This window comes from Thalassophryne amazonica, chromosome 21 (assembly GCF_902500255.1).
Source record: "Thalassophryne amazonica chromosome 21, fThaAma1.1, whole genome shotgun sequence".
NCBI lineage: Eukaryota > Metazoa > Chordata > Actinopteri > Batrachoidiformes > Batrachoididae > Thalassophryne > Thalassophryne amazonica.
The window spans coordinates 28,935,383-29,072,234 of record NC_047123.1 but is presented as its reverse complement, the minus strand read 5'-3'; the positions used below and the strand labels follow the sequence as shown (position 1 = coordinate 29,072,234).

The 136,852-nt window shown below is 39.5% G+C and overlaps 1 protein-coding gene and 1 long non-coding RNA gene across 2 annotated transcripts; one reads left to right on the top strand and one right to left on the bottom strand.

Annotated features, from left to right (window-relative positions):
- Positions 1-64,771: 64,771 nt before the first annotated feature.
- syndig1l (synapse differentiation inducing 1-like) lies at positions 64,772-122,484 on the bottom strand. The gene is made up of 4 exons (XM_034162071.1): positions 122,087-122,484; positions 99,705-100,362; positions 78,355-78,492; positions 64,772-65,705 (listed from the first exon to the last, which is right to left on the bottom strand). Exons 2-4 carry the CDS (start codon positions 100,200-100,202, stop codon positions 65,547-65,549), a joined length of 795 nt encoding a protein of 264 aa, XP_034017962.1. The 5' UTR covers positions 100,203-100,362; positions 122,087-122,484; the 3' UTR covers positions 64,772-65,546.
- On the top strand, positions 71,886-91,610 carry LOC117502927. Its single transcript, XR_004558437.1, has 3 exons — positions 71,886-71,896; positions 73,103-73,107; positions 91,527-91,610. It is a non-coding gene; the product is annotated as an uncharacterized LOC117502927 (long non-coding RNA).
- Positions 122,485-136,852: the final 14,368 nt, after the last annotated feature.

The window sequence follows — 136,852 nt, the reverse complement described above, 5'->3', positions numbered from 1 at the left end:
TTGGGGGGGTAAAAGCTCTGAGTTAATCTTCTGATTGTCACAAATGTTTAGTAGTCACCAGAAAAGTAGAATTTCAGAAGGAAGTGTGCAAAATTAGATTAGTTCAGGATTGCCCAACTCATAGACACCTTCCGTTTGGAAATCTCCTACATCTTGGGGTTGGTAAGGTTAGACCTTACTTGTGTGAAGCGCCATGAGGCAACTTTGTTGTGATTTGGCGCTATATAAATGAAAAGAAATTGAAATTAATTGAAAATCTGCATTGAGCGGTAGGGATTATATGGGGTTGGTCCAGTTTTCTCCCCAAAGGAAGAGTGATAGGGTGTGCTTGGGGAGGGTCATCCAGGCTACCAGGTTTGATCCACATACAATTCCCCAACATCTTAACAAACCAAGGTTTATGGAAACCTTTGGTCCTCTAGAATACGTACTGGAACTGTAAGAGTGAAAAAACTGCGACGCAAGAGGAGTTCTAGGCATATCGACAGAATCCATGCGACAATACCTTTTAACCAATAAATTTAAGATATATGACTAATATGGACACCATAAGAAAGCTGATATAAAGAGGTATACAAGGTGCAACATCACTATACAATCTGTTAGAATCCCATTTTATGTTAGTGTGAAACCCATCTTAAACTGTGGCGGTGTTACTTTTTCCCACCAGGTGGCAGTAAATGACTTTAAAAAATCCACATTCAGTGATTTGGGTTGTTTTTTTATGAAAAAGACTTCAGGGTCACAGCCAAATTGGACACAAAACCAGTGGGTTACTGCAAGGTACAGGGTGTTCAAGGAAAATATACACGACTACTTATTAATATACATAATCCGACACTGCAGCCATTCTTCAAAAACCAGATCATGTTTAATGGTGGATTAAAGATTAAATTACAAAAAATGGTGATGTCATGGCAACAAAATTCAAGACTTTACTTATTACAAGCTGATTTCCAGCCCTTTAAATAAACATAATGACACTAAGACAATACCTAATCATCAAAGGAGTTTGCATTTATTTGCAAAAAGCTTAATACATATTTCTGGGGTATTAAAAAAAGACATTAAAAAAACAACACTGGTAACAGAAAATAGATGAGAGCACTCAATGTAATTGTGCCACATCTCACCAGGACATTCTGTGCCACTGTCGTGTTCGCTTAAGGTCAGCCAATGGAAATCTCAAAATTAAAATAATGAGCTGCTTTGGCTCACAATGCAGAATTCAACATAAAAGTACAGGAAGTAAAGTCTAAAGTGTCAAATCAGACATCTTTTCTGCTGGCTAATATAGGTCACCAGATGTCTTAAAACACAATTGTTGAATATTGTAGATGAAATTCCACTCAGGCGTCTACAGGATATTAAAACACTGTTTTTGCACCTGTTGCTTTAAAGCTACAGTGTGTTAGATTTAGTGCCATCCAGTGGTGAGGTTGCAGATTGTGTTATTCTGTTGCCGGACGTGATTTTGTTTCCCTTCACATTTTTAGTGTAAGTGGTAAAAATGTAAACAGTTAAAAGCAAAGGTCTGTCTACTTTTATTTGATGTTGTGGCGACTGCGCATGTTAAACGCGGCCTAAAATTGGAGGCGCACTCATCCTCGCTTGTAACTATCAGAACCCAAAATTTCAGAAAGGTTTTTATGGTGTTGCTTACATTGTTGCAACTTATACTTTCATATTTATTGTTGGCTGCATAATCAATGGTTCATTGTGCAAAATCATGTCACAATTTTCATAAAAACTCTTGATTTATTGGTTTCAAATTGGTGAAAGACCTATTTTTTTTAAATAAAATTCTGCATTCATGACTCATTACACCTGTTTTAAAGAAAATAAATGAAGAATATTATGAAATGACTTTTTTGTGTGTGTTTGTGTGTCCCTCACTGTTTAGAACACAAATGAGTCCCTCACAATATGGCTACCAATGCGGCATCCATTAGCCAGTGCAGTGAAAGCAGTGTTATTAGTCTGATTGATTTGCTGTGTTTGTCACTTATAGACTTTACGAACATGTCCCAAAGGGAACAGACTGAATAAATGGGTGTGTTCCCAAGATATGGACTTGTGTGACATATGTCACAGAAAATAAAACGGGCCATTTCAAGCCTAAGTTTTGCTTACAGCACTATAGTTTCATCATGTGCAATCATAGAACTGTGGGACTTTGGGAATGCTAGCCAGCAATACATAACTGTAAGAAGATCCCGACACAGATTGTTTCTCGGTTTGCAGTTTTTATTTGTTTTTTTGTTTTGTTTTTTTCTGTTGAATGGCATTTAAAATCAAATCAAATCAATTTTATTTATATAGCGCCAAATCACAACAAACAGTTGCCCCAAGGTGCTTTATATTGTAAGGCAAGGCCATACAATAATTACGGAAAAACCCCAACGGTCAAAACGACCCCCTGTGAGCAAGCACTTGGCAACAGTGGGAAGGAAAAACTCCCTTTTAACAGGAAGAAACCTCCAGCAGAACCAGGCTCAGGGAGGGGCAGTCTTCTACTGGGACTGGTTGGGGCTGAGGGAGAGAACCAGGAAAAAGACATGCTGTGGAGGGGAGCAGAGATAGATCACTAATGATTAAATGCAGAGTGGTGCATACAGAGCAAAAAGAGAAAGAAACACTCAGTGCATCATGGGAACCCCCCAGCAGTCTAAGTCTATAGCAGCATAACTAAGGGATGGTTCAGGGTCACCTGATCCAGCCCTAACTATAAGCTTTAGCAAAAAGGAAAGTTTTAAGCCTAATCTTAAAAGTAGAGACGGTGTCTGTCTCCCTGATTTGAATTGGGAGCTGGTTCCACAGGAGAGGAGCCTGAAAGCTGAAGGCTCTGCCTCCCATTCTACTCTTACAAACCCTAGGAACTACAAGTAAGCCTGCAGTCTGAGAGCGAAGCGCTCTGTTGGGGTGATATGGTACTATGAGGTCCCTAAGATAAGATGGGACCTGATTATTCAAAACCTTATAAGTAAGAAGAAGAATTTTAAATTCTATTCTAGAATTAACAGGAAGCCAATGAAGAGAGACCAATATGGGTGAGATATGCTCTCTCCTTCTAGTCCCCGTCAGCACTCTAGCTGCAGCATTTTGAATTAACTGAAGGCTTTTCAGGGAACTTTTAGGACAATCTGATAATAATGAATTACAATAGTCCAGCCTAGAGGAAATAAATGCATGAATTAGTTTTTCAGCATCACTCTGAGACAAGACCTTTCTGATTTTAGAGATATTGCGCAAATGCAAAAAAGCAGTCTTACATATTTGTTTAAAATCATGCGAGTCTCTTCCCATCTCCTGCAGGACTGCCTGTTTCAATTTGAAAATGCTTGTGGTGTGAGGAGGGGCCAGGCGTATGTGGGAGGAATAAGATGATTGAACAACCGCACCACCTGGGGATCTTCACCCCATGAAATATGGAACACCAGTGAAGCAATACCAATAACCTGAAGTTCACACTGATGGGGGGAAAAAAGTACACAGAAGAGCAGAGTTGTGATTCCAAACAACACAGCTTTATTAGTGCTGCTGAAAGTCACAGAGAAAAGGAAAGTAGTAGGATGGAAAGGGAACTGGAAATATAAAAAATACTAAAATATACCATAAGTGACAAGCAGCTCATTGGAACTCTACATTAAGAGCTGAGAGGGGTTCGAGCAACCCATAATTTATTCTTACGTTCACCCATAAATACAAAAACCGTGCACAGTCTTTTTATGCATACTTGCACTTTTGCATAGAATATCTCATGCAAGTGGTACAATATATGTATGTGTCAGATTTGGGAGCATGTGCTGATGCCTTGCGTTTCCACACTGCTGCATCCACTGCACTACGGAACCACTTTGGGTCCTGAATGGGAACCATCCAGGCAGACAGCCACTCCATCCCCAACTTCCAAAAGTAGCCCTTTAACTGTTGTTGCTAGGGGGTACATGAGCATCCCCTTGGCCTTTCCCCAGTTTCTGTGGTCCTCAACACTGAGAACATCCTGAGAAAATGCACCACATGGCCAAAATACAGCTGGCATTTCTTCACCAAGTGCGCGTTCAGTTGCCTTAAAGTCATTCCATACTCCAAGAATATGAGTTCAAAAATGGTAAAATAATGGGAAATTTTCCAGAATGGGCTGGCATTTTCAGGATTGGCCTGGAAAAATGTGTATAATCACATATTAAAAGTTACAGAAAATCCCCCTAGTGTTTTTTTTTTTCAAAATTCAAGATGGCGTCCAAAATGGCTGCCATTTCGGTTAAAAACATAAAACCTCTCTTTGATTCTGAAAAGGTCAGGAATCTGATTTACATATATGTTTTAGGATACAGGAAGCTCTTCACCATCATTATCTTAAGTTTTTTACATGTGAACTTGTGGGATAATATTCAGATTTTAAGTTTTTAGCATATGTTGCCTTATGCTATCACTGTTATAGGCCAAAGCATTTGCTTAAGGACAGAATAAAGAAAGTCCCAAAAGACCTTTTATAAAACTTCTCAGATAAACACTGGTAGCAGGTTTTTTTGTCTCAAAAATGTGAAATCTGACTGAGATAAGAAATAATTTTAATGAGAAATTATATGCAAGTGAAGATTCAATTAAAAAAAAATATAAAGCCAATGGCAGCCACTTTGGATTCCAATATTTTGCTGCCGAAAATGCCCATTTTGCCATGGGCGTGAATTGAGCAGGTAACCCACAGGGCCCTTGGTACTCTGCTTTTTTTTTAATGCTAAAACTTGGTCTGTGAAGAGACCAAAGGCATCCAGTCATTTGCAAATACTTTGTGAAAATCAACATAGTTTTGCAAAAACCTTGCCCATATTTGTGCTTGCATTCAGTGAGTCCTTGCAGACCTCGGAAGCAGCTGATGGTTGACTTAATGGGTGAAAAGCCACACTGCAAAAACTGTCCCTCTAAAAGTAAGACAAATAATCTGAAATCTAGCCAAACTGTCTTGTATTAAGCAAAAGAATCTGCCAATGGGGTAATTTAAAATTCTCAAAACTAGCAAACTGTCTAGGCACTGAATAATCAAAATGTGCCTTAAAACAAAACAGAATTCTTATTTTAAGATTAGCTTCTGTCTTAAAATAAGGAAAACAGTATTGATCCTTTGCTTGGATGATTTAAAATCCATTGCTTTCCTTGTTATTGGTTAAATATAGCTTGATATTAACTGGAAAAACCTATTAAGAAAAAGTGAGATACAGTTTCCCAAAATAAGACATTGTTTCTTATGCAAAAAATACTTGAGAAGATTATTTTTCAATTTAAACAAAAATTAAGTCAAATTTTCTTTAAACAAGTCTTTTTTTTCTTAACTTTCTTAGATAGCAGTTTTTGCAGTGCAGACTGTTCTGGTTGCTAAGCGGTAAATAACTTTAGTGGGGAAGAAAAATCTTGGTGACCACCTTTCCCGGCACAGAGAACAGTGTAATACCCCGTAGTTCTTTCAATCCAGGTGATCGTCTTTTCCAGAGTACAAGAAAACAGATTCAAGTCTCCCATGTGCTTTCTCACCTGAAGGTAGCTCCGCCCCTGAATAAGCCTCACATTTAATGTGTCCAATTACTTATGGCCTCTGAAAATGGAGAGACTGTGGATGTAAATGGGTGTAATTCCTAAATAGTTTATGCAACACTTGTGTTAAGCAGTTTGAATGAAAGCTAAAAGCCTTGATTTGTTTCTTTTCAATGCCATCGCAGTGCAACACAGGAACAGCTGCGGTCCAAATACTTATGGACCTGGCTGTGTGAATGAGAGCGTATGCTTGTCCATGTCAAAGAATGACTTATGGCTTCATAACTCACAGAGCTCATGCATCTGCAGGCGTAATAATGGCCAACTGCTATTACACCCACCAACTTGGACTGAGTTTGACTTTTCTCCTCGTCAGTTCTTCACGAGGCCAGAATGTAACAGAATGAAATGAAAGGAAAAAATTTCCAGTCAACCTTTCCTTTATCTGCTTAACCTTTATCTGCCAGACGTAAAGTACCACATTCAGCAGTCGGAAGTAAACGACTGTAATGCTAAACTAATAGGAGCAGCAGGTGGAGGAGGGACTTTGAGGAAGCGGAGAGATTCAGACCTAATGTTTGAGTAAACAGGGATTTTTATGTGGCGACAGATTTACATGAGGGATGTGACTCTGCTGCTTCTACTGCTTCTGTTTCCACTGATGAGTTTCCTTCTGTGTCTGTCTGTTGGATGGTTTGCCAGATGGATTTTCAGCAGTGTTGCACATAAATAATCAGGGCCCTATCTTAAAAATCTATGGTGTATAGTGCACGCACTGTGGACCTGCTAATGTAACATGTATCTGAAAATTGCACCACAAATACCATGATTCCGCTCCCAACTTTTGGTTGGTGCAATTGCTTTCTGTTGTATGATCTTTCCAGACCACACCTACTTTTTAGACTAACACACCCATGGGTGCACAAATTAGCCTAATGCTACTCACTCTTTACATGTTGTGGGTGCTGGTCTTGCACTTGCTTCAGCCCCAGTGGAAGATGTGACCCTCAAAACTGAAAATGTCTTGCAATTTTGTGGTGGATTTGTACAAAGGAAATGAGAAAGCTAAATTGATTTTTCTGCCTCATATTCAGTCAGGGAATAAGCAATACAAATGTTGCGTATATAGTATTCAATTTCTGGTATGACATTATAATTATTGCATTTCTTGATGTGTTTGAGAGAAGGCATTGCAATTTTCCACATTTTGATTTCAAGAAAATGGGGGGGAAAATAGTTGGGGAAGCGCACACACGAGTGGGGGGAGGGGTGTGCGTGCAAGCCACAACCAGAATAGTCTCAACATAAAAATAAATAGAAATAAATAAATATAATAATAGTAAATAAAACACCATTGGAAAAATAGGTACCATGTTAAGGCCATATTCCTCAAACAGTGTCACCCTCTGGTGGCTTGGAGGTCCATGAAAACTATCCAGCCTAATCCAAGTTCATGATGGCATCACGAAAAGTGATTTAATCAATTACGTTTGTAATACAGTCATGAAATGGAGTAGATTCTTGTGATGTCATCACGAAATGTTTTCGTGATGACATCACATGGTTAGGGTTATGGTTAAAATTGGCGATCGAAGGGTGACCACATCATGAAAATGTAATTAATTTAGCGACTGTATAAAACAAACAAAAAATAAAAGACACTGGGCTGCAGATATCATAACCACAATGCCATTTGTTTGAATTCTGACTATTTTGGTGACTCCATATTACTTCTTGCCCCACTCTAGATTTTTTTTCAATCCCATCCTCTCTGTCCCAAAATGTCTAGACTAGAGCGGAATGCACCAGAGTCCAACTCTTTGACCACTGAAATGTAAACCACCTATTTTTTTTTTTTAATCTGTCACTGGATTCTAATCTGGAGCAAAATTTTTGGGTTCTTTTTTTGGTCAATGCCCTGCCCCCTTGAGCCACCGGTTTTTGGACCAACCAACCAATCAAAAGACGTAAGTGAAAACATAATGGTGGCTGTGAAAGTAGATAATCTGGCTTGTTGGAAGCTGTCTGATGGTACTACTCCCCCCCCCCCCGAGGGGAGGAAAAGGGCAAATATCCCGAACTCTGCTCTGCAAGACTTACTTTTACTTCAGCGTCATGTTGCAGAAAATGTCAGTTTGAAGCTGTTTTCATGTCTTTTTTCCCCTCACCATCCTCTCTTTGGGAGTCATTCACAGAGGAGCAGTGTGACTTTACGTCTGACTCAGCAGTGAGGCTGAAGTTGTGCCACGCTCAGCGTCTGCATGCGAATATCAAAGAAGAGAATTTTCAATGAACAACATGTGATTTTTCTTTTTCTTTTTTTTTTGCGCTGAATTATGCAGAATGTTGTGCCTGCGAGCTCATGCCGAGGCAGGTTTTGCTTAATTCCAACCTGAGGAGGAGCACATTAGTTAATTCAACAGACATATTTACTCACTGCATCCTCGTGATACTTGGATCAGTTTTGCATTTGTTCTGGAGGGATTAACTGCAAACTCGCTGTTGATGACGAATAAAATTGAGTAACAAGTTTGTTTTTCCTGCTTCAGGTTGTGTTGAAACAATAATTCAGTGATATTTTCTGTTGATAAGTGGAGGGAGAATTGTCAGAATATTAGCACCTTTCCTTTATCTGCTTAACCTCTGCCAGACGTAACAGTACCACATTCAGCAGTCGGAAGTAAACGATTGTAATGCTAAACAAATAGGAGGAGCAGGTGGAGGAGGGACTTTGAGGAAGCGGAGAGCTTTCCGGCGCAGCATCAGACCCTGGCTGATGCTTAGGTTACAAATATTCAGAGCCCTTTGGCCCATTTCTGCCAAACCTATGTGGATGACGTTCAAGCCCAGAATCTCCCTTAAAGATATTGTTGTGACAAAGGTCAAGGTTACTGGGGTCAAAGAGGAAAATTTTAATTTTCTCTCTGACATCCACCAAACTTGGCACACATATGTAGATGAGTTCTAGAATTGCCAGGTGAGATAAAATTCACCAAAGGTGAATCATTGGGGTCAAGATCAATGGGGTCCAAGGTCAAAATTGAAGAAAAAACAAAACAAAACCTCAAACTGAAAACAAAAACTCAGATTTGCACCAAACATGGAAAACATGGACACTAGTTCCAGAATTGCTCAGGTCAGATCAAATTGACCAAAGGTTAAACATTGGGGACATGGTCATTAGGGTTCAAAGGTCAAAGTTGAGTTTTTGGTTTTTTTTTTTTACTCAAATTGATGGGTTCTTGAATTACCAGGGTAAGGTCAAATTTGCCAAAGGTCACTTGTTGGGGTCAAGATCATTTAAGTAAAAAAAAAATAAAAAAAAATTACACTTTAATACGAAACACCAAAAGAAATGCAACCAGCTGGTGTTTTAAAAATAATATCCCAGTTCATATTAATCCTCTGTCTGTTTTTAGAAGACAGTTTGAGGTCAGTTTGATTAGCATGGGTACAGTTTTACGAAAATAGCCACAGTAGAAGGTTGGAGTTGTGATCTGCAGTGAAGTGAGTCGGCTGTGAGATAAGTAATCGGCGGTTGCTCCCCTATACGCTGACGACTGCATGCTTATGCGGGCTAACCCTCATTTTTTTGTGAAATGGAGGATCATACATAAAGACATGATGCCAAAGAAGCAAAAACGTGAAGTGGAAACAAAATCGCAAACAGGCCTGCAGAGATCAAAGGCCACACAGCGCTCCTTGTCGAAATGTCGGGATAACCATCCTCCGCTCCTGGGTTAATGCCGTCTTCGGATCCCCGTGTTAATAAGCGAGCCTTATTAGTAACCTCATCCTCAGCACATCAGCTTCTCCTAATGACAGCGTGAGCTGGTGGCTGCAGCTATTTTTTTCCTCTAATGGCTGACGTCCGTGGTTGTGATTAAAAGCACGGCAGCCGTGAACCACGAGCTCCTTTTACACTGAACTATTGTCTGCAGAATGAGAAGATAAGAGCTAATTGCTAGATTGTGCTCCAGCACAAGAAAAGAGGGATGTAGAGGAGAGTAAGTGCAGTGTGAAGTGGGGACAGGAAATTAGAGTTTGGCTAATAACTGGCTGTCTGCTGGATTTGTAAGTCCCAGCAATCGGCAGCTTTTGCATCCGCGACAGTTTTCAACTTCATATTATTTCCCTCTGAGCCTTTTAACGGAAAGTTTCCCCCATTAGGGCACCGTGAAGCCCGTGATGCAACGTTCGGACAGCAGCAGTTCATGTGACCCAGATAAGCGCTTATATGTAGGGGCGGCTTTGTGTTTTTTTGGGCTCTACTCAAAAAGCCCCCCTTTGTATATTTTAAAGCCAATGAATTAATAAAAATGGGAAAAATCCCAAAGCAAAGGTTAAAGAGTTCTGTTACATTCAAGACTACTGATCATTACTAGAAATGATTTGTACAACTGAAAGGTTAGGAAATATTAATTTGCAAGAAAATACAATGGTTTGATTTGAGGTTAATCATCCGGGTGAAAGTCTAGGTCACTGGGGTCAAATGCCAGATTCCCCGGAGCCCTTACTGTCATCATGCCCACATATTATCAAGTTATTTTTAATTTGAGCCCTTTTTTTGGTCCTTCCAGGTGGTTTCACGATTTTCATTTAGTGTCATATAGAGCCAGCTGCTGTAGCGGTAATTTAGGCAAAAATCAAGGTTATTGGGGGGGGGGTCAAACAAATTTTTCTATTCATTATTTTTAATATTGCATTATTATTTTATTTATTGAGCACTTCTCAGAATGCTCAAAGATGCTTTCACAAATTACAAAATAAGCATAAAAGCAGTGCAATAATCTGAACTCAAATTTAAATGTCATTAATTTTTTTTGAGAGCTGAATTACCAAAAAAACAAACAAAAAAAAACAAAACAACAACATAAAGCACTTATTGAACAACTTTTACAGAAAACCAACAACACAGGCTTCAAAGAAAAATGCTTAATAATAATTATTTTAATTAAAAAAACAAAACAAAACTGCTGCTTGTGCTACTTCAATGCCGCCAGGTTTACTTCCTGTCTTGTAGCACCGCAAGCTAGGTAACTCCGTACGCTTGAGATTTGCCTCATTTGTGCAAAAAAGTTGTTTTTTAAGGATGTAAGTTGATATAATTTCATGTTCAAAAAACAATAGATGCATATTTAGGACCATATCAGCCTGGGGGGGATGTTTAACAGTAAAAAGGCTCAGTTATGGTTTAAAAAAGGGCAGTTTAGTCCATCAAGGCAGCGGTTTATATGAAGCAAAACACTGCAAAGCAGACGTGAGTTCGGTGAATCAAATCGTCCTTTGTGTTGATTTAAGCCCTTTGGTGTGTGCGTTAAGTTGAATTATAGCCGCAGCTTTTGTAATAAAACATCTGACACTACAATTGGAATGTTTGGGGGTTGAAATAATTTAAGAAATATAACAAAAGACAAAGATCCTACATGTTTCACCTACAAGTAAAGCGTTCTGTGGAAGTGCCCTCGCGAGAGCTTTAGTCCTGTAATTATGGGAAGCTGTGAGAGTGCGCGTGAGTGTGCGTGTGCGTAAGTTTAATGAGGACGATTGTGGATTCTGTACACAAGGTCATGGTTTATTTATATTCTTACAAACAACAAAGTGTTTTACAGAGAAAGCTTCTGCATCACCTGCAGAAGATTCGGTAACCAAGCAAAAACGATTCCATTTTCCTCGATTTCAATTTTCGAAATATTTGAAAGACATGATTTTAGTGCTTTTCCATGCTGCTATTAATGACGGTAAATTGACTTCGCTCTCCTTGGAGGAAGAAGAAGAAGAAGAAGAAGAAAAAAAAGGGCAGCCCATCTGTCGCCCTGCTATTGCTCTTTTTAATTAGAGGATTCTTATTTATTCTTCATTAATTTTATGAGAAATAATATATCATCAAAAAGTCACCTTTGCACTTGGGAGTAGACAACATTAAAGAGGTATGGAGTATTAATTGTGGAGGATCAGGCTTTTTTCCAGCAATCCGAACAAAAACGTTATAGTGAAGTTGGAGGCAAGAGGAGAAAATGTAGATGACCTCTTTTATTCTCACGTTCACACATTCATATATTCTCACTCAGACATATATTTCTGTGTATGCACACGTGCATGTCTGTATGCAAGAGGAAGAACAAATGTATGTGTGAGAATATATACATGTTGGATGAGAGTGAGAAAATATGTATGTGAGAATGTATCTGTGTGTGAGTGAATTTAGGTATGGACCTAAAAGCACATGAATGCAATAATGCAAAACAAAAATCTATACATGAGAGTCAGAAAATATGGATGTGAGGAAAGTTATCTATGTGTGAACAAGATCATATAAATGTGTAGACAAGAATGTATGCATGTCTGACTGAGAATATGTATGTGAGAACATTATCTGTGTGTGAGTTTATTTATTTATGTAAATGTGTCAGAGCAAATGCATCTGTGAATGACAACATACTGTATGTATGTGAGTCAGAAAGTATGAATGTGACAGAAGATATGTACGTATGTGTGAACATATGTGGATGTATGTATGTAAGAATGTTTGCATGTCTGAGTGACAAACTATGTATGTGAGAACATATGTTTGAATGAGTGAGAATGTATGTGCCAGGAAGAATAAATGTATGGGTGAGAATGTACACCTGGAGGATGAGAGTGAGAACATTGTATGTGTGTATGTGAAGAGGAATGTATACATGTGTGAGTGAATATATGTATGCAAGTCTGAAAATATGGAAACAAGAAGATGTATGTATGTGTGGATGAGAATATGTATCTGAATGAGAACCTTTGTATGTGAGAGCATATGTATGTGTGCAGGAGAATGTATTCATGCATGCAAGTGACAATATACTGTATATATGTGTGACTGAGAACATATATTTGTGAAGACATTTCTGTGTTAGTAAGAACATTTGTATGTGAGAGAATAAGCGTCATTGAGGGAGAATGTATGAATGTGAGAATGCTTGTATTTGAGAACCATTGTATGTGAGAACATATGTCAATGATAGTTTGAACATTTGTATATGAGAATGAGAGCCAGTGAGTGAGAACATATGAATGCAAGAATGCATGTATGTGAGAACGTATATGTGTGCATGTGTGAGAATGTATTTGAAACTAAGCACATATGTATGAGAGACCATATGTCTGTGTGAGTAAGAATTTTTGTTTGTGAGAGAATGAGAGTCAGTGAGGGGGAACATATGTATGCAAGAATGCATGTACGTGAGATCATATATATGTATTAATGAGAATACAAGACTAAGACCTTACGTATGCAAGATATGTCTGTGTGAGTGAGAACATTTATATGTGAGAGAATGAAAGTCAGCGAGGGAGAACATATGCGCATGTCATTGTGTATGTATGTGTGAGTATATATGAACATGTGAGGAAGAACATGTGTATTTGCAAGTAATAATACAAGCATTTGTGAAAGAGAATGTCTGTGAGATCTACAAGGTATGTGTGTGGAAGAACACATTCTGTATGTGTGAGTGGGAATATATGTTTGTGTGCAGCCTAAGACACAACTCCTCAAACCTTCTCATCACACGTGAGTGATTTTAATCCAACCTGATCCCGACATATTTTAAGACATCATCTTATGCTTTTTTTTCTGCAGTGACGTTGCCAGATACATGAACTGAGGGAAACGTTAGATGAGAATTTAGTTGTGTTTGACAAATCCTCCAATGTGCTGTGCGTGTTTGCACGTGTGCAGCAAAGGAAAGGCGTGTCCCTCTCAGCCTTCTGGAAAGACTCTGATGTTTCTGATGCATTAACCATGTTCTTTGGGTTGGAGAAGCAGCTCAGAGCAGGTGTAGGTAGAATGCCTTGGTGCCAGTAGGGTGTGGGCTGACGGCTCCAAATATTAAAAGATAAAAGTCAATACTCCTGTTGGGCAGAGTGTCGTTCATACAGACATTAAAGATGTTTCCCTTTAATGTAATACTGCTCCACTGGCTTACAGTTGGGGGAAAAGGGTGGGAGGTACGGAATAGTACAAGCATCATACATGTACCCTGCACCGGCAGATCTTTGGAACCAATCTCATTCCATTTCCACTGCCATAGCACTAAATTAAAGCATAGATCATTAAAGCTACAGCGTGTGAGATTTTGTGGCATCTAGTGGTGAGGTTGCAAATTGCATTATGCTGTTGCCATTCATGATTTTCTTTCCCTTCATGTTTTCACTTCTTTAGTATTGAGGATTTGTGCTCCTGTGCCTCCCCTTTTGAAAAATAATACGTATGAGCCTCCGTTTACCAAAAATTTAGATTTTCAAACTCATTAGCCTGCATTAGCAACCGGTAGACACTGCATAGGGGAGCAACCATTGGTTCCTCTTCTTGTTTTGTCCGCTTTCAAAGATGGCATAGTTTCTCTTTTGGGCTACGCATCAACATGGCCCCGTTTGATGGTGGCTTCCATGAAGGGTCCCACCTCCAAGTAGAAATGAAGGACTCATGTTAAGCTTATAAAAATACATCAATTACTGGTTACAGCTTATATTTTACACAAATAAACAAACAAACAGGTATTGCATTATTATTATTATTATTATTATTACAAGCTAACATTAGCCTGTTAGCATTGCTAAGAGAAAATTAACAAAAGGTAGCCTGTCAGCATTGTGAGGCTAATGTTTCTTAATTTTATTCTTTTATGAGCATTTGGGAACTTGTTTCATGCCGTTCCTGATTTAATGTATTTTGTAAATAATACCTTTAATTTTATAATTCAGTTTATTTAGTTTTGTGAACATTTTATTATATTTTATTCTATGTACTCTCATACCCCGAGAGGAATTGCTGGAGTGAGAATAAAGAATAAAGAAAATGCTAAGGTGATTATAATACAATGCTAACATGCTGACATTAGCGTGAAAACTTGCCAACAGGCGATCGTTAGCATCGAAACTCGCTAACGCTCGCTAAGTGGCTACTGTTTGCATTAAAACAGGTTAGCATAACATGACATTAGCATGTGCTGCCTCCGTTGTGGACAATGGGATTTATTACATGCTTCTAAAACATGAAGTTATAATTTTGCTTAGAAAAACCTTACTGAACATCTTCAGGTAATTTTACACATTAATGGGAAAATTGGCTATCTAATGACTAAAATATGTTTTGTTTTTTTGTTGTTTTTTTTGCCAGAGAGACTAAATAACATAACAGACACAGATTAGAGAATTATAGTACAGATCTTTTTAAAAATTATTATTATAATTATTATTTGTTTTTTGTTTTGTTTTGTTTTTTTTGGGGGGGGGGGGGGGGGGGTCTGATATTAAATTGTCATGGAAAACAGTTATACTTTTGACCATGTTAGTGCCCAAATAACTTGAATTATGTAGGATGTCCATTTTTAAACTTCATATTCAGATCAAATGTAATTTTCACTGAAAACAAAAGCAAAAACAAACAAACAAACAAACACCTTGAGCAATAACTGATTTTTCTAAAACCATCATTGGTTAAAAGGTGCCACTGGTACAAATTCACTGGAAATTGTGCAACAATTTGTAACTAGCAACACAATAAGGATGTGGGGCAGTGCATAGATCAGGAGAGATGAAATGCTGCAGTTCGGAGGCTAACAATTGCTTTGCTGTATCAGTTTCCTTGGAAAAAGACAATAAGTTATGCTTCTTTTTTCCGCCGCGTTCGTTCGCGCTGCCATCAGCAGCTTCCTGTGATACTGAAGTGCCTTTTACTCTGAGTTTGGGCCTCCTGGTGAGAAACATGGCCTCATTATAGACTGTAAACTCACAAGCTGCAATTTGTCTTCAAAATGCTGACCTGCTTGTAGACGTCTGTAAAGCAGCGCAGCAGCAGACGAAATGGAGTAGACGCTCTGCAGCGCTGCTTTCGGGCTTACGCTACTTTATCTCATAAAGCTTTTCTGCTGTAACTACAATGTTTGGTAAAGTGATGAAAAATGCCTGAGAGCACATCTTCTCCTGCACCCTGGACCGCACACTGAGCCCCGCCCATCACCATTTGTCCTGTGCTGTGACTGGTCTGTTCACTTTGTGATGCAGAAAACTCTGCACATTCATTTTTTTGAAAGTACACAACATCAATATCTGTGCAAAAGTTGGTTCTTTTATAATAAACACACAGTCGTTTCACATGCTATACCCCACTAGACTGGTGTTATGGACTTGTGCTATGCATGATAGATCATGAAGATAGGGCCCTTTAACATAATGTTTTAGCCAGCTAGATGTCCCCAGTAATCACTATTTTAATCTGCTGTTCTGTCATGTTCACACATGGTAGAATCTGTTTCAGACATACAGTTTTTCTCAGTGAGATCCAAATGAAACATATAGTTTTAGGCAAACTTTAACATTATTATAGCATTGCTTGCACACAAACATTAAACACTCAAATAACTCCATGACCTTCACAGTAAAAGCTCTGCCCTGTGTAGCAACGATCACCCTTTTGGGTTAAAAACACTTTTATTGTGAAGCACAGGAGCATTTTACAGTAAAGGACATTACAATGACAAAATCTAGCTGATTTTCAGGGATGGATCCAGAAAGTTTTGGTGGTGGTGGTGGGGTGTCTGATGAGTTGATTCCGCTCATTCATGGAATATTGTCACTGACATTAAAAAACAAAACAAATATTTTTATACTAGTAGTAAGCAACACTTTCCACCATGAATACTAACATAAAAAAGTCAAAACATATCTTTCAGATTGGCCAGGAATCTCCAAAAATATTTTTAATCTATAATAGTATCATGCATATTGTTGAACCCAGTGAAATATGTTCAGCTTTTTGCGATGGAAGATAATGACAAAGAACCTGGCAAACATTAGTTTCATCAAATTTAAAAACATTCTCTTGTTTTACGTATTTTCTTATTTTTGTTTTCTTTTTTTTTGTAAAGGTTTTCACTTTTTTCTTTATATATATATATATATATATATATATATATATATATATATATATATATTTCCAAATCTTTTTTTAATGACTGGTGGAAGGTCCTGGACCCATTGCGGCATATTGTAGTTTACCTTTATGATTGTAATTCCATAACCGTGGAATTACCCCACAGGAAAGAAAATGTGTTACTAAGGAGGGCTTGGCACATTTTGCTTCCTCCAAATTTTTTATTTTATTTTTTATTTTTTTAATTTTTTTTAGTGATTTACTGTGCATCTCATTTTACAACTATACCCAAATCATTCTTGCTCTCTTTGGGTTGACGTCAGTTGCTTATTTTATTTTATAGCCAGTGTAACTCCAGGCAAAGAGCAGTCACTTTGTTTTCATTAAGTGTAAATTAAATGGTATTTCCCCTGTGGGACGGATCTTCAATACGTCTGGTTTATTAGGTTTAGAGACAAACTCTGGGAGCTATGCAACAAATGACCAACCAATCCCATGGGCCAAGTCCTTCAGTGGAGGGAAACATCTGCTGCCATGTTCCGCTGCAATGTGTCCAATTCCAACAGGTCATATCTGTCAGGAGAATATTAAAACAGCATTACTCATTATTGTCTCCGCCAGTATACGCACACTTGGTGAAGGCGGCGACCAAAAGCAATACCTGCGAGGAAGCCTGCCCAGACTGAAACGATCTCAGCACAATCAAGCATCTGTGCCGTTGTCTTAAATAATCTTCCGCAGGTTTATAACTTTTTAATCAGTTCTTTTCACCGCTGCTCACGTCTCTTCTGCAGGCAGGCAAGATGACTTTAGTCTTCACGGTTCATTGCTTCTAAATAAAAAGACAAATGATCAACACTTGAGATGGGAAATAAATTGATTGATTTTTTTTTTTTTTTTTTTGCTTGTGAAAAAGCATTTGTGTGTGTGTATTTGGTCAAGTTGGCGAAAACCTTACCATTGGGTAATTCTATGATAACAGAATTACAATGTGTCATATGATATTTGTACAGGAGTCTTAGCGGGTGGGCAGGCGGGGGGGGATGGGGGTCTAAATATCATAGCATGGGTCCAGATATCACTATGGTATTTTTACCCCTGACTCCAAATATCCTGGTATTTTTACCCCGGGTCCAAATATCATTATGGTATTTTTACCCCCTGGTCCAAATATCACTATGGTATTTTTACCCCCGGGTCCAGATATCATTATGTTATTTTTACCCCCTGGTCCAAATATCATTATGGTATTTTTACCCCCTGGTCCAAATATCACTATGGTATTTTTACCCCCGGGTCCAAAACTCATCTGACACTGTGCAGGGTCCTTGATTGTGGCCATCCAAGCAGACAAGTAGTCGACCCCCAACTCTTGAAAGTAGCCATCTACGAGGTCTGTGAGAAAAGTATCGGACCTTTTTATTTTTTTCTAAAACTATATGGATTTGAATCACATGTGATTACATCAGACATGCTTGAACCCTCATGGGCATGCGAGAGTTTTTTCACGTCTGTCGGTTACGTCATTCGCCTGTGGGCAGGCTTTGAGTGAGGAGTGGTCCAGCCCTCTCGCCGGAATTCCTTTGTCTAACAACTTGCTGAGAGACTGGCGCTTTGCTTTATCAAAAATTTTTCAGAACCTGTGAGGCAGATCGAAGTGGACACCATTCGAGAAATTCAGCTGGTTTTCAGTGAAAATTTTAATGGCTGATGAGAGATTATGGGGTGTTACTGTCGCTTTAAGGACTTCCCATGGAGCGGGACGTCGTGCAGCGCTCAGAGGCGCCGTCGTCCGCCTGTTTTGAGCTGAAAACCTCCAAATTTAAGCCTCTGTTGACCCAGGACGTCGTGAGAGAACAGAAAAGTTTCAGAAGAGCTAGGGATCAGCAGTTTATCCGGACATTCCACTGTTTAAAGGAGATTTTGTAATGAAAGACGTGCGGATGGATTGGCGCGTTGGCAGGCAGCCGGCGCGGCGCGGCGCCACAGGAAAAAGGTTTTCAGCTCGAAACAGGCTGACGACGGCACCTCAGAGCACTGCACGACGTCCCGCTCCGTGGGAAGTCCTTAAAGCGACAGTAACACCCCATAATCTCTCATCAGCCGTTAAAATTTTCACCGAAAACCAGCTGAATTTCTCGAATGATGTCCACTTCGATCTGCCTCACAGGTTCTGAAAAATTTTTGATAAAGCAAAGCGCCAGTCTCTCAGCAAGTTGTTAGACAAAGGAATTCCGACGAGAGGGCTGGACCACTCAAAGCCTGCCCACAGGCGAATGACGTAACCGACAGACGTGAAAAAACTCTCGCATGCCCACGAGGGTTCAAGCATGTCTGATGTAATCACATGTGATTCAAATCCATATAGTTTTTGAAAAAAATAAAAAGATACGTTATTTTTCTCGCAGACCTCGTATCTCCCACAGCCAGTGGAGACACCTCTGCTGGAATCTGTCTGAAATGTCACTGCTGATGATCCCCCAGAAAACAAATGATAACCCTCATCTAAGTCTCCCTAAGTAACTGTTAATTTGACAAACATCTTTCTAGAGGCAGCCAAGGATAATCTGACGGGGCCTAGCACCACAAACATCTACTCATCCTTGGTTAGCGTCCAAGTCTGACAACCATAGTGTAAGACAGGAAGCACCAGGACCCTAAAGACTTGGATCTTCATTCTCCTACAAAGGTATTGGCATCACCAGCGCTGAGGTCTTTCCAGGCATCTCATGAGCTCAATAACTTGTGAATTTAAGTTGTGTGTCGCTGTAAATAAGCAGTCAAATTGTAGGAAGCACAACACGAAGTGCTCTCTGGAGTTTCAGACATAAAAAAAAATCACAGTTTCTTTTCAAGCTGTTTGTTTTATATCTATCCACTGCCTTTGTTTACACTCTGAAAGAATTTATTTTTTTCCGGCGCAATGTCACCAAGGCATCACCAACTTCCAGAAGAGCAGAACAAAGGAACGGCTCGTGATACATAAACTAAAAAAGGAATTTAAAAAAAAAATGCAATTACTTCAGCTGTCAAATGCGCGGTCGCCAGGCGTTGAGCTTCAAAGCGCAATCGGATTCTAGGATCGGAACTGTGAGAATGAAATGACACAGAGGAGAGGTAGGACACAAACAAAAGCTGCACAGAGCATTAAAAGGGAAAAGAAGCACTTGATGATGTCTGTTGTTAGAATCTGAGCAACTGTCACAAACACTTCCCCAAGAGGCGATAAGAGAAAACATGAAGGTGTCCCCATCAGCCCTCCCACTACAACTCCAACAAGTCAATCCAGATTTGGTTCAGTGGAGGTTCCTTCAGATTTGGTGCAGATTACAAACTCTTAGCTCAAGAACTAAGTCTAAGCATCGAGCAGATTGGTCGTACTTGGTGAAGGTAGCCTCAGGTTGTTGGTGTTATCGATGTTTTCAAGGCTCAGTCAGTGGTTTGCATTGTTGCCAAGTAGGTAGAAGATTCCAAGTCTCATTAGAGTCCAGTTAGGATCGAAGAAAATATACCAAACTTCCACTTACCAGACAGTGGGGTAGTTTAGAAGTCTGAGATCCTTCTATGCCATCCTCGAGGGTCTATGCCATCAGGTGAGACTCCCAGAGCGGGTGGACCGCGATCAAGCTACACAGACCAACTAAGGTGTCCAAATAGTTGATAAATTGTGGCTCTGATAGTAACTGAAGCTGTGGTTTGACCTGTATGTTGTCGAATGCCTCGGAAACTAATTTTTCAGTCGTCTGTAGACAGCAGGTGTCTCCAGACGACTTTTATTACATAGAAAGAAAACTGTAAAGGTTCCACAAGAGGAAGCCACCTGGTTTTCAACACAAATTAAAATTCAAATTCTGGAATGAAAATTTTTATTTGCAGATAAATTTAGAACACAACCATCCTGGTTTGTGTACAGTACATCTGATCCCATCAGATCTCAGGAGTGAAGAAGAGTAGGTCCTGATTATTACTAAATGATTAAAATTGTAGAATATCAAAAGTGAAAGTAAAAAACAATTTACAAATATAAATATAAATACACAAATATAAATACCAGAAATACTGCTCGCTACTGGTTCATTAGCTACTACTGTTGCTCTCATTCCCGTCCCCTGTCTTCCTGTTACTCCTCCTCCCCCTGAGTGAGGAGTTTTACAGTCTGATGGCCTGATTAACAAAAGAGTTTTTCAGTCTGTTGGTCCTGTACTTGGGAAGGAGCAGAGATGGCTACCTTGAGGAGATCATGTTGGACCATTAGGTAGTGGAGGTAAATAACCTGATCTAAAATGACCCTAAGATCTCAGTGGTTGAAAAATAAGTAAAGAGCAGATGTTTTTATTTGTATTCTCTCACCAAGAGGAAATGTGAAACCGGTTGATGCACATATTAACAGGGGTGCACATAACTGGTACTCATGGTGCTCGTGTGTGCTAAACATCATTGATGCACTTTTCCTTCAATCTGTCATTGCTTTCCTCTTATGAAGCGCTTCCCTTGTGTTTTCTGCTACGTATCATTTATTTTTAGCGCGCACACGCACAATGAGTACCAGTTATGTGCACGCCTCGTATTAATATATTACAGAGTAGGCAGCCTATGAGGAGCAGGACAAAGATAAATGTGGACCCTAGAGACTGAAAGAAGAATCTGAGCAAAAAAATCATTTCCATTCCAGTTTCAGATAGTGGAAGCGCAAAAGTGAATTGATCCCAGATTTGATAGAAAAGTCCTGTGCTGCTCAAGGGGATCAATTCAGTGTCGCTTTTTGAAGCTATAGCAACACTGTTTAGCATTCAAAAAGCAACTCTCTTGGAGAGAACACAGGAGTGCAAATAAGAGAACAGTTCATTTCTATGCCCCCATGGTAACAGAAATAAAATCCCAGACAAAGGCACAGCTCGAGGGCCTGGGGCATCAATATCTGTCCCTAAACCTGAACCAAGAGTCTGCCTGTCTAATTGGAAATCAATCTACACACAGAAATGTCAGAAATTGAAGCAATTCCACCCCTAGATTCCTCTCTCCTGCTTGTGGCAATGGGAAAATAGGGGGTGTGCGTGCAGAAATGAGAGGCGTATTTGAAATGACTTGTGCAAGATTATTAATGCAACATAGTTTTGACATAAATCTATGAAGAATGTATCTCACACCCATAGCAGTAGACTTTAAATATTCATTTTACCATTCAGTTGACATGCGGAAAAGGCACATTTAGCTCAAATATCAGTCGGAAACTGTGTAAACCGTGACTGTCGATGAGCGCTTAGCAACAAGGACCTGTGTTAAAAGTGCAAATGAAATACCCGCTATCAACTTTGTGAAGCTTCTCCCACGTACAAAGTTCCAGTTGTGGCATTAAAAGTAAAATACCAACCCTCAATCACCTCTCCTCAAGCGTATGTAGGCGGACTTAGCAGAGCCACGCACTGGACCCCAGAAGCAAGGCTTAAGAGCAGGACGGTATTGATGCTAATAGAGCCGGGGCAGCCGCGCAGCCGCCACCTGTATAATCTCCTCTAATACTCTCACCACCCATGGCTGTTTACGTTCCATTTGCTTGAGTTATTCTTCCGCGCATTCATCACGGCCGTGAGATGATGCTCTCTGAAGCCACTTGTAGAGCAGGAAATACCTGTTAGCGTCGCTTTAGGAGCGGTTATTGTGTTTCGCGAGAGAAAATAAATGGAGATTCTTATGCATTTCAATGAGTTTGTGTCGGCACAATAAATCAAATGCAAGAATTCATATAACAACACCAAATCATGGGTTTTCTCCCTGTGGACAAATAAGAAACAGAACTTCCTTGATGTATAATTACATAGTGAACTGGTGTAAATGTTGACACCCATTTTTCATTTTGGTTGAGTTTAAGTGGTGGAGCGTACAGTTAGGGCTGCACTTTGCCACATCAACAGTGTCACTTCTTGCCAATGTGTCTGATGGACACCCACCCAGACTGACCTACAGTCTGCCCTTATCTCCCAAAAAAAACCCCACCTATCTGCTGCAGGTAGGTATAACGTGGGTGTTTCTGCTGGTCTGATCCAGTCAAAGTCACATCCCATTGTTGTCTTGGGTCACTGGCCTTAAAGTACCCAAATGAATTCTTTAAGGACAGGTGTTCAAGTCAACCTTTTGTGCAATGACATTACCTCTGACGTTTGGGGTTCCGCAGGGATCCGTTCTGGGCCCCTTGTATACAGCACCCCTTGGGAACATATTGTGGTGTTTTGGGGTTGCTTTTCATTGCTATACTGATAACACTGTGATACTGACAAAGTGAGGAACCTTGGGGTAATCTTTGATCCTATGTTGTCCTTTGACCTCCACATTAGGGACATTATGAGGACTGCTTTCTTCCATCTAAGAAATATAGCGAAGATTCATCCCATGTTATCTATGGCTGATTCTGAGACTCTGATTCATGCTTTTATTTTTTCCAAATTAGACTATTGTAATGCTCTGTTTTCTGGTTTACTGCAGTCCAGCATCAAGGGTCTTCAACTGGTTCAAAATGCTGCTGCCAGACTTTTGACACAAAGCAGAAGGTTTGACTGCATTACGCTGGTTCTGTCGTCCCTTCACTGGCTTCCGGTCTCTTTGAGATCGGATTTTAAAGTGTTATTATTGGCCTACAAAATTGTTCACGGATTGACACCACACTACCTGACTGGCCTGGTTGGGCCCTATTTACCGGCTCTGGCCCTGCGTTCATAGGGTGCAGGCCTACTGTGCGTCCCTAGGGTGAATAAAAAGTCAACAGGTTACAAAGCCTTTTCCCACCGTGCCACAGCTCTGCAATGATCTGCTTGCGCAGATCTGACAGTCAGACTCTATGGAAACTTTTAAGGCTAGATTGAAGACACACTTTTTCCCCCCTGTTTTATCATAGCATTTTATACGATTGTGTGTCTTCTTTTATTCCTTTCACTTATTTTATTCCATTTACTTATTTATGTTTTTAATTTTTAATTGTGTTTTTAATCTTTATTTCATTTTATTCTGCCTTTTAAATGATGTTTGTGAAGCACCTTGAGGCAACTTGTGATTTGGCGCTATATAAATTAATAAATTAGAAATTTTGAATTTGAACCTTCACCGACATACCCAGTGTTTCCAAATCCGGGTCCTCGGGAGCCAAAAGACCCCATGGTTGTTTGGATGACTTGGAGACCATCGGCTTAGGCGCCTCTTTCGGCAAGTAGAGGAAACTTGAACTCGATGTTGTAGAAGATGCTGTGATCTTTGTGGAATCAATAGATTTCATGAATGAGGACTCAAGAGAGTCTAGGGTTGCAATTGTCCTGGATGAAGACTGAGATCCAGAAGGGTATCTGTGTTGAACAGGTACCCACATTCTCAAAGCTCTGAGTCCTCAAGCTTTGCGAATGTGGGCACCTAGAAAGAGCTTATGGAGTTCTAAGGTTGCTAGATAGAGGTGTTTGGTGATGCCAGTACCTTTGCAGGAGAACCATGACCTAGGCTGGTTCTGTACTGTAGTGTATGTGGCAATGCATAACCCCAGTGCATGCTGCCAGACCTGCCATGACCTTACCCGGTGAATTGTAGCAGTGTTGTGGTGTGTTTTGTGTGTGAGAGAGAGAGAGATGGTGGGGAGGGCTGTGATGTCCACCTCAAAGGTCCACTGCATCACAAACTAAAAAATGTAGAACTTTGACCATACAAAAGCTCTGCCAAAACCAGTAAGACTGGAAGCACCAGCAGTCCGTAGAGTTTGACTTTTGTCCTCCTGCAAAGATATCAGCAGCACCAAACATCTCTGTATTGTGACTTCACAACCCCGTAAGCTCTTCCCCGATAATTTAATAGGCTCAGCTACAAGAGACTGAACGTCATTGGCGAGGTAAGCAAAACCAGTTTGACACTCTGCCCACATGCATTCTGACGGCTGACTCCAAGAAGTCACATGAAAAAAGTGCATTTGACGCATCTTTATTTGTTAACCCTGCTGTTAATTTGTGCTTCTGTTTGTGTTTCTCATGCTCTAAGATGTTGCCTTCTGCTGGTATCAGTCGCCAAGAGAACAATCCAAACAGCGTGAAATGAGCCAAACACCATTTATTATTGAATACGCTGACCCCGGAGCTGTTCCCAACCTAAAGGTCCGCTGTTATTGCGGTTTCTTTTAACAGCTAATGGAGCATGTAAGTGGTGACTTGATATTGTGGCACATACTGCAGCCCTCAGTTGAACTAAAAAAAGTAGTTTATTTGCTCAACACAGTTTGTGCTCTTATATGTGTTGCACGCTTAATAAAAATGTGCTTGTGGATTAATCTTAGTGTAACACAAAACTTTTATGGCGTCTATAAAAAGTGAGATTGAGCAAAAGAGATGGAATATCATGTCATTTTCCACAATGTATTTAGGTCATAGCCGTGGTGGCACCAAGGGAATAGTCTCGAAATCCTTAAGGTAGGAACATATTTCACCCAACAGCATGTTTGAATCATCAACAAGGGACCAAAGTCTCAATTTGAATGCTGAAAAGGAAGAAAATTACTGTCCCACTTCCAAAACCTGTAGTACCCTCATGTGTTGGCCTGTATTATCAATGGCGTCATTTTTGCTTGTATGGGCCAAATATGAGATATGCATTGTGAATACTAGATTATAATATCCAAGGGCATTACGATAATCAGGCTTACGGCAATCTGATGTTTGAGTCCAGTGAGATTGACCTTCACTCAAATTTAAGTGTATGCCACATATGGCCCAAAACTGGTTTGAAAATGAAATTCTATGACCTTGGCCAAAATTAATTCTTTAAGGACAGTTGTTCAAGTCAACCTTCATTAACATATCCAGTGTTTCCGAATCGTGGTCCTCAGGAGCCAAAGTACCCCATGGTTTGGCTGATACCCTAATACCCCTAATACGTAATATGTTCACTGAGAACAGGAAGAAATGGAACATGCATAGTACTTTGGGTCCCAAGGATCAGGACCAGGAAACACTGGACATACCAAGTTTGGTAGAAATTAGCAAAAGCACCTGGGTGGAGCAGGCTAATAAACAAGGTAGAAATAACCTTGGTGCCGGTGACTGATCTTTAGTCCAGCAGATAACTGAAACAATCCTTCAAATGGTGATGGAAGCACCAAATTCAGCACAAATACTCCTTAGGCATCATTCTATTGAAAAAACCGACTGGTCAATTGAATTTTCAGTAGGTAGCCAGGTAGGGGTCAATTGAAGAATTACACAGGGGGAAAAATATAAATGCTCCAATCATATTGAAAACTACACCACATTATTTGCCTGATCATAAATATTCCAAAAAGGTATAGTTTGGACTATCTATGACTGAATGTTCTGGAGTTATGGGGTAAAAACAGCAAGAATTGTGACAAAGGCCAATTTCAGTTGCTCCAATTTTGGTAAAATGTGGTGCAAATTATTGGTTGAGCTAATAGGATTACTAAATGGAATAGTTTTGACTGTGTTGAATGTTTGGTCTCCAAAGTAAAGGTCAAAAAAATGTTGACGTCCATTGGATTCTATGACATGTGACATATGTTACCCTGTAACGTGATAACTAAGCATGACACATGGTGCAAACTATTTCTTTTTAAAACCAGATTAACTCAACCAATAATTTTCATTAATAATTTGCAAAAATCTAATTTGTGACCAATAACCCCAATAACCTTGACTTTTTGCCAAAACAAACCCTTGAAAGGGAATTCCAAGATTGACCTTCATCCACATACCAAATTTGAAGGACCTGGCAGGAATAGAACTGGACATCAACACTTAATGCTTTATGTAGATGCACACAAAACAGAAACAACAGAATTAACCCATTTCACAATAAGATGCACCATCTGTGCAATTTTTGTACCCTTTTGATAAATTATATTTTCTAGCCTACTAAAGAATAGTTTGGACCATCACTGACCCAAAGACTATCTGGCCACAAAACTGAAACTCTACTATAATACAGTGAATTGAAGAAAAAAAAAAATCCCCAGACACGCGGTTATTGTGTTTACCTCGATCACCCGCCAGTGCCTTAACTGTACTTAACCGCACGTAGAGTCGACTGCAGTATGAGTCACACAATCCATGAACAACAACCCGAGAATTGTTTATCTGCTTCCAGGCAAGAACATCTCAAGTGCTCTGGGCTTTCACAGATCTGTTATATACGAGTATATCAGTAATATTCACAGGGAAGTTTTCAAAGCCGTGCTAACAATGTGTTCAGCAGGAAAAGATGGTTTTTGTCCAACTTTCATTGAAATTCTGAGGTTTGACTATGACTAAGGCTTATAAGTGTCAGGAGAAACCTTCAGGTTTCTACTTTATATATTAAATAAGAATTAGATATAGGTAACAGCTACACAATAAATTTTGCAGAGTAAAATTTACTCTGCTGGGGTCACATTTGGTCCCGCTCCAAACAGAGTTAAATCAACTCTATCACAGTGCTAAATCAACACTATCACAATGTCAACCATCTGGGGCCGACGCCGTCGTATACGACGGCTAAGACCAAGCTTTACTAAATTACAAATAACTTTTTAATGATATGAGATAGAAGCTTACTTTTTTTTTGCTGAAAAGTTAACTCCGCAGACTTTCGAGCCAGCTGTCGGCCATCTTTGTACTCCTCATAGAAGCTGTGTGATGATGTGCGCAATGTCAGTGTCCAATCAGAATTGGTTCACCGTTACATGGCTTTCCAAAATCCAATCATAGGGCAGATTTACCTCACGTGAAAAGCCAAAGATCATTTTCAGGAGTGATGTGTTACTAGTTGGCCCATTTGAATAGCCCCCTGGGTGCTCCAATGAGTACATACTATTAGTACATACTCAGTGCGTCCTGTGCCATTACGCACAGCGAAAGTGAAAGCAGACGGAGCAGACAGAGAGCCTCTGATGACAATCTCACATGCTCAAACAAAGAGTGTGTAACTATCAGGATTGCTCCACTAGTTTGCATGTGAATGTTACTGGATAACTCTGTTGCTTTCTCTGCGTAAAGCACTGTTTACCATATCAAAATAACAAAACGCATAGACCATTTTTTATATATTTTTCAAAATGTGCATTTGTGTTTATTGTTTGAACCTTTTTGTTGCACAGTCTTTCACACAAGACCTCAAATTACCTTTATAAAGTGTCAAAACAGTTGTTTATTATAGTTTGCTGTGTGTTTTGAATAAATGTGTGTGGAAAATTATTTTTCGCTGTAATTTTTCCTTGCCTATTTTTGATTGTAAACCTTTAATACACTTATAAAACACAACAAAAACATATGTATTCTGAAAGCACAGGTTGTCCTGAAAAAAGAGACATAAAACTTGATGGTAGGATGCAGTGAGAGCTGTTAACAGCAATAATAAAACATTTATGCCAGGCGAGTGAACTGTCCAAAAAATGCCCTCAGACCCCAGAGGGTTAAATAAACTCTTATTGGCATAGAAACACTTGATTTGACAAGACGGTAGAGCTAATTTCACTCTATAATAGAGTGTATTTTATTCTATTTAGACTGGGGCCAAATGTTATCCCAGCAGAGTATATTTTACTCAGCAAAATTTATCTCCAAGATTCATACAGTTCATTGTTTTCAATGTTAAGAAATAATAATAATAATAAAACTTGTCAGATATATGATGATAGTGAATTTCATTTCAGTATAATTTTCAGAACGCTTCAAATTACCTACCCTGCATTTGTTTCCAATTCGCCCTGTGCCACTGCAAATTAACTGTTCCAGAATAAAAACCACATTTTTTAAAACTTATTTGGTAGGTCTTGTGATGTACAGTGCATCCAGAAAGTATTCACTAGAGGTGGACAATACCGGGAATTTTGGTACTGATCCGATACCAAGTAAATACCGGCCCAGTATCACCGATATCGATACTGATACCGATACTTTTTCATATTTAAGCTTCATATTATCACAATCAACATTTTTGTTAAAAAATATCACTCAACACAACTTAAAATAAAATCTCCTGAGGTAGAGGGTGGACAAATCACAATACAAGGGTGTGCTGCTCCATGTTGTGTGACACAGCACAGCGCTGTTCTTAGAGACAGTGAGTAGACTTTGATGAATCTGCATCCGCAGCAGTCAGTGTGTGCAGGAGAGAAAAAAATCTTTTTACACGAGGATTGTTCAATATCAATACCAGCGTTGGTATCGATATTATCGATATTAGAATCGATCTGTCCACCTCTAGTATTCATAGCACTTCACTCTTTCCACATTTTGTTATGTTGCAGCCTTATTCCAAAATGGAGTAAATACATTTTTCCCTCAAATTTCTACTCACAGAACCCCATAATGACAACATGAAAAAAGTCTTTTTTTTTTCTTTTTTTTTTGCAATTTTGCATTTTTATGAAAAATAAAAAGTAAGAAATCATCTCAGACTAGATTCTCCAGGACTCTTATTATTATTATTATTATTATTATTATTCTTTTTGACTTGATGACCTCGCTTTTTGTTTGTGTGTGTGTGTGTTTTTAACAGTATAATGTTAAGACAATGTACATTTAGGCGTTTTCTATGTAATATTTATTTAACTTGCAGTTGAGATGTTGTATATTTGTATATGACAACACACGAGCTAAGGCGGGTTCCGCAAGAAGTCATAATATGGCGATGTACCAGCAATGCCCATTTCACGAGGCTGCATAAATAAAATCCCACATGTGACAATCCACTAGTCTTTAGTGAGCGCCTGTTCCAGCTCATCAATGCAGTGCGAATGGCTAAATGCCAGGTTCATTTATGAGGTGGTTTGTGTACAGAAGGCTCGTTTGTACATTTTCCAGGAATGCACAGTCCAGTCAGACAAACTTCTGCTGTGCTGGCAGTGTATTATCTCTGAGGCTCTGCAGACCACTGAGCTGGACATGCTGATGACATATCTGGGGTTAGTGAACCCACTCAGATAAGGATGACATTTTAAATGCTCATTAATGACATTCTAATTATGTTTTACTGTCAGTATGCCTTAGTAATTTGTCCCATTAGGTTTGAGAATATACAGTAGTGTTCAGAATAATAGTAGTGCTATGTGACTAAAACGATTAATCCAGGATTTGAGTATATTTCTTATTGTTACATGGGAAACAAGGTACCAGTAGATTCAGTAGATTCTCACAAATCCAACAAGACCAAGCGTTCATGATATGCACACTCTTAAGGCTATGAAATTGGGCTATTAGTAAAAAAGTAGTAAAGGGGGTGTTCACAATAATAGTAGTGTGGCATTCAGTCAGTGAGTTCGTCAATTTTGTGGAACAAACAGGTGTGAATCAGGTGTCCCCTATGTAAGGATGAAGCCAGCACCTGTTGAACATGCTTTTCTCTTTGAAAGCCTGAGGAAAATGGGACGTTCAAGACATTGTTCAGAATAACAGCGTAGTTTGATTAAAAAGTTGATTGGAGAGGGGAAAACTTATATGCAGGTGCAAAAAATTATAGGCTGTTCATCTACAATGATCTCCAATGCTTTAAAATGGACAAAAAACCAGAGATGCGTGGAAGAAAATGGAAAACAACCATCAAAATGGATAGAAGAATAACCAGAATGGCAAAGGCTCACCCATTGATCAGCTCCAGGATGATCAAAGACAGTCTGGAGTTACCTGTAAGTGCTGTGACAGTTAGAAGACGCCTGTGTGAAGCTAATTTATTTGCAAGAATCCCCCGCAAAGTCCCTCTGTTAAATAAAAGATATGTGCAGAAGAGGTTACAATTTGCCAAAGAACACATCAACTGGCCTAAAGAGAAATGGAGGAATATTTTGTGGACTGATGAGAGTAAAATTGTTCTTTTTGGGTCCAAGGGCCGCAGACAGTTTGTGAGACGACCCCCAAACTCTGAATTCAAGCCACAGTTCACAGTGAAGACAGTGAAGCATGGTGGTGCAAGCATCATGATATGGGCATGTTTCTCCTACTATGGTGTTGGGCCTATATATCGCATACCAGGAATCATGGATCAGTTTGGATATGTCAAAATACTTGAAGAGGTCATGTTGCCTTATGCTGAAGAGGACATGCCCTTGAAATGGGTGTTTCAACAACACAATGACCCCAAGCACACTAGTAAACCAGCAAAATCGTGGTTCCAAACCAACAAAATTAATGCCTCGCAGAGGTGAAGAAATCATGAAAAACTGTGGTTATACAACTAAATACCAGTTTAGTGATTCACAGGATTGCTAAAAAAGCAGTTTGAATATAATAGTTTTGAGTTTGTAGAGTCAACAGTAGATGCTACTATTATTGTGAACACCCCCTTTTCTACTTTTTTTTTTTTACTAATAGCCCAATTTCATAGCCTTAAGAGTGTGCATATCATGAATGCTTTGTCTTGTTGGATTTGTGAGAATCTACTGAATCTACTGGTACCTTGTTTCCCATGTAACAATAAGAAATAAACTCGAAACCTGGATTAATCTTTTTAGTCACATAGCACTACTATTATTCTGAACACTACTGTATATGCAGGAAGGAGAGCTCAAAGAGGTCTGAAAACTAGGCTGAATTATGCCATTTGTCAATTTCTGTCCTGTCAGAAATGGCCCCAGCCTGGCACAGACAGACGGATTCTCAAACTGCAAGAGAAATACATTGGAATGTTCCAAGATGATCCAAATGGCTTGTATTGAGGATCCAAGCTTTGTTCATACTTGCCAAATCTTTCAAACATTTTCCCATCGTATGAGAAAACTGTTTAGTCTTCATCCAGAAAACCTTCATCAGAGTGAAACATCTTCAAGGATTGAATCAAGTGCAGTTGATGTGACTCAAGCTGCTTGGCGCCAATGTTTATTGACATACCAAGAAATCTGTAAAAGGACATGGAAGGAGTTGGCCGACAAATAGACTAGAAGACATGAACTTGGCAAATTTGACTTTGATGGGCGATTCCACAACCCATCTCCATATGTGTGTAACCCAAGTCCCATGTAGCTATAGCTCTCTAAAGTGTGTAGTACAATGGGGCCGGGTCTGAACAACTTTTTACATGTTGTCTTACTGATTTTATGCACTGCATTCTGAATGATTTTACACGTGTAGCAAATTTGGTGCAAACCGGAGTGTAAAACTTACATTTTGACCCATTTCCTCAATGAGGTTGATCCCAATTATTGACCATTGGAGAATTTGACCTTACCTCTAGAATTCCTCAGTTTTGACACCCAATAACTGACCTTTGGCAAATTTGTTTGTACCTGGGCAATTCCAGACTGCATTTATATTATGGCGCATTCGGGAGCTCAAAGCGCTTTACACTGATGCCTCACATTCACCCATACAGTTCAGTGTCAGGGCGCTCACCTGTATGCCGGGAGCAACAAAGGACCTTGCCCAAGTGCTCTTAGTGATTTTCAGGTCTGGTGGGGATTTAAACCAATAAAAGACTGCTATTTTAAACACAAGACCATCACTGTTTATGCCAAGGTTGGTGGACACTGGGGTGAAAAGTCATACTTTTGACCACTGACCTCAATGACATTGACCTTTGCCAAAACAAACACTTTAAGGATATTTCTGGGGTTGACTGTCAACTACATATCGGGATTGGTAGAAATTGGTCAAAGAACAAACAGACAGATAAACCTACGTTTTGAGCTTTGAGCCCAATGTCATTTTGAAAACAAACCCCAAATCTGGGGTCAACCAACATGCACACAGCAAAATGGTCTGAAACAACCACTGCGTTGCACCGATTCCACACTTTGCTATCACGTCCTTGCGTCACGATGCAGTAATCCATAATCAAGGTTGGGTAGGATTACTTTGAAAGAATACATGTGGATTACTTGTAATCTGATTACTTTTGGATTACATTTCAAAGTAATCCTACCCAACCTTGTCCGTAATGTACTAAAGATGGGGAGTAGTTTGAGTGATTGGATCGAAATGCATCTTTAAATCCAAGTGTAAACAGAGACACCAAATACATGGTCTTCTCACAGCAGAACAAGCAAGTGACATATGAAGTTATGGAATGAACTTTAAGAAAATGAAAGCATGTCTAAGAACACTGTGCGAATGGACAAACTGATGCTCCATCATGTCCACAAAACAGATCAAATTGCCCTCTTTTGTTGTTGTTATTGCAGAGGTCTATCACATTTTTAATTCCGGAGGCCCTCGAGGCATCATTTCAGTGATGCCGGGCACACAGATGACAAGCAGCTCTGAAGATGAGCTGGTTACCAGAGCGTGTCTTTGCAAATGACTGCAGGATCTTCCAACTGTGCGGATGATGTATGAGGAACCCGAGAAGACACAATGCTGAGCGCGTAGCAACATCGCAGCTGTGTTCGGAACCCCGCGCTGCCCTCCGCCCTTCCCACCGGGATGCGGCGAGAGAGATAACACCAAAATGTACCACCTGCATTGACATGGATCGCTCATCCCAGCTGCAGTCTTCACACACATGTGCCGGTGTGTGTAAAAGTCACACGTGGCCGCACACAAACACAAGCACTCGGTGCTGAGATCAGGTATTGGCTGTGAAACGGTAACCAGCGGTGCAGCTTGTCTTTTCTCTGCAGCTTATTCACAGCTTGACTAGTGTGCTGATGAGGAAGTGAGGGGAAAAAGACAAGGTACTTCAAACCTTACAGTGTGTGGGGCAGAGGAGGGAAGAAAATGCTGCACTGCACTGTTGTGCATGAACGTCGTGAACTTGCATAGCTTTGTGATGCATTTTAATGGATGTGTTTGCCTTATGACAGGGTTCATCTCAGTGTCAGAAGGGCTTTGAACACATGTGGAACCGCTGATTACAGTATACTAGCACGTTGCCCGTGGGCATCCATGGGTTCTACATTATTGGGAAGTGTTTATAAAATGGGTAGCTGACATTTTTCAAGGGTGGCAAAAAAAATCAAATCTGCAGTTTTATAATGATTTTAACCAAAAGTGCAGGAAATTAAAATGAGAAAGTTTGTGAATACAGTGGAACGTCAGTTTTAGAACAACTCGGATTCAGAACATATTTTTTGAACGAAAAATGCTTCACTTTTCAAATACAGTCTTAGTTCGCGAACACCTCCACCGCAGTAGGTGGCGCTAATGCAATGTTTTGGTTTACAATCTGCCAATAAACTCAAAAAAAGAAGAAGAATAAGCAATAATTCCAAAATATAAAATTACCCTTTATTACTTGTTATAGTATGATGGTGTTTTAGGGCCACATTGAATTTTTTTTTAGGCTTCGAGAATAAAGTCGTAATTTTAAGACTTCGAGGAAAAAGTTGTAATATTACGAGAAAAAACTCATAATATTACAAGAATAAATTAATAATTTTACGAGAATAAAGTCATAATATTACGAGAATAAAGTCATAATATATTACGACTTTTTTCTCTTAATATTACGACTTTATTCTTATAATATTATGACTTTTTCTCGTAATATTACGACTTTATTCTCAAAGTCCCCCCACCCAAAAAAAGAAATTCAATGTGGCCCTAAAACACTGTCGTAAGTGTATATATGGTCTTAGGATGTTTATTAAATCAGATTTTTGTGGACTACGCAAAACGGTTTACTTTGTTCTAGACATTAAAGGTTATTAGCTGTGAATTTTTACTAGTAATCATCAGTGTTGCCAAAGTAACTTTGAAAAGTTACTTCATTAGTTACTTTATACAGTTATATTTTACAGTTACTTTATACAGTTACTTCATTAGCAGCTGTGGACAAATTGTTGGCAGCTGCTGAATGTAATTACTAAAGTAACTCATCATCTAACTTGGTTATTTTCAAGATTTAGTACTTAGAAAAGTAACTATTAGTTACTTTGCTGATTCGTTACTTTGCTGATTCATTACTTTGCTGAATCTTAAGAGTAACCAAGTTAGATTACTAGTTACCTTATTAGTTACATTACTTATAAGTTGCAAGTTTTCGGCAGATTCTAATAAAGTAATTGCATAAAGATGCTAGTGAAGTAACTGCATAAATAACTGTATAAAGCAACTAAAAAGTAACTTTTCAAAGTTACTTTGACAACACTGGTAATCATACATTCAGTGGAGCTAAACGGTGAAGGTACCAACAGCTAAAAGTGCTAAAGCTGTTAGCATACAACATTAAATACAACCAGAGTTTCACTGCGACAGAGGCGTCTGATCCCTTCAGAAGTTCAGTTACCTGATGTTTTTATGGTCTCTTCTGTACAGTTAAGGTGAAATTAAATTGTTTATTTTATTAATAATTACTGTACAGTATTTTGTACAAGATACTGTGCTTATTCTTTGCATTTTGTCTGTTTTTTATGCGTAAAATGCTGTTAAAAAAGTAAAAACACAGTGTTCTTTTTGCGGGCCAAGAACTGATTAATCTATTTTACATTGTTTCTTATGAGAAAATTGGTTTTGGTTTAAGAACAACTCGGTTTAAGAACAACATTTAGGAACCAATTAAGTTCTAAAACCGAGATTCCGCTGTAATTCTATTTAGTATTTGGCACATTTAGTTGATGTCCTGTTTAACAACTGGCAAGGTTGAGATATTACCTTCGTCCAGAGCTTGTTTGGTTTCCAGGGACTGATTAATGGTGATACCAGCAGCCATTGTTCACTGTTGCTAACTAATATCCCTAATTTTTGCAAAAATATTAGTCCTATCAAATTTTCATTTTTGCAACTGTTCATCCTTGACCCAAAATACATACGCGTACCAAATGGCAAATGTCATCTCTCCCAAGTTTCTCCGTGATTGAAGCTGCACACACGCACGTACGCAAGGCCACTTGGCTTTTGATATATAGATAGTCATGTCATGTATAGATGTCAGTATGTATGTCCGCTTATGACTGGCCTGTTGCTTAGCAACAGTAACCACAGCAACACTCCCCCCCCACACACACACACACGTGGGGGGGAGGTTGCTTCTTTCTTGCCTTCTTTCCTTCCTCTCTGTCTTAGCAAACATTATCTCCTAATATCAAATGAATAAAGTATTGATTATTTAAGATCAAAGTTCAGTGAGAAAGATTAAAAATCAACACGTGCAACCCCTCCATATATATATATATATATATATATATATATATATATATATATATATATATATATATATATATATATATTTCTTTGTGTTATGCTTCTTTGTATTGGAAAGAATGAATGTGTGGGTGGCATCAGTTAGAATGCCACACTGCCCAGATGACAGAAGTAACCAGAACTCAGACCAGCCACATCACGGAGAAACACGTCCAATCACCCTGCAGGTAAGATATGAGAACGACATCCCGAAGGACCACACTCACAGAGACGGTAGGGCCAATGCCCCATCTGAGACCACAAATCGAGTCAAGCAATGCCCCTGAGTTCCCTCAGTAATGCACACCACCGCTTCCAACCCCCCCTTCCTTATCCTCCAGGGTCCAGAACAGCAAATCCACAAAATAATAGAGATTTTTAATCTTTCTTTGGTTGTGTTGAGCTCAGCCAGTCATGGCTCAGCCAGCTGGAAGTCTCATTCAAATGTTTGTGGGTCTGTCTTCAATTCTCAATTATCTGTGTCGCCAATATTTTGAAGTAGAAAAAGGCTTGGAACTGTCTGCTTTGGTTGAAATGGGTGTAAATGAGATCAGAAGTTGTAGGTTTGAACCTCAATTGAGATCTCTGGGCAGGTTTAATCCCTGAGCTCTACATTTTAAGACCATTGGGTAAGGTTATTTGAAGTCTCAACAAAAAATTATTCAGTTGGGTGATCAAAGGGTCTCTTTTGAAACCTCAGTGGAATTTGAAGTCCAGCAAGCAAAGAGAAAAATCAAGCTCCTGAAGTGTGTGTTTGTCTGTGTGGCTCAGGGTGTTTGAAGAATGCCCCATTTTCTAGGGTTTGAGAATCTTAGTTTTTTGTCAGTGTGGAATTACAACAAATAAAGTGAAATTTCAAAAGCCCAAACAAAAGAGCATCTCTCTTTTTCTGTCTCTGTGGCATGTCACCGTTGTGGGTTCCAATCTCAGATTGAGATGTAAACTTTAAGTCCAGGTAAATAAAGTTAAAATTGGTACAAAGGGTTGCAAGTTTAAAACGGGAGGTGTTCCGAATTTTTCCACAACTAACATGAAATCCCGCACCTGCAAAATCTTAGACAACTTGAAATTCTAATGGTAAATGTCCACCAGGTGGAGACATTACTCCATTTCAAGAACCCTGAGTACAGGCTACAGTGGGACATGACTACAAACAATCTGTTGCTTATATTAGTAAATAAGATGTGGAATGGAAGGTTATGGCTTCACATCTTATCTATTAGTTCTGATGTTTAGCAATCAAAGTGAAAGTTAAAAATCTTGGAAAGGCGCATATGGTGGTGTAGCATGTTTGAAGTCATGGCTTCAGTTCTTAACAGGTTCCTGAGTCTTGGGTTCCATGTGGTGTAACTTCAGGCTTAGTGTTGTGTGTTCATATATTTGCAGCATTATGATGCAGTGTAAATGATAAACATAGTGTTATTGACAGGATTACTCTCAGTGTCATGCAAGAGTCCAATACTCAAACTGCACTTGAACTTCAGTTAACTTTAATTTAGAAGTCAGACATGTAAAATAAACATGCAAAACAAGAAGAGGGGTGAAGAGGGTAAAACTGGTAACTCCATTGGCAATGACACTTCATGTTTACATTTTTACTGCCTTGGTGACAACTTAAGTCCAATACTCAAAGTAAAAGATAAAACATCTGAAGCATATTGAAGAGTAATACCCAAATGTTACAGGCAAATCCGACATGCAGTTTAAAATTGTGAACCCTTCATACTCTATGTGTTTTTATTTTTTCACATTGCAAAAACTACTAGTAAAGCAGAGATCTGAACCTTCAATGTCATGAGCTCAAAGTAGCTTTAAACAGATCTGTCATACCTCAACAAGTCTGTCATGTTCCGTAGTTTTTTCTATGTGCTTTTAGACTTTCACTTTCTGATGCAATGAATGATCACCAGAGGAGATCATTCCACCCATCCTTCTATCCCTTTTTGAAAATACTCCATATTTTCAAAAAGGGATGTAAAGATGAACAGGTGGAATGATCCCTCCCATCTATCCCTTTTTGAAAATGTGAAGTATTTTCAAAAAGGGACGTAAAGATGGGTAGAATGATCTGATCATTTCACCCGCTCTTCAATCCTTTTTGAAAATGTGGAGTATTTTCAAAAAGGGACATAAAGATGGGTGGAATGATCTGATCATTTCACCTGCCTTTCTATCCCTTTTAGAAAATATGGTGTTTTTTCAAAAACGGATGTAAAGACGGACGGATGGAATGATCTGATCATTCCACCCGCTCTTCAATCCCTTTTTGAAAATACTCCATATTTTCAAAAAGGGAGGTAAAGATGGGTGGGATAATCTGATCATTTCATCCGCCCTTCTATTTCTTTTGTAAAATATGGAGTGTTTTCCAAAAGGGATATAAAGGCGAGCAGGTGGAACGATCTGATCATTCCATCCGCCCTTCTATCCCTTTTTGAAAATATGGAGTATTTTCAAAAAGAGATGTAAAAACTGAGCGGGTGGAATGATCTGATCATTTCACCCGGCCCTCTATCCCTTTTTGAAAATATGGAGTATTTTCAAAAAGGAATATAAAGGCGGGGAGAATGAGCTGATCATTTCACCTGCCTTTCTATCCCTTTTTGAAAATATGGAGTATTTTTGTTCTAGTACCATTACTTACAATTGTGTAAAACAGCAATGTAAACATCTGATTTAAAAAAGAAAACCCTGACATGTGTCCACTGAAAACGATTCACAAAGTTGAGAAAACAAAGAATGTTCGCTTAAGAAAAATACGCTAAATTGCAGCCAGAAAAGCTTAAGTTCAGAAAACCTAGACTTCGACCAGAAACAATCATTAATTTTTTTGAATTGTGTGTGTGTGCGCGCGCGCAAAGTCTATTGGGATCCTGCAGAGACAACAGAGTCCATCAGACCTCCATGCTGTGTGTCTGCTTGCTAATCCTTCCCTCCTCCTGAGTCTGATATCAAGCAAATGAAATGAACGCACATCCCTCATCGACGGCTTTCCATCTGAAAGCACCAAGCGTTAATGTGAGGCTCTTCTGCACTCGTCTCGCACTTTAAACTGAAGAGAGAGAGACCGAGCGGGGAAAATGACAAGGCGGATCTCTCACGGGTCGGTACTTCAGTAATAGATGTGTAGAAAACATTGAAGGATACATACTTTATATGTTTCCTGCTGTTTCTTAATAATAGACCACCTCCACAGGCTTGGTTCGTTTTTGATTTCTGGAAAATGAAAATCTCAAATACAATATTTGTACTGTATAATACCCTTTGCTATAATATCATCCTGAAAATACATGTTAAATATAATTCTGGTGGGAAACTGATAGATGGAACTAAATCAGAGACCTTTATTCATTTGGTCACACCACGTGCAAATGAGTTGAATATCAATCACAGGGTGCGACGATTAGTGCCTGTCTTCTCACGCGTGTTTCTTGCCTCACACCTTTTAAGGAGCCCTGCTAGTCATGCTCTTGCATGACAAATACACGACTCAGGAAAAGGAATTTCCTTTCAAGAAAATCAGTTTTGTTTTTTTTTTGTTCTGCAACAACATGCTGCAAAAAAAAAAAAAAAAAAAAAAAAAAGATGCAGGAAGCTCCTCAATCAGATCCTGTCCTACCGTGTGATGTCTATGACATCATAGAGTGAGAATGTTAAAGAATGAGATCAAAGGAATCTTGACGCGTTACAGAAATAGAAGAAAGGGGTAAAAGGCAAAAAAAAAAAGTGACCTGCCCCAAATGATTGCTGTTGCGCCTGTCATCAACACCTTTAGCAAGTTGTGTGTTGTTGACAGCTAGCGATATGGCATGTGAATGGAATTTCTAGCTTTCTCTCAACTGCCACTAACGTAAATGTAGCCGAGAACTGTCCGCCCATACTGGCATTCCAGTATGGGCGGACATATAAATGTGGCTAACGTTGTATGCTAAGATGTTGCATGCTAAAACAGCTATGTTGCTCACTGTGAACTGGATTAGCTCATTTTTCTTGCTAGTTTGCTCAATAATTCACGTGGACCAAAGGTGCTAACAGGTCAAATCTCTCCTTTTTTTTAGTTTTTGCCCTCTAATTCATGGTGGAGACAGACATAAACTCAATAACTTGCATGTTATGATGAACATACGTCCCCTCTGAGAAGCTCACACTAGCTGTTTTTTGGTGAAGAAGTTGCACAAATAAATCATTAGGAATGCTCTGGAACACGAGACACAATATCATTTTTTAATATAACAACACAGCTATGTTATAATTTTTTCACTTCTTTAAAAGGGGCACATATTCATATTCACACAATTCCTAATCCAGACACTATCTGCCTCCCGGCAATTATTCTGCTAGCGTTACAGTGAGTGTGAGTGTGAGCAAAAGGTGAACTTAGACATCTGGAAAAACAGCGTGAGACTGGAGGGATGAACATTCAGACTTTAAAAAATGTATCTGCTCTTGCAGCCAGAGAGAAAATGGTTCAAGTCAACTTCAAATTCTGACTCAGGCCAACATGTAAAAAAAAAAAAATAAAATAAAGATTTGAAAGCCAGACAGGGCATGATTTTTATCTTTGGGATGTTTTTTTACAGTGTCAAAGTGTAGAAAAGATTCAGAAGTGATGAAAAGTTAGTTCTTCTAACTGCCAGTAAACAGTTCTCTGCAATCTGTACGTGACTGCAAAGAGGTCTTTGTTGTGAAGAAACTTGTAGAAGTCCAGGTCATAGACTGCACCGATGGGTAGAAAAACATGTTGAATTTATATTTCCAAGTTGGCTTGTGCTTATAAAATGTGGGCCGGCCTGTCCAGCAACTTCAACAACAATTTTAGCAACTTATATCACAAAGCTAAGTGTAACTTCTCCTCATATGCACCTAGCATGTTTGGAGTTGGGCTATGAGTACGTGCTGGGATTATATGTACAGTCACAGTAATCAGGCATGTAGATAAGTGTCAGCAAGAAATAGGCAAGTGGGCAAAAAACATGGGTGGAAGAGTCCCACCAAACTTGGTATATGGATGAAGTGCAACACAAAACCAACCCAACCCTTTAAGGGCTTGCTTTGGCAATAGTTTGGGTCAATGGGATGACATCTTTATTGACTTTATATCGAAAGTATATTTCCGCCACAGCCCTTAGTGTCTTCATGCTCCCAGATGCTGTGACCTAAAAATACAAATCATTGTGATGAAGAATCAACATTTTTATCCATCACTACAGAATTACAAAGGACATTTCTGAATTTCACAAGTACTATATACAAACCTGAAGATTCTTCAAGTTCCCACAATGCCTAGAAATGGGAATCAGGTCGATGAGATTGATAAGACCCACATTGATGCCATTGATTCTCCTAATTGGTAAGATTCTTTTTCAACTGCTGATAAATTTAAAAGAAAAAAAGAAAAAAAAAAAAAAGAAAAAGAAAAAGACTGGAACTGGTTTTCCATTTCCATCCCTATTCTTGATAACATTTTCCAGTCCAATGACATAATCAGAAAATTAAGCTATTGGAAAATTAAACATTGATATTTCTGACAAGAGACACTGAGGAATAGCTGGTATTGTGATGTCATGTAAAAGAAAAATATTAAAAAAAAAACAAACAAAAACAAACAAACAGACAGTGAATAATGTTGAATACTGAGATAAAAAAGGTCAGACCCAAATCACTGCAAAAATAGCCTCACTAAAAATAAACCAAACATTCTTAAATTAGACCAAATTTTCTTGCTTTTTCAGGGGGAAAAATCTGCCAATTGGGCAATCAAATTTTGTTTGGCTAGAATTTTTAAAATTAGCTTCTAAATCTAACTACTTTAAGACCGCAGTGAGCCTTAAAAGAAAGATTTTTTTTCTTTTCTTTTGTTTTTCCCAGCAAAAATCAAAATCCTTTTTTTTTTTTTTTTTTTTTGCAGTGATCTCACTGCAAACATTTGTCAAAATACATCCAATACCTGTTGGAGATTTCTTACTTTCTGACAAATAAGTAGACGCAAAACTGCCGCCCTTCTTGTTGGTGGGCTACAATTTGGTGAAATAGAATCTTTCTGTTATTGGAATTGCCACCCACACGTAACACATTTATTTTTTCCACTGTGTTATTTTTCACAGGAAAACCAGCAGTACTCCAGCAGTGTGTCTTGCATGGCAGACTGCTCAGCCACACTTCATACCTTCTGTAGGAGGTCCGTGGTTCCCAAGGACAAATTCTCCTGTGTTACAAAAGCTCAAACATTAATACACTCGCAGTTTGAAGTACTGACCTCGGAGATGGAGGAAAAGCTCTGTCGCGGATCCTTGGGACATTTCTGAACTGCTGGCTTGACCCCGTTATGAACAGTCAGAAGGCAGGCGTAGCTGTTTATCCTTGACCCACTCAACATGGAGGCACCACAGATCTGTCTTACCTGAGACGTATCTTTGTCTCCAGCATGTTTTTTACTAATAGAAGAAGCATTTTTTTTCCCGGTGAGGTTTTCCAGCCTCTTCACAGGTGGTCGTTGCAGAACTGGATTACGGGTACTTGAATTCTATCTATTGTCTGAATGACCTACAAGTTGATTCAAGCCTGGGATCATGCAGCGGTGCCATATACATGTCACTGCATCCATGACATCACCGGACAGACAGATCCTGGATGACAACCACCCAGGTACAACTGGTCTATCCCCACTTCTTATCTAGTGAGGCTTAGGTGTCTCTTTGGTCTTCTCCAGCCACTGTGGTCTTCAAAACTATGGCAAGTGCATGGGATCATACAAAGAGAAATGCACTATATAGCCAAAATGCACCACTCATTTGACACCAAGTCATTCCAGCGATACCCATGTATCCCCTGAAGAGATCTAGTACCATTGCCTTAGGTAACAGATCAACCTTCACATCTCATGGTAAGACAGAAAGTAACAGAACCCTAAAGACTTGGGTGTTGATTCTCCTGCAAAGGTATTGGCATAGTCATCCACCTCTGTCTAGGGTCCTCAAGACTCCATGAGTTCTTTCTAGGCTTCCATCAACCTCACAGGCTGAGGAGCTATTATTGTCAATGCTTTAAAAGATGGCAGACATGTCTATTGGATATTACATAGGTGAAACAAAGCTGCTATTTGAACTGATGTGGTGCATCAAACAGAAACACCATTTCACCACTTCATCCTCTTTATTTGCTCTTTTAATGCGTTGAGTTACAAAAGGAGGGCATTTATTATTTTCGAGTTATTTCTAACACAAATTGGCTTCATCCACCCACCCACCCACTCATCTCCATTTCTGTTGTAAAATCCATACCCTGTTATCATATTAGGGAAATAAACATAGAACACAGCGTGTTCACATGTGTACATTTACATGTTGGAATAAGCCGTGTAGTTATCTCTCCTGTTTCCGGGACGTGCTAAATATATTTTTTCCCTGCTGTTTTCGTTGTGCTTTATTAAACCAGTGTAACAATCGGATTCAGAGCTGGAGAGCACAGATTACAGCATTAGTGTTCAAAAACATTCACTCAATTTCCATTAAAGAACATCCTGCGGCATTAATAGATGCAATTCCTCGATTATATCAAAGCAATTACTTGAACACAGCGGGAGTTTTATTTTTTAAAATAGTAATTTTGCATCCCTGTGAGTGTGAGATGCTGCAGGGCAGCTGACAGAAATACACGGCTAATGTTAAAGCTAAACAATAATGACAGCGTGAGACAATACGTGGGATTAGACGTGTAAACACAAAGCCTGTAAAAATGGTAAAAGATGCAAAGTTTTGATATAAGCCGCCAATAAGGCATTGGGAAAAAAAAGCCATTTGATGCTCGTTCCAAAAGCAAGTTGGCCTCTTTTGCAAGTTTCTCCCTTTATGACAATTTTTACATAACTCATTAAGATATTTTAAATTTATGGTTGCGTCACTTTGAGTTAGCTACTGTGTGCTGGCGAACCGTGTCCAGGGCCCTGCTAGCAGAAGCCGCTAGTAGTGGTTGCTAGCTGCTGTGGACTGACCATATTTGAACTTTCTGTGGATTTTATCACAAATTTCTGAGATAATCCAGCTCAGTGTGTTGCTAATTATATTAATGTATTGTTTAAGAAGTCTGCGCTTCAGTATTTCTGTTGAGTGAAATTTTAGTTTGATTGAATATGCATGTTAGCACTGTTAGCAGAGTGTTAGCTAGGTGACATTAGGTGCAACTGTTACTTAGGCAATATGCTGGCCATCCTTTGTTATACCTATCCCAAACTATGACTCAGTCTGCAAAAATGTGTTTAACACCCAAGCCAAAGTTAGCCTGTTAGCCTTAGCTTGTTTGGGAATTCAGTGATACACTAAAAAAAATATATGTAGTCTCAACTAAATTAAATTAAATTAAATGATCATACATGAATGTGCTATTTTGAGTTGGGGCTACATATATTTATTGGATGGAAATCCAGTCCAATGACTCAGCTTTTTTTTTTTAGTGTATCACTGAATTCCCAAAGAAGCTAAGGCTAACAGGCTAACTTTGGCTTGGGTGCTGCACATAACTGAATTGAGTTCATCCGATGAGTCATTTTTTTGAGTGTAGGAGGTGTATTTGGGCTTCATCTACCCTATCTTCACACTGGTCTTGCCCATACTCCATCACTTCACCCATTTATGGGTTGACTGGAAGTTAGGTGGAATTTGCACTGCCAAGATTGCGACTTCCAGAGCCGTTCCATTTGAGCTTCTCAACTGGTCTTCAGACAACCTATGGCTGATATCATTGAAAGTGTGTCCAGTATATACAGCTTATGAAGCCATATTGTTCCAACTTTCCCGAAAGGGTTTACGAGACTGTCAGAAGAGGTAATCTCTGAAAGTAAATGAATGAGAGAGGCAAGTCCCATCCCTCTCTCCACGTCCTGATTAATTAGCTCCAAGTTATCCATGAAAGCAATATACCGATAAGGCCAGGAACAAACAGAAGCCAATTATGAGCATTTCCCCATGAGCTCGGCGCTCCCAGACACCAGCAGCCCTGATGGAAACCATTTAAGCCCGGGTCTTATGGGCTGATTGGACAGGTGTTGGGGGTTGTTTTCAACCGTTCTCTGCGCTTGGCAGCGCACAGCACGTCTTTTCATTACCGAGTCGAACACGCACCCTGATCAAGCTGTTCTCATCCATGATGGAAGATGAGACCTTGCATAAAAAAGCTATCCACAACAGCAGCTGCGATCAAATGAAACCTTGGGACCAGAGCCATGCCTCGAGGACCACAAAAAAAGACCCAGAACACAAAAAATGCCAAACGTGTATGCGGACAGAGGGTGGAGGTGCTCACCAACCTTCTCGTTGGAGCTCAATAATTCCAACTTTCTGCTGCGACAGTGTGTTTATTAATACTTTATAGCTCGGAATCAGAGTGCAGCAAACGCTGTGAATAGATTGATTTTGCTGCTATGTGCCTCACTGAAAACTCTTCCCTGAAGAGTTTGCAACAGTACTCTTAATTCCAAGGTTGCACTTTTAGTTTGGTTGTGCAGTTTTGAAGGGAATTCCATTTCACTTTAATATAATCTGCCACAATTTATAGATTTGGATTAAAGTTACAGTGTGCAGGTTGGATTTAGTGCCATCTAGTGATGGGGTGGCAGATTACATGAGGCAACAGGGTTTTAAAAAGGAATAGTTTGGGCCATGTGTCATGCTTAGTTATTATGTTACGGGGTAACATATGTCACATGTCATAGAATCCAATGGACCTTGACCTTGTTTGACCTTTACTTTGGAGACCAAACATTCAGCACAATCAAAACTATTCCATTTATTAATCCTATTAGCTCAACCAATAATTTGCATCATTTTTTACCAAAATTGAAGGAACTTTAACTTTTGACCCCTGTACAAACTGAAACTGACCTTTGTCACCATTTTTGCTGTTTTTACCCCATAACTCCTGATCATTCAGTCATAGATAGTCCAAACTATACCTTTTTGGAATCTTTACAATCAGACACATAATGTGGTGTAGCTTTCAAAATGATTTGAGCATGTTTAATTTTGACCGCTGTATAATTCTTCAATTGACCCTTACCTGGAAGCCTATTGAAAATTCAAGTGGCCAGTCGATTTTTTTTCAAAAGAGTAATGTCTAAGGAGTATTTGTGCCACCTTTGGTGCTTGTATCACCATTTGCACGATTGTTTCAGTTATCTGCTCCACTACCAGTCCCAGCAGAAGACTGCCCCTCCCTGAGCCTGGTTCTGCTGGAGGTTTCTTCCTGTTAAAAGGGAGTTTTTCCTTCCCACTGTCGCCAAGTGCTCGCTCATAGGGGTTCGTTTGACCGTTGGGGTTTTTCCATAATTATTGTATGGCTTTGCCTTACAATATAAAGCGCCTTGGGGCAACTGTTTGTTATGATTTGGCGCTATATAAATAAAATTGATTTGATTTGATTTTAGAAGTTGTGTCCAACATGGCGTCGGCTATCACGACAACTTGTAGTGTCTTACAATATACAGTCCTCTCAAAGTATAAGTGGTCTAAAAAATGTGTCAACCCTGCCAACATACTGGACAAAACAGATCCAAGTCAATAAAGACTCCAGTTTTTTGTAATTTTATTGTATCGGATTGGTACTTGGCTCTGTATTCTAGCTCTGTATCAGAATCACTATTAGGCAAGAAAAAGTTTGGTCCACTCTACTTTTATGACAATATCCCAACTTTCAAAGCAATTAATGTGTATTATTTTTCACTGACAAAATTACAGCTATTTCTGTCTAACCTACAGTCTGGGTCAACACAGCTGGGCGGTCCAAACCTGACATTTTTCAAATAGGATATCTACTCTCTACGTCTGCTTGCCATTGCTATTATCTATAAATATTACAATTAAGATCATTCACCTACCCTGTAATCAGTGTGTTTTACTCATGTAGCACACCTTTTCTTATGACTATAGTATGTGTATCTTTTACAAAAACAGACCCTCATCTTGACTGGGGCCTTTTTGTAGCTCTCTCGAGGGGGAAACGAAGGATCTTGACAAGCAAGATTGATTTGTCACTGGGGTCTAGCCTCGTAAACTCAGCCGTGCCCTGGGGATGTCAACAAAGCCTTCATGTAGCCTGGCTCGCCATTGGATGGGGCTGTCATCTGCAGATAATTGACTGCCAATTAGGGACAGAGACAACAACGTGAGAGTCAGCTCAAAGACAGTAAATCACTACCTGTCTATCAGGCTGCCCGACTGCCCTGGTCTCGTTTTCATTCCTGTTGTTTTTCTCCTTGGGTTCCTTTCTCTGTGCTTCTTGTATTTCTTCCTGCTGGTGAGTACAAAATGGTACATTTGTGTTTCTGCGCGCAACCTTTCCGAGGAGCGAATGCTACATTCACCGGGTCACGACAACCGTGTTGCTCTAAAGGTCTCCACTTGTCATCACCCGATTGTTGCAAGTCATGTGAGCTTTGATTCAAGGCCAAACCATTTCAAAACACTCTCCAAGTGAGATATACAACCCCTGGCAAAAATCATGGAATCACCGGCCTCGGAGGATGTTCATTCAGTTGTTTAATTTTGTAGAAAAAAAGCAGATCACAGACATGACACAGAACTAAAGTCATTTCAAATGGCAACTTTCTGGCTTTAAGAAACACTATAAGAAATCAAGAAAAAAGATTGTAGCAGTCAGTAACGGTTACTTTTTTATACCAAGCAGAGGAAAAAAATATGGAATCACTCAATTCTGAGGAAAAAATTATGGAATCACCCTGTAAATTTTCATCCCCAAAACTAACACCTGCATCATATCAGATCTGCTCGTTAGTCTGCATCTAAAAAGGAGTGAACACACCTTGGAGAGCTGTTGCACCAAGTGGACTGACATGAATCATGGCTCCAACACAAGAGATGTCAATTGAAACAAAGGAGAGGATTATCAAACTCTTAAAAGAGAGTAAATCATCACGCAATGTTGCAAAAGATGTTGGTTGTTCACAGTCAGCTGTGTCTAAACTCTGGACCAAATACAAACAACATGGGAAGGTTGTTAAAGGCAAACATACTGGTAGACCAAGGAAGACATCAAAGCGTCAAGACAGAAAACTTAAAGCAATATGTCTCAAAAATCGCAAAATGTACAACAAAACAAATGAGGAACGAATGGGAGGAAACTGGAGTCAACGTCTGTGACCGAACTGTAAGAAACCGCCTAAAGGAAATGGGATTTACATACAGAAAAGCTAAATGACAGGCATCATTAACACCTAAACAGAAAAAAACAAGGTTACAATGGGCTAAGGAAAAGCAATTGTGGACTGTGGATGACTGGATGAAAGTCATATTCAGTGATGAATCTCGAATCTGCATTGGGCAAGGTGATGATGCTGGAACTTTTGTTTGGTGCCTTTCCAATGAGATTTATAAAGATGATTGCCTGAAGAGAACATGTAAATTTCCACAGTCACTGATGATATGGGGCTGCATGTCAGGTAAAGGCACTGGGGAGATGGCTGTCATTACATCATTAATAAATGCACAAGTTTATGTTGATATTTTGGACAATTGAAAGGATGTTTGGGGATGATGAAATCATTTTTCAAGATGATAATGCATCTTGCCATAGAGCAAAAACTGTGAAAACATTCCTTGCAAAAAGACGCATAGGGTCAATGTCAATGAGCAGATCTGATTTGATGCAGGTGTTAATTTGTGGGATGAAAATTTACAGGGTGATTCCATAATTTATTCCTCAGAATTGAGTGAGTCCATATTTTTTTCCCTCTGCTTGGTCTAAAAAAGTAACCGTTACTGACCGGTCACCATTCAGAGCTGTTGCAACAGAAATATTTTGTCAGCAACTTTTACAGATTGTAAAAATATCCATGTGCACCAGCTCAAAGGTTTGCCAATTTGCATGTGTTACATGTTAAAGCTACAGTATGTGGGATTTACTGAATATGACTTTCATCCAGTCATCCACAGTCCACAATTGCTTTTCCTTAGCCCATTGTAACCTTGTTTTTTTCTGTTTAGGTGTTAATGATGCCTTTCTTTAGCTTTTCTGTATGTAAATCCCATTTCCTTTAGGCGGTTTCTTACAGTTCGGTCACAGACGTTGACTCCAGTTTCCTCCCATTCGTTCCTCATTTGTTTTGTTGTACATTTTTTGATTTTTGAGACATATTGCTTTAAGTTTTCTGTCTTGACGCTTTGATGTCTTCCTTGGTCTACCAGTATGTTTGCCTTTAACAACCTTCCCATGTTGTTTGTATTTGGTCCAGAGTTTAGACACAGCTGACTGTGAACAACCAACATCTTTTGCAACATTGCGTGATGATTTACTCTCTTTTAAGAGTTTGATAATTCTCTCCTTTGTTTCAATTGACATCTCTCGTGTTGGAGCCATGATTCATGTCAGTCCACTTGGTGCAACAGCTCTCCAAGGTGTGTTCACTCCTTTTTAGATGCAGACTAACGAGCAGATCTGATATGATGCAGGTGTTAGTTTTGGGGATGAAAATTTACAGGGTGATTCCATAATTTTTTCCTCAGAATTGAGTGATTCCATATTTTTTTCCTCTGCTTGGTCTAAAAAAGTAACCGTTACTGACTGCCACAATCTTTTTTTCTTGATTTCTTATAGTGTTTCTTAAAGCCAGAAAGTTGCCATTTGAAATGACTTTAGTTTTGTGTCATGTCTGTGATCTGCTTTTTTTCTACAAAATTAAACAACTGAATGAACATCCTCTGAGGCCGGTGATTCCATAATTTTTGCCAGGGGTTGTATTTCCTTGTGTGTAGCTAATGTCCTTTTTTTTTTTTTTTTTTTTTTTTACCAGGTTTAAGTTCTAAGAGTCTTTGTGGCCATGCTGAATCATGACTCTTGTCTGTTCTGACACACAGATACAACTTTTGAGATACTGTACAATAGCAGCTTCTTTGTCTTTTATTGTTAGAACTTTCCAAAAGTAGGTCTTTCTTTTGTTATTCATTTGCAGAAAACAAGCATAAGATTGACATAACTGACCTGTTTATGGAATTCAAAGAATTGCACGAGGAAGAAATATACAGCTGTGTATCGTCGGCATACGACAGGTATACGAGTAATTCACTCTTTACTAAAGATTCTGCTCTACAGGAGCATGTTAAAGAGCAGCAGCCCCATGACTGGCCCTTGTGAAATCCCTGAAATTCAGTCATATATGAGATAATTATGAGATAATGAAATAATATCAGTGTATGCAGTTTGGCAAAACAATTAACATTATTTAAAAGAAAATAACATGACAGGGGATTTATGCAAAAAAAGTTATTTTTTGCACTGAGCATTTAGCTCTTTCACACACCAACAACACAACACTGAGTATGCTAAATATCATTACATGACACCTAAATAGATCCTTGTCATTTGATTGACAAATGCACTGTCATGTAACATTCATTATTTGTCCCATTGTGTGGGTGATATTACTAGCGTGCATTTTTGGTACTATCCATGCATCCCATCCGTTTTGCACTATTATACGTCTTTGTGAGCTTCTCGTAAAAAAAGAAAAAGGCATCCATGATACGAGGAGCTAAATCCAGCAGCCACAACATTTGTGGGGACATCTTTAGGGGCTGTGGAAGGTTGGAACTGCTGGGTCCTGCTACCCCCTGAATCCACCTCTGAAAATAAACACCTCTCTAATTTTAAGTAAAATATCACAATATTTATAAAGTAAAATGCTGCAAATCTGTAGGTGTCATATAAAACAAATAATGAATGTTTTCCTTGCATCGGGTTGATCCCTAGTTGAATGGTCTTTTTCCATTGCATTCATAAGCATTTATTATTTGTATGCTAACACACAACAGTTTGCTATGTACATCATGCATTTATTAATTTACTGAATATATGTTTTGTTATTAATGGCTAATTACATTTGCAATAACGCTGGAGTAAAATAGTAAAACTAGTTCAACTATTTCTTTGTCGAAACTTGAAAACTGAGGCTAAATTAAGGCCTTTCTGATCCTGCTGAGGCCGAGATAAAGGATTTGTAAATTCACATCTGAAAAAGCAAAATATGACTAAAGAGAAGAATGAAAAAAGATAATAGTATCGTCTGCAGGAAGTGTTCGTGTAATGACAGGGGCAGGCATGTGGGTGGTGTATTAGTCAAAGTTTTATTGCTTCCATTTCAGTTGCATCATCTATTCTGCAGGGAGAAACTGGAATAAAACAGAGAAGGAATCAAGTATGAGCAGATAAGGCCATCCAGATGAGATTTCCTTAAATAATAATTCGTTTGGCATAAAAAAGGAAAAAAATATTGCTTAAGATCTTCATGTGTCGCAACTTGAAACATTTAGAGATCATCCTGTTCGATGTCCACCACCATCTCTGATTGGTTGACCAACCAGAGTGGCGTTTAATGCAGAAAAGGAGCTACATATTTCACTCGTCTCTACCCTTCGTGTAACCTTGACGTTTTAAGGACACTTTGACATTGTGGACGTTCACTTGCACTCAATTAGCACACTTGCGGGAAAGCGATGCATGCAAATGCAGCTGCCGCCGCCACTGCCGCCAGTTGTGATTAGGGTAGGCGGTTTGGTTAAACCCCCTGTGATTCCTTCTTAGTATTTCACTTAATGAAAAAGCACTTTAATCCCAGTTGTTAAACACTGAGCAGGACGTGTGTGTGTCGCCGTACCGTCGTGGCAAACATTACAGGCATTCATCACTGACTTGGAAGCTTCTTCACGGCGGTTCCCCGCAGGACTGACATCTGTCACCTGACACCTACTGCACAACCGCCGATCATTTAGCTTGCAGTTGTCCATTTTATTACTATTCCTCCACGCTGTGTTTGTCTCTGTCCTCAGGAACATAGCTTTTGAAACTCTGCTTGGAGCTTAAGTGTTTATGAGCCAGACAACCCGGAAAACACAAAAGAGATTAGTTTCCACTGCAGCTAAAACGTGAACTGATGCTCTGCGGCTACAGATGGTACATTTAAATGACAGCGTGTTTTTGTGTTGTGTGCGTTTGTGTGTCACAGTGTTAATTAGTTGTATTTGAAACATGAATTAATCCAGACTAAAGATTTTTAAGTTGACTAATTTCTGTCATGTTTGATTTTCGCTGGCTTGGTTTTGGATGGATGTATCATGATTATCATCATCTAAAATGGCCTTTATGTCATTGGATTAACACACACACACACACACACACACACACACACACACACACACACACACACACACACACACACACACACACACACACACACACACACACACACACACACACACACACACACACACACTGTGCCTGTTATGCTAGTCTGTCTTGCGAAAACGTCAAAAAGCACATTGCTAGGCACATTATAAAGTTCACTGAGCTCATGCTAATGTTACCATATTAGCATCATATTATATGATGCTAATTAGCATTGTGTTGTGACTAGTGAATTTTCAGGTGAATATTAGTCTGTTCGCATAGCATTATGTGACACCCACTAGCATCATGTTATGGGATACTAGCACATTTTCATGCTAACATTAGCCCATTAGCATTGCATTGTGCAACTCTCGCCTGTTTCCGGGACGTGCTAAATATATTTTCCTTGCTGTTTCCGTTGTGCTTTATTAAACCAGTGTAACAATTGGATTCAGAGCTGGAGAGCACAGATTACAGCATTAGTGTTCAAAAATATTCACTCAATTTCCATTAAAGAACATCCTGCAGCATTAACACTACCGCTAATTAGCATTGTGTTGTGATGCTAGTGAATTTTCAGGTGAATATTAGCCTGTTAGCCTCTTCACGTAGCATTATGTGACACCCACTAGCATCATGTTATGGGATGCAAGCAAGTTTTCATGCTAACATTAGCCCATTAGCATTGCATTGTGCAACTGTACTGAGTTTTCATGCTAACATTAACCCATTAGCATTGCATTATGTGACACTAGCATGTTCACATGTGTACATTTACATGCTGAAATAAACTGTGTAGTTATCTCTCCTGTTTCCGGGACGTGCTAAATATATTTTCCCTGCTGTTTTCATTGTGCTTTATTAAACCAGTGTAGCAATCAGATTCAGACCTGAGAGCACAGATTACAGCATTAGTGTTCAAAAATATTCACTCAATTTCCATTAAAGAACATCCTGCGGCTTTAACGCAAACACTAATTAGCATTGTGTTGTGACGCTAGTGAATTTTTAGGTGAATATTAGCCTGTTAGCCTGTTTGCATAGCATTCTGTGACACCCACTAGCATCATGTTATGGGATGCTATCAAGTATGTGCGCTAACACGCACATACTGTATACAGGCACGTCAGAATGAAGGGCAGATTGTAAACCAGGAACAGGAACCGTGAAGCAAATGCACCAAAGAAGATAATGATAATACTCCCAATATATTTGTAATGCTGTACAATTTGGGCCCTTTGCAACTGTTTCATTTAGTGTTTTGATTCATTTGAAACACTCTGTTTTAAATTCAATGTTACAAGCATCTGAAACACAAAATAATTTCGATGCTAACAATTGTTCCACTGCTTGAAGTGTTTCAGCACAGTTAACCACCTTCTGAAGCAAGTATAGTCATTTTGTGCTTCAAATATTTTTGAAACATTTAATCAATTGCTTTGAAATTGTGAAAGATCTTCTGAAGCATCTGCCTTACTTAGTGTTTTGAGTATTGTGCAACAATTACTTATTTTAAAGTGTTTCAATGGAGTGTATCACTTTCTGAAGCTACTGATCCATTGATTGTTTTAAACATTTTAAAATGTGGGCTTGAATTTTACTTTTGCAACTGCTTCACTCAGTATTTTGTGTGCTGTCACAAAATTAGTTATTTGTAACGGAATTTCATGGTTCAGTTTAATCACTTTGATGAAAATTGAGTCAAAATAAATGATTTTCTTTGAATCAACTGGTCTATGGTAATGATTCCAAATGTTTTTCCACAGAACTCAATCATGACACACTGGTTTTAGTTTCATTTGTTTTGAAAGAATGAACCATTCATTTATTGTTCAGACATTGTGAAGCAGTTGAACAATTTCATGGCAAAAAGCTTTCAGGTGTCTTCATACAATGAATCCGTTTTTGATACAGTTGCTTCATTTCGTGCTTCAAGCATAAAACATAAAATATCCAAAGTGATTGTTTCATTTAGTGTTGTTCATATTTTATATTTCATATTCATTAAATTTTAATTATTCTTTTGGACATTAAAAAGCAGTGAATCATTTGATGGCACAATTACCCCTTGTAATATTTCAAGTGTTTCAACACTGTAAATCACTTTCTGAAGCATCTTGCCATTTTTAAAACAATGACAAGTGTCCTGGAACAGTGAAGCATTTTGTTATCTTCTTTCATTTTGTGTTTTGAACATTTAATTTTAAGCTTGTTTTAAGCACTTTATTTTAGAGATACGGGGATGGACAAGCTATCTGACTGGGTTGGTGCCATCCAGGACCCAAAGCAGTTCTCCGTGTCATGCTGTGAAGCACTGCACCAAGGCATAACTGACTTGACTTGCTTTGTTTATTGTTTCGTGTTCACCTTCATTTAATATTTGAAGTCTTTGAACCAATGAATCATGTGCTTCGGAACAGCGAAGCATTTTCTGAAGCAATTATTAAATTTAGTGTTTTGTACATTTTCAAGCTTAAGCATTGCAAAGCAAAATTTTTTATGATGCTTCACTTGCTTTGTGTATTGTTTTAAGTGTTTTGACAGTGAAATGCTTTCTGAAACATGAGCTTCATTACGTATTTTAAACATTTGAAACAATGGAACAGAGAATCATGTTCTCAAATGGTTGTTATGATTATGTGTTTTTAACATTTTAAAAACAATTTGTTTTTAGCATTGTGAAAGTGAATGATCTTATGTTGCTTCACTTGCTTCTTTCACTGTTTCAGATGTTTTGACAGTGAAATGCTTTCTAAAGCATGAGCTTCATTAAGTATTTCAAACATTTGAAACAATGGAACAGAGAATAATTTCTGAAATAGCTGTTTCCATTATGTGTTTTTTTTTAAAAAACAATTTGTTTTTAGAATTGTGAGAGTGAATTATGTTACATTGCTTCACTTGCTTCTTTCACTGTTTCAGATGTTTTGACAGTGAAATGCCTTCTGAAGCATGAGCTTAAGTATTTTAAACATTTGAAACAATGGAACAGAGAATAATTTCTGAAAGAGTTGTTTCCATTATGTTTTTTTTTAAATTTGTTTTTAGCATTGCGAGAGTGAAATATCTTACGTTGGTTCACTTGCTTCTTACATTGTTTCAGATGTTTTGACAGTGAAATGCCTTCTGAAGCATGAGCTTAAATATTTTAAACATTTGAAACAATGGAACAGAGAATAATTTCTGAAAGAGTTGTTTCCATTATGTTTTTTTTTTTATTTGTTTTTAGCATTGCAAGAGTGAATTATCTTACGTTGCTTCACTTGCTTCTTTCACTGTTTAAGATGTTTTGACAGTGAAATGCCTTCTGAAGCATGAGTTTAAGTATTTTAAACATTTGAAACTATGGAACAGAGAATAATTTCTGAAAGAGTTGTTTCCATTATGTGTTAAAAAAAAGAGTTTGTTTTTAGCATTGCAAGAGTGAATTATCTTACGTTGCTTCACTTGCTTCTTTCACTGTTTAAGATGTTTTGACAGTGAAATGCCTTCTGAAGCATGAGTTTAAGTATTTTAAACATTTGAAACTATGGAACAGAGAATAATTTCTGAAAGAGTTGTTTCCATTATGTGTTAAAAAAAGAGTTTGTTTTTAGCATTGCAAGAGTGAATTATCTTATGTTGCTTCACTTGCTTCTTTCAGTGTTTCAGATGTTTTGATAGTAAAATGCCTTCTGAAGTATGGGCTTAAGTATTTTAAACATTTGAAACAATGGAACAGAGAATAATTTCTGAAAGAGTTGTTTCCATTATGTGTTTAAAAAAACAAAAAAAAAAACAATTTGTTTTTAGCATTGCGAGAGTGAATTATCTTACGTTGCTTCACTTGCTTCTTTCACTGTTTCAGATGTTTTGATAGTAAAATGCCTTCTGAAGCATGAGCTTAAGTATGTTAAACATTTGAAACAATGGAACAGAGAATAATTTCTGAAAGAGTTGTTTCCATTGTGTTTTTTAAAAACATTGCTTCACTTGGTTCTTTCACCGTTTCAAGTGTTTTGACATTCTGAATCACTACTTTATTTCATTTCAGAGAGTGAATCAGGACCAGATTATGCTTTTGTGCTCTTTTCAACCTAGTAACTTAAATACTGCATACTGCATACTTGGACATGCGATGCATTTAGAAGGCCAAACAGTCCTCATAGTACATAAATTTGACAATATCATGGTTTCCTGGCTGGCACAGCTCAGTCTTCTCATCAAAGATACTGTTCTTCTTTCCCCAATGAGGCTTTCTTAAGTGAGTATCTTCACAAAGAACATCCAGTCTAAATATAGACACGAGGATGTGGTGCGATAGGTGAAGCTCAAAGGCTTTTTCACAGCCACAATGCTTTTGTGATCTGCAGCCTCTGGGACCACTATGGAAATGAAGCCAAAACAGCCTGGAGCCCCCAAGTCCTGCAATCCAAGATGAGAAGAGTAACAGAATTTAACATACGCACGCCTTTTTGGTGATTCTGTGCTTTGTTGCATGCTCCTCTCAGCTACTTTTAGATTCACATGGAATATTGCATTACAGATTCAAAGGTAAAGTCAAAGCCAGCATCTTATTTTTTAATGCAATTTTAAAGACAAATGCACAAGTCACATAAGATAAACGAGGCCGTTAGTTTGATATTTGTCCAAGTTTGTAGTCATGGCCCACAGGCAGTACATTAAAAATATGAAATTGCTTTGAGAAGAAAACTCATGCAAAACGGAGCCCTTCAATGGGAAAAAAAGGTGAATGCAAGTTTGATGTTCTTAAAAACAAAAATGCATAGCAGATGTGCTTTGTTTATTTTATAGCTACAGAAATGTCAAAGAATGACCTCAGTGGGTGGATGCTATGAGCATGCTTCTCATTTTCTTCTGTTTCAGAGCCGGTATTTGGTCCGCCTTGAAGACACTTTATCTCCCAGAACAGAACGCAAGAGAGACGGGGGGGGGGGGGGGGGGGGGGTGCTCTAGGCTTCTCTATAATAAAAGGTAAGAAGCCAATGTGATTTCCTGCAGGAAGTAGCCACAGATCCACCATACGTCCACCAGAAAACCTGTAACATTTACAGCCAGATTCCATGTTTTCCCCGTTTCTCGCTCATAGGCGGCTGCAGGGTGGGGTTTGAAGGGGCTGTACCCCCCCCCCACACACACACGCACAAACACCCAGGAAGTAGCCACAGATCCACCATACGTCCACCAGAAAATTGACATATATAGCGCAACTTCACATTGCTGATCCAACATGCTCAGCTGGCTACAAATGGATGATTTATTGGTCACGAAACTCCATCCAGAAGTCAAAATTTGGCAAAATAAGAAAAGGGAAGATGACAGTCCAACAACATTCACACACAACATTCACACATTTAATTTTATTTTATCTTATGTTTATTTAATTGTACATATACTCCGAATAATTTATTGTTAAATTTTATTATCTTTTTTTTTGCTAAAAATTACTCGCACCACGGAAAGCACCTTTTTGGAGTTGCACTTAAATCTCGTTGCAATGTGAATTACAATGACAATAAAGGCGATTCTGATTCTGATTCTGATTCAGAGAGTGAAGGGAAATGGCATCACCTAAAGTAGAGCAGTGTGTATCTTTACTGCACTATTTGTTGTTAGCTTTGTAATTTCTTTAATTCTGTAGTATGTTTCAATCAATAACATTGCATTTGATATATATTTTTTAAATGCATATTTGTACACTGACAAAATAATCAAGCCCCCCACCAACTCCCACTGAAGAAAAAAAAAAAACCTTGGGGCCGCCACTGTGTTCATTGCAGCAGTGCAATAAGAAAGATGTGGAAGCTGTAATTAAAACTAAAAAAGAGAACCTAAAAGAGCCCATATGAGGCTTTCTTTCATATGTGGACAACTGTGACAGAACTCCGAAAGTGGAGTGTCCAGGGTGTTGCACCATCGTTTAGAAAAATACAATAATTTAACTCAAGAAATGCACATGCATATATGGGGGAACTCTGCAAGTGTGAAATAAAAATTAGCTCTCTGATAATAATTCCCAAGATCTATGACATAAAGCAAGAGGTAAACAATAAGAGGACATCCAGCACTGCTGTTTTCAATCACAAATATTAATATTACTAAAAGCAGACGTGGCTAAAATATTAGATTTTGCAGGAAAAAGGGATTCTGCCAAATAGAAGTGCATTAATTACTTTTAAGGATAAGGCTGCAGATCTTCTTGCACATAGACCACCAGAGAATGAACAAAACATCTTCCTGCTCGCTGTCTTGTTTGCTCAGGCAACACAACAAGCTCCTTTTGATCTATAGTGCTTATTAATTCAATCTGCCAGAATATCTGGTGTTGAGCAATGCCTGTTTAGCATATTCTGGTGGTGGTGGGTGAAAAAGCAGATCGTGCCCTTTGTTTTGTTTTATACGAGCAGTTTTCACCCTTGATGACTCCGTAAGCATCTCAAGATTCGCATGTTGTGCACTAGCTTTTGTGAAGTTTTAAGAAAATAAAATACATTTTGACCTTTGAACACAAGAACCTTCTTTTCCGGTTTATGTGTGCATCATCATCCAAATCCTCATTTAATCCAACATATCTGCACAGGTTCAACATCAAACCTGAAAAAACAGCTCATAGTACACCAGATTTACATCATTTACTGGATCATTTTCCAGTTGTAGATAATAAGATCCACACCAAATGTTTAACTCAGTTTTACATTCACTTGCTTGAATTAGCTTTATTCTACTCAGTTTATAATCAGTTAGCTTTTCATTTAGCTTTCTATTTTGCTAGCTTAAGCTTTCTTTCTTTCTTTCTTTCTTTCTTTCTTTCTTTCTTTCTTTCTTTCTTTCTTTCTTGAGCTATTTATTATTTATTGCTGCTTTTACATTCAGTGTGTTTAGCTAACATTTAGTTACAAAGTCAATAAATTCTTTCATGATTTAACAAGCATTTTGATTAGCTTTACATTTAGTTAGGTTTAGCTTAAGCTAGCTTCAGCGTTCATTCATTTTTTCTTTCTTTATTGAGCAATTTATTACACTATATAACACAATTTTTGTTCTTGGCTTCTAAGTGTTATATTTCAACTGCTTATGTCTAAAGTCTATGGAAAAATGACTATATTCAGCACAAACTTTGATTTTATTATTATTATTATTTTTTTACGTTCTAGAAAGTTCTAAAAGTTTCTTGAAATTTCTAGATAATTCTGGAAACTTTTAGAAAATTCTGGACAGTTCTAGCAGTTAAAGAATATTCTAGAAGACTACTCAGTAGTAGTGAAGGTGAATCGAGAATATTCTTGAAAACAGACAGATTTCAAAATATCATTGTCCTGATCACAGAAGCAAAGTTTCTGTGGAATAACAGCTATTTTCTATTTATTTAAGGCATAACAGGTTAGGAAAACACACTGTGTACCCAGGAACAAAACAAAAATAAAAAATTGCTACATAGTGTTATTTATTGCTGCATTTACATTCAGTGTGTTTCTGTGTTCACCCAACTTTACATTTAGTTAGAGTCAATAAATTCTTTCATGAATTAACAAGCCTTTTGATTAGTTTTACATTTAGTTAGTTTATCTTAAGCTAGCTTCAGCGTTCATTCATTCATTCTTTCTTTATTGAACTATTTATTATTTATTGCTGCCTTTACATTCAGTGTGTTTCTGTGTTCAGCTAAGTTTCCATTTAGTTAAAGAGTCAAAAAATTCTTTCATGATTTAACAAGCCTTTTGATTAGCTTTACATTTAGTTAGGTTTAGCTTAAGCTATCTTCAAAAGAATCAAGCAGCTTTTAATTTAGCTTTATATTTTGATACCTTCAGCTTTATATTCTGTTTGTTTCAGTCTTCAGTGAGCTTTACACTCAGTTACTTTTAGAATAAGCTAGCTTCAGATTTAGTAATTTTAATAATTAATTTTGCTTTATAATTAGCTTCATATGGGATTATTTTATTGTTACATTAATTATCATTGCATGTTCAGTTAGGTTAATATTAATTTTATTAGGTTACCTTTTATATTCACTTAGTTTTAGATTAGCATAGTTTGAGATTCCAATATTTATTTATGCATTATTATTATATTAGCAAAGTTCTTGAAGTTACCCCAGTAACTTTTATATTATGGACGCTTTATATTGAGTTCTTGTAAAAGATTGTTCACCTTTTAAATCATTTAGGTTTTTAAAGACACAATTAAGTTATTTGTTAGTTTTATATAGTGTAAACCTGACAATCAGTTGCTTTAAAATGATTCAATTACCTCAAATGATTGAATTAGCGCCCAGTTTTGAAACAGTGATTGTGCAGACTGTTGCGAACAGTCATCACTCTGATGTGATGAATGTAAGAAAAGCGCAGTTGGAGCTGTCATTGCACATCTTGTGTTCAGTGTGAAATGTTTAGACGAGTGACAGTTTGCATTTACGCTGATGATGGCGACAGCACGGGCGAAGCGGTACTTTTCTGCCGCTAGAAGTCTCACCATTTATTTCTGCACAAACACCTACACTAACGAGTTGGTCTGTGTTTGCTTTTTGTTGCAGATCAATTTAAAACCTCAATTACTCACGGCCATTCCTCTGTTTTATTTGGAAGCCTTTCCGAGTAATAGTCGAAGTACAAACCAGTGGTTCCCAAATTTGGGGGGACAGAGGATATTGCAAGGGGCCCATTGGGGAGGAAAATCTGAAGTGTAATGATGTGCAAGCCTCCAACCAAATAAAAGACAGATTAAAAAGAACTTTACACAATACAAACTTCCTTTAAATGGCTCTGTTTTGCATACGAATGAAAAGCAACAATTTTCTGATTGTGTGAAGATTATCATTAGCAGGAATTGGATGACAAAATATACAAGATGGATAAATTTCATGAAGTCACACTATAATTTGAGAAATGTTTGTCTGTTTGTGCCCCTACTCCTCCCACATCTATTGGTCGATTTTCATCAGTCTTGATATGTGGATGACTGTTGACCTCAGAATTGCCCTTAAAGGATTTGTTTCGTTAAAGGTCAAGATTTTTTGTTCAAAAGTGTAAAAACAAGTTACATGTGCTATCAAGCAGGTTGCAACAACGTGACCTGCGGAACTTTCCACACATGGACATGGAACTTAAGCATCAGGACAAAGACCGGGCGACATTTGAGAGTGCACGTTATGATGATCAAATGCAGAGCATCTTGTCAGAATTTGACAGGTGCTTTACTGACTTTGCGTCCATTGAACCTTTTGTCAGTTTTCTGTTTTCCATTTGGGGAAATATAGATGTGGACTGTATAACATCCAAAGTGGCATCACTCTTCAACCTGGATAGCTGTGCTATTGAGAATAAGATCCTCACACTGAAAACTGACACTGAGCTCAAATTCAGAGGAATACGTGGAATGAATGTCCAATTGCCTAAGGCATTTTTGTAAAATGAGAGAAAATGATAAACATACAAAGTTTAACACGTCTCATTTTCTTATTTTGAACAAACAACATTCCAAAAATCCCAAAGATAATCAGACATGGGGCCAAATACAAAAGTATTTGTATTTGAAAATACTTAAATACATTTTTTGGAGTATTTGTGTTTGTATTTTCTGATTTTGAATTCAAAGTATTTGTATTTGTATTTCAAATACATAGCCGATCCCAAGTATTTCCAAATACTTTTACAAATACTTTTTCAAATACTTTTCAAACTTGGGAATCTCTGTGACACCGTTTTGAATATAGATTGTGATAGTTTGATTATTGCCTGTGATATTATAATAGTGAATTTGTGATAAAACATTCAATCCTATACTTATCAATAGTATTTGGTCATGCTATTTTCACAATAAATTGTCACCAGTTGATCAGTTTTTTGTGTTGATTTGTTGTTTATAGTTCATAGAAAGTATTTGTATTTGAAATACTCAAAATATAAAGTATTTGTATTTGTATTTGGAAAAAGTACAAAGTATTTGTATTTGTATTTGGAATTCGAAAATCTAAAGTATTTGTATTTAAATACAATGCAAAGTATTTAACCCCATGTCTGAAGATAATCAGCTGCATTTTGACAACCTTCTGCCCACTTTCAGTAGTTTAAATCTGGTTTTAAACCAGTGTACCACCGTTTTTTCCTTTCGAGTTTAGAAACCAGTTCAAAAACAATATTCAGCTTCAACCTCAATTTAAGGAAACTTCAACCAGTAACGTGAATTTCACATCAATAACGGGGAAAAAACCCTAATATTCACATTGAGAAGCTGAAAGTACTCAGTATTTCATTTAATTATCACAGTTGTTGATTGTGTTTTCAATCAATTGCTGAAATGTATAACTTAATGTAAAAGAACAGTTGTCCGTCCTTTCTGATTTGCTCTTACGTCTTTATTTGCGCTATGTACATATTGCTGTCACATAAGAAAATTGCAAAACATAAAACTGTTGTAAAAATGATTTTTAATCTTTTTAAGAGCACAACACAGATTTAAGCACTATCACCCTGGCATTGAGGAACACATTCTGCGGATGCATGGATGTGCGCATCAGCTCATCACAACAAGAAGGAACAGCGTCGACGTCCACGCACTTTTGAAACAAATCGCACAATACCAGGTTGCCATGGAAGCCAGAGAAGAACACATCATTTCAGTGACACGCTACAGAACAGAAAACATGTTCATCGTTACCGCCAATGAAACTTCCTCCAGAAGATGAAAGCGGACACACAAAGTCTTTCAGCAAAGTTACAGTGATGTTTGCTAGGTGTGCGAACATGGTCGTGAAATGTCAGATGTGAATGTGTGTGTACACATTATTGTGGTGTTGTGCGCCACACTGGTCCACCCAGATCTTTACCACTTCAGAACTGTTGGTGGTGCTATACTTTCCTCTGTTTTTCACCCATTGCTAAACATTGCTAGCATTAGCTGCATCATTAGCATTGCTATGTTTGCTGCAGTTATTTCAGATAAACCTTTATAACAAACTGGAGAAGTCTATTTAAAGGCTTTTATTACCTCAGGAAGGAAACGTATTTATTGTTGCACAATTCTGTATCATCCAACATGTATGTTATTAGCATTAGCATCTCCTACGTTGAAACCAGATATTTTTTCAGGCTTGAAGTCTGACACTCCAATGAGTATTGGTATTAAAAGAATTTAGGATTTTAAATTTTGTATTTTCTGGAGTATCGGAAGTATCAGGTTTTTACTAGTTTAAGAGGCCCTTTGGTGCAACTTGAATATGGAAATATTGATATATTTGTTGTTCATAAGAATAGCTATAGTGACTATCTCTATAGGACTTAAACAGGAATCAAGGCACTAAAAAAACTCTAATAATAAAATAATAAATGCTAATAAAAAGTACACAACAATTATGCAGCAACAATCACAAATTAAAGTGCTGATAATACAGAAAAAGGTGCAATTTATACTCCAGTGTGACTTATATATGGGCTTTTCCTCTTCAGGAAGCATTTTACAACAGGTGCGACTTATACTCCTGAAAATACAGTAGATGTGGGATGTTTTGGTTATTACAGCCATACCAGATGGTCCCCCCACTGAGTCTGGTCTGCTTGAGGTTTCTTCTTGGAATCAAAAATTGCTGAGGGAGGTTTTCCCTTACCATTATCTCCAAAGTGCTTGCTTGTGGGCTGAGTAAGATGTAGTACCTTGAGATGACTTGATTTGTTGCTGTATAAATAAACTGAATGGAATTAAAAACAAACCAATTATTAAATTATACTCCTCATTAAAAAAGAATAAAAAAAAGGTGTACAGCACAGTACATAACAACCACCAAATAATAAAAAGGCTGCAAAATCCAAATTATATATTGCACGGGACCAGGATTTACTACAGATCTGGATCAAAGTTTGGATCCAGTGGAACAAAATACTAGTAATGTTCATTGCATGACAAATGTATATCATCGATGAAGTCTATCTAGTTCCAATTAGAATTACTCGGTCTACATTTGCATCATACAACATGCAAAATATGAACTCAATGGTGGGTCTGAAAATTATTAGTATTTGTAAAAGCAAGCCTGTATTTTAACTAAAGCTACAGCATGTAGGATTTAGAGGTGTTTATTAGCAGAAATGGAATATAGCGTTCATAACCATCTGTACATGAATGTATAATTGGCTACCCGCAACAACAAATCAGTGTGTTTTAATAATCTTAGAATGAGCCCTTTATCTACATGGGAGCGGGTTCTGCCAAGTTGTACATCCATGTTGATACAGAAGCTCAAAAGGGACAAACTTATTCTGTTTTTTGAATTTTGCAGCATGGCGGGAAGACTGCAGAGGAAAGACCAATGGTTGTTCCCTTAAACACTATCTACAAGTACAGGCTAACAAGCTAGGACCCACATTTTTGCAAAATCAAGGATCACAAGAAAAGCCAAGTGAACAAGCATAAATCCCCTTGGCTAATGAAGGAAAAATGTGAAGGGAAACAAAATAGTGTCTGGAGATGGCATAACGCCATCTGCAACCTCACCCCTAGATGGCAGTATATCCTACACACTATAGCTTTGATAATAGTTATTATTAACAATTACATATTTTGCAGCTTCCCATTTGTGTGTCTAAAACCTTTTGCCAATAACGTTGCATAAAAATTAAGCCCTTTGTCAGGACGAATGCCTGCTTCCAAAAAAAAGAACCACAATTAAAGCCCTGAAAATAAATGGTGGCGGTGGGAGACTGGAGAGAGTTTGATTCAGCTTAATTCATCTGTTTTTCATATCTAAATTAAGCGACTGGGGTTAAACCATTGCACACACCCAATCAATTTTAATTTAAACCTTATTTTATGATGTGACAAAAACAAATTGTAATCCCAATCAATCATGCACGGCGGCGTATTTGCTGGCACAGCTACACACATGCAAAGAGTAATTGATTGGCAGTAAATTCAAAGGTGTCTGGCTGCGACACTTTTGTTTATACTGTGGGCACGTCGTCCGGAGTCGAGCCCGCATATTAATGACCCCTGATTTAGAACTTCCGCGTCCTATTAGCGAATGGCTTCATTTCACATCGTGGTACACAATGTGGTGGCGTGTTTTCCAAGACGCTAGTCCATTGATTTTTCTTCTTTTTTTTTAAGAATGTCTGACCTTTTGCACACACGTCTCCAATCTGCATTCCTTAACAAGGTGCCTCAGGACAACGTGGGCACAAAAACAAATAGAAACCGTGTGATGCTGGTGAAACAAATATGACGGATCCTTATTCCAGGATATGATTCTGATGGATAGACACGTTTTTTTTTTTCTTCTTCTTCTTTTCAAATTGTTGGACAAAAGCACCGTGTTGTGACAGAGCAGAAGTTCATGTAATTCATGCCGTTCTCGATCATCTTCAGAACTTGTTGGAGATGATTTTTGTTGGAATGAAACTAGGATCAGACAGTTTTGTTTCTTGTTGTTTTTTTGTTTTTTTTAAGGAAAAAGCTTCAAACGTCATCTTTTCATCCACTGGGTGATTTTATGTTCATTTCACACATATGAACTGCAAGTTGCATGAATAACTTGCGGTGACAGATCGTCTCAAATCAGGAGGTTGATGGAGGATCGTGTCAACACGACGGTGGTGTGGAATACTTCTGACACTAAAACAAACAAACAAAAAAACCCAGCCCCATTTCAGTTTGACCTCTTTCCAGTCGCTGTGGCTAATCTCATCTGACAGGAGGGCCGCAGGGAGAGAAGGTGCTGAAGAAAGAAAAGAATGCGGAGAGCATCGCTGTACATCTCTTCCCAAAAACAACAACAACAACAACAAAAAAACTTTCCGTGAAATCTGCATGTGAACCGATGTCCCCAGAGGGGCCGATCTCTTCCCAGAGCTCCCTGGAGGTATGGAAGGAAGGCACGGCTGCTATATGTGTCCCGGTTTAGAAAGGTAGGCGATGAGAGCGACTACCACCCCCACGTACACCCCGGTGCCTATAGTGATGGAGAGGGCGGCGAGGAACAGAGCTCGCCGTGAGGCGATGTTGGCCAGTGGGAAGTCACCTTTATTTACTGCTTTGGTGGTCTGGAAAAGAGAGAACAAAAGAGGAGAGGACAAAGGGAAGGAGTCAGACACAGCATAGAAGGATGTATAAATTTATGTATATGTAAAAATTACAGAATCAGATTTGAATTTTTGTGTCAATGTACGTGATGAGAGAATGGGGCTCAGAGTAAAAGAGACTAACCGTGACTAAATAGCAATTAGAGTGAAAATGTCAAAGACAAGCTTTAAAAGATAAAAGCAGATTTGGAAAATGCTTTCAGTCACCGTCATGGACCTGCGCGCCCTCATTTTACTGGCTGTTTTATCATGTCGTAACGGTAAGCCATTATATTTAGATAGCAAAACGCTTTTACGCAGCACAGTAAATCTGTATGAATGTCACTAAAGGAACAAATTTGTAATGTACATGTTAATTTTGGTAAGTATACAGAATAAAAACAAGCAAGGTCAAATGTCATTGGTTCTTTGGGTCTTATCTTAAGCCCAGTGCCAGTGTAAAAATCATGATGTCACCTTTGGTTATGTGAGCGTGCTGGGCTGAAACCGAGGTATGGCCAGGCATAGACCTGGTGCACTGATACTGTATGTCAACAGAAACCCTAACCCCAACCCCATAATGACAACATAATTTTTTAACCTTTTGCAAATTTATTTAAAAAAAAGAAGAAATCACATGTACATAAGTGTTCACACCCTTTGTTCAATACTTTGTTGATGCACCTTTGGCAGCAATTACAGCCTCAAGTCTTCTTGAATATGATGCCACAAGCTTGGTGCACCTATCTTTGGGAAGTTTTGTCCATTCCTCTTTGCAGCACCTCTCAAGCTCCATCAGGTTGGATGGGGAGCGTCGGTGCACAGCCATTTTCAGATCCCTCCAGAGATGTTCAGATTCAGGTCTGGGCTCTGGCTGGACCACTCAAGGACATTCACAGAGTTGTCCTGAAGCCACACCTTTGATATCTTGACTGTGTGTTTAGGGTCATTGTCCTGCTGAAAGATGAATTGTCGCCTCAGTCTGAGGTCAAGAGCACTCTGGAGCAGGTTTTCATCCAGGATGTCTCTGTACATTGCTGCATTCATCTTTCCCTCAATCCTGACTAGTCTCCCAGTTCCTGCTGCTGAAAAACATCTCCACAGCATGATGCTGCCACCACCATGCTTCACTGTAGGGATGGTGCCTGGTTTCCTCCAAACATGACGCCTGGAATTCACGCCAGAGAGTTCAATATTTGTCTCATCAGACCAGAGAATTTTATTTATCATTGTCTGAGAGTCCTTCAAGTGCCTTTTGGCAAACTCCAGGTGGGCTGCCATGTGTCTTTTACTGAGGAGTGGTGTCTGTCTGGCCACTCTACCACACAGTCCTGATTGATGGATTGCTACAGAGATGGTTGTCCTTCTGGAAGGTTCTCCTCTCTCCACAGAGGAATGCTGGAGCTCTCACAGAGTGACCATTGGGTTCTTGGTCACCTCCCTGGCTAAGGCCCTTCTCCTGATCACTCAGTTTAGATGGGCGACCAGCTCCAGGAAGAGTCCTTGTGGATCCGAACGTCTTCCATTTACAGATGATGGAGGCCACTGTGCTCACTGGGACCTTCAAAGCAGCAGAAATGTTTCTTTACTCTTCCCCAGATTTGTACCTCAAAACAATCCTGTCTCTGAGGTCTACAGACAATTCCTTTGATTTCATGCTTGGTTTGTGCTCTGACATGCACAGTCAACTGTGGGACCTTATATGTAGACAGGTGTTTTTCTTTCCAAATCATGTCCATTCAACTGAATTTACTCTAGGTAGACTCCAATTAAGCTGTAGAAACATCTCAGTGATGATCAGGCAAAGGTTGTGAATACTTATGTACATGTGATTCCTCAGTTTTTCTTTATTTTTAATACATTTGCAAAAATCTCATAAAAATAATTTTTCACATTGTCATTATGGGGTACTGTGTGTAGAATTTTGAAGGGAAAAAACTAATTTCATCCATTTTGGAATAAGGTTGTAACAAAAAAAGAATGTGGAAAAGTGAAGCGCTGTGAATACTTTTTGCATGCACCGTACATTCTGTTTTCCTGCACATATCATTGCCAGTCACCTGCAACAGTGCAATATTAATGTGATGGCATATTATGGCTACTCTAGGTAAAGAAAGAAAAAAACCAAGAGCAGGAAGAAAAAGTGATTTTACAAGACCTGTCTGGAGCTTTATGTTTTCTGACAGATTGGTGCTAATGCATTAACGTAAGAAATCCTTTCACTTTTATTCTCTTCCTTGATACTACAGCGCTGTGCGCCTGGTGCACTCCAGTTTAAATGGGACAGGTGAGTGGTTGATATTATTATATTTGTACTAAAACACCTCCATGCCTAATGAACATGGCAAATCCAAGCCCTTTGCATCGAAAACTATTTTGATTGTGAGATTGAGTCAGAACATGCTGGATGTTTTTACATGAATAGATATTGTCTCCTATTGATTTGGATGCTGGTTTAGTTTTGTGAAACAGTGCCTCCTTCTGAAAGGTTTCCAAGTGCTTATCATTAGGTAATACAGACACATACTTCTACATTAAAACAAGCTACAAAAATGGTACATACAACTGCATTTCTATCAGGAAAAACATTTTATTAACACAGACTGTACTCAAAGATATGAAGTAGTCTGCACATGAGTATTTTCATAAACAGTTTCCTCACAATACCATAATGCATTGAAGCATAACAGCTGTTTCTCAGTAGTTTCTCCAGAAGACAGACCTCTTTTCAGCATGACCCATTTAGTATGCATTTAAAGTTATAGTGCAATTTTACAGCCCACGGTGGAGCTATATAGATCCTCTGGCGTATAAACAGCTCGTCTTAAATAATAGTTATCAAATGTTACTGTGGAGCGATTACTTTCCCCCCAACAGACAGTCTTTCTAGATCATAGTGGAACACCAGACACTATCACTGACAATCTTAATTAAATGGCTGTTATGATTCCATTTTAACTCTCAATCATCACTCTGTCTGCAAGAAATACTTTGATATTACTGAGGATTCTGGCTTACAAAGTTATGAAAATATGAATTTTAATCATGTCTGTCTCAAGTAAAAAAAAAGAAGTCTATTACAGTTTGGGGCTTATGATCCATTTAACTGTTATGAAAATATGTTCCGCCAATTTGTACATTATATTTCTAAACTCATATTCAGTAAGACAATATGACAATGAATTAAATTGAACATATTACTACAGGGAAAGAGTCCTCAAACAAGTATAAGTCAGGAAACCCATCAGGACTGAGTCAAGTAAAGACCTTTCCTTTCCAAATCAATAATCAATACAGTAATTGCAACCGGCTTTTCTCTCTCTCTCTCTCTCTCTCTCTCTCTCTCTCTCTCTCTCTCTCTCTCTCTCTCTCTCTCTCTCTCTCTCTCTCGTGAGCTTCATGATGTGGAGAACACATTTGGAATCATCTAAAAGGTAATTATTTGTAATATTTATATTGTAATTGCTTGGTAAAACAGTTGCATTTTCATTCCTTCTTATGAGTATCTGTAAAAATATGTTTATGATTAATTTAACATCTCGTCATAATCGTTCAGATGAGCTATGCTGTGATGTGCTGCACTGACGCGACGACTCGCATGGAAATGCAGTGGTTTTGAATTGTTTGCGCATAATTATGTGAACGTGAAGTTCACATAATTAATGTGTGTCAGAGATTTTGAACATTTCAAAATTTTCTTTGCGCACTTGCACGAAGCCACGCACACAGTTACAGCAGTTTGCAATGAGTTTACTCTCTTGGCACGGCAGATTGCGTACCAGTGCACGGATCAAATTTGTGCAAGTGTCAAGGCACCTTAACCCTCTGGGGCCGATGCCGTCATATACGACGGCGAAGACCAAGCTTTACTAAATTATAAATAACTTTTTAATGATATGAGATAGAAACATACTCTGTTTTGCTGAAAAATTAACTCCGCGGACTTTTGAGCCAGCCATCAGCCATCTTTGTACTCCTCATAGAAGCTGTGTGATGACGTGCGCAATGTGAGTGTCCAATCGGAATTGGTTCACCGTCACATGGTTTTCCAAAATCCAATCGTAGGGCAGATTTACCTCACGTGAAAAGCCAAAGATCGTTTTCAGGAGTGATATGTTACTGGTTGGCCCATTTGAATAGCCCCCTGGGTGCTCCAGTGAGTACATGGGTGATTCTTTAACTACGGGCACTATTGGCCTTGTAAATATAATTTCCACCACACCATTGCCTTACAATGTAAAGCGCCTTGGGGCAACTATTTGTTGTGATTTGGTGCTATATACATGTGCTCTGATGTCACTGTTTATCTCCATAAAACTACACAAACAATCTTAAAGGGACATTACAGTGTTGTGGTGGAAATTACAGCAATAGTGTGGGACAACTACATTTTGTTTAAACAAATCACAACAGTTGTATGACATTGAATACCCCAATTATGTTTTGATTATTTTACTGATATTTTATTCAGAGATATTTTAAAACATTAGAAAAAACATTTCTTTACTATTCATTTTTATCATTGAAGATCAAAAGTCTGGGTATGGGACAAGCACAAAATGGCAATATTTGCATATAATGATGCTGAAAAAAGGTGAAAAAGTCATCATAGACTACTACAACAAATTTCTTAACACACTTTCATTGTAAGGATAACTATAAAAGTGTGAAATTTCCCCTTTTTTCTGTTTTTCATACAATATGATCAAAGGACATAATAAGTGCCCATAGTCTAAGAATCACCCACATAGTATTGCGCCCTGCCCCATTACGCACAGTGATCACTGAAAACAGACGGAGAGCCTCTGATGACAATCTCACGTGCTCAAACAAAGAGTGTGTAACTATCAGGATTGCTCCACTAGTTTGCATATGAATGTTACTGGATAACTCTGTTGCTTTCTCGACGTAAAGCACTGTTTACCAGTGGAGGGGAGGTGATGGTCTAGTGGCTAAAGTGTTGGGCTTGAGTCCAGAAGATCATGGGTTCAAATCCCCACCTGACTGGAAAATCACTAAGGGCTCTTGGGCAAGGTCTTTAATCCTCTATTGCTCCCGGTGTGTAGTGAGCGCCTTGTATGGCAGCACCCTGACATCGGGATGAATGTGAGGCATAATTGTAAAGCGCTTTGAGCATCTGATTCAGATGGAAAAGCGCTATATAAATGCAGTCCATTTACCATTTACCATATCAAAATAACAAAACACATCGACCATTTTGTATATATTGTTCAAAATGTGCATTTGTGTTTATTGTTTGAACCTTTTTGTTGTACAGTCTTTCACATAAGACCTCAAATTACCTTTATAAAGTGTCAAAACAGTTGTTTATTATAGTTTGCTGTGTTTTGAATAAATGTGTGTGGAAAATTATTTTTCGCTTTATTTTTTCATTGCCTATTTTTGAATGCAAACCTTTATTACACTTATAAAACACTACTATGGCATATATATTCTGAAAGCACAGGGTGTCCTGAAAAAAAAGAGACATAAAACTTGATTGTGGGATCCAGGGAGAGCTGTTAACAACAATAATAAAACATTTATGCCAAGCGAGTGAACTGTCTAAAAAATGCCCTCGAACCCTAGAGGGTTAAGACTCCTCCTGGTTACTTCCTTAACCAGGGCTATTTACAGCTTGGTGGACTGGGACAACAAAGATGAAATGTCTCGTCCAAAGAACCGAGGTCTACGTATTGGTAGCCCAACTCCTGCAAAGGAGGTCTTACTGGAAGTTCAGTTTTCTGTCAAAGGAGGCAGACACATTCCTTGAGAACAGTGGACATCTTAACACATCAACAAAAACCAAGAAGAGATTATTTGAGTTACGCTGCAAAATGTTTGATTAACACAACGTACTTTCTCATAACATCAAAGCAGGTTGTGGGTCTCTGATGATTCAATGTCTTAAATGCCTCTAATGTGTCCCGGAGTGCGCTACAGTACTGCCTTTTCACTCTCAGTCTCCTTGAAATGAAACTCTTTACTAGAGATTCATCTCCACAACCTTGACAAAATTACTGAAATGTGGCATATTAGAAAGCAAGATAACATCTCACGGAGACACTCAATCTGGTGGCCTGAGCGGGTTTTTAATCCACAGGAATGCTACAAACCATAAATCTCTCTCTTTCTGCCTTTCCCTCAGCCTCTCACATGCAGATTCACAAACTGTTGACTAATTATTAGCTCGTTCATTTTCATCCATTATGACAACTTGTAAGCCGTCAGATAACTTCAGGCATGCCTTATTTGCATAACGGTGAAAGGCATCGCTATACGGCTTCTCGGGCATGCACTCGGCGGCACAGATGTCTCCGAGCTGAAACATTTATCAGCAGCTCCAAACAAAACACTCACCCTATTAGTGGCAATAATTGAAACCATATTCTGCTTCCCCAATCAAGAGCTGCCGGCTAATTTCCCCAAGATATTTATGCTGTTCTTGTCATTATCAGCTCAGCATGAGCGCACGTTTGCGCAGGGGTGATTAACTCTGAATGCTAAAATGGCACAACTGTTTACCATAAAGAGGCTACACGCAGTGAATTTTCCATTCGTTCGGTTCCAGTATCACATATTGGAACTGTGGAAGAGTTACCACAGAGGTGGGCTGACAAACTTACAATACCGTAGTGCTAGCTTCGACACTCCACTCAGTTCGGGGCTACCTGAACAATGCGGTGAATTGAGGACCAGTGAAGTGGGTGATTGAGCTATAAAAGAAGCAATCCTAGACCATATCTTTTCGTGACAGCTCTGGACCGCGCCTCTTAAAAGCGGGCAGATTGGTAGAAAAAGCTGCCCATCCCTCAACACAACCATCACTTCCCCATAATTACCCAGGAAGAATCAAATTAGCTGCTGATAAGTTAATTTACCGACTGCCTTCATCTGTGTCAGACTTCCCGCGCCCACAGATAAAACGGTTAAACGCTTTAGTCTCTGATTGAAATATAGAGTCAAAGGCAGACTTGTTTGCTGAAGAGCTATGCAGTAATCTGTGTCTACAATTTGCATGTTCATAGCGCTTTGAGATACAGAGGGTATTGCATTTGTCTTTGTAGTGTGAGTCAAAAGCGGTTGAATTGATTACTGCCAAGAACAGTCGCGATCCTGATCGCTTTACGGCTCGCGTGCCATCAACCGATCCATAAGGCAAACTTAAGTCCAATAAGCTGATGTTAATAGCTAAGAATTTATTGACTGCTGCTTCAAAATTAACTGCAACCTTTGCTGGATGATGACACTTCTTGGGAATGTTTGTCGTGGAAATGATGTTTCAAAGACTGATTAATTTCATATATTCTCAGGTACATTTATGTTTCATGTTGGGATGGAACCTACATTGCCTTATCCGATGCACCCAAGTTGCCAAGGTAATGTACAAATGACACTGTTGTGAAAAAGCAGAATGTTCCTAATGGAACAAATTCCTACAGAGGCTAAAATCCTCAACCGCCTTGCGTCCTGGACGCAACCACTCAAGCACACAACTGGTCCATCCTTACTTCTCAAAAGTAACCATCTATCTGCTGTAACAAGGTGAAATGTAGGCATTACATCTGGCTTCTCCAGCTGCTGGCGTCCATAACACAAAGACACTTGTGTGCTGGTAAGGGAATTGTGCCACATGGCTAAAATGTAGCTGAGCTCAGGGATATCAATGGTGTGATGGAAAAAGTTAAAATAAGGCTTCTTTTTTGCACAGTAAAGTTTTAAGTGGCATTTGTGAATGTAGTTGTACCTCCTTACTGTAGTGCTTGACAAAGGTTTCCTAAAGTTATCCCTTGCCCATGTGGTTATATCAGCTATTGATGAATGAATGATGGTTCCTGCTGCAGTGCTGCCTGAGGGATTTGAGGTCACGGGGGTTCAATTTAGGCTTTAGGCTTGCTCCCTTGCCCTTGCTGCAATGAAATACAAAAATCCCTTCCAATCTTCCTTTGAGGAACATTGTTTTTAAACATTTTAATATTTTTTTCACATACTTGTTGATGCTCTGCCCATCTTTGCTCCTCAAAGACATAGCCTTTTCTCAATGCTCCTTTTAAAGAATCAAATCATGATTACAACCACCTGTTGATATAATCTCTTTGAAATAACACCATTATTAATTTTTAACCTCATAATTGACCCTACATTACCCCATCCCAACTTTCTTGAGATGTCATGCATGCTTCAAATGCAAGAATGGATGTATTTTAACAAATTAAATAAAGCTGACTACACAAAACATGAAATATCTTGGGTTCATATAGTCTGCAATGAAATAAAAGTCAAAGTAAAAGCAAGAACACATTGCTAAAATGTTGTTGGTGACATTCTCCCACAATGCAAGTGAGACTTTTCATTTTCGTCTACCTATAAAAGGTCAAAACGTCATCTGACACAAAGTCATTCCCGTGGGAAGAGATAGTATAATATTTTTCTAAGGCTTGTAGTAACTCGTGGATCAGAGGTGACAGGTTGCTGTTAGACAAAAATAGGAAATCACACATCATCTTTCAAAATGTACCATTGCATTTGACCTTAACTGGCCTTGAAGGTCACCATCAAGGTCGCTCAAGCTTTGATTGCTTATAGTGACCAAAGCTTGCCATCTTTCATTTTGGAATAACATGAGACTGTCCAAAGCATCCCAACACACACATTACCTCCTTCAATAATTAGAAAAATGGAGAAATGTGATGCAATGCAACATTATTCAGCTGTCAAATACATGGAAATATTTTCTAGTTGCACAATGTGCAGATGTACTGCATTACAACTTATAAATATCATTTTAAAAGTAGCAGGTCAAGCTCAGCTTTGGAAGATATCCAGTATTAAATTACAGCAGGAAGATGCCTCGTTGCCAACATTCTCCATAAACTGCACATTAATTAGTGGCACCAAAAGACCTCTCAGGCTTTCACTTTGATGAGTTATTTTTGGCAGATTCATGGTGGAAGTAGACCATGATGTGGGCTTTCACATCATGAATACGTTTATCCGTATATTAACTTGACGAGACAAGATGCTAAATACTTTATATTTGCAAAACAACTGTCTAGACTGTTAATTCGGTTAATTATTTGTATTAAAAAGTGAAAGACGGCTCCTAAACACGCAGATCTCAGACTTCAGAAAAGCACAACAGCCAAAACGGGATGTTCAGGCAAAAAGGGTCATATTGGACACATTTTCAGAAAGCTCATATAAAGTCGTACTGCTTATAAATAAAGAAGGTTTTGACCAACTGTTTCAGAGCTTGTCACTTTAAATCAGAGGAGCTGGTTGCCTGCAGGCCATGTGGGCGTGTCCCAGAGACCTCAGCTTGGCTCAGGGGCGTGCCTCCCATAATATGCACAAGTCCAAATAAGGACTTCCGTGACATACACCAAGGAAGTCTAAAACATGCAATTTGAGGATTAACTTTTCTGATTTAAATGTTTGAACATTGTTTAAATTAATACCACAGACGGTGGTTTCAGGTTGATTGTGAACCTACAACCTTTTGCTTGTGATCAAGGTTTAAAAGAGAAGGTTCTATTTTGACTTTCTGTAATAAATTGTCTGAAGTTTGGTATTTGTAGTCTGCGTAACTTAAGCACGAAGTTAGGTGCAGAGCACAAAGGGGTTGCATTTGGTCACTGAAGCAGTCGTTGGAGTTTTTTGGGTGGAACATGAATTTAACCAATCAGACTGTCATCTGCCATTCCCTTTAAGAGCCAGAGTGTGCTGGAAGCTAGCAATTTGCTATTTACATGGCGGACCCAAGTGTAAGGTTTTTTGGTTAGTCAACGGTCCTGTGTGGCAAGCGTCAATGCGTATGAGTGGAGAACAACCACCAAAGCTCCCTGAGGTGAAGCAGCAAAGCAGTAAGGTGAAGTTTTGTATTTATCCTTTGTTTACTTTTATTTTATTTTTAACTTTTGCTTGCATTTCCATATTATATATTGATGAGCTAATGCAAGAGGAGAGAGTATTTGTCGTGAAATCAATTCTGTAAGTTGTAGTATGGATAAATGGCAAAACGACAACAAAAGGTCCTATGCATGAAACCTTAGACAAGGTTTATAGTGGACTGATGCACAATAGCTTCCTGTTGCCTCACGATATCAATTCACCAACAAATACTACACCTGACCCACACCTGAGGAGACGTGGGTCATAGTTGCAAAAATGACAACTGCCACCCTGCGTGGCGCCCTGCACAGCACCCTGTGCGCCGCCCTGTGAGCTGCCCTGTTCGGCATACCACCCTGCGCACCACCCTGGCTGGCACGCTGCACTGCGCGCTGCCCTGCGCGCCGCCCTGCGCGCCGCCCTGCGCATCGCCCTGCGCATCGCCCTGCGCGCCGCCCTGCGCGTCGCCCTGCGCGCCGCCCTGGTTGGCATGCCACCCTGCGCACCACTATGGTCGGCACGCTGCACTGCGCGCCGTCCTACGCACCGCCCTGCGCACCACTCTGGTTGGCACGCTGCACCGCGTGCCACCCTGCGCACCGCCCTGCACACCACCCTGGTCGGCATGCTGCCCTGCGCGCCATCCTACACGCCGTCCTACACGCCGACGTCTAAATTTCAGTGTAGCATTTTCACGCAATATCTCGGGTGCAATATTTAGATGCCCCTTGTGCCAGGTGCACAACTCCGCAGAAAGTGCACACAAATTTTGCACCCTAGACATTGCATGAAAACTCAACACAAATTCAGTCCAGGTTTTTTATTAATCTGTTACTCAGTCAGTTTGAGCTGTCTCACAGTAACAATGCATCTGCAGTGCACAGGGCGCCAGACATGATAACCTCTAAAATTTTTGACTCTGATTTAATTTTTGCTGTGTAATTTCCACATTTACACACGTGTAGACTTGTGGGACTTTGCGACTGTTGAACATGAAGCTTAAGCCCCGTTTTCACATAGATGGTAAGAGCTCCCGGAAGCGTCCCGGAAGAGTTTTTGGCCGTCTTAAGGATCACACGCCGTTGTTAACGCCGGCACTAGGGGGCACGTCTTAGTTCCGGCTTTACCAGGAATCGTTGAAAAAATTATTCAACATGTCGAATAATTCCGGCGAACAACCGGAGACAACGCGAACAATGGCGTTTGATACTTTTTAATCGCCGTTTCATCCTGCCCTTTCCTGTAGTGCCACAGTTTACGCCGCCGTAATTGGTGGCCGGTGTTTTATCCCTAATCAACGGCGTGTGAAATGGCGATAGAGCCCACATTGGCGTCCTCAAGGGCATTTTAACTGGCGACAGAGGCAGACAAAACGGCGGCGCTAGCGGACAGTACGCCGTTAACCGGGAGGTGGCGTTTAGAACGGCGTACTGCCTGCTAGCGCGGCCGTTTTGTCTGCCTCTGTCGCCGGTTAAAATGCCCTTGAGGACGCCAAACGGCCGAAAGGCGGCGGTCAATATAAAAACGCTAGCGCGCTGCATGCAGTCCTCTCACTCGCGGCCAGCTCCAGATATTTTTGCAGAGAAGCTCCAGTATGCCTCCTAATAGAACCAAGAGGTCTGGTTCAGAAGCAGAGGGTAGCCCTGTGGTGGAGACGGAGCAACACGTTGAGGAGGGGAAAAGGAAAGAGAAGAAAAGGCTGATGATCTCCCTCCCTCTGCAGTGACAGGCATGTATCCCTGCTGCTTCAGCCTACTATACTCTGAGGGCGGTGCCTATATGCAAATGTTCCTGGAGTAACGCAGGATTTGCCTGGATAAATCCAGCGGTACACAGGGCATTATCCACGGCAGCAGAACATCGCGGTTCTCACGCGCGTCTTAACCTGCGATTGTAAAGGATAGAACTGGGTATTAACCCCCGTTGCCTGACGTGTGCCGGATGCTACGGCGTCAAAACATCGCTTTATTCGGCGGATTTAGCTGCGTTTTATCCGCGTATTTGCGGCTAGTATGGTGGTCAAAATGCAGGCGAAATGCTCCGCCCCTTTCCACCGCAAAAACAGCCGGAACTACCGCGAACTTCGGTCTACGTACTACCCGCCGACAAAACCGTCTATGTGTAAACCATGCTTTAGAACAAATTTTTCAGTCTGACTCCTTCAAAAGTGTAACACCACCAATTTGAAATTAAAATTCATTTCAAGCACTTGCAACCCCGCCCCCCACAACCCCATGTGTGCTGCTTTTCAAAGTCAAAATCCAGACACAAAAAGGTTGTTTAATGAGTTTTTTAAAGCAACTTTTTTTTTTTTGCCATTAATATGTCAGCACTGCTGCAGTTTAAAACCCTCCTCTCGTCTTCATTATTCGAGCACTTTGCTTTTCTTAAGAGTTTCAGAGAGCACCTTGAATTTGATTCATGCACGCGTCCTAAAGGCAGCTTTCAACCTGTTTCCAGAGCATCAAGCAGCCATTACAGATCAGCCTTGAGTTATTGATGCGTAGCTCAATAAAAAAGTAGCCTTGAGTTGGCGGTGAGAGAGTCAGCTGTCAGTTCTTTTTGTGCGAGCAGGCTACTGATCTTTTGATGATGACTCACGTGTCTGTGCCCATGCACGCACGTCAGCGTGGCTCTGTGCAGGTGCTGTTAAAAAAATCTTGTGTTGGTTTGAACTAAACATACAGGCGCTGTTTTGCAGGTGCATGCATGTGTAATTATTTTGCATGTGTGTCCTCACCCCCTGCGAGAAGTAAAACGCTGCAATTCCCAGAGGCCAGAAACAGCACAGCATGGAGAAGATGGCCAGGCCCAGGTGGTCTCGTGGAGGGACGACGACGAAATTATCCTCGCTCTCGCTGTCGCTGGAGCAGTCCGTCTGCACAAACAACAACAGCTCATTTACATTAACCTGCTGGCCAACTACTTTTGCTTTTACAATCATAATTTACCTTTAAAAAACTGCTTACTTTGCCTTGTTTGGTGTCATTTGATTCAGTAAATCATCACCTATATGATTTTACAGTTTTTCTTTCATTTTGACATACTGTATTAACCTAAATTCACACAAAAACCTAAAATCCGAATAAAAAAATGTTTTTTTTTACTGTGAAAACCACAAACACGTTTAACAAGCCATTTTTATAACTTATAATACAAATATAAATTGTAAATTTCAAAAACATATGAAAATATGTGACAAACAACAAAGTTATATACAACTATTTACATTAATGCACTGATTTAGAAAAACAAATAAACCCTGACTTAAAGTGGGCCTCGTGCAAAATATGGTCTGATTACATTTGAGCATTCCATTTTGGGGTTTTATGTTAGAGTTGAAGTTCCACATTTCTATCAGCATGCATTCGGAAAATCTCCAACTTTACGATAAATTTAGCCTAGAAATGGCTGGTTTTAGTTTCTGTGACATATGTTACAGAAGTCCATATGTGGGGTCCTGTTTGCATTGTGAGACATGGCCACTGAACTGGTCTCAGGTCAGTGTAACACACATCTATGGTGCAGAGAAGAAAGACAGAAGGCTGAGTCACTTCTGTCTGACATATACAGGGACAATGTGTACAAATGATCAAAATTTTTTAACAGTTAATGCGGTATTTTTGTTAAACCCATTGAATTAATTCTACAACCACATCTTCACTGTTCCCTTTAGCTGCCATCATAGGGGTATACCATGTAAATTTATATATATATATATATATATATAAAATCAGCTCTTTAATTTGGAGTATTTGTGTATTGTCGCAGTGTACTTTTTATTACTGCTATTTATTCTTTTATTATTGAGTTTATTTTGTTTAATGCTTTGATTTCTGACATTCTTATATAAATATTCATTATAATTACTATTATTCATAACAAATTTATGATTTTTCAGTATGTAGAGACAGACAGATAGGGACTTTATTCATCCTCAAGGAAATTTGACAGATTGTATGTTGCACCAGAGTATAAGTCACAGGGCCTCCCTCTCAAAAAGGTGACTTATACTCCAGAAAATATGGTATATACTATATTTGCTTCTAGAAAAGAAAGCTACCTGATTGAAATGTCTTAATACATGTTTTAAAGCAGGCAAAACCCTACGCAGTCATTACCGAGAGGTTTAAGCTTTTGGAAATGTCAGAAACTAATAAGCCACAATAGCTTAAAAAAAACTGCCTACTGATAAGTCAGAAACATGGTTGTTGAAGACAAATTTCTATGACACATTACACATACTGTTTCCCCTCACGCTTCACCTTAAGGGTTTCTTTTTGGCCAAAAACATATGTTTAGACCTTTAATTCAGGTTTCTAACCCTGAAAGGGCGGCCATTTTGCACGCCATCTTGGATTTTTGGGAAATCCACAAGTGGACTTTTATTATGTGATTCTACACATGTTTTCTGGAGCTATCCTAAAAATTTCAGCTTGTTCTGCAAAATTACCAGTTAAATTAAATTATTTGGCAATTTTGTTACTGAATGCCCTTGGACTAAAATCACGGCATCATCAATGACGCAAAGGTCTGTAAACCTTTCCTCTCTGAATAAAACAACAACAACAAAAAATACGCACACCCCTTTGTATCAATAAAACTGGTTGAATTTTGGACAGAACAGATCAAATGTCAAGTCCGCACAGAAATTTATATTGTGTTATTTGCACGAATAGTGTTAAATAGGCAAATCCCGGACGCTGCACTCTCGGAGTGCCCGTTCTAGTTCAAGCTGATGTATATTGCAGCAGAGACTGCAGGAGGACCATTTACTCCCACATACCACCACTAGTCGTATTCACGGCCCATTTTGTAATGGCCCATTAATTTCTCATTAGTTTCCAGATATGCAGATTTCTCCACCTAAACAACAGATGGCCTTTTTTAAAAAGAATGCTAGAATGGTTGGAAATACTCTTTCATTTCAAATGTGAAATGGTTATAAATCAAGCACACCTCCTCCCCAAAGCTTTATGAAACTATTTCACGCTTCACGCAACATTCATCACACTGAACTGCAGCGCCTTCAGCAAAAGAGAGACGATGCATCCTCTGTGGGATTCATACATCTCTGTACTTTTTAGGGACGGCTTCACCGCTTCAAAAGAGCGTTCCACAGGAGAAAATATCGGAGTGTTGGTTTGTTATGAGCGCACCTGGTACGACAACATGGAATACACATGCAAACATTGATCTGAATACGGAATGCGGTCCGTGACAAAAGTGACAGCAGGAACTTCGCACCGAATGAAAAGAAATCAACACTTCCTGTATGAGCCATTAAGCAGCATTCTTCACACATGGTTCCGTTTGGAGGATGAAACAGCATGAGGGCGCTGCGGGATGAAGGACAGGAATTGACGCTAACAACATACTGTTGTGTTGGAAAAACTGAATTCTAATATCAACTCGAATAAATCACTCAAAGCTGTGGGGAAGAAGCTAATAAAAGAAAATGTAAAGTGGCCAAAAACAAAGCAGAATCTGTATGATGCATCAAAATATACCATTAATAAAAATAGAAAAATTTCAATGCTTTTTGCGCTACCTCTAAAATTAGTTTATACAAACAAAATTTTACAATAAATTTTGCAAAATGACATTTCTAAGTCACTGCATATGTCTTGGACTTCATTTATCTCTATCAAAATAGCAGGGTGAGTCTTCCTGGAGTTGGCAGTTCTTCAAAAGTGAGCGATCGTATAAGAAAAAGAGCAGTGAGGGAAGCCAACAAGATTCCCAAACAACTTTTTTATGCAAATCCTCCACACAGTATTGGAGGATTTGTACTTACAGTATTCATGGACAGACAGACAGACAGACAGATGGAGAGATTCCTATATTAACCCCCTACCGTAATTTGTCCGGGATATAGTCAGTACTCTGCATTATTCACTGTGGCTGCAAGTGTTTTTGCAAACTCACTTGAATTCGTTTTGATAAAATGCAGCCCTCACAGACAGGCGTGTCGTCTGAGTGATGATGGCATTAGTGGTGGGCGTTTGAGATTTGTGTTTGGGGGGGCGGGAGTGGGGTAAATACTGGATTAATTTATTTTGTAAACAAGGCCTCATAAATTACAAATGTCTTTAAATCCAAAAGTCAACAGGGAAGTACAGATAATGATTCTTGATTCTGCATTGTCACCACAAATAAAGCCACTCAGGCACACGCCTCCAAACTCAGACAAACCCGAACATCACCCCGAGCAAAAAAACCCCAAAAAAACAAAGTTTTCCTTTTCTTCCCAACACAGCTCCTAACACGAGAACACAATGCGGCTCCGTTCTGCCGTTCTGCCCACGTGGCCTTAAGGAAGTGCTCTGCAGAGACAGTCTCTGCTCGCCTCTGCCTCCCAGCCTCACTGACAATAATCTGCACAACCTTCAGGCTGTTTAGAGAACGAAAACACACTTCACACACTTCCCCAAAGTTATTGGGGAAGATTGAAAGAAAAGTTGTACAATGCAGTCAGCAGACCTGTCAACAACCAACCCCAAAGTCCAGGCTGATGGAAGACACACAATGAAGGTTATTAACATGGATTGTACAGTGCATCCAGAAAGTATCCCTCAAGGCTGCGTGCTGAGCCCGCTGCTCTTCACCCTCTACACCTCTGCCTGCACCCTTATCCACACCAGCAACACCTTCATTAAATATGCAGATGACACCACAGTGGTAGGCTGTATCACTGGAGGAGATGAGTCCACTTCTCAGGATGAGGTGGAACAGCTGACGGTGTGTTTCGTTGTACTTGTTACAATGACAATAAAGAATCTGAATCTGAATTCACAAGACTTCACTTTTTACACATTTTGTTATGTTACAGCCTTATTTTAAAATGGATGAAATTCTTTTTTTTCCCCCCTCAAAATTCTATACACAATACCCCATAATGACAATGTGAAAAAGTTTTTTTTAGTTTTTTGCAAATTTATTAAATATAAATAAACTAAGAAATCACAGAAGCAAAATCACATTTTTATTTTTAATAAATTTGCAAAAAAAACAAACAAACAAACAAACAAAAAAATAGAAAAAACTTTTTTCATGTTGTCATTATGGGTGTTTTAAGTAGAATTCAAACACAGTCAAGTCCCCAACAACTAGCATCATTTGCTAGCAGTGCACTGGAGCTGCCACATCCCTCATTATCCATAACTTTGACTTAAACTGCTTACAGAGGTGAGTTATATCAAAATTCACCCCTTGCACAGGTGTCACAAACAGGGCAAATACGCATAGCAACCAAAATGTTTTGTCCCCTATTTTCTATAAAGTTGAACATTTTAACATGGGGGTCTAATGGGATTGATTTGCTTTCAAACCAGCCTGAAGTGGACATTTAAGAAACTGTAAGTTTTGGCTTTATCATGTTGGTTTCATTTTTGACCACCAGATGATAATATTTACTTATTAATTATAAATCTCATGCTGTAAGATATCGAAAGAAGCAGCTGAAAAGAGAAAAAAAAAAAATCAATCAAACCCTCTCGTGACAACATCAGATTCTGTTGTATTTCTGTCATCATCCGTTCCAAATGGCAGGTAACTGCTCCAGCCTTTGGATTTACGAAGATCTGACTTCTCGTCAACAGAATTTTGTTTTTTCAAGCCTTTTAATGAGCACACATGACACGCGTGTTGTCTCTCATTCACCACCATGCACACAGCAGGGATCCCTAATGACTATGCAAGCCAGCGCACCGAGCTGGACTCAGATACGTCTTGTGGGGCATAAATCTTGTCAGTGTGAGGCAACACGCTGACAGGTAATGAAGAACTAATGGATGGTTTCACCACTCTGCCATGACAGCATAACCAAGACAAGCGCTTGTGTAATTCATCCTGTATGTTGCTGGATTTCCTCCACAACACAACCTGAGGGACATTACTGTTACCTTTTATTAAGTTTCCTGATATGGAAACCGCTAAAAAATTTAAACAAAGTTATTGTTGTAGTATTAAAGAAACTATGACTACCAAAATCAGCAACATAGGCATGTATATTTTATAGGTCATATACAATCAGGTCCGTAAGTATTGGGGCAGTGATACCTTTCTACATTTTATGTCGTGGTGTGGCGTTTGTCGTAGTCGTCGGCGTCGTCCATTTATTGCAGTATCTCAAAAACTGTCTAACTTTTTTTCTAATTCGGCAAGGACATAACATGAGTCATTGACATTGTTGCCGTCTAAAAACCATATTCGTAGAGTAATTCATTTGGAAATGGCGGCCATTTTTATGCCAAGAATAGCCATTTTGAGCACTTAAAGGCAATTTTCTCAAAAACTGTCTGATAACTTTTTTCTAATTTGTCAAGGGCGTAATATGGGTCGTTGACATATTTCACTTCAAAAAACTATAGTCATAAATTCGTTTGTTTGGAAATAGTGGGCATTTGTCGTAGTCGTCGGCGTTGTCCGTTTATTGCAATATTTCAAAAACTGATAACTTTTTTTTCTAATTTGGCAAGGGCGTAACATGAGTCATTGACATTGTTCCCGTCTAAAAATCATATTCGTAGATTCATTCATTTGGAAATGACGGCCATTTTATGCCAAAAATAGCTATTTTGAGCATTTAAAGGCAATTTTCTCAAAAGCTGTCCGATAACTTTTTTCTAATATGTCAAGGGCGTAATATGGGTTGTTGACATATTTCACTTAAAAAAATTATAGTAATAAATTAATTTGTTTGGAAATAGCAGGTGTTTGTCATAGTAGTCGGTGTCGTCCGTTTATTGCAATATCTTAAAAAACTGTCTGATAACTTTTTCTAATTTGGCAAGGGCATAACATGAGTCATTGACATTGTTCCCGTCTAAAAATCATATTCGTAGATTCATTCATTTGGAAATGGCGGCCATTTTTATGCCAAAAATAGCTATTTTGAGCATTTAAAGGCAATTTTCTCAAAAACTGTCTGATAACGTTTTTGTTTTTTTTTCTAATATGTCATGGGCGTAATATGGGTCATTGACATATTTCACTTCAAAAAAATTATAGTAATAAATTCATTTGTTTGGAAATTGCGGGTGTTTGTCGTAGTCATCGGTGTTGTCCGTTTATTGCAATATCTTAACTGTCTGATAACTTTTTTCTAATGTGGCAAGGGCGTAACATGAGTCATTAACATTGTTCCCGTCTAAAAATCATATTTGTACATTCGTTCATCTGGAAATGGTGGCCATTTTTATGTAAAAAAAATAGCCATTTTGAGCACTTAAAGGCAATTTTCTCAAAAACTGTCTGATAACTTTTTTTTTTTCAAAATTTTCAATGGTGTGATATGGGTCATTGATACATTTCACTTCAAAAAATTATAGTCAGAAATTTGTTTGTTTGGAAATAATGCACATTTTTATGCCCAAAACAGACCATTTGGGTATTTGGACCCAATTTTCTCAATAACTGTCTGATAACTTTTCTTTAAATTTAACAAGGGCACGATATTTGTCACTGACATGGTTCTTCTCCCAAAATTATTTGCGTTGATTCATTTGTTTGGAAATGGTGGCCATTTTTATGCTGAAAGTGGCCATTTTTTTCTTGGGCTTTAATTAAGCCGGTAACCCACAGATCCCTTGGTACTCTAGTATTATATAAGTGAGTTCTGGAATTGCCCAGGTCAATCTATGGGGTCAACGTTATTGGGATCAAAGATCAAAATTGATATTTATGTAAAGCAGAGCTTCTCAAAGTGGATATTGTGAACTAAGTAGAGTTAAATTTTAAAATAATGATCTCTGAATTGTCCACATATTATGTATGTCAAGTCTGGTGGACATTGGAGTGAAAAAATAAATGGATCTTTGACACACAATAACCTTGACTTTACCAAAACAAACACTTTAAGGGAAATTATGAGGTTAGCCATCATCCACATATGAAGTTTGGGGGAAAGTGGACCTGAGAGGAGCATGGGAACAAACAGACAAAAGTTGTGATTATTATAACTAGAAGCACTCAGAGAGTGCAAACCTCCACCAAGGCCATAGGGTCACTGACCCTAAAGAGATTCCCTCCTTGACACAGTGATCTATTCAACAATTCAGTGTTACAACCAAACCTATGATACATACACTTTTCTTTCCTTTATATTTGACATCCTTGACCATGAAAACATACCACTAGAACTCGGAATCACTTTTATGTCTTTACTAGTTCAAAAGTTATTGTATAAAAACGATTTTTCGGTAATGGCGGTTTTCTTCTCCATAATATTTGAAGCTACATCAAATCTGATGACACCTTACTGAATCAGTACAGATTCAGCTACAATTTGGTGTTAGTTGTGCATCTCTAGCTTCATTTGTCACCTCACACTGACACATTTTCCATTTTCCCTATATTTTTGCATATTCTGGATCACCAGATCGGGAATCTGGACCCGATCATCACCAAACTTTGTTGTTTGATAGAACATTTGACTATGTTACACCTGAATTTTTTTCAAGCCTTTCTGCCTTGTTTTTGTGGAGTTAGAAACTAGAATGTCAAAAGTCCCCCTATCCCGCAATGGTGAAGAATCCTTTAAAAAATTCCTGGATCCGGATCATGATCCGGATCACCACTAAAATTTAATCACTTGTTCCTCTTGTCATTTCCAACCACTCCACAAAATTTCATCAAAATCCGTTCAAAATGTTTTGAGTTATCCTGCTGACAGACAGACAAACAAACAAACGCGACCGAAAACATAACCTCCTTGGCGGAGGTAATTACAACGATTATTGTAACTCACTAATTGATTCCACCTGCCGCCACTGTGTACCTTCTCTGTGCATTGAAATTCCCCAAGCATCCGCCCAAGTGTTTTTTAAAGAAAAAAAAATTGTTAAATGCTAGCTATAAAATAAATTAATTTTGTGATCCCAACACGTCATTAAAAAATGTCTAATAATCAGTTTTCAAGATGATATTCTCATCACTTCTGCGTCTTACCTCTGATGACATCATCAGTGGGCGCTGCTAGTCGCCGCATGACAATGACGTCAATTTGAGAGTTTGTGGTACGAGAGTTGTGCACAAGGTGGAAAATATCTGACTGTCTGGCACTAAACTGGTGACTTATTTGTGATTTATTACCCGAGGCCAAAATATGACCATCAGGTATTGCAAAGGCCTTGCTTGCATCCACGACCCGCTCAGCGTAACTCCAGTCCTATTACTGCCAGGGTCTTCAAATTCACAGGGAGCATTCTTGGGACACAGACCTTGGACAAGTTCAAATCTGGCTAACATGGACCTATTTAAAGGACAAAAAGTCACATTCTGTTACCTGTTGTTATGCTCATACGGCCGAGTGTATTTTAGCATTGTGTCATATTTCTATTTGTGATGAAATCAGACATTTTATTGAAATATATGGAGGCGGTGGCATTCCGGCCAAGGTATTGTGCATCCGTCCAGCCCCTTTTTCAAGCAGAATTTTGCAGAGTGCTCCAAAAGTACAGTAGTTGGGTTGTACAACTAAGAATTGCTCAGTAGTATATAGATGAGTACAGACTGCTTCACTGATGTTCCTGCAAAAATCCCATTAAACTTTAATTTTTGGTGCCTGTTTAAATGTGTCTACTGGTTGCAGTTTTTCGCTCTGGCTCATTTGAATCAAACGCCCACATGTTGATACGTCACCTCCCACCTTTGCGTACTGTGCTGGCAGGAATACTGCAAACAGACTTCAGAAAAATGCAAACTACAAGTTACAGAAAAAAAAAAAAAAAAACTTCAAAATGTGTCCATTTCTCATGGACCGAGTGTGTTCGTCATTTTTACAGTCAAAGCCATTCGCCGGGATTAAAATTTAACTGCTTTACTCCGAGGCTACATAAAAAGCAAAGCGTAAAGCGAGGTCTTGATGTAGCGACCGCTTTACATCCAACGGGAATTCAATTACGTGGTTGAATGCATAAGCAAAGTTAATGAAGAAGGATGCAATATCTCAGAAAAATGACATTTTCAGTGCATCCACAGTCCCACAGCCACAGCAAAATGAGAAATGAACGACACAGTATGTAATGTGGTATGATCTCATAATCGTGCCAAACCCATGAGAAAACAGGTTATATGAAAAGGAAGTAGACGTGTCTGTTTGCGCTCTTCCCTTGCGACTGATTGCATAATAACACCGAAACAATAACATTACAGAAAAATGGAGTCTTTACCAGAGATGTTGCATGCTACCTCCAGTCATTCTGGGTACTATATGTGGGATTCACCTTGGTTTTCTTAACAAGGTGATATATCTGTTCTACTCTCTTATTCAGTTTACCTGATGGTGGTAGAATTGGGCAATGTGCTACAAGGTTGAGCTCTGAAATTCAGCTGCAATTGGGTATCGAACACACTTACCCACTTTACTGAAAGAGCTTTTAGTCCAAGACCTCAAAAATGGCCAAACAATGGAAATTTTGCAGAACAAGCTGACATTTCCAGGAAAAAAAAATGTGTACAAGCACATACTACGTACACATACCTAAACATTACCTTTGTGGCTTTTTCAAAATCCAAGATGGCTTCCAAAATGGCCATCAAAAATTGTTTCCATAAAATGTTCCATTTTTTAAATGCTAAAACTCTTGGACTATTCAGCTTACATCTAAATTTGTATTTGCTTAATTAATCCAAGAAGTAAGCAAAGTTCAAAGATAGCAGTTATTGTACTTAGCACTTTACAAAAATCTCAATAGCATAAACATGAATCTCGAGTCCACTCAAAGCATATCTGGTGCAGCCCTTTACCAAAGCAACATGTCAACAGAGCTGTTGACCGCTACTCCATTCAGGGCTTGCTAGCTCACCAGCAGCATAGCGGCACATTTCTAAACATATCAACACGCTGCCTTCCTTCAATTAAACAGATAGTCAATTTTCAATGGGTGATGCTTCACTTATTGGAGTTTACAAGTAGATTTGTCCAGTCATGTTTTTCTTCTACTACCTTCTGTTCTATTTTCAGAGTATATTGGGGTTGGCAGTCTGTCAGTGTATTAGTGACACCAACTAAACAAAAGTGTGTACTACTACAACCTTATCTTCCAGATTTATCACGAGTACATATTTAATTAAGGTTTAAAAAACTGGCAAGGGCATAACGCTTAAACGCTTAAAACTGTCTTTCAAACATTTGAAAAATAAATTTGCTAAGAAGTTTTGAACATGTTCAAAATATATTTGCAATAAGAAATACTGTTTATGACCCTAATTCTGACCACTAGGTGTCAACCTAGTGGTCAGAATTCATGGCAATCCATTGGCAGCGAGGAAGATTGTCTCTTGATCAATTCCCGGACACGGTAAAAATCTATATTTACAGTCAGTCTAGAGATGCCTGTGGTTGGGTTTGTCATTTAATGTGAGCATAGTGTCGCATGCCAACAATCAGGCAGCCCTTGACAGATACTTAGCCTTCATCTGCCTTCACAGCTGTTGGGATACGATCCGCCGTTGAAGACTTCCTGTTTCATCAGAGCCCCATTTGCTGTCCTTGTGTTCAGGGTTCCTGTCAGGTCTTCACTGTTACCGCAAGGTCCCCACCATACTTCACCCCAAAGGGCAATCCCCAACTTGATCCATTACCCAGGTGTTACAACGTGGACGATGGGTTGGATTTTGATAAAGTAGTCAGAACTAAAACACAATTGGTACGTGCACTTACATGTATGCTGCTTGTTACATTTCTGCGACCCCTCAGTTGTTTCTGATCATTTTATTAATTTGTGAACAGCGATGATGAGTGTTCCATTTGCACAGAAGTCACCAGCGGGTCATCTGTTCTCGTGAAACGACATTAGGCAGATGTAGGCAGAGAAACATTCACTGGTACCCTCTGCATTCTAATTGCACATCAATTCATTGAGTGTCACGCACCAGATGGTGGTGTTAAGATATGCTGGAGCAGGAGCCCGTGGCCCCTGAAGTGAGAAGGCTTCTGTCTTAATGGTTAATCAGCCAGTTTGATATAGAGTGCGGGCAAAGGGAGTGGCTGGCCGAAAGAAATACCGTCCTCCGTGAACTGTTAATAAAACCTTGTGATTTACACTTGGAGTAGTCCGGCACACACGCCAACCCCAGAGGTACACTCAGTCACACAGTGTGACAATCATGATAAAAGTCCTCTAATGTTGCTGTCTGCTCAAGCATGCCGAAAAGCCACCGACAGGATGCACGACCCGCTAAAAAATTACTATACTATTAAAATGTAATTTCCTTCGGGATCAATAACGTTCTTATCTATCTATCTATCTATCTATCTATCTATCTATCTATCTATCTATCTATCTATCTATCTATCTATCTATCTATCTATCTGTCTGTCTGTCTGTCTGTCTGTCTGTCTGTCTGTCTGTCTGTCTGTCTGTCTGTCTGTCTGTCTGTCTGTCTGTCTGTCTGTCTGTCTATCTATCTATCTATCTATCTATCTATCTATCTATCTATCTATCTATCTATCTATCTATCTATCTATCTATCTATCTATCTGTGACCTTCATGTTCAATCAATGTCAAATGTAACGGTATATTTACAAAACCTATGTGTGATCTCTTGACCGTGTCTAATAGTAACCATGAGCTTATCGGTAGTGTTTAGCCACTATAAAGGATCAAAGTTTGAGTGACCTTAATTGCGACCGTCGAGCTGAGTGACAATGACATTGATTGTGACCTTTACATTCAATCAAGGTCAAATGTAACAGTATATTTCGAAAGCCCACATATGACTTCCTATCTATGTCTAATAGTAAAAAAAGCTTACCTGGTAGCGTTTAGCCACCATAAAGGATCAAAGTTTGACTGACCTTGAATGTGACCTTCAAAGTTCCTCAATGTGAAATACAATGGCATTTTAAAAATAATTTTCTATACATGTTTCATAGTAATCATGGATCTGTCACCTCTGATTGATGAGTTACAAGCTTCCCCTTTTCTATTTGCATTTCACGTTACACTGAGACCTTGACCTTTGACTCCCCCACCACCCCTCCCGCCCACCCTTTAAAAGTAGCCCTATCTCTCACTACTAAAGAATCCTCCAAGCATTTATGGAGCTTCTGTTATACAGAAAACACAGACATATGTTTCTTTTCTGAAAGAACAGCAGAGCATTACATAGTCTGAATGAATCAATCTACATTTTTTGCAAAGCCGACAATTTTAGAACTTTTTAAAATGCATTCATGCAATCGAGTTGTTCCTCAGCAAACTCTAGATCCAAAAAACCCAAAGATGGCACTTCAGCTAGCTTAGCGCAGTCAGCTGTGGCTACAGCGGCATTAAAGTGAAGCAGCTAGCATTCTCAATTTAGCGGGTAATTGATTCACTGGCCTGGCACCCGCAGTCATTTAATATGGGATATAGCATGGTGGTATTACATATTTATACCCAATGAGGAGGTGTCACATTTGGACATGCACGAGTAATGGAGAGAGTGCAGGTAGTTTTCACAATCTGTGACAGTCTACAAATTTAACATCACAAAAATGGCTCCCTGTGTTTGGAATTAAAAGTTTGAGAAACCCTAAATGCAGGTTCTTCAAGTACTTATTTGTATCAGTGGGGCTGCATTGCTATTTTGGTGTTTGATTTTACATTCAAAATGGGATATTCAAAAGTCTAAATAAACAATAGAAAAAAATCACTTGATATATAAAGGCACAAACGTGGGCAGCATGGTGGCCAAAGGGGCATTCAGGGGTAGTCAACAACTCCAAGAATCACTGGAGTTGTAGACGATCCCAAAGTTATCAGCAATAAAATAGTTATTTTTTCACCTTTCATCACAACTTTCATCACTAGAGCAGATTAGAGCTGAATCTTCTTTGAATAACATATCTGGTTGGTCATCTCACATCAGCTCTTCTCAATTTCAGTATTTGTAGCTATGTACCCATATGGTAGCATACTTAGGCTAGTATCTCACAGAGTGGCGAATGCTGACAAGCGCTGCGATTTTTGGATTTGCCACCTTTGTTGCTAAAAATCAACCCGGTATTTCAGAGCGCAGCAAATGCTAACAATCATAGTGGATTTCTGTTGCCCGTTCAGGAAGAATTGGTCTGTCTGGCTGCTACTGCAACTATCTTGTTGCAGCAGAGAAGGGTTTGGGTCAGAGAGTGGTTGGAAACCAAAAAGAACTTTAGTGACACCTGTTACAACCGTTTACAAACTCTTAAAATGTCTTACAAACATTTGCAGAAAAATTAATTCACTAAGAAGTTTTGAACATGTTCAAAATTTATTTGCGATAAAAAATAGTGTTTGCGACCCTAAAAACTGTTTGCAAACTGTTTTACAACTTTATATGAACCCTAGAGAAAGCCAAAATGCACAACATTCGTCTGTGAGATATGGGTTTAAAGCCTGTCACCTCAGCTATGACAGAAATATTCCCATCACTGGTGCAGTGCTTCAAAAACGTCACTGTTTAAATCACTATCACGGAAAACTGACAATGTTAATCTTCAAATGTGCCATTTTCTTTTTGTTCTTCTTCCTTGTGTTCTTGTAATACTACCGATACTGCTCTTGCAACTCATGGGTGCATATTAATTTAAGATACTGTTCAGAACTAACGCTTGAAAAGTATGGAGGAGGAGACAAGAAGTAGAGTATTTCCGTTTTTACTTGCCCAATCCTGACATCATTACAGTACAAGTTTCAGGTCAAGTTAAATATTAACATACAATATTCATATTTTGTCACTGATAAATTGCCCTCAAACAACTGGTACTATAAGTACATCAAGGAACCTTTTCTTGCTTAATACCGTACTAGAATTTCTATTTCTAAATGTGCCCCAGTGTTTCACAATCACTGCCTTTAATGTTTACAGACACTTTTTAAACTGTACTTTATTCATATGTTTACATTCATATATATATATATATATATATATATATATATATATAAACAATTTTTGTGGCATATATGATGTCTTATTTTTCTTTTTATGTGATGTACAGTAGCTCTGTTGGAGCACCCCCAATTTTGTTGTACCCCCTACCCCACCTGTATAATGACAATAAAGATTATTCTATTCTATTCTATTCTATTCTATTCTATTCTATTCTATTCTATTCTATTCTTTCCCTATAAATTGTTCATACTACAGTAAGATTTCTATTTCCAATGTGAGTTTTTCCATTCAAAATCATAACGGTTAATTGGCCCACTTCAACACTTGGTATTAAGTTCCACTTAATACTGGTCAGAAAGTGATGATGCAGACGACCAACCTGCAACATTCACAAGTACTGCAACAAGGCAACAAATCCCTAATCAGCTTACTAACTGCAAACACTCCCAGCTATGTTCCACCAGCCTGGCTGCACCCCTACTGAGGGATAAATCCAGGTCTTTGTGGTATTTTCCCCCTGCATCAGTGCGATACCCCTCCTGATGTTGACACACTCTCAAAACACAGGCGCATATCTCCACGACTGATTCCCACAGGGACCAAAAGGCAAACTGAACAATGTTAGCCACTTAATTACAACACGGCACACATAAAACTGCAAACACCCCTTTGGAATTTTTAAGATTTTCATTGGTTTAGAAGATTTACATTTGAAAATAGACGGGTGTCCTGTCGGGGGCGTACGCCGCCTTTTGCCTGATGACTGCTGGGATAGGCTCCAGCAACCGTGAAGTTTAATTGGAGTAAGCGGGTAGAGAAAATAGATGGATGGATGGATGGATGAGATATACAATAGGTTTGCAGGTAGACCCCATGACCTAACGAGCTTTCGACGTCTTACGTGACCGCTCACATGGCGCATGTAGCACAATTTTAATAAAGCGCTGAGGCAAAGGTGAGGAGGGCACATTAAAAAGATGATTAGAACTCGGGCACTTTTAATTCCCCTCCGGCGGAGTAAGAGGAAGATTTCAGACGACCATGCGACTTTGATCAGCATGAGTTCACTGGAGCACCTTTGTGCAGAATCGATAGCACATGAGAGAATTCAGCTTGCAGTCACTATGGATCAGAGACATGACAAACAGCAGGGGGGGTGAAGGGGGCGGGGTGCAACCTATAAAACCCAAAGGACAAAACCGCTTACGGGTGAAGTGAAGCGATCCAAGAGATCGGTTTGTCATTTCCAGTTAAATGAGACGGGATATCTCAGCAGGCTTTCACCAGAATACACAACACAGGATCGCATTCAAGTTTGGAACCCTCACAAAAGAAACCACGTGTGTACTGAAGCGATCTGAGACCATGTTTCAGCTTTAATGGAAGCATAAACACTTGTGTCCTCGTGGACTGACTTTGAATGGATAACCCCGATAATCAAAACCAGTCTGATCTAATACGCCAGCAGGGGGCAGTTAAAAAATACATTTATTTTAGAACTGATGTCTCTATTGATTTTACACCCAGAAAAGCAACTTCCTGCACAAAAAAGACACATGATGAGGAAAAAAGCTCAGCAAATACCATTTCCACTAAAAACTGATGATGACCATGTACTCAAATCACAATGGTGACATGAACGATAGCGATAAATGCAAAATTCACACTTTGGACAGAAGACAAATAGAAAATGGACATAAAAAGCTATTTTATACAACTGTGAAAACTGTAACTGCCTTGATTCATATGTGCAACATCAAAACACCAAAGCATCCCGTCACATTGTATCAATTAACATGAATACTGCTACAGAATTCTATATAATTGATCTAAATTTTACTTGTGTGACCCTCTAAGTACAGATTTTAATATTTTTGTCTTTATGACTAAATTCTACTTTTAAAACCTTTTGTTCTCATCATTTTTAGTGCTTAAATGTTTTACATTGCGTTGTTTTAAAAGCACTATACAAATTATATAATTATTAATATTTATATTTTGAGATGCATCACAATCAGAGAATTACAGAATGAGATACATAATCCATTTATTCACAGCCAAATTTTTCATGCTGTAGATTTGGCATTTTGTGAATTTACAGAATATAGATGCACAAACTGGGGTCATGAAAAATTAGTTTTAAAAAATGAAATTTATTTGGAATATTTTTATACTAGCTTTAACTATTTAAAATAAATGAAAAGATGTTTATTTATTAATGTATTTTAAAAGAAAACAACAAAAGTATATTCTAAATTTGATGCAATAATGCATTTCATTCATTAGAGATGCCAAGGCTTCACTGACCCCCTATAAACTGCACGTACCTTTGCACGCATGCATGCATGCATGCACCCCTGCAGGCACATATGCATGCACGCATGCATGCATGCACCCCTGCGTGCACGTATGCATGCACACACGCACACATGTACGCATGCAGTTCATTATTTTTGCAGTAATCCTGCAAAGAGAAGGCAAAATTCCCTTCGTATTTGTATGTCACAGTAATGGCTCAATCTTTCTCCATCACATGATGACAAAAATAGATTAGGTATCATAAAATGAGCAGATTGAGGTGCATGATTAGGGAAAATGTAATTTTCAGCAATGCTGAGTCTTTTCTTGCTAGCAGCTGAGCTGAAGCCACGCAAATGCTATTACACTGCTTTGATTCCTTTAATAAATCAATACAACTCACTTCGAAGGAGATGAAGTCAAGATAAGATGGAATTAAAACTTTTCACACACTTGAGATGTGAATTGTGCAAAAGTGACAACAATTCAATACCTTAAAAATGTCCCTAATGGGTCGTAGATCCACAGCATGCGACTGAAGCAAACTTTTGCTGGTGCACTGCGATTATAGTTTATGATATATCATCATCATCATCGTCGTAGGTGGAACTGGAGGAAAAATTTTCCCTTTGAGGTTTCAAGACCAATAACATCAAGATAAAAATCAAAGTAAAACCAGGAAACACCTGTCCAACAGTCAGTCTCTTTAAAAAGTACATTTCTAACAATTCTCTCGCACAGCAGAAACTCATAGCAGGAAACTATTGACCACTTTGACAAAAAAAAAACAAAAAACCTGGAATTAAAAAAAAAAAAAAATCCTCATCTGCTTGTGAATCTCAGAATGCCATAACATACTCTCTTGAAAATTAATTACTTGAATTTCCACGTGTGTGCGCCATATCGATCTTTTCAAGTAGCGATTGGCTGACATGGGGTTTTCGATGGCCACTGACTATACCGATACAGATTTTTTTAGAGAATAGAGTGGCCAGTTGCTGATGTGGAATGACAATTTTCTTAAATACATGTGATACAAAACAACAACTTAACATTAAAACTGTGAATAGGAATTAAATGACAATGAGTTAGCGTTGCATCCAGCACAGGCACGTTTTCGAGTGTTTCAAAGCGCACATTCCCACGTTTTTTAGGCACCGGTCTATCTGAAAACAGACACAAGCGGGAGCCCAAGCATCATGTCATGGAAGCCCATTGACAAGGTTGAAATTTGCGAAAAATAATAAAAAACTTTTTTCATGTTGTCATTATGGGGTGTTGTGAGTAGAATTTTGTAATAAGGCTATAATAAGGCTATAACATAACAAAATGTGGAAAAATAGAAGCGCTGTGAGTACTTTCCAGATGCACTGTATTGCGCGGGGGCAGCTATTTCTAAAATATGGTTTTCAGGGTGCCCATGCAATATTCTGTACTCTTCTGGACTATGGACAACGTTTAATATAATATATTGCACCTGTGTAACACATATTGCCTGATTTTGGTTTTATTCTTTTTGTTTACTATAGTGCATGTTCAATACGTTATTATTAAAGTAAAAGCAAGATCAATGCACAAAACTGAGTTTTAACTTCCAGTAACTAGCCGAGCATTTCTTTCGACATTGTTGTACTGATGAGTATTAACTAGGTTGTTAGCTTTATTTCGCAGCTATTTGGAGCATTAAGTGGATTACTATAATCCTGTATAGGCGGCATGGTTCACTCTCTCATTCCTTCCTACGGTATTTTTTTTTTTAAGGATTTCTCGCAACTGTCACTCAGGCTTGACTGCTAACAATGTTTTTATGACGAGGGTCGCGAACACAAATATATCTATTAATATTCCTTCTGAGCTAAATTTCACCTTCAACACATCAGATCCATCCCTTAGGGGCCGGAAAATACACGATGAATAAATTAATAATGAACAGCAGGTGATGAATATGGTTCTGGGGATTCTTACATGGAACACAGGTGCGGGATATAAAAATAAAAAAAGACTTTGTAGCACAGTCAAAACATGAGTCTGTGCATGTCGGCAAATTGGATTTCTTGTCTTTGCATTGTGTACTTTATGTTTGCAAGATGTTAGCGTCAATGGCAGACTGCTGGGATGCTACAATAATGAGTCCCACTGTGAATTTTTCTTTGCATCTTGAATCTAGCTGTGTAGTCTCATGTATGTGCTTTTATATGTGCTTGTTCGTCTGTGAGCAGGAAACCCCTAGTTTGCAACAAACATTATGGACCCTCACCTTGTAATTTATAGTGCACGGTCTAAAGTGCACAGCACAAGTGCACTTGTCCAACTCCATCATTCTATATGCACAGTGAGGGTTGTATTTAGTCACAAAATTACTCATGGGTGTGTTCAAGGCAAGATACAAAATGAACCAATTAGGTTGCCACCTTTCGTTTTTGTTGAACTGCACCAGCAACTGGCGCAGCACTTTTTAGATAGTGTGCTCAGCAGTGGGCGGTTTGGTGAGGAAGCAGTTCTTAGTGAAAACAGTCAAAGTGTGTGAATAAAAGCAGCAGTCATTCACCAAAGCTCCCTGAGGTGAAGCATTTGAGTGACTCAATCCTCCAATACCTCATTCTCCGACCACTCAATCTCCTCCATATACCACTGGGTGCACACCACTGCCCTCACCCCTACACCCACTGCACCTGGATACTGTGGTCATCCTGTCTTGACTTTCTCTGCATTAAAAACTTGGGGAGAATGATAAGCAGTGCTTATTTATCTTTTCACGGGATAACTCAAAATCTAATGAACAGATTTCAATGAAATTTTGTGAGCGGACAGATAATGTTCTGGGAAGGACATGCAACAGTTTTGGAGGTGAGCCAGAATATATTCTGGAACTGCGATCCAGAAGAATGTCTGGCACATAGCAACATTGAACTCAAAAAGTTGTGAGAGGATACTGATGAATTTTGGTGATCACAAGGATAATGTCTTCAAAAAAGAATGATTTTGTTTTGAATTTGATCCCAAACATATTTTAAATCCAAGATCCAGAAGATGTTTTAAGATGCAGATGAGCGCAAGACAAGTACACTTGGTATTTTGACATTGTGGGTGCTGTGCGATGGTTTGCACCGGATGTAACCTCGGCCTCTTGTTTCTACAGTTGCCTTATCAAAATGCATAATTGCACAATTTTCCCATGCATCATATCAGAAAATTTGCAAAATTTTATTCATTAATAGGAATTTGTAGTTCTTCTGTAATGTGAACCCCAAATGTTTCAGCGGCTACGTCTTTATCTCAAGCTCTCAGGTTAATTCCGTTGGACTCCTGCGTGTGTGGCAGGTGGCACGTCGGGTCTTTCAGGAGATTGTTTGAATGCAAAACACTGTTCCGTCTCTGCAATCCGTTAAATCCTCTGGAGTGCTTGGTGCTATTGGCTGTGTGACAGTGAAAATATTGGCGCTAAAGCTGCACCGCTGTAACACCTAATAACCCTCGGAGGTGCAGACGTGGCCGACTTGTTATGATCTAATGAATTTTACTGGAGTTGGAAATTGAGGCCAAGGTCAGCGGATCAAATGAGATTTGTGGTTACTATCGTGTCAGTCAGATCTCGGCAGTGAGTCAAGTCCTTTGGGAGGGAAATACACACAAAATCCGCACAAACTTGTGCAAACAAGTGTGTCATATCTTTGTCTCTGCAGTCAATTTAACATAAATTCATGACCTGTCCATCTACACCTCTCACAAGTAACATCTATCTGTTGCAGCCAGGTGGAATGTGAACATCCCCTTGGTCTTTCCAGACACTGGGTTCCTCAGCACTGGAAGTCCAAAGAGACCTAGTTCCAGAGACCTTAATTGCACAACAATCCAGTGAGCCAGGAAGCTCCAGGACTCTAAAGACTTGGACCTTCATTCTCCTTCAACGACATCAGCATTGCCAAACACCTCACGACCCCGTAAGGCATCTCTTGATCTCAAAAGACATGACTTCAGTAAAAGCAAGAAAATAACATGGTTTTTGAACATCAGTAGATAAGAATTGGTTTAACACTACTTCAAGTGAGACCCAGACACCAGAGTTTAATGTACACTGTAAAATTCACTGACCTTGAAGTACTGTTATGGTACTCAAGCGGGGTCTTGGTCTTGAGACCACCTTTTCATTTACTCGGTCTCGTCTGAGAATTTAAAAGCACTCGATCTTGTCTTGGCATCAGACTCCAAAAAGTAGACATATGAACAACAATTTGTAATAATAATTATTATTTTAGCAATTATTAACACACTTTAATGAGAAATTTACAATATGTTCACTTTTCTTTTAGTATACCTTTTTCATGGTCTTGAAACCTTGAAGACTTTTTAGGCCTAGATATCATCTAGTTCTCAGCACCAGACTCAGTCTTGACTCAGTCTCGACCGCTCCAAAATCCCAAAGTCTTGATCTTGACACCCACTTAACCCTTCAAGGTCTTGGTCTCGACTTGGACTTGAATATAGATGGTCTTGTCCCCATGTCTACCCTGAACTGTAGAAACCTTCTAATTTGCTGAAGATAATTTAGGACACAGGAGCAATTTGAGAATCACAGCTTAATTTTTAAAAGATAGAGGGGTATTGGGGACAGAGAGTAATTGAAGGACATCCATCAGTGTATTGTAATACCTCTTACCCAATACCCACCATATGGGGATGTGGTGATGTAAAGTTGAAAGAAGCAGCCTAGTGACCATTTCCCTGACAGTGAATGGATGAATGTGAGGCATCATTGTAAAGCACTTTGATCAACTGAGCCATAGAGAAAAGGCTATAAAAATCCAGCCCATGACCATTTGCCCGTAAGACTCAGGGATGTTGGATGTTAAAGGCAGGAACCTGAAGACAAGTGAAACCAATCAGCAATCGAAGACTTTCTAAAAACGGTCTTATTGTGTTTTGTCTCTTACCTCATACTCCACATACTCTTCCTCCTCCACCTCGTAGGAAACAGTTTGGATCTTGATGTGTTCTCCGTCTTCCAGAAGTTTTGCCTGGGGATCCTCCGTGCCAGGCGTGTCTGATGCCGCCACACTGGAGGCCTCCTTCGCCTTCTTCTCGGTGAAGGTGGTCTCACAGCACTCGCTTTTGCAGTCCTTAGCCTTGACGCTGTCGCTGTCCTCCTTGTACAGGATGAAGTTCGGCCTGTAGAAGGCCTCGACCGCCAGATGCAGTGAGGTGGCATCCAAAAACTGCTGACATTTCACCTTTCCGTTGGCATGGCAGCCACCTCCACTCACCACACTGCCATTACTCACCTTCCCCCCTCCTTCACCTCCACCTCCAGCAAAATAATTAATAATATTTTCCTGGTACTTGTTATTAGGGAAGTCGCCTCCATAACCGTTCACCATGTGCTTGGTGTTCTTGTCCAGCAGAGGGTTCTGGAGCTCGCTAAGGTTCTCCATAATGAAGAAGGTCAATCATTGATTGGGACAAGCTTTGTGGTGATGTCTGCTCTCGGAGACAGAGGACTGACTGGTGTAATCAGACAGGATGTCCTGCAGAAAGGCGTGCGTTGATGATATGGAAGGAGTTAGAGGCATTCAGCATCCAGCACCCTGAGATCTGCAGAGAAAAGACACAGACGTTGTGAAGGAAAGTAAACAATCTAAATCTAAAAAATCAAATCAAATAAACAAAAACTTGGATAATTCTTTTGTGATCTACAAGTAGGTAGTTAACCAAACACTTGATAATAGAGCAAGGAAGCAATGACTTTTATCATGCCCCCCCAACACTTGTCAAGGTGCACGTTAGACATCGTGGCTGGGAAGCACAAATGAAATTTACGTTTAAAAAACTTTTTTTTGACTTTTTTTTTTTTTTTTTACAAATGTAACTTTATTTTTACTTCTGTAAATGTGTTTCTCAACTTGTAAATTGTTTTCTAAACTAAATCAGTAGTAAATTTGCTTTTTAATATCTAAATCTGAAGGGTTCGGATCTTCCCCCCCCCCCCCCCCCCAAAAAAAAAAAAAAATCCTACAAACTTCACACCAACATACACTTGGCTGTTTACGTAAAATATCAAAGTGCAAAATATTTCGCTTTTTATTTATGGAATAATTATTATGGAATTATCACTTCACTTGAAAGCTATACAGTTTTGAATATGTTTGAAGACCAACCATAATATTTAATATGATTAGAAAAGTTTTTATATTTTATTTGGGATGTTTTTTGGGGAGGATTTTTGAACTTTTGGTCAACAGATGGTTGGTTTGAAAAGCTGTAAAATCAAAAATCTACACACACACACACACACACACACACACACACACACACACACACACACACACACACACACACACACACACACACACACACACACACACACACACACACATTTTCATAAAGAAAGACCCTTCGGCTGCTCCTTTGTTTTTCACTCCAGGTTGCCACCACTGAATGGTATTGTACCCTTTTTACATTTTATTTGGGATGTTGGGATGTTTTTTTTTTGCGGGGGGGGGGGGGGGGGGGCTATCATCTTGGATAGACGTTATGAGTGGCATACCTCAAGGAAGTGTCCTGGGGCCCATGCTATTAATTCTCTTCATAAATGACCTAACACTATCTACCTCTTCACAACTGTACATGTTCACAGATGACACCAAAGTGTCCTTCTACATGGACAATGGGCAGAGGTGGGTTTTGAATTGGCAACCCTCTACAAAACAAGCCCCCTTAACTGCTTGGCCACCACCCCTTCCCAAATCTAGAGATATATAGCTTTCACAAAAATATATAGCTCCCACCCCTGCTGGCTCATACACTATAATGGAGGTAGGTTAAGTACCACATCATCTGGCTCCTTCTGGTGATTCAAGACTAGATGGGATATATCTATCATCCCTCCAGCCTGTCGTGTGTTTACCCTGGAGTATTTTCATAGTTTGATGTGCCTGTAAAATGTCCAAAGGGAGGCACTGAGGAGTTGAATCATTTCAAAACCCGAACCGCCTCATCCGGCTCAGGTGGATGTTCAAGTTCTTTTTCTCTTTTCAACCACTAAGAGAAGAAAACAGCCATTTGTATTGGCATTATTATCCCACACCTGGATTTTGACCATAGTTAAGGATCAGGATGTGAATCAACTCACAATTTCAACACATCATCAAAACATGAATGCCAATGTCCAACACTGCTGCAAATGTGACACCAATCCTCCTGACAATCTCTTTGCACCAATCAACCCTCATTCCTAAACTAGATCCTGAGACACTTAAATGCTCTCACTGGGGAGACTGATTCATTCCCGGCCCGAGGCTGCAATCTGGAGAACCGTGACCTCACATTTGGAGGTGCCGATTCTCATTCCAGTGACTGCATACACGGCTAAAACCATTCCAAACTGCAATGGAATCAACATTCTGAAGAGGCCAGAACTTAATTTTCATCATTTGCAAATAAACAGAGATGCAAAGTGAGGTCCTAAACTATTTGGACAGTTTTTGTCTTGGTACACCACCACAGTGGAGCTGAAATGAAATGGCCAAGATGTGCTTCTAGTAGACACGTTCAGCTTTAATTTAAGGAAGGCTTGACAAAAATGTTGCATTAACCAATTTGGCATTACAGTCATTTTTACACATATCATAGTTCCTCCATTTTCAGTGGCCATAAATAGTTAGGGGATGGATATATGAACATTTCCAACTCTCTGAACAGGTCTTGGACTTCATTTACATCACTTTTCTGGGGAAAAGCGCAGGCACTGATGGATGTCAGGGTCTAAATAGGACTTTTACATCAATTAATAATAAATATACACTATATGGCAAATCTGTCTGGACCGTGCAAGAAGGTGATTGTTGACATGATATCCATGATGACTCTGAAGGAGTTATAGGCCTCTGTAGCTGTGACTGGAGAAGTGGTGCATAGTGCAACTTTTGTCTGTTACGTCACAAGTTGTAGAGCTTCATGGTGGAGGGAAACAGAATTTTTTTCTCTCAAAAAAAAAAGATGAATTTCACCAATAGTTTGCTGGAAGGCCGATGGGAAGTTCAAGATGAGATCTGGTGCATCTTCTTGTTTAAAAATCCTTTTCGTTTCTACTCCACCATGAGCCTCTGAAGTATGGAATAAACCTGCGATGGACTTGCGTGCCATCCAGGGGGAGTCGTAGAGGATTTCCAGCTTCATGCTACTACATCCAGGGATGTGCACCAGGCTGATGGGCCTAGAGCCTGTATAGGACTTATTATTATTATCTTGAAATACAGCTGAAAGTCTACACTGCAAGCACTTCTCATTTCAACCCCACAGAAACTTTAATGCACATGATAGAAGAAAAAACACTCATAACACCCGGAGACAAGACACCTCCACAGAAAAGATCACCCTCCGGCACAAAACCATCCTTGAAATTTGCCGTATATTTACATATTGCTTGCACAGAGCAGTGCTGCTGCTTGTATTGAAAAACAGTTTTGTAATTTACTCTAAGTAAGTCCTTGTGGGATAAACATTTGAAATCGAAAAAGAAACTCTTTGCCTTTATCTGATTTGTCTACGTACATTCATAATAGAAATGCCAAAGCAGATTATTTCTTGGGTCGTGACCTCAGCTGTGTATGAGTGAGTCACAGTAGAATTACGTGAGTGTTCTGCAAGTGTAACTACAAATAAAAATGCTGTGCAGAATGTCAAATGGAATAATGGTAATTGAATGCATTATATTTGTGTAAATGTTAGTTCAAAGATCAACTCTTTGCACACCAGTTCTTTCACAGGGAATTTCTTAATGTTTTGCTAAATTATTATCAGCACAACATTGGTCATTTCGGGCCTTAAATCATGAGAAATCTGGATAAGTAAAGCAAATATAGGAAACATGCCTCTTTTTCTTAGCTGGTTCCAATATGCTTATTTTTTTCATTAAAAAAGTAGACTTTAATGCTTTCCAATGCTGACCTTATGAAGCTCAAGCTCTTTGTTTTCATTAGGGTGTAAAGCCTTTAATGCTGTCCCCCACCAATGGCAACTTCATCAACTCCAGGGATACGATATTGGAGGAAAGGTACTTGATTGGCTGAGATCTTTCCTTACTGGATGCAGATAAGAAGCGGTGGCTTGAGGAGCCCTATCATCTCGGATAGAAGTTATGAGTGGCATACCTCAAGGAAGTGTCCTGGGGCCCATGCTATTAATTCTCTTCATAAATGACCTACCACTATCCACCTCTTCACAACTGTACATGTTCACAGATGACACCAAAGTGCACAGAGAAGTGAGAACTGATGAAGACATAGTACAGCTGCAAGAAGACCCGGACATAATGCAAGACTGGTCAGACATGCGACTTCTTTGCTTTCATTCAGACAAGTGCAAACACATGCACATACTGTATGTCGCAGCCAAATATGTTGCTAGAGCCAATGTGTAATTTTTTTTTTTTCGCGCATTAGGTGTCACTGTGCATTGCACAGGCATTTTGTTGGTATATGAGGCAGGAAGTATACTGTTGTGGTTAGGTGTTGACCCCAAAAGGGAAAAAGTTTTGACCATTTTACCATGAAGGAATGATTGCCAAACCATTTTGTTGTTTTATGGATTTTAAGTCCTTATTACAGTAATACATTACTGGCTTTTAATCTCAAGAAGACATCCATAGACTTATTGAACAACAAGCTGATATCTTAGTCCTTCAACCAGGTCTTTCCTAGGCATAGCCGGCGCCACGAGGGGGCGTTTGGGGGCGACGCCCCCTCACGTCATCAACCTCGCCCCCTCGGATGTTAGAGTTATCAAAAAAAATAAAAAATAAAAACAAATACTGGAAAATATAGCAAAATATTAGTTATTCAATAATATCACGTATTTAACAAATAAACCAAATTAATTAACTAAAGTAATTAATTTTAAAACAAACGGATATGGCGTGTGTCTGTGTTCAAGGGATTTGATAGGTTGAGGGTTGCGCTTGTCAGTGCGGCAGAGGGCGATGCATTTCCAACGCGTCGTGACGTCAGACACGTCGCTTCGGAAGCGGCAAGGGGAGATTGCTACGTCACACTCTGGCTGTTTCCACAACCTGAATAAAGTTCAGCGATCACCATCTTGAATTTGCGTCACCTGAACCACAAAAAACCCTTTAAAAAACAGCAGTAGAACGATTCTCCCATCACCCTGCTGGGAGAAGCTTTTTCAGCTACTTTTTGGAGTGACCCCGACCGAGGGAGGACTGACATGTTGGTGGGATATCGATCGAACCGCGACAGCGGGCCGACCCGCACGGAGAAGCCGGCCTTCAGGCATCATCACTGGGCAGAGCGATCCAGGCCACCGGGGTGATGGAGCAAACCCACTCAGTCCGGAATCTCCCACTTTTTGGATATATGTGAAGTCCCAGTTTGCCCAACGGAGTTTAGTTCTGCAGCTTTACTGAGGTGAGAATAAAGTAAAAATAAAACGTGACGTTTACTGAACTGTGAAGGTTTAATGATCGGCTAACGTTAGCTTAGCTTTTTAGCACAGTTGATCTGAGTGAACACTTTTAATTTGTAAATGGTTCAGTCTTTTTTATTTTTACCAAATAAAGCTACAGCTTTTTTCAGACACCACAAAAGCTCAGCATTAAATAACTTATTTTTTCAGGTGTTTTTTCCATAGGTTTTTTTTTTTTTTTTTGCCATTCCCCCCCCCTTTTTTTTTTAAATGTATAAACTGTTTAGTGTTTCTTTATATTTAAGAAATATTTTTATTTGTCCCAATCAGGAACATTTGCTGTGCAGACAACCAAACTTCCACTGATGAGCTGAACACCGCGAAGTCCAGTCAAAAGAAAACATCTCTGCTTTTCAGCAACACCACCAGAGTTAAAAACTGCAGAAGAGACTTTCATCTGGTCCCGAGAATCCAGCAGAACACCTGCTTCTAAATAAAAGGCTCTTTCAACAGCAACTATTTTATTATTTATTAAAAAAAGCTGTTTCATTTTATATTTTAACAATAAATGAACGGATCATTAAAAATGTCCACGAATCAAAGTCAAAAGACATTTGCACAAGTAGAAGCTCTCCACTTATTGTGCTCAAATTCATATTTTAGAAATGACTCTGTCCTGATAACATTAAAGGCAATTACATATTTTGATGAAATTACGAGTTTAAATGACTATAAAAAAAATCATCATGAGGTTTATGTCACAGAGAAATCCTACTTTACAATCACACTGCAGTCATTGTTAAATTATTTCATTTTGCATTTATAATAAACATTTGTATTTATTTAGTGTTTGTTTTTCTGGTTGAAATGAGATATAAATAATCTACCAGACTTAAAAAAATATACAAGTTTCCATGTTATTTTGTCTAAAAATAAATGTCTGAGGTTCCTTATGTTAAACAAGAAATTATCTAATATGAAATAACAGGTGGTTTTAATTTACAGATGAAAGGTTTCTAAAGAACCATTTATTGATTTATTTAGCTATTTTAATTACAAGTGTTCTAAACTTTTTTTTTAACAGTAATTTTGAGGTAACAAACAACAACAAAAAAACATTTCCAATGATTTTTCTTCAGAAAACTGCTCTCTAAATGAGCAGTCGTGTCACACGTTAATGTTTTGTACAGATCAGTGGTTTCTGCACCAATCGGATTGGTCCAATCCATTTTGTACAGATCAGTGGTTTCTGCCACGAGTCTTCCGTGTTTTGGCCCGACGCGTCGTTCCTATTGGACAACACGAAGGTACGTCACAGCTCAGCCTGTCGAAAGTTGGCGCACCTCATCTCGGCAGAACACTGGCTCTGTGGTATGCAGGAGATCACTTGACCGAGGATCTATACGTTCAAATAATAATTTAAAAAATACTGTCATCACTCTTTACTCTTAGTCAGTCTCTTACAACGGTGTAGCCTAAATACACGAGCTTTCCAGGAGCGCACCCAATTCATTACGCACGCTCAGAGGCACGTCTCCTCCGGTGTGCACTTTTTTTTGGGGGGGGGGAGCGACCCCGCCCCCTGTGATAAACTCATCGCCCCCTTAATATTTTTTTCTGGTACCCGGGCCTGTTCCTAGGGTTAAACATCTCAGTAGCCCGGTAGTAGACTGAGCTGGTACAACACTGTAGGTAGGAGGAGTCCTATTGGCCCTCTGTACCTCCTCAAAATTGTTCAAAGTGAAAAAGTCTCAGTGTTGCAATTGATAGAGGCTTGTTTGCAAAGTCCATACATGAGAAAGCTGGAAAAGCAAATGAGATGATAGTGCATATGATGTGATCTGTCTTGATCAAGAGAACTTCAGGTCAATTTCAAGCTAGTAGACCACAGGCCAGAAGTGGGTCCACTGCACCCCCCACCCCCAAACTCGACAAAACCAGGTTTTTTCAAGGCCTCTGGACCCAATAAACATGAATTTAAATGTTCACATCAAAGCTATTGGTATGCAGTCCACATTCTGAGTGCTCAAACTGTAAATTGCCACTTTTATAAAACACAAAATTTTATGCTGTATTAATGACATTCTAGCTTAGTCAGTAAGCTTTGGATTTTTGCATCCAATATATTCAGCAAAAGCTCATTACACGCACAATTCCCCAAAATAACTTTTGGTGGCACTCCAGTCAAAATAAAGACTTTACATTTAAATATGTATACCTAAAATACATGTATTGAATAATCATCTTCGATAATGAGAAAACAATAAATAAACATGGATTGCATAGCAATATTTTCAACGATAACATTCAAACTCATGTTTATTAGATCCAGAGGCTTGGAGAAAAAAAAAATGATTTTGTTGAGTTGGGGGAACACGAGACCCACTTCTGTCCCCTGGTCTATGAGTTCTATGGATTGTAACATCTCTTAAAACAATATTCTTGATGGCGATCATTAGAAGATATAATATTTCCAATACCTTGTTCGCCAATGTGTGCTGTGAAACGAACTGAAAGAACAGAAAAATCAACCCCAGTGTCTTAAGAACTGTGCAAGGGAACCATCACTTTCTTTGAGTTTAAATTCTCTCTAAATCTCTCTCTTGTGTTTGCCAAACCTTCCATGTTTTCTGACGCTGAATAAAATACAAGCCAGCTGCTCCCAGCCTTCCTGAACCCCCGGTGTGCGCAGAACAGGCGGCGATGTTTCCAGGATTCCTCCTGATTGGATCTCTTCCGTGTGAATGTGCTGACAATGTCATTCTACGCCTGTGCACCTCTTGGTCCACGTGCAGCTCCAGGGACCAAAACTCATGCACTTCTTAAGTTGGTTGAGTGTTTCTCAGGAACAAAACAAAAAAAGTCGAACAGGCGCTGAGGTTGCGACTTAGGATGCTGCTGCTGCTTTCTGCTGCATTTTCTGGGCCAGGCAAGACTGCAAATGTGGACATCTGAGTTACACCTCACTGCTGCCAACTCCAGGAGAAAGGAATTGTTGAGAAAATTATTTATAGTCACGGTTGAAGTAGAACCCTCTGGGGCCAACGGCGTCGTATACGACAGCTAAGACCAAGCTTTATTAAATTACAAATAACTTTTTAATGATATGAGATAGAAACTTACTTTTTTTTTTGCTGAAAAGGTAACTCTGCGGACTTTCGAGCCAGCCCTCGGCCATCTTTGTACTCCTCATAGAAGCTGTGTGATGATGTGCGCAATGTGAGTGTCCAATCGGAATTAGTTCACCGTCACATCGTTTTCCAAAATCCAATCGTAGGGCAGATTTACCTCACATGAAAAGCCAAAGATCATTTTCAGGAGTGATATGTTACTAGTTGCCCCCTTTGAATAGCCCCCTGGGTGCTCCAATGAGTACATACTATTAGTACATACTCAGTGTGCCCTGCGCCATTAAGCACAGCAAGTGAAAGCAGACGGAGCTGACGGAGAGCCTCTGATGACAATCTCACGTGCTCAAACAAAGATAACTCTGTTGCTTTCTCTGTGTAAAGCACTGTTTACCTATCAAAATAACAAAACGCATAGACCATTTTATATATATTGTTCAAAATGTGCATTTGTGTTTATTGTTTGAACCTTTTTGTTGTACAGTCTTTCACACAAGCCCTCAAATTACCTTTATAAAGTGTCAAAACAGTTGTTTATTATAGTTTGCTGTGTGTTTTGAATAAATGTGTGTGGAAAATTATTTTTCGCTTTATTTTTTCCTTGCCTATTTTTGATTGTAAACCTTTATTACACTTATAAAACACAACAAAAACATATATATTCTGAAAGCAGGTTGTCCTGAAAAAAGAGACATAAAACTTGATTGTGGGATGCAGGAAGCGCTGTTAACAGCAATAATAAAACATTTATGCCAGGCGAGTGAACTGTCCAAAAAATGCCCTCGGACCCCAGAGGGTTAAGAAGAACAATTAAATCCAAGTTAGTATTAAAGGACGGAAACTGCATTTATTTCCCCATTTTTACTTTGTGTCATACAATAGCCACGAGCTTTGAAAATGTCAAACAGCTTTGACTTTCAAAGTCAATGGGCTACAAAAAGCATTTTAACATCAATCAATCAATCATTCTTACTTTCATGCTCAAACACTGCCATGATTACCATAATTGAGGGCTAACAGCCTCTACTAACTTGAGCAGTACCCTTCTGTTCATTATTATCTCCGCGTTTGGCAGGAAATCTGAAGATCTAATTGTTAAAAGCACAGAAACGACAGCATTATTGCTGCAACGTGGAAGCTTTCTGCATATTTGACAGTGGCAGATGGATGGGACAATGAAAGGCGTCCACCAAGAACGTCAATATTGGTTTTTCCATCACTTTGGTTGCGCAAACAGATCAATGCTAATCAATTCTGACCCGGTCTGAGGAACAAGACACAATGTGTGCCATACATCATGCAGAGATATAAAGGAGCTTTCAGGCTGCAACCTGCAACAAGAAGAGAGGGATGCTACCCGTTTTTTTGTGAATGCATGTGGTGGTTTTTATGTAGCTGCCGAAACTGAACAGAGAAAAACTGATCGAGGAGGTAATTATGACCACTCTCATTCCAAAAAGTTGATATATTGTGGTATTCCACCAATCTGTTAACAGAAAATACCCACTGGAATGTGTAGAGTACTAAGCATGGATTAGCGCAGGTGTGTCCAGCACTGCTCCTGGAGATCACCTGTCCTTCATGGTTTTATGTCTACACGCTCTACTTACAAGTTTTTTTTGTTTCTGTTTTTTTTTACTTTGGTGTTTCTCAGCTCTTGATTGGCTGAACACACCCAGGTGCGCTCCAGGAGTCGCACTGAAGAATCAGAAATTAGCTTTTTCTAACTTGGAAGAAGTGTAATCGAACATGTCAAGAATGCCACTAAAACTAGTGCTAACCAATATCCATACCTGCCATTTATTATTGGCAAGGTGAGGAAGATCCAAATACCCAGAAGCCATTAGGTAATCCTTGGATTCCGTAGTGTGCGAGTCTAAGACTCCCTCTGGATGGGAAATCAGTCCAACGTAGCTTAAGTCCAAAGCTGAGGCTGGTGACTGTTTATAACTGGGTGGAATGAGACTGTCCAGATGAAATGTTCAAGAACAAAGACAAGTATAACTGGGAATTTAACTCCAGTAAACCTCTGCGCTACCTCCTCTATGGCGAATTGAAAATATAACTAAATACAGGTTGGTAGTAGGCGATATACCAGTGATCAGACATGACAGTGCTTGATGCCAACATGTCCAAACCTGTAGACCTATTATTGGGCCCAAGAAACACTGGCATTGGGCTACACATAAAACATAAATGCATACATTCAGCCATTACATGAGACTGAGAGTGCTGTCTAAAATCATGTAAGGTTCCAGAGAAATCACCAGTGCTCTATTTTGCCACAATGACCACCTCAAAAAACTGTTATTGGTCCTGACTGACAAGCACCACCCACACAGAACATCTACCCATCCCTTACCCCCTAAAGTAACCACCTGTCTGCTGCAGTGACATGACACATAGGTATTGTCTTAACTGGGACCAGTTACGTCTTGAAAATGCACCATAGTGCTTGACAGGCAGCAAAATCTATAAACTGGGCAGCTTAATGTTAACTTTAACATTGAAAATGCCATAGACACGTTAGCATCTGTCCCGTTTTTAAGTTATAAAATACATCTATCAATTGTTTCAGAAGACCATAGCATGTCGGTTTAATATAAAAAAAAGTAAATATTACTCACAGACATATGCTCTTTAGGGTTTTAGCTGGGAAAAATTAAGATAAAGCGAAATAAAACAAAGAACCAACAAAGCAGCAGATCGAAGATTGAAGCACTGCTTCATTGGTTCAAGGTTCAAAGCAAAGCTGCGCTGCAGAAACGCTTAATTACAGACCCGCTGCAGGGTCTGTAATCAATGTAGAGAAATTATCATTTTCCTGACAAACACCCCCAAAAACAACGGCCACTCTGAAGGACTGATAAGGGAATCGTTAAGCAAAAAGGCTATTGATGTCAATGGATCAAATAATTTCTTAAGGATACCTGAAAAGAACTGGTTCCCGACACACAACCCTAACAGCAGCACGCTTTTTTTTTTTTTAAATAAAACTCACATTAAAGACTCACAATTATCTTAGTTAAACACCTAAATACATATTTTGGTTGAACTCACCTCCATAACGACACAATGTTGCAAACAAGTTACTGCAAATGCTTGTTTACACTGACAATGAAATCTCAGCCTCCTCACTGAGAACGCGATTATGCGCGAGATTTGACACCGTAAAGGCATCACTGGCCCAGGAGTTCGGAGTGTGTCCACCAACACACCTAATCTAAATGAACCAATGCTGATCATCAAAGACAAATCCATAGAAGAAGAAATACATCCTACAGAGGCCCCAAGGCCCATTGATGCAGGTGCTTAACCTTGATCATGTGAAGTGGAAAAGAGTCTATACCTGAATGGGACACCAGTCCATCACAAGCCACTTCCCCAGCTAAGGCTACTACCCATTTACAGCTTGGTGGACTGGGACAATACAGAGGAAATGTCTTGTCCAAAAACACAATCAAGTAGATTGACAGGGAACTGAGCCCAGGTCTAAATATTGGTAGCTCAACACTGATCTCACTGCGCTGCCAATCCATGACGAAGAATAAATATACGTACGTAGCAAGTTCTATGTAGACCTGGAGCCCCTTTCGTGCTAGTGAAAACCCCAGATTCCATGTGGATTGTTGCTCGGAGAAGAACACGAGAAAGAGGAAGGCGAGAGGGCAAGATCCTGGCCAGCAGAAGATTTGCATCAAGTCCGAGCCGGTTCAGTGATCTTTGGGTCCACCATCCTATCTGGGAATCACCCAGAGCCCATCTCTGTTGCCAATGAGGAATTGCCATGAAGATTACTTTACAGGAAACTATTTAATCAGTTTGGGTTTACTCAAAGATGTTAAACACCATGTTTTGGCACCTTGAAAGTCATTGGAAGTTTTTCATACCCCCACCCACAACTGAACCAGGGACTCCTCCACACAGTCAAACATCTTACCACTACGCCGCCTTGACTCTCAGTGAAGAGAAATGGTTCAGAACTACATGAATATGTATGCGTATGGTCATCATCAACAGAATGGACTAGAGACAATATTAAACCAAAATACCAAATGATGCATTTATGTGGTGTGTCTGCTGGGATCTTACTCATTGTATAGGTTAAAACAACAACAACAAAAAACCTCAGACTCAGACTCAGGGTTGAATAGTTGACTGACAACCATACATTATACAGCACTTTTTCTACTTATAATTCCAGCTGAAATGTCTTTGCACACACTCACTCCCTGATGCATTCATTGTCACTCGAAAATCCCACTCCCTCTCTCTCATTTCCTCATTCCCCACACACACATTGCAAAAAACGTGTGTAGGACAAACCAAAAATGCAACAAAAGCACGATGGATATGTGAGGCAAAATCTGATCTAATACCACAAAGCCGCTGATCCAAAGTCAAGATTGTAGCCATAAGAGGTGCAACATCTACACATATGTTGATAACACATGGTTTGTCTGCAAATCGCTGCATTTACACATAGGCAAGACACTTTACAAATGTCATATTTGCGTCATTCTTGGCACATTCCGGACATTCTTAACGTGACTTTACACATCTGAATAGGTTTCTTAATATTCATGATTTTTGTGGAACATGTTTTTGGCTGCCAAAAAATCTTCCACGAATGTCACGCACCACCCTTATTTTGCCTCATGCCATGGATGTCGCAACTGAGCGCGTTGATCTGTATTGATTAGTGGTGATCCTTAATAGAGCATGACAGCATTCTTCTCTGACGTGCGCACAATTAAACTCTGCTTGCACCACATTCCAGTTTCATTGCTGCAGTATGCTGAGAAGGACAGTGACGCCTGTCAGCTAAAGTCTCGATCCAATGCTCATCAGCGCACTCCTGCAGGTGTTCCACCTGCTGTATGTGTCTGTTGTTTGTGAAAACAAGCAAGAAGCCACAGATCCAGCTCTTTCCGTCTCCTCCTCCTCTCTGCACCACTCCATGGCACAGAGCCAAACTAAGCATACAGTCACAAAGTTCTTCTGCTGTGGATTTTGAGGAGCAAACTGGAGCAATCTGAATTGTTCAGCAATTGACGGTAGGATGAATATGGGGTGTGTGTGGAGACAATTCGCCTCATTCACAACGTGACAGAATGTAACGATGTGCTGTTACGTGTGATAGCACTCAACAGCGTGCAACAAAGCAGAACATTATTCTTGACCATGTGTAATGGTTTGTGATAATTCTCCAGCAACACGTGCCATTAATTGTAACACGTGGTAACAGGTTGCAGCAGTTCCTGAGGGTCTTTGCCCAAATCATCACATTCGTGATCAGCGGCCAAGAATGTATATTTCGTGGCATTTGTGACTTGCCGTTGTTATGTGTAAACACAGCATGAGGTCATGTTTGTCCATGGAGACTCTCCCAACAGGAGCTGGAAAAAGTATAATAGTAATAATAATTCAGGAGTTGACACAGGAACAACAGAACTGAGAAACTATGTATTTTCCTAGCACATGAAGTAAAAACGAGCCTTAACAGTGTCAAAGACGAAGACGGTTTATCAGCAAATGAAAATGACAATTACATTTTCTTCACGTGGTTCATTCCAAGAATGCGGTGAATCGTTTTGACACGTCCTCATGCGGCAGGCACCTCACCATCTGAAAGCTCTGTCTGGATTCTTTTAAACACTTTCCTGTTTCTGCCAGCGCACCGCTGTTGCTCTTCACAAATACTACATGCTGACAGCGGATTACTTTTTGTGTCACTACTTAGTGATGCACTCAACGGTCTTTCATGTTCCCAAAGTGGGTGATGTGTTGTTGGTGCAGGCAATTGGGAATTTAAGTGTGAATGAAGCTATTTCTGTGCAAGCCGAGCAATGTGGGATGCCTTGGAATCAGTGAAGATGAGTGTCATAGAAATAAATGTGGCTCTCCGTGTACGTGAGCATGCTTTTTGTTTGTGGGTGTTTGCGTTTGGTCCGTGAACGCTTGTGAGTAAATATGCGTGGATGTGAGGGTGGAAGTGTTTGGTGAGAAGGAAAGATCATACTTATATGTGTTTCTCTGGTTGAGAGCGATTGGTAGACGGTGAGTGGCTGGGAGGCAGGAGAGCTGAGGGGTATGGCAGAAAGCAAATGAGGCAGAACAAGATGGTGTCATGAGGAAGACACTTCTGCGGGCTTGACCGCCTTGCCCGAGGAGAGCCCAAAGGTGTCTGACGGGCAGGTAATAGATTAGCCGACAACCTGTAAGCGTTCATGTGCGGACTGAGGTGGTAAGACAATCCTGCGACATTGCTAACATGCCAGCTGCACTGATACCTCCGTGCACTTCAACCCCATTAGGTTACCATCAGCACACTCTATTTCGCAGTGTCAGCCTGGTGCCAATCATCCTTACACCTATGACCCTGGACCCGGGACTGCGTATTATCTCAGGGGCCTCGAGGCCAGTGTGGTGAGACGCCGCTGAATACCAATGTGCCTTATCTCCCGACCACATCTCGTCTGACATCGTTTCCTGGATTGTGCACAAGCAGACCTGCTCGCTCAAGAAGAACAATTCCATCATTCTGTAATTTAATTCTGGCTGCAGCAGTTGGGGTATAATGTGCATAATAAGGTAACGTCTGGTTGTTATTGATGATCCTCAATCGGGATAATGGATGAGAGCTCAATGGAGAAAACTCACATTCATCCTGGGATGCATTTATCAGCAAACCTTACCTCTGGCTTTAGCACATGAAAGTCTGCTAACAGATTAACCATAAGAAAGGATGAAGTGAGTAACGGCCTCAACACCATGTTGACTGATCCCCCGTTTTTTTTAAATCATCAAAGGAGGTTGTGCAAAATATCATAATCCATGTGAAATGAATCCGAATCCTGTTTCTGCATCACTCCTCTTTATTTTATGTGTATATGTAGAGCTGATGAAACATTAAAACCTCAGCAAAAAACCTCCAGGAAGAAGCTTTTCCCCTCCGGAGACTCGTCCTTTCTTGCAGCACAAAAGGAGGCATCGCTTGGCTTAATGTTTTGCATACCTCCGTAAAATGACTCAAAGTGTTTGTTCATGTGTAAAACCTCCAGCCACACACATTTAAACAATTCAAAGAGAGGACGACACTGCCAACAGTGACTGTGGGCACTGTTGTGGCAGCGATTTGCCATTCCTGATGGGCAGGCTGGTCTTCATTATCTATTGATTACTGACTCCACTAGTTATTGACAGTGAGTGACAGCTCCAGACTCCAGTGATTGGCAGTTGAGCTGGGTGCAACTCCAGCCTCCCCGGTGCACCCATTTTAATTTCCGCCACGGTGCGTCACATTCATATACAGCAATACCGTTGCGTGTGTGTAACAACAGCAAAGTTGCCACTACCCAGCTAGCAATAGAACTTTGCTTGGATGTTGCATTAAAGTAACAGTGATGCATCACAGCATCGCAGGAATGTTTATTTGTAGACTCTCTAGAACATTGCTGGGATGTAACTAATACCCCAGTCACAGTTAGCATAAATGATGCCGAATCCTGGCCAAATGACAATTTGAATCACAATTGGCAAGTGTCATTTGGAAATGTCGGGAAGCATTCGCGGTGCAATTGAACAGGTGGGTACAGTCGTGCGACCACCCCGAATATCAGAATCCCCATCATACTAGAGGCTGAATGAGCCCGAATGCCAAGTGATTGAAGATTCGACTGCCATTCGGCCAAAGTTGCAGTGCATTCAAATACATCCGACAGCTATCTGAGTGGAAACCACACAGTTGGGTGTATTCACGCAGCCAAGCTGGATGTAGGGCACATGCACCCATCCATCCAGGTGTGTTCGAGGTAGAAAAAGCTCAAATGGCGGTCAAAGTGCAGTCTGACTGCAGTCTCAGCATTCGAAACACCTGAACGGGATTGACCGACATACCGCAATGACCAGCCAATACAGAACCCGGACGAATGCCCTGGATGTAGCACGGATGAGCCAGAATGCACCCACAATGTCCCAAGTGGGGGCCGAATACACCGATGCGAGCCGAATGTCATGAGTGGCCCCTCCAGTGCAACACGACTGCAAGCCTAATGGCTCGAGTGGCCCTCCAGTGCAACATGACTGCGAGCCAAATGGCCCGAAGTGGCCCTGTTCAATGCAACACGACTGCGCGCGAATGTCATGAGTGGCCCCTCCAGTGCAACACGACTGCAAGCCTAATGGCTCGAGTGGCCCTCCAGTGCAACATGACTGCGAGCCAAATGGCCCGAGTGGCCCCGTTCAATGCAACACGACTGCGAGCCGAATGTCATGAGTGGCCCCTCCAATGCAACACGACTGCAAGCCTAATGGCTCGAGTGGCCCTCCAATGCAACACGACTGCGAGCCGAATGGCCCTAGTGGCCCTCCAATGCAACACGAATGCGAGCCAAATGGCCCGAGTGGCCCCGTTCAGTGCAACACGACTGTGAGCCGAATGACATGAGTGGCCCCTCCAATGCAACACAACTGTGAGCCAAATGGCCCAAGTGCCCCCCCCCCATTTAACATGGATGAGGTGGGAACCATGTGCCTGGGTGTAGACCGTGGTCGGACACAACAGCGGATAGTATAGAAAGGCGGGATGTTGGCGCACCATCCAGTGTCCACAGTGAATACCGCTTGATCAACCGCTGTGTGTGTGTGTGTGTGAGAGAGAGAGACAGAGAGACAGAGAGAGAGAGAGAGAGCTGCTGCACTCCTAATGTGCACGAATCAGTCAAGGCGGCTTTGGCTCACGTTCTAGGTATTCGCACGGCATTTGTACACAGCTGGCCGAATACTGGTCCCTCCCGACTGTGTCTTGAATTTTGTCATTTTTGCCCTCCCAAACAGACAAGAAAGAGAATATGACAAAAAGAAAAGTACATTTAAAAATAAATAAAGGTTATATAGCCTGGAATCTTGATGACAGAGAACTATGATAAATTCAAGCTAATGGGAAAGTCATGCTGAACTAAACTATTGCCGGAGTTGCACCCATATATTATTATTATTATCTCAGAAGTGAAACAGAGTAGGTTCTGATTAGTATTTGGCTGGGGATACCACTTACGGACACTAGAGGCTGTGTGTGTGTGTGTGTGTTTCTCCCTGTAGAAATGGCGTAAAATGTGTGCCAAATCCCAATGTGGATATGTATTGGCTCTGCTATGGCAACAACATTATAACTAGGGCCAGCCAAAAGGCGAATGACAACATGTATATTATGTTTTTGCCAACATATTCTCATGATGCATTTTGTGTATCAAACTAGAAGTTGGGCGCGATATTTCATGCCTATTCCAACATGCACAAAGCATTGTGCATTATTGTTTGTGTATAAGTATAAAATGAGTTTCTGCATTTTTCCACCCCCAATCAGATGTTCTACCACCTTACTGACTGGTGATGTCATCGCAGGAATGCATTGAATGGGCACGTATATGGCTGAAAAATATGTAACAATATGCATGACGTTTTTTGTGCATGATGTGATCCATAAGAAGGCACTTCATGTGCTGTTGCAAGACTGCAAAAATCTACTATTAAACAATAAACCTTTTACATTTTTTTAAAAAACCACCACTAAAAATATTGCTAGTTAGCCAAGAAACAAAATTATTTATTAGGTCGGAGAGTTTCTGTTGCAACAATAGATTAAAGAACAAACAGAGATGGATAAGGAAGAAACACAGGGCAGAGTTTATCATATTTTCTGGAGTATAAATCAAACCAGACTATAAGTCACACCTGTTAAAAAATGCTTCTTCAAGAGGAAAAACCCATATACATAAATCACACTTTATTTCTGCTTTATCTGCACTTTAATTTGGGATTTTTGTGCATTATTGCAATGCACTTTTTATTATTGCCATTTATTCTTTGATTGTTAGAGTTTATTTTGTTTAGTGCTTTTACTGCTGGAAAAAATCCTATATAAATATTCATTATAATTACTATTATTGTAATAACGGCTACTTGATTTTGGTCAATAACTCACACTGAAGTATGAATTGCAGGGCAGGGCCTCCCAAACTAGCAAAGACCCCTGTGACTTAAGACATAAGCCTTTTATTGGGACTACGGAGTAGTATTTTTAACAAACAGCTTCACTGTCACATTACTTACTAAGACTCGGGTCTTGGTGAGCTATGGTGTGCAATCTAAAGTGCATAGTGCAAATGCATTAGGGCGTGGTCCAACCCCATGCTGATATTTACACGTCATGGGCATGTTTGGTGAAAATAAACCAATCACATTGCCATCTTGTGGTTCCTTTAATGGAGAAGTGTGCCGAACCACCTGTATTACTATCCAGAGGATGACCTCAGAAGCGAGATGTTTTCTGAAGAGTACCACCTGCGGTCCACATGCCATGCACGTAAGGTGCAGCTGGTTTGTATGCAAATACCAGAATGAATGGAAAGATAAGGTCCTAGTAAAAATTTCAATCCAGGATGCGTGCAGCTCCTATAAGTGTAAGGTAAAAACTGTTTCCTTCTGTTAATGTGACTGCAGTGCACCCTGTGTGCTGCACTAAGAGATAGAGTGAGGGAGAACAGCTTTTTCTGTTGGACAAATTTTGATTGTGAAAAATCATCATTGCAAACCCAAAAACAGTACACTACCCCTCAATTTATGTATTTGTAGTTGGAGATGGTGGGTTCACGTTTCACTGCCATATTGCTGCACTCTTGGTAAGACCGACTCAAAAGACTCATGAAACCTGGATCATTTTTCATGAGTAATTCATAAAATGAACATCTCTGTCTGTTATTGCCAATATTTTTAAAACACAAAGAGAAATTTCAATCAAACCTGGTGGATAAATGTATTGACCCTTGCAACACAGGTGATGAATTGCCTGACATGTACTCACAGGTCAGGCTTTTCGGATAGACTTCTCCTACATGGGGCTAAGAAAAGTGTCGGACCTCTGACATTAATGACATCATATGATGATGTCAGTGAAGTTGAAAAATAGTGGACGGGTGCAAGGCAATGCAATCATCTGGATGTTAGAGTTTGTAATGTGTTTTTATATCAAAGCATGGCTTGCTACGCATTTTAATGATATTATCAGTCATCTACATCAGTCATATCCCAGGGAAGAACAAATCCAGAATAAAAATTGGGTGCAAATCAGAGTTATGAAAACTAAAATTTCTATTAGTTTTAACCCTTGTTTCAGTGCAAATGTTTCCAGAGATAAAGTTGCCACAGATAGCCATATTACCATTTTGCTAAGAAATAATCATTCTAAAATGTCACAAATACGATGTAAGGATGTTGGCCACGCCCACAAACCACACTCATTTTAAATATGCTCATATGTTCCTTGCAGTATGCTAAGGTGGAAAACTGAGGAACTGGACCTGGACTATATTTGAATTTAGCCACTGTGCAGGACTTCCGGAAGTGCGCAAAACAGTTATATTGATGCTGATGTATTTTTCAGATTTCCAGACTTTTTGTGTATTTTCGAAACAAAAGCAAAAAAAAAAAAAAGAAAAAGTTCATTGATCCAAAATGTTATACAAAATGTTTTTGAAATCTGTTCATATCCATCTTCCATGAACTACCTGCCAATAATAATAATAAGTTTAACATAGACACACCGCCCTGCAATTTGCACAAATTGAAGTAGGGAATTGAACATTTGCATAGTGGAAATACATCCATTTTGGAAAAAAACGTCAAACATCACCAAAAGACTATCACTCAGGGTGGTTTTTCAGGAAATTTGAAAAAGCCTAGATTGGAAAAATGGAATGAAGCACTTTTTTCGCTATTACAGGTCACATGACAAACAGAGATGACAACATGTATAAATAAGTAAGAGCTTGTTAAACATTATAAGAGATACACTATAGTAATAGCGTATTAGAAAAACAATCAAATGTTAATATTTAGCGGGAGTTACCCTTCCATTGCTTTTAATATTGGAATAACATTTCTTGCAAGAACTTTGCTAGAATTAAAGTTCTGTAATGGTATTCACTAACTCAATCGAAATACTGTCATTTTGCAACTATATTTTTTCAATCAACATCCTGAAAATATCGCTAAAGCCCCTTTCACTAGAGGAGGGTGATACCGGGAATTTTGGTATTGATCCGATACCAAGTAAATACAGGCCCAGTATCGCCGATATTGATACAGATACCGATACTTTTTCATATTTAAGCTTCATAGATCCAAAGGATCCAAAAGACCTAGGATAGAATTTCACCAAACATTCTACGTGACAACAAAATACTTTATTTATCACAATCAACATTTTTGTTTAAAAAAATATCACTCAATACAACTTAAAACAAAATCTCCTGAGGTAGAGGGCTGACTCGAGGAGAGCGCTGAGTGGGCGGGCCAGGCTAAGCCTACCTGCATGGCTGTTGGCTGGCGCCGCTGAGCCACATGACGGCGCAACAACAAAAGACCAGAGGGGGGAGGGTGCGCTGCTCCGTGTTGTGTGACGCAGCACCGCTCTTACTGCTCAATACCAGCGTTAGTATCGATATTATCAATATTAAGATTGATCCGCCCACCTCTACCTTTCACACCAGGTCTGTTTGAGGTGCATTAGCTGCGTATCTAATAACACAGGAATGTCTGTGTCAGTTGTGCGCAGCAGGAGGTGAGAGTGCAGAGTGAGCAGGTGTGCACTCTGATTTCTCTTCTAGTTTAAACATCTTCTTGTGCAGGGGTGCGCTCTGATTTCTGTTAAAATTTATCAGTCTTGGACATGGAGATGTTCTCCATGAGGAGTATACTGGATGTGGACATGTCCTGTTAATGAACGTTATTTAACACAATCGTGAGAGAACTTGAGGAGATGAGTGCAACAATGGAGCACAGCAGGAATCATAAATTGGCGTCGGATGGCATCCAGTCACGTTAAGTACCGTTACGTTGCCTCAACTTGCAAGAAAACTACTTCCCTTTCTGCATCTTGTGCTCAACGCAAAAAAAAAATAATAATAAAAAAATAAAAAAAATAAACATGTTTATTTTTGGCATCCATTTAGAGTCGCCCTTTGCGTCCTTCATGGTATTGTGGCATTATGCTGCATCAACTCGGCACTAGGTTGCATCAACTTGGCGTCGTCATGACTCCGCATGACGCAACTCGAAGCACGCCCAGTGTGAAAGAGGCTTGAACTTTTGTGCAAATTTGCAGGGGAAATCCAGCTCCTGCTGTAACTTATGTCACAGATATATACAACAAGCCGTTTCAGGACTGAGTTTCACTTAAACCAGGGTTATTTCTACGTGGAAACCTGCACAACTGTGAGCATTTTTAAAACACAACCACATAATGATAACTAACTTTAAAAAGTCCAAATTTTTAAATAACAACATGACACTTTAATCTAAGCAGTGATCCGATCCGACACGTTCCCAACGCGTTCCGTCTGGCGCACGTGCCACCCACAATGAAACAATATTTCTGCGAATATGCTGCGAACAAAATGCGAAGATCATGCAACATGACGAAGGAGAAGGGCTGAAGCAGCTGCTTTACTTCTTTGTTTGGTGCGTGCGTGCGCACTTTGGCCGCGCTGCACGGAAAGACACAAAGAGCTCCAGCACGTACAAACTGTGTCGACTTGTTGTGGACATGCGAACCAACATCCAACCACAGCAGACCCACAGCACCATCACTTTTTGCCCACTCGAACCCTGCACGCACTATATCCAGATTGGAAAACACCGGAATGGAGAAGAACATTTCAAACTGATGGATGATGATGATGAAAATGATGATGGGATTCGTTTCCTACCTTTCACTTCTTGATAATCCAAATATTGTTTGCAAGCTGCAAATGCTGGCTTTTTTGCGCTCGTGCATGATGTCCGAGATGCCCAGAGAGAGAGAGAAAGAGAGAGAGAGAGACATCTTCTATTTTTTAAGACTTTGGAGAAACACACGATCGTGTGCGCCGCTGCGCGCGCCGGAAGCCGCCGCCGTCACCATCCTCTCCGTTAATAAGCCGTTTGCACAGAGAGTCGACTGGAATGTTTTCGCTGAGGAAAGTTGAAGCACCCTCCGTGAAAGGAGACGCGGGGGAGAGAGAGACAGAGAGAGAGAGCGAGAGGAGGAGGAGAAGGAGGAGGAGAGGCTGCACGCTGTGCGCAAACAGACGCAACAGCGCGTCCTCTCCGTCTGCGCATCTCCACCTGAACCGGTGCGTCTTTTTTGGAAACGATCAACAAGCGGCTGAGTCACATTTACAGCTCATTAATTAGATGGAAGCCAAAGTAAAGAGAGGCGCAGTGGGAAGGAAAAAAACAAAACAAAACACAGAACACCTTTGATGAGTTGGTTTGAGAGATTTTACACTGTTGCCATCACTACCAAGAACCAATGGGAGACATTACAAAAAAATGTTACTTCAAAATCGACCCAAGTTCTTCATTTCCACCAAATTTTAAAACAGCTTGCACATGAATATAGTATTCAATAAAATAAAAGAAAATCTGTATCCAAATCTGGCAAAAATAAAATAATGTTACATACATTTAACATGGAAATCAGCAGGGGTGGTGGCCAAGTGGTTAATGCACTTGTTTTCAGTGCAGTGACATCCGGTCAATTCAACATTCAGATCTACCTCGGATTTGCTGAGGTGACCCCAAGTGCAAACAAGGGAGCAGCCAAAGGGGCTTCCTTTGATTTCCATGTTATATGTAAAAGTAAGACCCTTCGGCTGCTCCCTTGTTTGCACTCGGGTTGCCACAGCAAATCCAAGGTGGATCTGCATGTTGAATTGGCACAAGTTTTATGCCGGATGCTCTTCCTGACGCAATTCCACATTACATGGAGAAATGTGGCAGGGGTTTGGATTCAACTGGGAAACTTCTGCATTGAAGCCAAGTCTACCAATCACTTGGTCACCACCCCTGCCCCTGCTCTTCAATCCAAATCTTACATCTAAAAAAAACATTACTTTAGGTACATATACCATAGAAATCAATGGGAAACTTAAAACATATTAAGTATCAACTCTTCATTGATCCAAGATCTGCCTTTCTACAAAATCTTTTTGAAATCTGTTCATATCCATCTTCCATGAACTATCTGCCAATAATAATACGTTTAACATAGACATTTTGCATTTTTGTGAATGTATTAACATAAAAATCTACACCCCTAATATATGACAACCCAGTAAAAAATGTAATAAAGCAAAAGTGTCACTCTGGCACTGATGAAACACTGGGGTTCTTTGAGCAATTATGTTCCTACATTTAAATGAAAACCATCGTGTAATGTTCAGTGCAGCCTCCAGGGGGTTAACGTCAAGTTCACATTACACATTTATGTAAATTAACTTTAACAAAGCTCAGTAACAGGTGCTAAATCCCATATTTCCACCCATGATTTAAATTGGCTTTAATGCAAGTGGAGTGTTGACTTTTGCCATTTGGATTGTTGAAGGCAAATGTGCGACATTTTGGGTTTTGACAGCTTTTTCATGCAGAATTTGGGGTGAGTGCACTATAGACAAAGACAAAATGGTCAACCAATGCAGGAAGAGTGAGTTGAATGAGCTGTTTCTGAACAAAGGGCAAGTACAAAGGGAAGTGGCTCTGACAGGCAGTGTGTGTTATTACTCACACCTCCCTTTCAACACTTCTCTTTAAAAGTGCCCTTATCCTGCAGCATTTCCTGCTAATTCTCTTTCTCGATATTTTCTCCCATTCATTACTTCTCCAGGTCAATATAACTGCAGTAACGTCTGACAAACAGATCCAGATCTAATGTTCAGGTGCAGTCAAGTCCTAATCAGAAACCCGTCAATCATATATATGAGGCCCAGACTTTTTTTTTTTCTTCACAGCCGTTTAGTCTCCATAAATACAAACCAAACATCTCAGCCATTCCACTGGATGATGTCACTCATCTCGCTACTGCAAGATTCCTTTTGTTTGCATTCAATTCCTTTGCCAGGCAACATGAAGGCTGAAATTTTGTATCCCTGGCAGGAGAAAGGCATGCTGGGATAGCGGTAAGATGCACGGAATGAATTCTTTGATGCCTTGTCTTTATAGGTCTTGTTAGCTTTGGAAACCATCAGCCAAAGGACTTTATGAGGTGGTTTTATTGTCAACACGGTGATGCTCACAGTTACAGCATCGACTGTTAATCTCACCAATACAAAGAGAAGAACGAAAGAAAATACCCAACATTTCCGATGTATGTGATGTAAAGTGTTATTTGGCATCTTGGAGATGACACCAAGATAAGGGGTGGAGGAGGGTCACAATGTGTGGTGAACTGTAAGACCTGGTGAGACCTACTAATGCCTTGTTGATGTTAGAAGCCATGTCATGGTACACTGAGATGTGGCATGACATTTTTTAAAATGTTCAATAACTGCCCATTGTGTTGATATGTCACAGGGATGAGAATCACCTGTCGATCGGCGGTTTCACAACTTTTGAGATTCATTTAGTCACCTGTCGATATCATTTCAAATCCGGTGAGAAAAAAACTGAGGTGTGACGTGTTTGTGACAGTTCTCACATTAGCCACCGGGCGTCGCTGTTACTGAACAGCGTGGTGTGCACGAGGGTAGGTAGAAGAAAAGCTGCTATGCTAAATAGCTAAGCACCTCGTCCCGCAGTTTGTTTGTGTCCGTAAATGTAAAGAAAAGGCTGAGTATTTCAAGACAGGTAAAAACGTCACTTTTCCCGAAAAACATCTCTTGTGCGAGATCCCGCGTGTGAGAATGCCGGATTATGGGATGCATAATGGTGGCAAGTGAAAAAGTTTGAAAGTTTGGACTTTTGTGAGGAAATGCGCTGGAAGGGATAAAAGACGAAGACGGCAAGTGTGTCCGAGACATCGATAAAGATTACAAAGAAAAGTTTGCATGGATGTGGCTAGACAAAGTAATACCACCCTGATGTCAGACCGAATATCTACTGTAATCGTGCCTATGCCCTCGGTGGTGACCATCTACATCCCCTTAAAAAAATGAACTAAGAAGATACAAAAAAGGGTTGAACACATCACCAAGGGGCCATGTTTCACCAGGATTTGACATAAATTACTGAGTAAGAGTGAAATACCACACAAACTAGCTAGAACTGTCGGTACATGATTTTTTTGTGTTATTCCTTTCAGTACTGTAGATAGTGTCAACTTGGATTTTACATTTGACTGAGTGAAAATCAACATACATGATTTTTTAATTGAAAAAAAAATCCATCATTTGTAATGTGATCTTGAGTGGATTTTACCAGGATTTACACCTACATTGGACTGACTATCTTGGCTATTCGGTTTCATTCTTGTCAAACATTGATTTGGAATGTGTGGTCACAGTAAATTTTGATACAGTTTATTATGAATTGTCATTCATGGCCAAGATTTTAAACAATTAAAGGTATAAATAAAAATTCATTTCATTAAGTTATATAGCGCCAAATCACAGCAAAGTTGCCTCAAGGAGCTTCACACAAATAAGGACTAACCTTACCAACCCATAGAGCAAGCACACAGGCGACAGTGGTAAAGAAAAACTCCCTCTGATGATTTTGAGGAAGAAACCTCAAGCAAACCAGACTCAAAGGGGTGACCCACCAATACAGATGAACATCACGTTTTTGAGGGTTATTAAGTCCACGCAGATGTCCAGGACAGAACCAGTTGGTTGGGCTTGGTGGGGGGGGGGGGTCTTCAACTATAGTCCGTTTTGCAACTGCCACAGTTGACCTTCATTTACACTCTTGGGTGTAGCCGCACAGGCGTCAGCACCACAGGCAGGGGTCGTCCGTGCTGTCAATGGGCCCCCACAGGAGGCATGCAAGCACCCACCTCAGCTCTTCCACCTCCCAGTCCGTCTGGGCCTTTCAGTTTGGATCCATCCATCGTTTGTACCTCGGATAGAGAGAAAAAGAGCAGAATCATTTGGCCAGAAAATAAGGTACAATTCATCAGCAGTAAATCAACAGGAAAACAGAGAAAATACTAACGTGGTCGCCTTAGTAAAATCATCTTTTCATCTGTTAAAATTCACCAGAACAACTCCTTTAAAATGTGAAAAATTCAACATTTTGTCCTTGCAGGAGGGGAAACACCCCCCTACATCCTAAATAAATATTTCTTTCAGGTAGTACAGTAGGGTAAAGAGTTGGGCTACCAATATGTAGACCTGGGTTTGAGTCCCCTCCATGCTATACGTCTGTGTTCATAGACAAGACACCTAAACTGCATCATCCCGGCCCACCCATCTGTAAATGGGTACTGGCCCTTTGCTGGGAATTGACTGGTGATAGACTTGCATTCCATTCAGGGGGAGGTGTAGACTCTCATCCGCTTTACACGATGGAATCCGGTATAAACACCAGTTCCAGTGAGCCTCAGAGCTTATATAGAACTTAATTATTCTTCTCACATGGAGAACCAAGGACAAATATACACAGCAGGAATGCACAGCGGTCTTCAATTACTGGCACTCCAATGTGCAGCATCAAGACAGGTTTCTTCCTACTCAAGCATTACAAATGCTAAAAATAAAGTACATAATGATGTGTGCACTCAGTCCTATCCAAACGTCATGATAAATTCCATAAGAATACACCCCGACCCTTAAGCTGAGGTACTGTATTGTTTCATGGTAACAGCTGCAAGTCTAATCTCTGTGCATTGGCTTTAAAGTGTCTGTTGCAGAAGGGTTGAAGGACGGTGTGCAGAATTCTAACACAATCACCTTAGGCAAATAAAGAAAAGCTCTTGTTGTGGGCTTCACATCCCTTGCAGCTCTCAGCAGAAGGTAAGATGAAAAACCGCCGCACGTGACGCGCTCAGCTGCAGGATAGAACCCCACAGTTGCGTTCAAGCTGCTCCACACTGTTGCATCAACTTCTGAGAGAAATGTCAAGCCACGATGGAAGGTGGAACGCCATCGCCACACCGTCCCCTCTGAAGACCAAACACAAAGCAGGCTGACAACGTCTTTGTGACAGAGACTTGGCGGAATTAGTTTTTGAGGTTGGCGCTAACTTTAGTTGCACACGCTAGGGTCAGAACTGAGAACAACTGACAGTTGGAGCTTTTCAAATGAAGCTCCGGCGGTGTGTGTCCAAACCTTCAGTGGTGACCATCTACGGACCTCAAAAGGATGCTGGCGGTCTTTCATGAGTTTGCTCTCCACACCTGCAACATTTTTAAATTACAGTATACCACTTAATTTAGGGCAAATTTTTTAATAAAGTGCCTCAAATGTCCACCCCAGTTAACAAACTGTAGAAATTACCCAACTTCATTCTGAAGTCTTCAATCTGCAAGTCCCAAGTCAAGTCTCAAGTCAGCTTGCAAACAATTGGTGGTCATTACTTGCTGATTCATGACTTGAGAGTGACTTGATGGTGACTTCGGTCCCACCTTTGGAAATTACACTGTATTTTTTCCCCCTAGTATTTATTCCACATAAATGGGTATGATGTAGAAGAAGGTCTCACAAAAGAAAGCATAATATTTCATTTTATATGCATGTATAGAAGCAACAGTGCACCTGCACCTTGGGATTAGCACCAAGGCTTCATAAATCACATGAAAACAAAAGGTCTACTTTACATGTGCGTACGGGAACTAGCCTAGACATGTCCCACTGTGTCAACAATTTCATAAATACTAATATAAAATGAATAACTTATGGTAAAATATGCCAACATGGCCAAAGCTAAGAAGTTCATCGAACCTCGTGTTAGAATCCAGTATTTCAGAGCTGAATATATACTTTTTATAGGGTTACTGATGGACATTTTGTAGATTATGCCTAGGCTTGCCCTGCTAATCACATGAAACAATTTATAGGAATTACTTGGATGAAAATACAAAGCTGCCATTTTCATATTACATCTAAATATTTACCAATTAGGCTGCCTTTTGTTTCAACTGCTATTATATTGTGTCACTATTATAACAGTTATTACAAGAGTGGGCACAAATGCACGGTTAACTCAGTCACTATTTAAATGAACGTTAGGAATTCAACTTTCTAGCAGTATAAGAGTCTCTTCACAGATCCTTAGTTGGATAATCTCTTTTTGAATAATTACTACAATTCAAAATGGGGAATAAGTGGAGACCTTATATTTGAGAAGCAAACCACGATGCTCCAATATACTCAACAACTTTGCAATATTTATTACATGAGCAGGTGAATTGCACAGGAAAGTCTAACTAACTATAACTATAACTATAACTATTTCAATAATTGTGATGGTAATATTTGAGATTCTCTTGCATAATAATTATTGCATGAATAATTGAGTTTCCCTTGCAGTTTTTCCCATCACTGCAATTCTTGAATTGCTAAAATTTGTTCACTTTGTTCATTTAGTTTTTAATCTGTGCATTTGCACCTACAATTGGAATAATTACTAGAGTAGGAGTTGATGTTACTGTGCAATTGTGCCCACTATTTTAATACTAAGTGAGACTAAGCAGCCATTACACAAAAGGCTATACCAACACCGCAGAGAGGGCACCAGTGGACCTCAGTCTGCAGTTCATCTCCACCTTGAAGACACTAACCACACGTTTGAGGACAAGGAAGTTAAAATCTTAGCCAGAGAGAAGAAATGGTTTGCGAGAGGGGCGAAGGAGGCATTGTATTTGAAACAGTTGAAACCCAGCCTTAACCAGGGAGGGGGTCTGAGACACGCTTTGTCCCCTGTTTTCAATGGGTACTCAGGTCAAAGCAGTTTCAGTCTTTTGTTCATGGTAATGAGTCATTCACGTCATCAGGAGACTTGTCAGGAGAGCCGTCAGGAGATGCGTCAGTCCCATCGTTAGGAGAGACAGCTACCCTGTCAGTAGGAGGGTGCTAACTAGAGCACAATAGGTGTTAATTAAAGTAATTGTTTAGTCACTAGCCAATAGCAGTCTGCCTCTCGGTGGGAGGGGTCTGGTTAGGTTTAAACCTCCAGCTTTTGTGGCTTCTGTTTGTTCTTCTCTACAAGGGTCTACAAGGGTCAAGACAGAAGTCAGACTACCAGAGCAAGAATTTTAGCTGAGGAAGTTTCTGCGATTTGAAGCGAAACATCCTCGCGTCAAGCAACCCAGTCCAGTCGAGGAGTCAAGCTTCTCTGCTATGGAAACCACCTGGACAACTGAGAGCCTTCACAGAAGCCTTAAAAAGTCCATATTTCCCATCTCACCCGGCTCCAGCCACACATAAACCGGACTGGCCAATTAGGGGTCGCTGTAGCAGAGTGAGATGGACACGGCCGTAATCCAGGAGGATCAGGATTGAGAACCGCTGATGGAGCCACTGGAAAAAAGTCAACATAAACAGCAAAATTAAGCCTAGCTTACTTAAGTCAAACATTTTAACACTGTGTGCTGCAGATTGAGTTAAAGGAGAAAAATGCAATGATTAAAAACATACTGAGTAACATATCTTGCAAAAACTTTTTTTTTATTTTTTGGGAAGATAAAAAAACACGAAGCAAATTAATTCAGTTAGACCCTCGCAGAGTGAGATTAATCCTTTTACACAAAGTTGCTTGTCGGAGCAAAGAGAACACTGCTCACCTAGTTAATCTCTGCATAGCAATTTTTCATTGTGGAGTGTATTAATAAAGAACTTTCCAGATCAGAGAATTAAGCAAAAAAAATTTTTCCTTTCATCACAAATAGAGTAAATCTGCCTTGTTTTGTTTGACAGGTAAGTATGAAGTAGAAGTCAAGGGGATTAATAATATGTATTTCTGCACAGATGATGCATGCATCATGTGTTATTGATGATGCATGTGAAGGATGTTGATGATGCATGTGAAGGAAATTACTTTAGCCGTCGAAAAGCAAGAAAAGATGACATTTGTAAGAAAATAAATATCCCATCTCAATGATGCATTGGACAGTTTGTTGAATAACTGCAGTAGTATATATTCCTTGTAGAGGTACGGCAATGTGATAGATACTTAACATTTTTTAGCACATTTGTGGAAAACAAAATACACTTTGTCAATCTTTGGAATCTTTAACAGGAACATCTGTGATCTTTGAGTGATTTGGGGTGGCCTCTTTATAATTGCTTTACGCTCACATGATTCTGAGCAACAGCTGATGTTTGAACAAGAATCTCCACAGCAAATGAGGCGGTGTGCATCATCGTGGCTGCAGCCCCACAGGCTGCTTTCGGCAATTCATTAAAATTGGAATTTAACTGTCTTAATCAAATTGGCAGGTAAAGCTGCTGATGAGCTGGCACCACAAAGACCTCCCCCAAAATTACACTGTGCCACAGATAAATGGGCCGGGAACACACAGTCACTCACCTTTAGTTCAACACAAAGACCTGAAGGTGGCGCTGTGGCCTTGTGAGTGGACTTTTGGGGGAAACTTTTCTCGTTGACTATAAATACTGTATACAATTTGGAGGAAATAATGGTGTCACGAAGAAGCATCCAGTAAACTAGAAGGGCACCCAGAAAGCATGTATCTTCTCCAATCTCCAAATGTTTACATGGTCTGTGTTTACATTTCTCTTTCTTTGATCCTGATTGATGAGTTTTAATCCACATCACTGACCTTTGATCCTGATTACTGTGCTTTGATCCAGAAGGCTGGCCTTCAATCCTGATCACTGCCCTTTTATCCTGATCACTTACCTTTAATCTTAATCATGTGTCTTTGATCCTAAGCACTCACCTTTGATCCCAAAAGCTCATTTTTATCCTAACATCATCTTAAGAGCTAAAAATGGTTCCTTATGACTGAATGTAGATCTTACCTGCAATCCATATCACTTGTCTTTGACTCTAATCCCTGGTCTTTTGTGATCCTAAAAGTGTGTCATTGATGTTAATCACTTATGTTTGATCCAAAACGCTCATCTTTTATCTTGATATGTGAGCTTAATAGCTAAACATTGTTCCTGGTCACTGAACTTAGATCCTGATTGCTTATTTTTGATCCTGAGCTTAGATCCTGTGCACTTGTCTTTGATGTTAAACTTTGATTCTGATCACTGGAACTATTACCTCTTTTTTTTTTTTTTGGATGTTACAGTTTAACTGATGTTTTTCCTGTTAATTATGTTGTTGCTGGCAGGATCGATTTAAAGAAATAGCTATGATCATGGTCCTGATTACAGGACCAGAAGAGTCAGCATCACCCATCAAATATTACATTTTTCTGGAGACATGCTCCAAATTCCCCCCAGCAAGCTCAGTGTTTGGACTTTATTGATTATTTCTAAACCCTACATATGGTCATGACTCGCACATACGTACAGAATAAACTAACTGCATAAAGAGGCCTTAAGTTGATTGCATATTCAAATAAACAATACAAATGAACACTTCTGTTTTCTTATCAGTTTCAGCAGTGCTTCTTGAGTGCTTTCAGTATTAGTTTGTCACTTTGTTATCAGGTGATTATTTCAAAATACATTTAACCATGATCCTGATTACAGGATTAAAGGAATTAGGATCAAAGATCAAAGACAGGATCAGGATCAAATATCAAAGGGAGGATCCACCCCTAGACTTGGATGCAACATCTAGATCTGTAGATCTGTTGATCTATATATGGTTGTCAGATTGAAGACCTCAAAAGGTTCATTGAGCTGTTTTGCCAAATCTGACTGCAAATATTAATTTATTCAGTTATTTTTTTAATGATGCACTCTTCAATATTGACAACAGCTATATATAAAGTTTCTAGATCTTACAAAAGAAGGAAAACGTCCTTCTTCAAGGATTAAGAATCAGAATGAAAGCAAACTCCAAAATATATTTGCATTCAGCTGGCGTGGCCTCATAAAATGAAGGAAGTTTTTTTTTTTTTCTCACAGTTCCACATCTAATTACGCCATCTCTTAGTGCTCAACCAAGCCTTCCGTCGCTGCTAACTTGTGAAATAAATACATGATTGGCAACCTTTGATTATAAACCCTCGCTAATGAGCTGCACAACAGTTACGCCGGTTAAGAAAGACTACAATCCGGGGTACTCTGGGGAATCAGTGGAACAGTGCATCCAAATGCCAGTCAAAGGGCACAGTTATTATTTATTGCAGCTCCCAGTGGAAAATAGTAATCATGGTGCTCAAATGTTAGATGCCATTTGTCTGGGATGATGTCATCTGCTTTCTGGCTGGAATACTTCATGTGATCGCACATGCCCAGTCACCATCGAAGCCTTGCTAATGACTCTGAATTTCATTTGGAACCAAATGCTAAGTTTGGTATGGGAAAATAAGAAAAGACCGCAGCAGGATTTGACAGACTTTACTGTGGATTGTCAGAGCCAAAAAGAATAGAGAGAGAGAGAGAGAGAGACTTTTTTGTGGGGCTGGAAGGCTTTGTGAGGTGGGAGGACACGCTCCTGTCAGATAGGGAAGAACCAGACCTGCTGCGTGGTTCAACAACCTGATGTTTACCCATTTTGACCAAAATAAGAAACCCCAAGGAGTTTACCACGATGACATGACATTGGGAATGTTTGCAAGAGTGGGCACGCACTTTCTGACTTTGTGCGAAGAAAAGAATAATCTCACAGCGTGCAGTCAGCCAGAATCCACCCAAACAGCAACGGAGAAGTCAAAGTGTCTTCATGAATGGTCTGCTGGAAATACAGCTTCAGAACCAGTTTGAATTTCAAGAAATGTTTGAAAGATACAAAGCAAATGACAGTCAGGTATGTAGGTATCGATACAGTCACTAATGTAATTTTGCATTTGTGCACCACCACAATGGAGTTCAAATTAAGCACCATGAAGATGTTCTTGCAGAATAGACTACTAGTATTTGTGTATTCGCTTGGACGGGTCATAACTACCAATCAATATCACGTAGCTTCTTGAGTTTACAGCTTTTTTCCAAACAGACCCCCATTGACCAAAATTTCCAATTTCCAAAAAGTCCTTTTCCATGCATAAAAACACATAAATTAGGGAATAACCCTGCTGTGTCTGATAATTTGTGGACGTTCATGCTGGTTATACGGTTGCAAATTGAGCTTTACTGGCGACGCATAAGCGGAGCCGGTAAAAACGGAATGAATGAATGAATTTTTATTCGGTGCACACACACGTAGTTAATAAAAGAATCTCTCATAAAACAAAAGAAAACAAAAACTCAAACAATTTCCCAATTTTGTGCGGCCGAAAGGGTGTAGGCTGAGGAAAAAGCTTAAAAAGGCCCATCCCTTTCACCAATTGCTATACACACACACACACACACACACACACACACACACATATATATATATATATATATATATATATATATATATATATATATATATATATATATATATATATATATATATATATATATATATATATATATATATATATATATACACTCATAACAACAAATACCAAGAAAGACAAGAAAGACAAGCAGAGACAATAATGATAAATTGTACTATAATACGTAATTATATTGTTTTTATAGTCTTTTCAATCCAGCCAAAATACCAGATAATTTAATACTATCAGAACAGTTATTCCAGATTTTAACACCTTCTATGGAGATGCAGTGACTTTTTACACACATCATCAGACACAAGGGTTTATTCTCATTCTAATTCAATTCCATCGTTTGCACGGTTTATTTTTCTGTAGGTAATTTAGTCGGCAAGGCATACCGTCGAGGCAGCGTCGCTCCAACAGCGGGCAGGGCACGGAGTAATCCATCAAATGTGAAACAGTAATTCTGTATCAGAATCCACATCGATACTTTCGTATGGTATCTTAAATTCACCCATTTCGGCGGTGGCGGCGTTGGTACGTGACTTTCTCTCAGTCTCAGCTAACAGCGTTAACAGCTAGCAGTGCGCGGCCAGTGTTCTATTGAATTGTGCATCTCGTCGCATAAATTGACAGCAGTTGCACGGAGGACAGGAATGATATTCGAGAGGAATGACATCTCGTCAGAACACCCGTCAGGGCGCGGAGTAATACATCCAAATGTGAAATGGTCAAATATTTTGCCACCGTTACTCTGATATTATACGGTCTGAAATCTCACACGATTAACCAATCAGATTCGTGGAAAAAATGTAATTGGATTAGAATGCTGAATATAGTATTCTATGACACCATTATACTGGTTACTTTCAGGGTATCTTTCAGTAGACTTAACTTTAACCCTAGTCAGTACATATGAGATGAGATGAGATATACTTTATTGATCTCACAGAGGAGAAATTATATTTACACTCCAGTTACCTCAGACAGCAATTAGTCCACAATTTATTTATTACTTGTTTACCGTAATAATGGCATACATCAGAATTAAAGACAGCACATACACATTTGACATTGTTTATGTGCACTAAGTTTGAAGAAGTCCGTTATCCGAATTGAGGCAAGTGGGTGAAGGTCACGCAGCAATCCTGAGATGCACCACCGTCAGCTTGGGGTTAGAAACGGGGACCAGCAGCAGCTAAAACCGTGCCGCCCCCGCAGGAGGGGAAAGGGTGACGTGAGCAGAAGCAGGAGTGGGAAGTGTGTGATGGTGGTGGGAGGGAGTGGAGCATGCTTCAGTCCTATGAAAACAGTTTATTGTCTTTGTGAGTTGAGATAAGAAAGAGCCAAATGATCACCAAGGCCTGAAGACATTCCTCTGGAGGAAAAGTCGGGCAATTTGTCCTTCAGGCTTGATAAGTCTGCCGTGTTGTGGTTTGAGCAGTGAAAAACACTTTTTACAGCTTCACTAGAACAACCAAATCCCAATTATGAATTAAGAATATTCCCAATTATGAATTAAGAATATTCCCCGGCCTCCAAAATCTTCATCTTCATCTGCAAGGCGTGCATCTGCTCCAAGATGTCATCCAATTTGCGTCTGAGTTCAAGAGTCATCGCAGTCTGAGAATGCACTGCCTTGCCAACCTTGTCAATCATGACGGACAAGCGAGGGGCCGTGGTTCTTGATGCCGCCGTCTTGCCAGTTTTCCAGTAGCTCAGTGCAGCAATATCATGAAATGAAAACAATTTGTGTACCTGGGGTGCATGGGAACCCCACTCTACTTCTTGTTTTCCATACAATTAACATTTTATTTACACCTGTTGAGATCAATTTCAATTTATTGCATTTATATAGCGCCAAATCACAACAAAGCTGCCTCAAGTCTAACCTTACCAACCCCTAGAACAAGTACACAGGTGACAGTGGTGAGGAAAAAGCCCCTCTGATGATATCAAGGAAGAAACCTCAAGCAGACCAGACTCAGAGGGGTGACCCATGGCCATTTTAACAGTTACAAGGTTTTTACAAAGGTGCAGAAACAGGAAACGGAAAATTCAGAATAGCAAATAACAGAATAGCAAAAACAAATTGCATTATTGAGATGCACTTTCCTTGCTGTCTTCATGGAAGAGTACATTCCAATTCAATCCAGTGCCCTGTGGTGCATAGCTGTCAGCGTTGCACGATGCCATCCATCAATGTACTCCCTGAAAGTACCCTGAATAAAAACTGCTCTGACAGTGTGTTAGTTATGAAAAATTTACATTAAGCTCAAAATTTTTGCAATGAGTCCAGCCATATGCCACTATATCAAACTGTGGTCTAAACAGACCCCAAGTGAAAAAAAATATTGTGGAGCCCACAGTATTTAATCCAATGGGACAAAAATAAGTGAAACTGAAGACAAGTATATAAATGACAATTACATAAAATTTCAGCTGAATGAGTATAGTGATTCAGAAAATATATCAATAAATATACTCATGGGATTCACTTGGACATCAGGTGTACTAATTAGGGTTCAAGAAAAAATTACTCATAACTGAATGTTGTTTTAGGTTAGACAAGTACAGATTTCATACATAGAAATCTCATATCACTGTGAGACGCCTTCTGAGGAAATCTGCAGCAAAATGAACATCTGCAGAAGGAATATTCTCAGCTCAGTGCCAAAGGAGGCAACAGAGTTTAATCACCGTGCAAGATTTTGTTCAGAAACACACACACAGACACACCTGCAAAGTCCAGGATTGCTACAAAAGAAGGCAGAGAAGCATAACAATGCTTCAGTGGTTTCTGTAGCTCAGCTTGTTTCTGCGCTGAGCTTGTTTCAACAAAAAATGCAAAGTTTATGACAGCCAAGCCCCGTTGTCACTTTCGAGGATATGCATCCTGGAAGGTCACAGTCTATAACCATGACAACCCAGCGGGTGAACAGTGCAGGTTCCTGGAAATGTTATCTAGCAGATAGCATGCTCGACTTGTGCCCGACTTGGAGTTGCACTCAGATCTCCTTGCAATGTAAATTACAATGACAATAAAGACGATTCTGATTCTGATTATGAAGCATGAAGTATAGCACAACCGAAATCCTTTGGGCGATCTCACTGCTTGTATGTCAACATTACAGGCTCAGTAAAGATGCAACAGATTACCAAAGTATGTCGAGAAATTTTCAGACACCGTGAAAAAGTTGCCACAGTTAGAAAAAAAGTGTCTTTGTTGTATGTCTAAGGTTTTAGGTGCAAATGTGATTGAATCAGGCCAATCAAAAGGTCAATCCAGTTTTTATTTTTTTGCCAATCATGCACAAGTAAGCAAAGTCTA

Bases quoted from the DNA above. Each gene is read 5' to 3' on its own strand.
- syndig1l (XM_034162071.1), bottom strand. From the start codon at position 100,202: ATGGAGAACCTTAGCGAGCTCCAGAACCCTCTGCTGGACAAGAACACC. The intron at 78,493-99,704 runs GTAAGAGACAAA...TTGTTTGTGCAG, and splicing joins AAGAGTATGTGGAGTATGAG to ACGGACTGCTCCAGCGACAG. The intron at 65,706-78,354 runs GTGAGGACACAC...TCTCTTTTCCAG, and splicing joins CGTTTTACTTCTCGCAGGGG to ACCACCAAAGCAGTAAATAA.